This window comes from Oncorhynchus masou, chromosome 25 (genome assembly GCF_036934945.1).
Source record: "Oncorhynchus masou masou isolate Uvic2021 chromosome 25, UVic_Omas_1.1, whole genome shotgun sequence".
Classification (NCBI taxonomy): domain Eukaryota; kingdom Metazoa; phylum Chordata; class Actinopteri; order Salmoniformes; family Salmonidae; genus Oncorhynchus; species Oncorhynchus masou.
The window spans coordinates 25,484,315-25,628,493 of record NC_088236.1 but is presented as its reverse complement, the minus strand read 5'-3'; the positions used below and the strand labels follow the sequence as shown (position 1 = coordinate 25,628,493).

Sequence of the window (144,179 nt, the reverse complement as noted above, 5' to 3'; positions counted from 1 at the left end):
TCGATTGTGAAGCTGTTTAGCTAGCTAGCTAAATTGCTTTTTTAGATAATAGTTGTCAGTAGCTACATTGTCATTGCAGTTAATGAATTGAACTTAATTAATTTGGCTACATCTCATTACTTTCATATCTCTAAACCATATGAAATAATCGTCATCATATATAAACATTGCAGGTTGCAATTGTTCTAGTTACGTTTTTAAAATACTTTGATTGACTGAAGGGACATGAACGGGTTAAAATTCCCATTCAAGAAGAACCATTCAGCACGAGACGCCCCTGTGTGCATAACGTAGGCTTGCGCAGTCTGGTTTAAACAGTACACACACAGTTGTTGCTTTTTCTTCAGAGCCATTTTTTTTGCACAAAAAATGTTTGGAGAAACGTTTAAAAATTTTACAATACATTTCAACGCCAATAACCCGAGAGTGACTTTCTCGAGTGGTGACTTTATGGCAGGTCAGATTTCCTTTGATCTTTCGAAAGAAACAAAGCTCAGTTCTATAACATTAACATTAAATGGAAAAGCAAAGGTACAGTGGACAACACAAGGAGGAGGTGGTGGAAGAAGAGGACGACGCAGAAGGCAACGACGAGTCCACTCGGCAAGGCTGGAATTCTTCAACTTCTCTCAAATCGTAATGCAAGAAAATAACGGTAGTTATGTTATTACTTAGCTAGCTACACAGTTAGTTATTTACAAAGATGCATCATAATCTGAATTCTGATACAGCGGTGTATTTAAAAAGGTGTGTGTGCGTCTGTGTATCACATTGGAGTTATAATCATAGCTAGCTAGTCAGCTAGCTGTTGTGTTGTGTTTAAATGAACTGTTTTGTTTTCAATCTTCAGCGGTCCCTAACACCACACTTCAACCAGGAACCCATGTGTACCCATTCACATGCCAAATCCCACAAGGGTGTGTATGAAGTGTTATTACTGTGTGTGTTTTATTCACTGTTGTATATTTAAGGTCTGACCATTATTGTTAAACTTATTTTCATTCATTCAGAAACTTCCCCTCCTCTTTCCATGGGGTGCATGGCAGTATAATTTACTCGATGAAGGTGGAGATACACAGGCCATGGCATCTAGCCAAGGAGTTTGTGACTGAGTTCAACTTTTCCAGCCACATAGATGCCAACCAACCACATCTTCTGGTAAGGGCATGTCCTCCCATTGTCTATCTGAACGTACCTGGGCATTACGCCAACCTTGAATGTCAATGAGTTAAATGTCATCCTATTATAATTGCCTTATGTAGGTTATCCACCTGATTCCCTTTTGATATAGGCTTATGACATATTAGATTGGTTTGAGTTGAAGAAAGAATTTCAGCATTTGTCACAGCCAGACAAAGTATAGCCTGACCCCAGATCTGTGTGTTGTTCCAGGCTCCTCTGGCAGGCAGCAACACTAAGACCCTGTGCTGCCTCTGGTGTGCCTCAGGTCCCATCTCAATGACTGTCTGCACTGAGAGGAAAGGCTTTGTCCCAGGTAAGTAAGCCTTGTCCAAGCCCGAAAGGCTCCTGCCCTTTGGACCAAACTCCTGTTTCTGTAGCGTTAGGCAAATGAATGTACATGTACACAGGAAGCTAGTACTGGAACAATAAACACTTCCTTAGATGGGCTCCAGCCCTGACATTGTTGTATTTTTCTAGCCTTCAACCATCCTGAGTTCACATTCTACGTGCACGATGTGAAATGAACTGGGAATGCAGCAGTAAGTTCTTGTTCACAAGGCTAGTATTTTACAAAACAAGACCAATATGTGGTATGCACCCAGATTTGGTCTAAGAAGTGGGTCTGTATTTGTGAACAAGGGAATAATTGTGTCCGAATGTTAGCTAGAAATTCTGTGTGTGCGTGCCAAAATTACTCATCTATTATTGTCAAATAAATGGAGACTCAATAGAAATTCCTGTTCACTTGTCAAGTCTTCCAAGATAGTTGTGTTTACACACTCCAATAAACAGACACATCTCACCTTTTGAATCCCCCTTTTTTTCTATAGGAGAGATGGTGAAAATCATCTGTGAGCTTAGTAACGGCTCCTCTCGGACAGTGACTCCGCATGCGACCCTTATCCAGAAGCAGATGTTTTACACCCATAACAAGTGCAACAGGAGGTTGCAGATGAAAAACCTGGCCTCAGTGGATGGTCAGCCTGTCAACCCCAGAAGCTCTGAGGTCTACAGCGATATGATGCTTCCCATCCCTCCCAACACAACTCTCACTATCTCCAACTGTCCTATACTGGAGCTGGATTACACTGTGGATGTAGGTATCCATCTGGAAATGATGCAGCTTTTACTACCAATCCCAAATCGACCCCTATCCCCTAAGCACTCCTGGAGATCTGGGCCTGCATTCACAAAGCGTCTCAGAGTAGGAGGGTGGATCAAGGATCAGGTCCCCCCCTGTCCATGTAATGTTATTCATGATCTTAAATGCAACACTGATCCTACATCAGCACTCCTACTCTAGAGACTTGTTGTGAATTTGAGGCTGAGAGGTATAAGCAAGATGGAAATCACCCCTACTTGCCCTCTCGATAGCCCAGGTGCAATTTTTTTGCCATATTGCTTACATCTGTATAACCTGCACAGATCTCCTCAAAATCGTAGGTTAAATAGGTGATTGGACTGGCCCAATGCCTATCCTTCTGTTCTGATGTTGTCTTCCTGTTCTTCTCTCCTGCAGGTGAGTCTACGTATCAGAGGTTCCACGGACCTCAAGGTGCTGTTCCCCATTGTGCTGTGTAATATTCCTGTTTACGCTCCCCAGCTTCCACCTCCATATCAGTAGCAATAGTACTAGGATCACATTGCCCCTAGACTCCAATCTAAGGTCTGTGTTTTTCTACCTAGTGGTTAAGGTTAGGATTTAGGCAGGGTAAGCAGCACTTAGATACGAATGTCTCTAATATGTACCTAGTCATATTAGAGACATGCATAGTGTCTCACAACTGGGAATATGAGGGTTACTAGGAACCATTCTTCTGGTGAGCTGGTTTTTGTGTCACTGATTATTTGGACAAATCACGATTTCGTCGGGTTGGTGTAAACCTGGCATCTTTAGAATTTTGGAAAAGGGGGGGGTAATTTTGGTCCACAGATGGCTAAAAGGATTTCAGAGGAGGGCATGTGGACTTCGCCACTCACATTAGGCCAAACATCTCAACATGCCCCCCCCCCACCATGTCCAGTAGCTGGCCAGAGGCCGGCATTCACTCTAGATTTGGTTCTGGATTCTGAGATTAGACACTGCCAAACTCCTTTTAAGATGGGGTTTCCAATTCTACAATTTATACATGTTTATCACCATAAGAATTGTTAGAGCAAGTTTTGTCATCGACCACCATGTCAAATCCTTCCTTCATATATTGTCTCTTACCAATACCTATGTAAGTCTTATGCTGTTTCTGCTCACTATTGCCATAAATGTTCAGAATTCATTGCTTTTTTTTTAAACTGACATTTCAGAGCCTAATTCACCTCCATCTAGGTCATGAGATGAGGAACTATTGGGCAATGCTATTGCTTAGAGGACTAACTCAATACTACAGCTGATAAGGAAGAAGGCTTAATAGACTACTAAACTTGCTCTAACAAATCTTACAACATAACAAATTGTAGGATTTATGTTAAATGCCTCTTAAAAAGGTTGATTTGCAATAGTTCTCAGGGTTGTACCAAATACGGTACCAGATTTTCTAATATTTTATGCATCAACTTTTAAAAGGTTTTTGTTCTGTTAATATTTCTGTTATATGTTTTTATAGCCATGCAGTTTTATTTACGTGTATGTGTGTGTATATATATATATATATATGTGTATATATATATATATATATGTATATATATATATATATATATGTGTATATATATATATATATATATATAACTGCATACATGTAATGATGCCTTGCCATCCTCCAGTGTTTGAGGTGACAGATGGACAGTGCTTTAAATATCTAATGGTGCAGTCGTCGTTCATCTCTTGCCAGGTCATGTTGCTTAGCATTTCTTTCAAGGTGCTTGAGTGATTGTTAACATAAGATAATTGTGCTTTGTGACTGTTTACTCATGTTTGATCAATCGCTCCGTGGTGTTGGTCTGTCTCACCCTACTTGTCTTTTTTATCATGGTTAATTTAAGGATTCGATTTGTTATTCATGGCCAACGTTGTTTTGCCCCATTCGTTTGGAAAATAGAATGTTCAGGATGCTTCACTAATTAATTTGTATGTCCATTTTAAAATGACACTAATGCTACTACCCTGTTCTCTTTCTGTGGTCTGAATAACAACACCATGTTTTTACACTCCTAGTTGTATGAGCGTAATCCAACAGAAAGTCTAAAACATTTGACATTTATATGGTTGAGCTTACAATATGAAGAACCACTCAAATTCACGCACAATAATATATTTTTCATATGAATTGTATTGGTGTGTGTTTGTGTAAATTATATATTGTATTTATGTTGATGTTCTGTTTTTATGTCTGTTTTAACACTCCCAAGTTCATCCATTGAGGACATCTACTCATTTTGAACTCTTTCAAACTCCCTTGAAGAGTTCAGTACTGCCGTTAAAAGATGTGCACAACCCATTGTTTTGAAGATGTCTTGGTGGTAAATTCATTATGTTGTATTGAACGTGGACATTTGTTTTTCATTTGATTTCAAATGTCAACTGTCCTTGTTTGTGACGTAGTCCTTGCCATTGAGTTCCCTTGAACCTTCTTAATGAAGACAGGGAAGTACACATCTCTACTCTTTATGTATTGCCAAAAATGTATCATTTGTAATATCACAATAGAAACACAGTATTCTTATAAAAACATGTTGAATTGTGTATGTGTACGTACATACATACATGTTTTAACCACAATACCTTTTAACACTGTATATTTTGTTGTGTTTGTCAAACTGAGTATCAAGGTAGCACTTTAGGAAAGCCCACTGATAAACTCTTAAGTAGATCTTCACAGATTGGCCACCTGTAGAATTGAACATTTTGTAAGTACTGTTTGACTGATACTACTTATATGCCATGAATGTTATTGACCTATAATAAACACATTAACCTCCATTTGACCATTTGAACATGATTTCAGAGGGGTTGGGTTAAATGCGGAAGACACATTTCAGTTGAATGCATTCACTGTACAACTGACTAGGTATCCCCTTTTCCTTTCCCATTCTTGTGTTTCCATATCCATCAGTGTTTGACACTAGTTGTGATACTATACCCACAGTGTACAACAATGAAATGTTGGTTAAATATTTGTTTCATATATTTTATATACCTGCATTTGTTCTGGGTATGAATTTCCTGTCCTTATATTTGAGATGAAGGTGCATTAGTTTTTATTCCCAACGAGGGCAATATGGGTCAGAGTATTTTCACATACGCTGAGTGTACAAAACATTAGTTGAGTTGCACCATCTTTTGCCCTCGAACAGCCTCCATTTGTCCGGGGCATGGACTGTACAAGGTGGCAAGCGTTCCGAAGGGATGCTGACCCATGTTGACTCCAATGCTTTCCACCGTTGTGTCAAGTTGGCTGGATGTCCTTTGGGTGGTGGACCATTCTTGATACACTCACATGATACTGTTGAGCATGGAAAAACCCAACAGCGTTGCCGTTCTTTATACACTTAAACTGGTGTGCCTGGCATATACTACCATACCCTGTTCAATGGCACTTAAATCTTTTGACCTGCCCACTCAACCTCTGAATGGCACATATACACAATCTGTCTCAATTGTCCCAAGGCTTAAATCGACTTCAATGAGTGTAGATGAAGGGGAGAAGACAGGTTAAATTATTTTTAACAGGTGACATCAATAAGGGATGTCTTTGGCTATGCCGGATTAAGTGATATGACATACTATTCTATAAAATAATTTATCCGTAATTAATATCACCTGATTGAGCTAATCATGTAAATGTAATTAACTAGAGAGTCGGGCACCACGAAATAATATTTATAGAGCTGTTATCTTCCGAATAAACTCTTTAAAAAAATAATTGTTGTTGAATTTTACCCCTTTTTCTCCCCAATTTCGTGGTATCCAATTGTTTTTAGTAGCTACTATCTTGTCTCATCGCTACAACTCCCGTACGGGCTCGGGAGAGACGAAGGTTGAAAGTCATGCGTCCTCCGGTACACAACCCAACCAAGCCGCACTGCTTCTTAACACAGCGTGCATCCAACCCGAAAGCCAGCCGCACCAATGTGTCGGAGGAAACACCGTGCACCTGGCATCCTTGGTTAGCGCGCACTGCGCCCAGCCAGCCACAGGAGTCGCTGGTGCATGATGAGACAAGGATATCCCTACCAGCCAAGCCCTCCCTAACCTGGACGACGCTAGGCCAATTGTGCGTCGCCCCACGGACCTCCCGGTCGCGGCAGAGCCTGGGCGCGAACCCAGAGTCTCTAATCATGTAAATGTAATTAACTAGAGAGTTGGGCACCACAAAATAATATTTATAGAGCTGTTATCTTCCGAATAAACTCTTAAAGACCTAGTAATATTTTACATCAATAGCAGTCAATATCAATCGTCATCTTAATTCAGTCTCATCTGAAAGTTGTAAATTCTTGGTTATCTGCACGAACCCTGGCTAACAATTTGAATCAGCAATACAAAATTAGGTTTAATTATTTATTTACTAAATACCTAACTAATCACACACAATTACACATACACATAATTAAATCATAACTTGATTACAAATTACCTCATAAAGGAAAACGTCCCTAGCGGGCGGAACAGATATGACAGCTTGTTACACAAAGGAAAAGGGCTGGGTTTGTGTGAAAGAGCGGGAAGACTGAGGGACACAGGGAGAAGCTGTGCTATCGTAAATACAGTATCTGATGCATTCTAAATTACCGCCCATTTGGAAAAGGAAAATGCAATAAATATTTACTCTGAGCTGCGCTTCGGTAGGTTGGTGGTAAATGGAAGGCCGTGTTGCCAAACCGAGTCCTTTGAAGAATGTCTCTGGTTGTCAATTGGATACGTTGTAGTAATGTCGTTTCCGGTTCCGGGTAGGAGCGAGTGAATAAGAGTTCGTTCAATACGCATCTACACTTCGGTCCGCAGGTAGTATAACTTTTCATTACATTTTCATTACATTTCATTATAGTACAACGGTTTGATTTGTCTAATCTTAGCAATTTCTTCTTAGCTAGCTACATAGCCGTCTTTGCATCAAAGATAATTGCGTAATTATCGTATTTCGTAACGTAGTCTACATTGCTATCTGCCCAGCAGCTAGCTAACGTCCACTAGCACTGTAGAAACTATTACACTCAACTGAACGACTCGATTAGTGTAGTGTTAGCTAGCTACATAGTTGTCTTTGCTGTCTTCGTATCCAAGATAATTGTGTAGTTTAGAGTGTGTAGACTTAGAGTGATTATCTTAATTTACCGAGGTTAGCTAGCCAGCTATTTGTCGTCCTTAACGTAGGAGATACTCTAGCTAGCCAACAGCTAGGTCTACCGAATTGAACCTAGCAACCCGGCCAACATTCCGCTTCGCTCCACAGGTAGTATCACATTTTCATTTCACTTCATTACAGTACAACTGTTTGATTTGTTTGATCATAGCTAGCTTACATAGCCGTCTTTGTTCTAAGACAATTGTGTAGTCTAGAGCGATTTTCTAGGTTAGCTAGCCAGCTATTGTCGTTCTTTTAACAACGTTACGTAATCAACACTGCTAGCTAGCCAGCTAGCCCCCGAATAGCAGCACTGTAGAAACTATTACACTCGACGGAACGACTTGATTAGTGTAGTGTCAACAGCGCAGCCACTCCCAGCTAGCCTACTCCAGCAGTACTGTATCATTTCAATCATTTTAGTCAATAAGATTCTTGCTACGTAAGCTTAACTTTCTGAACACTAGAGACGTGTAGTCCACTTGTCATTCCAATCTCCTTTGCATTAGCGTAGCCTCTTCTGTAGCCTGTCAACTATGTGTCTATCTATCCCTGTTCTCTCCTCTCTGCACAGACCATACAAACGATCCACACCGCGTGGCCGCGGCCACCCTAATCTGGTGGTCCCAGCGCGCACGACCCACGTGGAGTTCCAGGTCTCTGGTAGCCTCTGGAACTGCCGATCAGCGGCCAACAAGGCAGAGTTCATCTCAGCCTATGCCTCCCTCCAGTCCCTCGACTTCTTGGCACTGACGGAAACATGGATCACCACAGATAACACTGCTACTCCTACTGCCCTCTCTTCGTCCGCCCACGTGTTCTCACACACCCGAGAGCTTCTGGTCAGCGGGGTGGTGGCACCGGGATCCTCATCTCTCCCAAGTGGTCATTCTCTCTTTCTCCCCTTACCCATCTGTCTATCGCCTCCTTTGAATTCCATGCTGTCACAGTTACCAGCCCTTTCAAGCTTAACATCCTTATCATTTATCGCCCTCCAGGTTCCCTCGGAGAGTTCATCAATGAATGCCTTGATAAGCTCCTTTCCTGAGGACGGCTCACCTCTCACAGTCCTGGGCGACTTTAACCTCCCCACGTCTACCTTTGACTCATTCCTCTCTGCCTCCTTCTTTCCAACCTCACCCTCTCACCTTCCCCCTACTCACAAGGCAGGCAATACGCTCGACCTCATCTTTACTAGATGCTGTTCTTCCACTAACCTCATTGCAACTCCCCTCCAAGTCTCCGACCACTACCTTGTATCCTTTTCCCTCTCGCTCTCATCCAACACTTCCCACACTGTCCCTACTCGGATGGTATCGCGCCGTCCCAACCTTCGCTCTCTCTCCCCCGCTACTCTCTCTTCTCCTCTTCCATCTGCTCATACCTTCTCCAACCTATCTCCTGATTCTGCCTCCTCAACCCTCCTCTCTTCCCTTTCTGCATCCTTTGACTCTCTATGTCCCCTATCCTCCAGGCCGGCTCGGTCCTCCCCTCCCGCTCCGTGGCTCGAAGCTCACAGAACAGAGCTCCGGGCAGCCGAGCGGAAATGGAGGAAAACTCGCCTCCCTGCGGACCTGGCATCCTTTCACTCCCTCCTCTCTACATTTTCCTCCTCTGTCTCTGCTGCTAAAGCCACTTTCTACCACTCTAAATTCCAAACATCTGCCTCTAACCCTAGGAAGCTCTTTGCCACCTTCTCCTCCTCCTGAATCCTCCTCCCCCTCCCCCCCTCCTCCCTCTCTGCAGATGACTTCGTCAACCATTTTGAAAAGAAGGTCGACGACATCCGATCCTCGTTTGCTAAGTCAAACGACACCGCTGGTTCTGCTCACACTGCCCTACCCTGTGCTCTGACCTCTTTCTCCCCTCTCTCTCCAGATGAAATCTTGCTTCTTGTGACGGCCGGCCGCCCAACAACCTGCCCGCTTGACCCTATCCCCTCCTCTCTTCTCCAGACCATTTCCGGAGACCTTCTCCCTTACCTCACCTCGCTCATCAACTCATCCCTGACCGCTGGCTACGTCCCTTCCGTCTTCAAGAGAGCGAGAGTTGCACCCCTTCTGAAAAAACCTACACTCGATCCCTCCGATGTCAACAACTACAGACCAGTATCCCTTCTTTCTTTTCTCTCCAAAACTCTTGAACGTGCCGTCCTTGGCCAGCTCTCCCGCTATCTCTCTCAGAATGACCTTCTTGATCCAAATCAGTCAGGTTTCAAGACTAGTCATTCAACTGAGACTGCTCTTCTCTGTATCACGGAGGCGCTCCGCACTGCTAAAGCTAACTCTCTCCTCTGCTCTCATCCTTCTAGACCTATCGGCTGCCTTCGATACTGTGAACCATCAGATCCTCCTCTCCACCCTCTCCGAGTTGGGCATCTCCAGTGCGGCCCACGCTTGGATTGCGTCCTACCTGACAGGTCGCTCCTACCAGGTGGCGTGGCGAGAATCTGTCTCCTCGCCACGCGCTCTCACCACTGGTGTCCCCCAGGGCTCTGTTCTAGGCCCTCTCCTATTCTCGCTATACACCAAGTCACTTGGCTCTGTCATAACCTCACATGGTCTCTCCTATCATTGCTATGCAGACGACACACAATTAATCTTCTCCTTTCCCCTTCTGATGACCAGGTGGCGAATCGCATCTCTGCATGTCTGGCAGACATATCAGTGTGGATGACGGATCACCACCTCAAGCTGAACCTCGGCAAGACGGAGCTGCTCTTCCTCCCGGGGAAGGACTGCCCGTTCCATGATCTCGCCATCACGGTTGACAACTTCATTGTGTCCTCCTCCCAGAGCGCTAAGAACCTTGGCGTGATCCTGGACAACACCCTGTCGTTCTCAACCAACATCATGGCGGTGGCCCGTTCCTGTAGGTTCATGCTCTACAACATCCGCAGAGTACGACCCTGCCTCACACAGGAAGCGGCGCAGGTCCTAATCCAGGCACTTGTCATCTCCCGTCTGGATTACTGCAACTCGCTGTTGGCTGGGCTCCCTGCCTGTGCCATTAAACCCCTACAACTCATCCAGAACGCCGCAGCCCGTCTGGTGTTCAACCTTCCCAAGTTCTCTCACGTCACCCCGCTCCTCCGCTCTCTCCACTGGCTTCCAGTTGAAGCTCGCATCCGCTACAAGACCATGGTGCTTGCCTACGGAGCTGTGAGGGGAACGGCACCGCAGTACCTCCAGGCTCTGATCAGGCCCTACACCCAAACAAGGGCACTGCGTTCATCCACCTCTGGCCTGCTCGCCTCCCTACCACTGAGGAAGTACAGTTCCCGCTCAGCCCAGTCAAAACTGTTCGCTGCTCTGGCCCCCCAATGGTGGAACAAACTCCCTCACAACGCCAGGACAGCGGAGTCAATCACCACCTTCCGGAGACACCTGAAACCCCACCTCTTCAAGGAATACCTAGGATAGGATAAGTAATCCTTCTCACCCCCCCCCCCCTTAAATGATTTAGATGCACTATTGTAAAGTGGCTGTTCCACTGGATGTCAGAAGGTGTATTCACCAATTTGTAAGTCGCTCTGGATAAGAGCGTCTGCTAAATGACTTAAATGTAATGTAAATGTAAATGTTGGGTGATAGACAGGATACTCTGTCTGTTCCTTCCTAACCCTTGTTGCATCTGCTGTTGCTAACACAACGGCTAGGAGGTATCACTTCTGTAGTGAATAAGAGTTCAAAGTTCATACCATTCGCAACCAAAGCTCACGCTGATTATGGCTTCATTCTGTAGTTATTATCTGAACCATTCTGACATCGGACCGTCTTCCTACATCCTCGTAACGAATTTATATTGTCGTCAAGGGCTTATATAGGAAGGGAGAGGAGGGCGTGTTTGAAAAGTTTTATAGCCCATGTCCCTTCACAGGGGCAGGCCACTGATTGAGCAGCCCTATCTTATGAAAACCCAAATCTTACATTTTAGAAGCTAAAATCACATTTCATCCCATCACGAATAATTTCACATTCAAACATTTCAATTGAACAACAATTTCATGTGAATCCGATAACTCTGATGTGTAGACTTTCCACTGTAGAGTTTGTCATCTTATCATTGATGAGAATGTCTCAGATGACAACCGAACTGACATCATATTCATTAAGTACCACCGCATATGTTCAATTGTTCGGATTACCAGAATATAGTTCATTTCCCCCCACCTTCTGATGTTCCCAGAATCTCTATGTTAACCAAGGGTTTTGCAAATGTAACCTCAGTATGGTAGAGAGAGGAAAAAGGGGGGAAGAGGTATTTATGACTGTCATAAACCTACCCCCCAGGCCAACGTCATGACAGGATCATACCTTTCATCTAGAATCACCAGGTCAGTCTGTCATGGAAACAGCAGGTGTTCCGAATGTTTTATACACTTCTACAACCAATCTCAGTCCTCTTTAAAGTGAACTCTAAAAAAGGAAAATAACTGTTCTTTTAGTATTCACACTGCCTTTGAGGACCAGTTCACTTCAACCATTTTGTGGTCCTTTTTGCATTTACATTGCTATGTTTAGAAAGGAACCAAGATCTTTTTCCAAAATTCACTGAATGCACTGGGTTTTTCCAAAGTGCAGGACAAGCCATTCCATCAGTTTGTCATCGGACAGCTAGATAAACCTACTTACATTTTGGAAGCTAATATATTCCATTTAGTTAAAAGATTAGGCATAATAATTGTAATCAAAATATACTATTAACATGTAGATATTATTGGTAACAAATAGCAGAATAATAACTGCAGATTAAATAATGTTGTAATTATAAATTGTACACCCCAGGTAGGCTACTGCCCCTTTACGACCTAGAATAGATTTTGTACCCTATGTTGTGATTCTCACCAAATACACTGCTCAAAAAAATAAAGGGAACACTAAAATAACACATCCTAGATCTGAATGAATGAAATATTCTTATTAAATATTTTTTTCTTTACATAGTTGAATGTGCTGACAGCAAAATCACACAAAAATTATCAATGGAAATCAAATTTATCAACCCATGGAGTTCTGGATTTGGAGTCACACTCAAAATTAAGTGGAAAACCACACTACAGAATGATCCAACTTTGATTTAATGTCCTTGAAACAAGTCAAAATGAGGCTCAGTAGTGTGTGTGGCCTCCACGTGCCTTTATTACCTCCCTACAACGCCTGGGCATGCTCCTGAGGAGAGTCTGTGGTGCAACGTGGCGTTGGTGGATGGAGCGAGACATGATGTCCCAGATGTGCTCAATTGGATTCAGGTCTGGGGAACGGGCGGGCCAGTCCATAGCATCAATGCTTTCCTCTTGCAGGAACTGCTGACACACTCCAGCCACATGAGGTCTAGCATTATCTTGCATTAGGAGGAACCCTTGGCCAACCGCACCAGCATATGGTCTCACAAGGGGTCTGAGGATCTCATCTCGGTACCTAATGGCAGTCAGGCTACCTCTGGCGAGCAAATGGAGGGCTGTGCGGCCCCCCAAAGAAATGCCACCCCACACCATAACTGACCCACCGCCAAACCGGTCATGCTGGAGGATGTTGCAGGCAGCAGAACGTTCTCCACGGCGTCTCCAGACTCTGTCACATGTGCTCAGTATGAACCTGCTTTCATCTGTGAAGAGCACAGGGCGCCAGTGGCGAATTTGCCAATCTTGGTGTTCTCTGGCAATTACCAAACGTCCTGCACGGTGTTGGGCTGTAAGCACAACCCCCACCTGTGGACGTTGGGCCCTCATACCACCATCATGGAGTCTGTTTCTGACCGTTTGAGCAGACACATGCACATTTGTGGCCTGCTGGAGGTCATTTTGCGGGCTCTGGCAGTTACATTGTGTTGTTTAAGTGTTCCCTTTACTTTTTGAGCAGTGTATATTTTGATTTGTTTTACACTTTTTTTGGTTACTACATGAACCCAGAAGTGTTATTTCATAGTGTTGATGTATATTGTCTTCTTCTAATCAAAGCCCACAATCAATAAACAGCTTATGAGCCTCTCTAATTTATAGATCACATGTTGCAAACAAATCATCTGAACTAAACTCCACATATGTTTGAATTTCTGTGCATCTTTAATCAATATCCAAAACTAGCAGAAGTTTTTTCCACGGACATGCACATCAACTTCTTTTTTTTGTGGCACCAAAATGTTGTGGAGGGTTGTGGCAGGGACAACAGCATTGCAGTAGTCTCGTGCAGGGTTTCCCAAACTGTGGTAAATGGATGGTGGTGTATTGTATTTGTTGTGGTAAATGGATGGTGGTGTATTGTATTTGTTGTGGTAAATGGATGGTGGTGTATTGTATTTGTTGTGGTAAATGGATGGTGGTGTATTGTATTTGTTGTGGTAAATGGATGGTGGTGTATTGTATTTGTTGTACTTCTCAATCAGGGACATCACAAATACAATACACCACCATCCATAGAAACATAGAATGCCCACCCCACATCACACCCTGACCAAACCAAATAGAGAAATAAAACGTCTCTCGAAGGTCAGGGCGTGACAGGTGGTGTAATGTATTTGTTGTGGTGTATTGTATTTGTTGTGGTATATGTATGGTGGTGTAATGTATTTGTTGTGGTGTATTGTATTTGTTGTGGTATATGTATGGTGGTGTATTGTATTTGTTGTGGTAAATGGATGGTGATGTATTGTATTTATTGTGGTAATGAGGTTTCATTGATTCAAAAACTCCATTGCTTCAACCTTTCTTAATTGAAGTAGTGCCTAAATGTAATGCCGTACAGTATATGCGACAAGAATACTATATCAAATAAGGGTAGTACAGATAGTATTTGTACAATGTGGGGCCCCTGAACAACGCAGTTCACTGTTACTAAGAATTTGTTCTTAACTGACTTGCCTAGTTAAAGGTTAAATAAATGAATGTGCGTATATAGTGCATTGGAAAAGCCAATTGTGTCAGCTACATTAGGCTTTCCCCTTGTACTATGATAGGACTATTACGAAGTATTAAAACCCAATTTGGATGGTTTGTAGATGTTCACAATAACTGTCAACATTTCAACTAACTATCCACTCGCCCTAAACCTAACCTTAGCAAGCAGTTGCTTACCAACAGATTTGTTGATAGTATGACCATCTAAATAAAGTGTGACTGTTACGGATCCCTTTTGGCCCGACAGTCTAGGGGGGGGGGATGGTAATGAGACCCGTAACATAACTCATGCAAATTATAATTGTGACAAAGTAAAAGTGAGAACGAAATAACCAGGACAACTGAAATCTACCGTCAAACTCGAGGTTTATTTGAAAACACACAGTAAATGGGGGGAGCAGGAAAAGGGGCTGAGCTGGACCCAAGGAAAGAAACAATAAGTATTCAAAAACACCCCTAAACTAGACTAGCCTACTTTAACAGCTAACTAACCAACCAAAAATACAGTGGGTGGTCCGCCCAGTTCTAACTAGTGTATTTAACAAAGTCTACCTACGGGTAGTGTATGCCCATGGGCGACTTGTCTTGGTTTCCCCTTTTCCCACCAGCAAACACAAACACCATAACCAAAACAATACTCACAGGTGATGACAAAGTGCTATGGAGGTGCTCAAACAAAAGCGAGATTAATACACAACGAGAGCGTGAAACACAGAGACCTACAGACATGGCATTACAGAGAGCGATTGAGCTCTAGAGCAAACAACTGACAGGGTTTTTAAACCAAGGGAAAGGAACTGTGATAGGGTAGGAAAACAGGAGGAGGTGTGTCTTCTGATTGATGATTGATTGGGGAGTGATGATTTTCATCTGTGAGGGGAGAAGGAGAGAAAAGAAACACAGGATACACACACAGGATACTTGTATCCGTAACACTCCCACCCTTAAAAGAGCAACCCCAGGGATTGCGACCACAGTATTACAATGAATACTCACAACAACAACAAAGTCAACCTTGCAAAACATACAAAAATCATTTACACACGAGACAAAGCATCTGCCAATACATTATCAGAACCCTTTTTGTGGCGGATCTCCAAATTATAATTCTGTACAATCAGCGCCCAACGCATAAGGCGCTGGTTCTGGTTGTACATCCGGTGGAGAAAAACTAAGGGGTTATGGTCAGTATATACAATCACTGGTAGGGCACTGGCACCAATATATACTTCAAAGTACTGCAGAGCCAACAAAGCAAGAGCTTCTTGTTCTATTGTCGCATAGTTTGTTTGACATTTATTAAATTTACGGGATAAATAACCAACAGGATGATCCACTCCACTCTTGTCCTGCTGCAGTAGAACAGCACCAGCACCTCTGGCACTAGCATCTACCTCAAGTTTGAACGGTTGTTCAAAATCAGGAGCAGCAAGTACAGGGGTACTACATAAGAGTGCTTTCGCAGATTCAAAAGCTCTCTTACAATCAGGGGACCACACAAATGATCTAGCCGGACTACGCAAATCGGTCAATGGAGCAACTACCGCAGAGAAATCTTTACAGAAGCTAAGGTAGTAGCCAACCATCCCTAAAAAGCTGCGTAGCTCTCGACTGGTTGTAGGTGCAGGAAATGCAGTTATAGCCAAGACCTTGGCATCAACAGGGCGCACCTGTCCATGGCCAACCTCTTTACCGAGATTGGGAAGGCTACTGTTACCTAACTCGCACTTTGCCAAGTTCAGGGTTAGAGAAGCAGCTGCCAACCGTTCACATACTACCCTTAGAGAGTCAACATGATCTGACCACTCAGACGAATAAATCACTAGGTCATCAAGGTATGCACTACAATTAGGAACGCCAGCTAATACGAAGTTAACCAGTCGTTGGAAAGTGTCTGGTGCATTTCGCATCCCAAAAGCCATGACTGAGTACTGTAGGAAGTTGACTGGGGTCACAAAAGCAGAAATCTCAGAAGCACGTGAAGTTAACAGAACCTGCCAGTAACCTTAAGAGGTCCAACTTAGTTACATACTTAGCAGCACCAATAGTGTCGATACAGTCGTCCAGTCTGGGTAACGGGTACGAATCTGGCATTGTGACAGAATTTACCTTTCGATAATCCGTACATAACCTGGACGTACCATCAGGTTTAGGAACCAAAATGCAAGGAGAACTCCAAGGGCTTGAACTTGGCTTAGCCAGGTCATTCTCCAACAAATATTTCACCTCATCCCTCATTATCTTCCTCTTGGAAGCATTGATACGATATGGGTGTTGCTTGATAGGTGTAGCATTTCCAACATTAATGTCATGTTACAACACGTTTGTGCGAGTAGGAATGTCATTAAAGAGACATGGAAAATTGTGTCGTAGCCTCACAATATCATTGGCCTGTCCATCCGTTAAATGAACCAGACCGGATTGGATAGACAGCAGCATTTCTGAGTTGGGCAATCTAACACACTGCTGCTGAGTATTGCGCAACTCCAATCCATCAACATCATCAATATGACAGTCCACTATCATCGCAGTAGTAGCGGAGGAGACAGCAGTACCTTCCTCTGTTTTTGAACTCTCTAACTGTGTGATGGGTCGGGTGTGGTAAGCTTTCAACATGTTAATGTGACACACATGAGATTGGCGGTGTCTATCAGGAGTTTGAAGCACATAGTTTCACTTATTTTCTTTTAAATTAAATAAGGACCAGAGAAACGAGCTGACAGTGAAGATCCTGGAACAGGTAATAACACCAGTACTTGGTCACCTGGCTGTTGTGGACGAGAAACAGCCTCTTTATCAGTGTCTTTTCATGCTCCTCTGTGAGGAAGACAGAGCTTCCTTTGCAAGAGCACAAGCTTGGTGTAGGCGCTCACAAAAGCGACTAACGTAGTCCAACACATTCTCGTCTCCTGTACACAACTCTTGGGACAAGAACTGTTCTTTAAGGACTTTCATTGGTCCTCTCACTGTGTGACCAAACACTAGTTCAGCTGGGCTGAATCCTAGGGACTCCTGCACAGTTTCACGAGCAGCAAACAAAACTAGAGGAACTCCCTCATCCCAATCTTTCTCAGATTCCAAACAATATTTATGTAGCATAGACTTCAGTGTCTGATGCCATCTTTCAAGCGCACCCTGAGTCTCTGGGTGATAGGCGCTTGACACACGGTGCGTAATTGACAAGGATTTTAACACCTGCTTGAAGAGCTTGGATAGGAAATTGGTACCTTGATCGCTTTGTACCACCTTAGGTAACCCGAATGTCGTGAAGAATTTTATTAAGGCTTTACTCACTACCGGGGCTGTAATCCTTCGCAGAGGAATGGCCTCGGGGTATCTTGTAGCCATACACACAATCGTTAACAAAAACTGGTTACCCGATTTGGTCTTCGGTAACGGTCCGACACAATCAACAACCACATGCTCGAATGGTTCACCTATGACAGGTATGGGACAGAGGAATAACCTGATTTGGTTTTCCTGTTATCTGACATGTGTGGCATGTCCGACAGAACTGAGCCACATCTTGTTTTAAACCCGGCCAAAAGAAATGTCGAAGGATCCGATCATAAGTCTTTGTGATTCCTAAATGACCAGACCACTGGTGATCATGAGCAAGGGATAATACAGTTTGTTGAAAGGCTGTAGGAATCACTATTTAGTAAACAGCATTCCAATCTCCACCCGCGTCAACATGGGGTTTCCATTTACGCATGAGGAGATTACCATCAATGAAGTAAGCCACGGTCTTCTTCTTCACATCTTCTAATGAGACAACACTAGAAAAACATTTAGCAAGCTTGTTGTCAACCTTTTGGTTAGCAATCAGCTGCTCACGAGTGACTGGTAACTGTATTGCATCAGCAATAAGTTCAACGTTCGGATTCTTTCCTGGGCTGTTTGTCAGAGGTGATCAGCTTCTCAGAGGTATCACACAATCCATCCTCTTGATCAACCTCTTTGAACAGAACAGTGTTCGACAAATCTATCACGTCACCCTCTTGTCGTGCCTGAGCACGAGTGACAGCACAAGCGGGGAACACATGTGGATAACTCTGTGCCAGCTCATTGGAGAGAGAGTGGTCACTTTTATCCAATACTTCCAATACGGGTACTACCTTTCCTCCGGCAATATCGTTACCCATTATAAAGGTCACACCTTTCACTGGCAACATAGGACGTACCCCCACTCTGAATATTCCACTGATTAACCAGTTAAGTTGCCATGGTGAACGGTCACCTGACCTGAGTCACATGTGAGTGATCTATTACATTTGGTCACAAGACCGAGATTATTAGCTTGATGATCTCTCACTCCTGATTTATAATCTAGCTGTGATAAAAAACATACCTCCACTCCACAATTAAATGGATTGGAAACCACTGTATAGGCTCAGGATAGACCTACTGGTTGTAACATGCAGAAGGAAGAGGCAACATGATGCTACAGCTGAGTCATGGAAATTCTCCATTAAATGTCCTTAGAATATTTGAAGAGTAGGCTTTCTACTGTAGGACCCAAATGAATACACACACTTGAGATTGGACAGAGATTGAAATCCTTATGGCCTTGAGCAATTTCTCATTTATAGGCCATCATATGATTTTGGGAGAATACTTAGGTCACTGTTACGGATACAAGTATCCTGTGTGTGTATCCTGTGTGTGTTTCTTTTCTCTCCTTCTCCCCTCACAGATGAAAATCATCACTCCCCAATCAATCATCAATCAGAAGACACACCTCCTCCTGTTTTCCTACCCTATCACAGTTCCTTTCCCTTGGTTTAAAAACCCTGTCAGTTGTTTGCTCTAGAGCTCAATCTCTCTGTGTAATGCCATGTCTGTAGGTCTCTGTGTTTCACGCTCTCGTTGTGTATTAATCTCGCTTTTGTTTGAGCACCTCCATAGCACTTTGTCATCACCTGTGAGTATTGTTTTGGTTATGGTGTTTGATTGCTGGTGGGAAAAGGGGAAACCAAGACAAGTCGCCCATGGGCATACACTACCCGTAGGTAGACTTTGTTAAATACACTAGTTAGAACTGGGCGGACCACCCACTGTATTTTTGGTTAGTTAGTTAGCTGTTAAAGTAGGCTAGTCTAGCTTAGGGGTGTTTTTGAATACTTATTGTTTATTTCCTTGGGTCCAGCTTAGCCCCTTTTCCTGCTCCCCCCATTACTGTGTGTTTTCAAATAAACCTTGAGTTTGACGGTAGATTTCAGTTGTCCTGGTTATTTCGTTCTCACTTTTACTTTGTCACAATTATAATTTGCATGAGTTATGTTACGGGTCTCATTACCATCCCCCCTAGACTATCGGGCCAAAAGGGATCCATAACATAAGTGGGGTCTCATCCGGGATCTGTCATAACTGACACCCATGCCGCTCATGTAGATTGTGATAGTGGTATAGTTCAGTGTTGAGCGTCATAGCTGAAGTAGCATTAGTGTTTGCTATTTTCTTTGGCACTTGTGAAGTAGTGTAAAATGACTACTTTTGATTTGAAATCCTTTTTGGATAACCCTTCGTGGGAGGTTTTTGATAAATGTCGTAGAGTTGATTTAATGACCTTGGATGACCATTATTCAGTATCGATTCCACAGAATGTAGGTAAGTCTGAGGTTAAAAAGCTGGTGTTAAATGTATTGTTGGAAGAGCAGGTGCTTGTGTTACCGCTGCCTGAGCCTACTACCCCTGTAGCGGATGTTGCTGCTCCTGTAAGCCCATTGGTGTCTGATAATGAGGGCGAGGCTAAAACACCAGCCACATTGTCCCGTTTTGATCCACTCTCCCCACTGTCAAACGGTGATGCCAGGAGGGATGTCCATTTAGCACAGTTACAACTGGAGGCGGAATAGAGCCCAAATTAGGCAAGAGACTCTCCAGTTGTAGATGTGTAAAATTGAGGCAGAAAGAGAACAACGGCATTTGGAGATGTGTAAAATTGAGGCAGACAGAGAACAAAGGCAGTTGGAGTTCAAAATGCGCCAGATGGAACTGGAGGCAGAGACAGCAAGGCTAGCCTTTGTTCCTACTGTGCCTGTTTGGGAGCCTTCCTCACCAGCTGTGTCCTCAAACACGTTTGACATTAGTAGGCAGATTGCCTTAGTACCTTTGTTCAGAGAGTCTGAGGTTGACTCCTATTTTTGTGTATTTGAGCATATAGCCGTAGCATTGAAATGGCCTGAAGAGGTATGGTGTCTATTACTTCAGTGTAAATTAACTGGTAAAGCCCAAGAGGTTTTGTCAGCTCTACCTCTGGAAGACAGTTTGAATTATGAAGTGGTCAAAGCTACTGTTCTTCGTGTCTAGGAGCTTGTGCCTGAGGCATACCGACAGAGATTTAGGCCTCATAGAAAGTCTTCTAGTAAGACTTATATGGAATTTGCTAGAGACAAGGGAAATCTGTTTGATAAATGGCATGCTGCTAGTAAGGTAACTGATTTCAATTCTCTCCGGGAGTTAATCTTGTTGGAAGAGTGTAAAAATTGCTTACCCGACTGCATTGTAGTTTACGTAAATGAACAGAAAGTATCCTCCCTGGCAGAAGCGTCTGTGTTGGCAGACGAGTTTGTGTTGACGCACAAGAGTGTCCACAGAGATCCACAGAGTTGCCTACTTTTAGCCCTAGTCGGCCAGCAGTAGTATATCAAGCACGCCAGAAGAATGAGCGTCCCTGTTTCTATTGTCATAAAGTGGGACATATGATGATTGTTTCCTGCTAAAACGCAAACAAGGGATGCCTCTTCGTGCCAAGCCACCAACAGGTGTTGCTCTAATTCGTACGGTTGTAAGGTCTGCAACAAAACAGGTGCCTCCGGGTAACTGTAGTTTGAAAGTCTCAGTCCCCGACCGCAGTTATGAACCAGTCATTACTGAGGGGTGTGTCCCTAACGAATGACGACGCGTCTCAGCGTCCGGTTAAAATTCTTAGAGATACTGGTGTGGCGCAGTCGTTTATATTGTCTGATGTGTTGCCCTTGTCTGACAATACATACTGTGGTTCCAGTGTGTTAGTGCAGGGTATTGAAATGGGTTTTGTCCCAGTGCCATTGCACTTTGTGAAAGTACACTCTGAGTTAAAACCTCTTAGAGATCGGGCTACTTTTTTTAACATTCTGTTAAAAATCGCGCAACATTTCAACGTCCTGCTACTCATGCCAGGAATATAGTATATGCATATGATTAGTATGTGTGCATAGAAAACACTCTGAAGTTTCTAGAACTGGTTCAATGGTGTCTGTGACTATAACAGAACGAGTTCCGTGGTCAAAATCGGCAGAAAACCTGGTCACTAAATCGACGAAGAAAAAATCAATCCGCCAGCCCATGTTTTGTCTATTGGAAGGAAAAATAATTAAGGGTGAGATTACAATTCCTACAGCTTCCACACGATGTTGCCAGTGTTGTGATCTCGATTCAACTAAATCCTTGGTCATCTGAGTAATAGCCACATCCGGTTGTCAAGTCCACAGCTGTAAACAATGGAACCGGAAAAGTTAGTTATGTTTCCCAAACTCGTGCTTATTGAATACAGATCGCTCTGTGATCAATTTGATCGTTTATTAACGTTTAGTAATACCTAAAGTTGGATTACAGAAGTAGTTTGAAGTGTTTTGTCAAAGTTTATAGGCAACTTTTTTAATTTAAAAAAATAACTTTGCATTTAAAAAATGTGTTTTTACTGGATCTGACGGTGTTCATAAATTGACATTTTGGGTACACAAGGACCGATTTAATCGAAAAAAAGACCCAATTGTGATGTTTATGGGACATAGGAGTGCCAACAAAGAATCTCGTCAAAGGTAATGAATATTTTATATTTTATTTCTGCGTTTTGTGTAGCGCCGGCTACGCTAATTCCTTTGTTTACGTCCCTTCTGGTATTTCGGCGTGTTGCCTGCTATCAGATAATATCTACTCATGCTTTCGCCGAAAAGCATTTTACAAATCTGACTCGTTGGCTTGATTCACAACGAGTGTAGCTTGAATTGACTACCCTGCATGTGAATTTTAATGAACGTTTGAGTTTTAACGAGTGCTATTAGCATTTGGCGTAGCGCATTTGCATTTATTGTTGGCAGGGGGTGCGGTTGCGTCCCGGGTGGGCCAGACAGGTTAAAGGCTACTGTATATGCTATCTGGTGTAATGCTTACTCTTTGAGAGGAATACTGTCTACTGTACATAGACTGTAGTCATGAATCATGTGGGGATGAGGTTCTGGTTTAAGAGCATCTGGTATACAGAGTAGCCTACAATTACGCATTGGCTTGGCAGCACAGTCTTGTGTTATCCAGAGTTCTCAGTGTCATACAAGGCAATACATGAGTCAAATACCTTTTTGAAGGGAGATACAGTTTTTATTGTTACAAGCTGAGGGTAAAGCGCGTGTGTGAACATTACTGAACCTGGACAGCATGAGTATCTCACCCCTTTCCTTTTCAGATTCCTAAAAAGCAGTGGTGGGCCGTCAGGGCCAGCAAGGCCTTCTCTGCTGGCCTAAACATCATCAGCATATATATATATATATATTTTAAATATATTTTCCCACAAATATGTATTAAATTATTCCCCAGAGTAAGAGTTACTCTTCATTTCATAGCGTTCCTCTTGGTTGCACTGCTTCCAGCCCCAGGTTGAGATTTGGAGGGCTGGTCTTTGTTAGATATTTTAGCCAATCATATTCAGCCATCATGTGTTGCCAGGGGTCTAAAATCTGCCTTCAGAATCAACAGTGCGGGCGCTTGTAGCTTAAAGTGAATGGAAATTAAAATTTAGTGTCAACCAATCAGCTTTAGAGTTGGCTATTGTACGCCTGCTGGCTGGCTCCAGTGTTACACAGGAGCCAGCTAGCAGGCGTAGTGCGTGCACGTCTTTTGATTGGATTACCAATATTGAGAGGCAGGTCCTATATGGGCAGGTCTCAGAACTAGGAAACTGAAATTGATCAACGAATTAATTTGCGTATTACTAAGCTGTTTTTTCAACCCACAATGGCGGAAGGAGAATATATCGATTTGGTCGAGGATTTAATTATAACGCCATTCTCAAGACAAACTTTTCAAGAAAAGTTAGACATTGTCAGGAGAGGTAGACGCCGACGCTACAAAGCCTGTCACAGGCGGGAAAGGGGTTCGTTCGCCACTTTCAACTATGGGCGCTATCAATGACTCACAGGCTCCGAGAAGCACTGCAAACTGTACTGCTGGGAATGCCTATTATTTGCAAGTGATCGATTTGGTGTTTGGAGCCACACTGGCTTTGCAAACCTGAGTTGTCTAACCAAGGCAGCAACGAGACACCAAAGTACGGCTGGGCACTTACAAGCAATGGTGCGTTTGAAAACTTTTGGGGACACCCGAGTGGATCTACAGCTCAACGAACAAGCGCGCAGGGCAACGAAGCTGCACAATGAAAAGGTATTGTACTCTTCCCTTGCAATTCTCTGAATAAAAATTTCAATTTCAAGGTGACGCAACGCCTGGTTACACTGCGTTTCTGTCTAAATGTATAGTGTCTAGAGCCATGGCATCATAATGATGGTAATAAGAGGTGGATTAATTCGGGTGGGACTGTGTAGGACTTCACTGAAGGCCCAGGCCCCAGAACCACGGCACGCTACTGCTAAAAAGTATGTTATATTCACTCACTGTAATACACTTTGGATGACAGTTCAATTATATTATATCCCTTCAATTGAAAAATAGTTAACATTTTCTCTATGTAGCCTACATAATATCCTGAAATGCACTTTTCACCTCCTGAAATGCACTTTTCATGTCATCAGAGACATGCCGTCATCAGCAGATCTATGCGTTGAAAGCCCAATCTTCTTTCAACAATGTCTCAAAACGGGCTGCACCCACTCCACACCTGTTGTCACCTTAGGATGCCACCATAGAGAAGAAACTGAGTTTTGGATTGAAGGAGATGATTCAGGAGAGTGAAAAAGAGGTGGAAAAGGGAAGGAGGAAATGGAAAAGAAAAAGAGGGAGAGAGAAAGGAAGTACATGGAGAAGAGGGTGAAAAAGGAAATGGAGCAGATGAGAGAGTGAGAAGGATAATGGAAGGCGGGAAGTAGAAAACAAAGGAAGAGCAGAAAGTATATGAGGAGGCATTAATGGAGCTGGAGAAAGACCAAAAAAGACTGGAAAGTGTAATACAGAATCTGGGGGACGTGATGGACAGCGTAGCGATGGCAAGGGATTCCCTCAAAGAGCAGAGAGAGAGAGCAGGAGGACGATGAGAGGACGATAAAATAAATGCAGGATGAGAGGAGGGAGTTGAAGACTTCAAGAAAAAGTGCAAGAAAACAGGATGGAAAATACAGGTACAGACACTTCACATAAGGAGAGTGAACTAACTTCTGTAATTACCTCAACGGTAGTCTATAAGAGAATGATATTGACACCCTTGTTTGTGTACTGCACAACACCAGCATCATATGAATAGAATACTATACAAGTACCTACAGTTGAAATGGAAGGTTTACGTACACTTAGGTTAGTCATTAAAACTTGTTTTCAACCACTCCACAAATTTCTTGTTAACAAACTGTAGTTTTGGTAAGTCGGTTAGGTTGGGACATCTACATTGTGCATGACACAAGTCATTTTTCTGACAATTGTTTAGACAGATTATGTCACTTATAATTCACTGTATCACAATTCCAGTGGGTCAGAAGTTTACATACACTAAGTTGACTGTGCCTTTAAACAGCTTGGAAAATTCCAGAAAAATATGTCATGGCTTTAGAAGAGTCAATTGGAGGTGTACCTGTGGATGTATTTCAAAGGCCTACCTTCAAACTCAGTGCCTCTTTGCTTGACATCATGGGAAAATCAAAAGAAATCAGGCAAATTGTAGACCTCCACGAGTCTGGTTCATCCTTGGGAACAATTTCCAAATGCCTGAAGGTACCACGTTCATCTGTACAAACAATAAAACGCAAGTATAAACACCATGGGACCACGCAGCCATCATACCGCTCAGGAAGGAGACGTGTTCTGTCTCCTAGAGATGAACGTACTTTGGTGCGAAAAGTACAAATCAACCCCAGAACAACAGTGAAGGACCTTGTGAAGATGCTGGAGGAAACGGGTACAAAAGTATCTATATCCACAGTAAAACGAGTCCTATACCGACATAACCTGAAAGGCCGCTCAGCAAGGAAGAAGCCACTGCTCCACAACCGCCATAAAAAAGCCAGACTACGGTCTGCAACTGCACATGGGGACACGGATCGTACTTTTTGGAGAAATGTCCTCTGATCTGATGAAACAAAAATATAACTGTCTGGCCATAATGACCATCTGGAGGAAAAGGGGGAGGCTTGCAAGCCGAAGAACACCATCCTAGCCCTGAAGCACGTGGGTGGCAGCATCATGTTGTGGGGGTGCTTTGCTGCAGGAGGGACTGGTGCAATTCACAAAATAGATGGCATTGAGGCAGGAAAATGATGTGGACATATTGAAGCAGCATCTCAAGACATCAGTCAGGAAGTTAAAGCTTGGTCGCAAATGATTCTTCCAAATAGACAATAACCCCAAGCATACTTCCAAAGTTGTGGCAAAATGGCTTAAGGACAACAAAGTCAAGGTATTGGAGTAGCCTCAATGACCTCAATCCTATAGAAAATGTGGGCAGAACTGAAAAAGTGTGTGCAAGGAGGCCTACAAACCTGACTCAGTTACACCAGCTCTGTCAGGAGGAATGGGCCTCAAATCACCCAACTTATTGTGGGAAGCTTGTGGAAGGCTACCCGAAACGTTTGACTCAAGTTAAACAATTTAAAGGCAATAATACCAAATACAAATTGAGTGTATGTAAACTTCTGATCCACTGGGAATGTGATGAAAGACATAAAACCTTAAATAAATTCTCCACTATTATTCTGACATTTCACATTCTTAAAATAAAGTGGTGATCCTAAGACAGGGAATTTTTACTAGGATTAAACGTCAGAAATGGTGAAAAACGGAGTTTAAATGTATTTGGCTAAGGTGTATGTAAACTTCTGACTTCATCTGTATATGGCCACCGCAGATGTCATTCACTATCTAACATTAGCTTGTATTCATAGCCAGAGCCACTATTCAGTTGCGAATGAATGGTAGCATGGTCTTGTCTGAATGCAGAAACCACATCATGATGCTGTAACTATAAAACTGTTTCTTTCACTTTCAGATTTCAGATTTCCAGAGATTTCCTGACCTCATCAAAGGGGAGTAGGATGGAGGAGTGTACACACACACACACACACACACACACTAGTACTTTTCTAAAATGTCTTAGTGAAAAACTCAAATTCAAATAAAGTCATTTATTTGTTTTGGTCCTTAGTGTAATGCCACCTTAGCTTTAGAGGTTATAATGAGGTAAGAAACACAGCAAAATCCTCTAGGTATTTGAAATGATATCCGTTTAATTTTGATTGTGATATTATGGAATCTGGTTGGTTTCAATCCGTATCGCAGAAGATCTGCATTATAGCTTGATTGAAATTTAAAGGCAATTGTTACGGTAAACTCTGCATATGACGGCTCAATTGGAAATGACCTTTACATTTTAACACGGCTCTTCTGGGATACGGATTGAATCCAGTCCTTAAACAGCATATGCTGAGGAGAGGACTGAGGCCTTCTGCACCTTACAGTACATATGTTATGCAGCACTTACTGTAGGCAAAAGCAAGAGTCAAAACAGTCAATCTACCGTTACTGACAACACAGATTCAAAGGCATTGGGCGCTAAAAGCTAAATAACAATGCATTTCATTTACTATTCCACTGATGCAAAATAAAGCAATGCTTTCTTGTTGTTAGGGCAGACATTTGTGCAGACTCAGTGTTCTCACATTATTACACTGTACAATCAAGACCCTGAAAACCTAGATGAGATGATGGATTCAAAAATATATAATACATTGTAATGGTTTCAAAATGGTTGTTTTCGTAAATGAATAGGCACATCTGCAAGGCAATAATAAAGAAACAATTTAAAACACTAAAACAACCCCCAAAATGGCACCAAATATAACAGAATGTCAATGATTTAGAATTTTAAAACTATTGACAACAAAGGCCTATTGACAACAAATGATTGGAATGTGTGTGGATGGAAGGAGAATGTTCCCCCAGGGTTCCATCTCAGAACGTGGCTGATCTATCTGGAACACAAACATCTGTGGTAGGAATCTGGGTTATGGTTGAGTGGGAATGAGCTGTAATGAACCCAATGCGACCTCTTGCACCCACCCAATCCCTACAGTACTTTAATGTTAACACTGTAGCGCATTGGCTTACTATTTAGTACATAACACTGCACAGTATAACAGCAACGGTCTCAAACACAAAGACGCATTAGTCAACATTCAACGTTCAATAAATACATCGATAAAGACTCTGATCAATATATTATGAATCAGTATATTATTTACATGTTTTCTCTTCTCGGTCAGAATATATTACTCTATGCATACTTCTCACTTGGGGAAAACGCTGTTAGCCAGCCCAAAAGGGTGAGTTGTGTTACAGTAGAACTGTAACAATAATTAGGTTTGTCACAATTTGGCAGCTTGCTACTGGAGGGCTTGGCATCTGGAACAGAGTAAAACAAACTCTGCAATTAAACTTGTATTATTCTAATCATAAGTATTATATAAATGTCATATCACACTTAAAATAATTGCATTAAAGGCTTGGTCATAAATTATCAAAAGGAAAACCTTTTTCATTGGGTGGTATAAGTTTCAACTCATGTAGCTGTTACTGTTACTGTAGCTAGACCCTCAGGCCAAGGCAGAACCACTATGCTTTAACTCAGAATGACAGGGCACCCACTACAGAGTGGTAGTAGGCTCATTTGTCCGGTCCTGTCTGGCCCAGAGAGGTCAGAGGCTCCAGCTGCACCCCCTCACTCCGTCTTCCAGACCGTGTTGAGAACCTTGACCACCTCCTCATAGATGATGAAGACGATGGCCACATCCAGACACACACGGCCCAGCCGAGGAACTGTCCCCTTATAAAACCTAGAGAACATAGAACAAGGAGAGTAGAACATAGAATTGCATATAGAACACATGATCTCTGGAGTAGAACCTCAAGAATCCTTATGCTCCTGAAGGGTCTCATGAATAAAGTTTGATTGTATAGAAGAGTATAGTGGTGCACTTACGCTCGTACACCCTCGTGTCTCATGATCTTGACGGCACAGTCCAGTGTACTCTTATACTTATGAGCCTCCAGACCCTTAGAAAGAAAAAAACAGGGTTATTCCCTTAGACAGGTAGAGTTAAGTCAAACATATATTTTTAACACAGTCAATCCTTTCAGATCTAAACAAGTGCATGTAGATGCTACCCTATGCTGTACCTGCATCCTGGTCTTAATGACATCCAGTGGGGTGTTCCCGAACACACTAGCTGCTCCTGCAATGGCTCCAAACGTTCCCGTCACCACGGGGTTAATAGCCTTATTGGGGTTATCCCCTGGGAAAAGGAGACACAGACAGAATGCTGTTTAACACTCACCCAAGTGACATACTCTCTTTTGACGCTTGTCAAAGAGAGTACCTTTTTCCAATTGACCACTAGAGGTCAGTGGTTTTCTGTGTGGTGTAGACCTGTACTCAAGCTTTCTGATGATGATGGCTCAGGGTGCTTTTGACCAAAGCCCTATATAGGGAACAGGATATCATCTGCCACACAACTTAAAAGTCTCATACCTTTGTACCAGTTCCTGAGGGAGGTCATGACATAGAATCGGATGGCTTGGTTGGAGCCCTGCTTCAGAACGGTGGCTGTCAGGCCTTGGTAGGTCCCCCTAATACCTTGGGGACAAAAGCAGACAGCAGCACTTAGCAGCAGTTAGCATCACTGGATGTAGTAGCAGCATATGCATTACCCTCTTTAAACAGTGGATGTCAGTGTGAATCCACATGTAAGGCCTTTGTTGACCGGTCCAGTTTAGGGTGGTAGGACAAAGATTAACCTCCCTAAACCCTAACCTTACCATGGAGGAATGCAAAAGTGACCGATGATCAGTGTCTATGGGTAACCTCCCCCTATACTTTTCTTACCTTGGGTTCTGATGATCTCCCTGACTCCATGGTAGAAGCCTCTGTATTTGGGGTTGGCTGAAGACTGGTCATGGATGAACTTAACCTTGAGAAAGAACACAAGGACAGTGTGATCGCCACACACACTTTTATTAACGATCCCAAGCCTGCTCCAGGAAAACAGCATTATCACTTTTATTAACGATCCCAAGCCTGCTCCAGGAAAACAGCATTATCACTTTTATTAACGATCCCAAGCCTGCTCCAGGAAAACAGCATTATCACTTTTTCCCACTGTTCCTTATTATTTTATTATCAGTTTCACAGAGAGCAGACAAGACAGCCTTGGGCTTTACTTCAGAGAATATCGAAGTACACTCCTTCAACTCACCCTCACACAGCTGTTGGATTAGACAGTTAACAAATCTAGGGACTGATTTGGGATCAGCTCTTTCTACCCATCTCCATCTAAAACAGATAGCCTAGCGGTTAGAGTATTGGGCCAGTAACCATGGGTCGCTAGTGCATATCCCCAAGCTGACAAGGTGAAAATATGTCGATGTGCCCTTGAGCAAGGCACAACCCAAATTTCTCCAGGGTCGCCGCTGATAATGCCAGACCCTGGCCGTGACCTCAATCTCTGAGGGTGTCTCATGGAGAGTGGGATATGCACAAAAAAACATATCTCCAATTCACATGTGTGAAATAGGAAAAATATAAGCACCAACCAAATTATTATTAAATATTATTATCATCATCTGAACAGCCAATCTGACCTCAGATCAGTGGGTAGGGGATATAGGTGACACTGAATCTGAGAGGAGAGGAGTGGAAGATAAAGACAAGAAAGATGAGGGGGAGTGAGAGGTGGGCATGGAGGAGAGAAAGAGATACAGGAAAAGAAAGGGAGGAGGAGAGAGACAGGAGGAGGAGAGCAATAGGAAGAGGAGAGGGGTATAGAGGAGAGGAAGGGGAGAGAGACAGGAAGAGGAGAGGAGGAGAGCGATGGGGAAGGGGAGAGAGACGAGGAGGAGGAGAGCGATAGGAAGAGGAGAGGAAGGGGAGAGAGACAGGAAGAGGAGAGGAGGAGAGCAATGGGGAAGGGGAGAGAGACGAGGAGGAGGAGAGCAATAGGAAGAGGAGAGGAAGGGGAGAGAGACAGGAAGAGGAGAGGAGGAGAGCAATGGGGAAGGGGAGAGAGAGGAGGAGAGCGATAGGAAGAGGAGAGAGGGGTATAGGGGAGAGATACAGGAAGAGGAGAGGAGGAGGAGGAGAGCGACAGGAAGGGGAGAAAGACAGGGAGAGGGGTATACAGGAGAGGAAGGGGAGAGAGACAGGAAGAGGAAGGGGTATAGAGGAGAGGAAGCTCTTTCTCAGACGCACCTTGACAGTCTCCATTGGGCAGACTATGAATACAGCCTCCATGACTCCAGCCCCCAGCCCACATAGCAGACCCCTGGTGCTGTTCAACTTCCCTGCCTCGTCACGGGCATGGTTACTGAGATACTCAAACACACCAAACCTGAGGGAGGGGAGGGGAGGAGAGGAGAGAGAGAGAGAAAAAAAGAGAGATGGAGAGAGAGAACAGGTTAATATACAGTCCATTCCAGTCAGTTTGACCAGTTCAATCAATGTAGTTCTTCTGGGTTAGAGTCATCGATAACAAGCAGATCTGCTGCTCAGGTTTGAGTGTGGTACAGTGATATCAGGAAGGGGAGTTTAACATTAGTCTATCTCTAAGAATATCAGACGAGAACCGAAATCTAAAATGTTTTAGAATCATATTAGAATCTCATTAGAATCTCCCTCTAGCCTGCGTCCTCTTCAGCTGAGTGGCTGAGCTTGTTACCTTGGTGACAGTAAAACACAGAAACTGATACTGTATAACTGTGAAGATGAGGAAGGTCAGAGTTACTGATATCTCTGGATGAGCTACAGAAACAATGAAAAGTCTTCAAAGAGTTCTAACCCCACTGGACACCTTAGAGGAAGCCATTTTGGGTTTAATCAGTTAAACTACAGATGAGCAGAATTTCACACCGGTTTTATCTCTGAACCCATAGTAAAGAACTGCTTAGCAATCACAGTAGAAGTCTTGCCTCAGTCCTATGGAAGTGGATACATAGATACACCTCAAGGCAAGAGGCAAATGACTTCCTTCGATGCCCAGGTGAAGTGAAACAAACTGCTAGTGAACTCATTTTTTTTTACAACCCAGCACAAGGCGCTTCCATGTTAAAAAATGTAGCAATAAAGTCTGATGCCTCAGCAAGCAACGGATGCCCAGCAACTGCAACCATGGAAGTGAGCTGAGAGTTCCGTTTCACCTCAGGAAGCAAGTGTGTGTGTGTGTGTGTGTGTGTGTGTGTGTGTGTGTGTGTGTGTGTGTGTGTGTGTGTGTGTATAATCAGTTAGGAGATGCTGTTCCATAGAGTCCTTCACTGGGAAGGTTATTTATAGCAGGAATTGGATTGTGGTGATATCAGGGACAAACTGAACATGGTGGAAGATAGGAGGAGAGGGGGAGGAGGAGAGGGGGAGGAGGAGAGGGGGAAGAAAGACACTTTGCCACTTAGTGTTGATGAACAGTATGTTTTCATGGAGCCTATTAGAGCAGTACACTCACAGAATGTGAACTACTGCAAGATCAGGTTGGTTTCACAAGACTAGAGTTCTTGTGCATCTGCCCTCTCACCCGAGAGTGTCTGGTCTGAGCGATGTCTTCATGTCTGTCTCAGACAGTGATGATCTGTCTCCATCTCTGGGTTTGTTTTGCTGTTCTATTTCCTCATCTCTTCTCCCTCTACCCCTCCTTTTGCTCTCACTATCTTTCTTCCTCTTTTTTTTACCTCATATTTCTTTGTTCTTTCAAATTCAGCATATGTTTATCTGTCTCTATTCAAGACTTGTGTTTGTTTGTTTGAGTGACAGCCGCTTCATGACTCACATACTCTCTCTGCCGTGCAGGAACACACACACTCTGACTGGCAAACAGAAGGCAATGATACCTCTATACCGTGAAAGGAGTTTCAAAACAGGTGTCTCTCATTTCCCTCTCTCTTGGTCTCTCTCTGTCTCTTACTCTCTCCCATCCACCTTACTTGGACTACTAGGAAGTGGCAAAATACTGTTTTGAACTACACTTTAGATTATCACATTAAAATGACTAAATGGACAAGAACTACTCTTTAGCCAATTCAAGCAGAAGAGAAAAAAGTGTATTGTTACAACATGACGGATGACAGCTGGGCCTTCATCCATAGTCCAGGATAAGTCAGAAGCACTTTGGTTGTCACAGAGACCATTGAGAGTCTCCTAAACCCCATCAGGGCTCTATCTGCAAGGTCAGTCGCTCTTTGCCAAGAGATGGGGGGCAGGAGGGAGGAGGCAGGTACATGGAGAATGGGGGGGGGGTGTATGGGGATGAAAGGACGGGAAAGAGGATGAGGAGGGGAGGCAGGTGGAGTTAGGTGGGTGGATGAAAAAGATCAGTCTCTCTACATTAAAGCCCATGGCCTCTATCTGCCCCCCCCCCACACACACACACACACAGTGCATAAAAGCAATCAGCTAATGGGATGGGGAGATGGTAGGAAAGGAGAGAAAGGGATGGATTGGTAGGGGAAGGAGGGAAAGGAGGGAGATGGGGAGAAGACAGGGGATGAAAAATACCCCCCCCCCCTTACACACACACAACTGTCACTGAGAGTGTAGACAGATGATGTGGCCTACTCTTGTTGCCCTGTCCACCTCTATGCCCTGTTTGCCTAATGTCCCCCTCCCCTATCTGACTGACACACACAAACACACATCCACAGGTTTTCCTCTCTGAATCCCCACTGACAGACTGAGTGGCAGCTCTGTCCAGTCTACATACAGGCTCTGCCCTTTAAGACACACATACACACACACACACATAAACACACACACATCCACAGGTTTTCCTCTCTGTATCTCCACTGAGACACTGAGTGGCAGCTCTGTCCAGTCTACAGACAGGCTCTGCCCTTTAAGACACAGAGAAAGATGATAAATGCCCCGGTCTCAGACGTTCCTTAAGCCACACTACAGAGAAAGATGATAAATGCCCCGGTCTCAGACGTTCCTTAAGCCACACTACAGAGAAAGATGATAAATGCCCCGGTCTCAGACGTTCCTTAAGCCACACTACAGAGAAAGATGATAAATGCCCCGGTCTCAGACGTTCCTTAAGCCACACTACAGAGAAAGATGATAAATGCCCCGGTCTCAGACGTTCCTTAAGCCACACTACAGAGAAAGATGATAAATGCCCCGGTCTCAGACGTTCCTTAAGCCACACTACAGAGACCAGTGTGACATTTGAGCTATGCATTGTGGGTATGTGAATGAGTGTGCATGTGTTTGTGTGGGGTTAGGTGCCTTCTACATACCTGACAGCTGATTTGGGTATGGATCCGTAGAGCAGTGAGCTGAGTCCTCTATACAGTCCCCTCACCCCATGACCCTGTACTGTCTGCTTCACACAATCACCTACACACACACAATTAACACACAACCTAAAATTAACATACAACCAGCTATAGACACACAGTGAGCATTAATCACATATTCATATTCACACACACTAGCTAGTATGAGATAGCGACATCTGTCTGCAGGTCTCATTAAGATGATCTCAGATCCTCAGAGCTCCAGCCAAGAGAAACCAGACTGACACTGTGTGTGTGTGTGTGTGCGTTTACAGTCATACAAACAAGCACAGTGACAGCCTGCCATAATCACTAATGCACCTGAGGATGATGGGTAATTTGATCATTAGATCCTGAGAGGGCCAGAGAGAAAGAGAGAGAGAAAGAGAGAAAGCATGCGCGAGAGAGATGAAGGTTGATTGGTTTGGTAAACACAATGACGACCTTGTATCTTTTGAGGGTTAGGGTTAGGGTTAGGGTTAGGGTAACGGTTGGGGTAAGGGTTAGGGTTAGGGTAACGGTTGGGATTGTTGTTTCAAGTTTTATTAGTCGTATGCAGGGGCGCAACATTCACTAGGGACGGAGGGGACATGTCCCTTTCCCACATTCTGAAATTGCATTTTTGTAACCCCCAGTTTTATCATTGGAATGTGATACAAAACGAGACAACCATGTGCTTTAGGACCATGGGGACGCCTCCGAGTGGTACAGTAGGCTGTTTGGAGTGTTTATCAGACTGGATTTAAAAAATGTATATATACAGTACCAGTTCAAATGTTGGGAAACACCTACTCATTCAACGTTTTTGATTTATTTTTACAATTTTCTACATTGTAGAATAATGGTGAAGACATCAAAACTATGAAATAACACATATGGCTAGCTAGTTAGCTGTGGTGCGCGCTAATAGCATTTCAATCGGTGACGTCACTTGCTCTGAGACCTTGAAGTAGTGGTTCCTCTTGCTCTGCAGGCGATGGGGAACGATGCTTCGAGGGTGACTGTTGATGTGTGCAGAGCGTCCCAGGTTCGAGCCCAGGTTGGGGCGAGGGGACGGATTAAAGTTATACTGTTACACCTACAGCCGTGGTGTCGTCAGCAAACTTGATGATGGAGTTGATGTCTTGCAAAGCCACGCAGTTGTGGGAGAACAGGGCTGAGGACACACCACTGGGAGGCCCTGTGTTAAGAATCAGTGGTGGAGGAGGTGTTGTTGCCAATCCTCACAGCCGGTGGTCTGCCAGTCAGGAAGTCCAGGATCCAGTTGCAGAGGGTGGTGTCCAGACCCAGGGCTCTGAGTTTGGTATCGAGCTTGAAGGGAACAATAGTGTTGAATCCTGAACTGTAGTCAATTAACAGAATTCTCACATCGGTGTTCCTCTTGTCCAGATGTGTTACGGCCAGCTGGTCAGCACACACTCTGAGGACACGGCCAAGGCCTGCGGCTTTGTGAGTATTCACGAGAGTTTTCCTTACGTCAGCCTTGGAGAGTGAGAGCATCTTGTCATCCGGAGCAGCGAGAGTCTTCCTTATACACAGGCAGATACGAGACATCAGGGTTTGTTCTTCTGACATAGAATGCTGCAATACGGGCTCTCAGCATTGCACAGATATCTCTGTTCATCCAGGGTTTTTGGTTGGGGTATGTACGTACTGTTATTGTGGGTACAACATCATCAACACATTTCCTAATGAAGCCTGTGACTTCATTAGGAGAATGAAGCTGAGCACGCCCCATTCTCATCGACGGGGCTGCAGTGGAGCAGGTTGAGAGCTTCAAGTTCCTTGGTGTCCACATCACCAACAAACTAACATGGTCCAAGCACACCAAGACATTTGTGAAGAGGGCACGACAAAACCTATTCCCCCTCAGGAGAATGAAAAGATTTGGCATGGGTCCTCAGATCCTCTCGCACCATCGAGAGCATCCTGACTGGTTGCACCACTGCCTGGTATGGCAACTGCTCGGTCTCTGACCGCAAGACGCTACAGAGGGTAGTACGAATGGCCCAGTATATCACCGGGGCCAAGCTTCCTGCCATCCAGGACATCTATACCAGGCGGTGTCAGAGGAAGGCCCTAGAAATGATGGACTGTTCTCTCTGCCACCGCATGGCAAGCGGTACCGGAGCGCCGAGTCAAGGTCCAAGAGGCTTCTGAATAGCTTCTACCCCCAAGCCATAAGACTCCTGAACATGTGCATTTGCCCCCCCCCCCCCATCACCACTGCTACTCTCTGTTGTCATCTATGCATAGTCACTTTAATAACTCTACTTACATGTACATACTACCTGAATTACTTGTTACTTGTATGTTGGTTAGAGGCTCGTAAGTAAGCATTTCACTAAGGTCTACACCTGCTGTATTCAGCGCGTGTGACTAATAAAATCTGATTTGATTTGACTAACGATAAATATTATTCAATGTTGATGGATTAGTCCTGGGTGGATGAATCTTTGAACATATTCCAATTAGTATTCTCAAAACAGTCCTGCTGCATTGAGTCTGCCTCTGTCCACTATTCTCTGTGTTGGTGGCTCCACATTGAAATGCTGCTTGTAGGCGAAGAGTAGGAACAGAAAGATGTGATCTGATTGACCGAAGTGGGGCTGGGGGATGACTTTGTATGCATCAGGGATCTTTGTATAGAATGCATTCAGAAAGTATTCAGAACCCTTGACTTTTTCCACATTTTGTTACGTTACAGCCTAATTCTAAAATTGATTACATTGGTGAGGGGAAAAAACAATCTACAACAAAACCCCATAATGACAAAGCAAAAACTGTTTAGACATCTTTGCAAATGTATTACAAATAAAAAGTGGAAATATAACATTTATATAAGCATTCAGACCCTTTACTCAGTACTTTGTTGAAGCACCTTTGCCAGCAATTACAGCCTCGAGTCTTCTTGGGTATGACAGTACAAGCATGGCACACCTGTATTTAGGGAGTTTCTCCCATTCTTCTCTGCAGATCCTCTCAAGCTCTGTCAGGTTGGATGGGGAGCATCGCTGCACAGCTATTTTCAGGTCTCTCCAGAGATGTTTGATCGGGTTCAAGTCCGGCGTCTGGCTGGGCCACTCAAGGACATTCAGAGACTTGTCCTGAAGCCACTGCTGCGTTGTCTTGGCTGTGTGCTTAAGGTCTTTGTTCTGTTGGAAAGTAGACCTTCACCCCAGTCTGAGGTCCTGAGTGCTCTGGAGCAGGTTTTCATCAAGGATATCTCTGTACTTTGCTCCGTTCACCTTTCCCTCGATCCTGACTAGTCTCCCAGTCCCTGCCGCTGAAAAACATCCACACAGCATGATGCTGCCACCACCATGCTTCACCATAAGGATGGTGCCAGGTTTCCTCCAGATGTGACGCTTGGCATTCAGAACAAAGAGTTCATTCTTGGTTCCATCAGACCAGAAAATCTTGTTTCTCATGGTTTGAGAGTCTTTATGTGCCTTTTGGCAAACTCCAAGCGGGCTGTCATGTGCCTTTTACTGAGGAGTGGCTTTCGTCTTGCCACTCCACCATAAAGGCCTGATTGATGGAGTGCTGCAGAGATGGTTGTCCTTCTAGAAAATTCTCCCATCTCCACAGAGGAACTCTGGAGCTCTGTCAGACTGACCATCGGGTTCTCATTCACCTCCTTGACCAAGGCCCTTCTCCCCCAATTGCTCAGTTTGGCCAGGCGGCCAGCTCTAGGAAGAGTCTTGGTGGTTCCAAACTTCTTCCAGTTAAGAATGATGAAGGCCACTGTATTCTTGGGGACCTTCAATGCTGCAGAAATGTTTTGGTACCCTTCCCCAGATCTGTGCCTCGACACAATCCTGTCTCGGAGCTCTACGGAGAATTCCTTCGACCTCATAGCCTGGTTTTTGCACTGACATTTTTGCTCTGGGACCTTATTTAGACAAGGGTAGTGTCTTTCCAAATCATGTCCAATCAATTGAATTTCCCACAGGTGGACTCCAATCAAGTTGTAGAAACATCTCAAGGATGATCAATGGAAACAGGATGCACCTGAGCTTAATTTTGAGTTTCATAGCAAAGGTCTGAATACTTATGTAAATAAGGTATCTATTTTTATTTTGAATACATTTACAAAAAATTCTAAAAACCTGTTTTCACTTTGTCATTATGGGGTATTGTGTGTCGATTGATGAAGAACACACACACAAAAAAAGATTTAATGCATTTTAGAATAAGACTGTAACGTGTAACAAATGTGGAAAAAGTCAAGGGGTCTGAATACTTTCCGAATGCACTGTACAGTCGTGGCCAAAAGTTTTGAGAATGACACAAACATTAATTTTCACAAAGTCTGCTGCCTCAGTTTGTATGATGGCAATATGCATATACTCCAGAATGTTATGAAGAGTGATCAGATGAATTGCAGTTAATCGCAAAGTCCCTCTTTGCCATGCAAATGAACTGAATCCCCCAAAAACATTTCCACTGCATTTCAGCCCTGCCACAAAAGGACCAGCTGACATCATGTCAGTGATTCTCTCGTTAACACAGGAGTGTTGACGAGGACAAGGCTGGAGATCACTCTGTCATGCTGATCGAGTTCGAATAACAGACTGTAAGCTTCAAAAGGAGGGTGGTGCTTGGAATCATTGTTCTTCCTCTGTCAACCATGGTTACCTGCAAGGAAAAACATGCTGTCATCATTGCTTTGCACATAAAGGGCTTCACAGGCAAGGATTTTGGTGCCAGTAAGATTGCACCTAAATCAACCATTTATATGATCATCAAGAACTTCAAGGAGATCAGTTCAATTGTTGTGAAGAAGGCTTCAGGGCGCCCAAGAAAGTCCAGCAAGCGCCAGGACCATCTCCTAAAGTTGATTCAGCTGCGGGAACGGGGCACCACCAGTACAGAGCTTGCTCAGGAATGGCAGCAGGCAGGTGTGAGTGCATCTGCATGCACAGTGAGGCGAAGACTTTTGGAGGATGGCCTGGTGTCAAGAAGGGCAGCAAAGAAGCCACTTCTCTCCAGGAAAAACATCAGGGACAGACTGATATTCTGCAAAAGGTACAGGGATTGGACTGCTGAGGACTGGGGTAAAGTCATTTTCTCTGATGAATCCCCTTTCCGATTTTTTTGGGGCATCCGGAAAAAAGCTTGTCCGGAAAAGACAAGGTGAGCGCTACCATCAGTCCTGAGTCATGCCAACAGTAACGCATCCTGAGACCATTCATGTGTGGGGTTGCTTCTCAGCCAAGGGACTGGGCTCACTCACAATTTTGCCTAAGAACACAGCCATGAATAAAGAACGGTTCCAATACATCCTCTGAGAGCAACTTCTCCCAACCATCCAGGAACAGTTTGGTGACGAACAATGCCTTTTCCAGCATGATGGAGCACCTTGCCATAAGGCAAAAGTGATAACTAAGTGGGTCGGGGAACAAAACATCGATATTTTGGGTCCATGGCCAGGAAACTCCCCAGACCTTAATCCCATTGAGAACTTGTGGTCAATTCTCAAGAGGCGGGTGGACAAACAAAAACCCACAAATTTTGACAAACTCCAAGCATTGATTATGCAAGAATGGGCTGCCATCAGTCAGGATGTGGCCCAGAAGTTAATTGACAGCATGCCAGGGCGGATTGCAGAGGTCTTGAAAAAGAAGGGTCAACACTGCAAATATTGACTCTTTGCATCAACTTCATGTAATTGTCAATAAAAGCCTTTTGACACTTATGAAATGCTTGTAATTATACTTCAGTATTCCATAGTAACATCTGACATAAATATCTAAAGACACTGAGGCAGTAGACTTTGTGAAAATTCATATTTGTGTCATTCTCAAAACTTTTGACCAAGACTGTATGTGTTGTGTGTTGTAGGGTGGGAGGACACACGCATACACACAACCATACAGTCAGAAACTCACCGATGCCCCTGTATTTGGGAGGGTTGGCCTTCTCGTCCAGTTGTAGCTGAGTCTTCACATACTCTGTAGGGAAGGTGATACAGATTTCTATACCCCCTGCTATACCACCTGTAGAAAACACAGAGAGCAGAGGTCAGATAAAGCTATACCACCTGTAGAATAGATAGCCTAATTTATTTACTGTCAACCTGGCACTGCTAAAGATTCAGGGATGAACCAAACGTTGTAAATGTATTCAGAACCATATGTGCTTACTGTCATTACAGTGTATTACAAATGTATTACAAATTCCTTCGAACTGGGCTGAACAGAGAGCAATGGTCAGATAAAGCTTATCAAGCAGAAGATTTATTTTGGGAATCTTCAGGTAGCTAGCCTTGGTACCAGACTGCTTCTGCTTTTAATAAAGTACACAATGACAGGCTGGCTGAAGCAGGCTTCACTTTGGGTAAAGTCATTATATCAAGATAAATAACAATAACCCTACAAATAGCTGTTATCCATAAACCTTAAAAGCTCAGAGAGTGTGAGAGGAATGTTATGGGGAGATGCGGCCATTTTCTGTATGTATGAACGTGTAGCTGTTAGATCGAACAAACAAAGGAACAAACAAACAAACGAATGAATCGATTAATTAATAAATTATGTTGGACAGCTCTATATTGTGGATGAATTCAGAGGATGGGTATGAGTGTCAAGAGCAGAACTATGCAGATGAGTCACTTGGGAAGAAGGGAGGATGAGAGAGAGGCAGGGAGGGAGAGAGAGAGGGAGGACGAGGAAGCTGACATTAATTAAATTATCTGCTCTGCCCAGAGGGAGGGGCTCCCTTACACAGCCCAAGACCCTCCATTAGCTCAATAACACACACAAACACCCCCCCCCTCTCTCTCTCCCTCTCTCACACACTCACATTCTAACCCCAGAGGCCCTCTCTCTCTCTCCCTCTCTCCCTCTCACACACACACACACATTCTAATCCCAGAGGCCCTCTCTCTCTCTCTCTCTCTCCCGCTCATACACACTCACATTCTAATCCCAGAGGCCCTCTCTCTCTCCCTCTCACACACACACACAATTCTAATCCCAGAGGCCCTCTCTCTCTCTCTCCCTCTCACACACACACACATTCTAATCCCAGAGGCCCTCTCTCTCCCTCTCTCCCACACACATTCTAATCCCAGAGGCCCTCTCTCTCTCTCCCTCTCCCACACACACACACACACACACACACACATTCTAATCCCAGAGGCCTTCTCTCTCCCTCTCTCCCTCTCACACCCACACATTCTAATCCCAGAGGCCCTCTCTCTCTCTCTCACACACACACATTCTAATCCCAGAGGCCCTTTCTCTCTCCCTCTCCCTCTCACACACACACACACACACACACACACACACACACACACATTCTAATCCCAGAGGCCCTCTCTCTCTACCTCACTCCCTGTCCCACACACACTCACATTCTAATCCCAGAGGCCCTCTCTCTCTCTCTCTTTCTCTCTCTCACACACACATTCTAATCCCAGAGGCCCTCTCTCTCTCCCTCTCCCCCTGTCACACACACACTCACATTCTAATCCCAGAGGCCCTCTCTCTCTCTCTCTCTCTTCTCTCTCTCTCTCTCTCTCTCTCTCTCTCTCTCACACACATTCTAATCCCAGAGGCCCTCTCTCTCTCCTCTCTCCCCTGTCACACACACACACATTCTAATCCCAGAGGCCCTTCTAATCCACATTCTAATCCCAGAGGCGCACATCTCCCAGAGGCGCTCTCTCTCTCTCTCTCTCTCTCTCTCTCACACACACACACACACACACACACACACACACACACACACACACACACATTCTAATCCCAGAGGCCCTCTCCCTCTCACACACGCACATTCTAATCCCAGAGGCCCTCTCTCTCTACCTCTCTCCCTGTCCCACACACACTCACATTCTAATCCCAGAGGCTCTCTCTCTCTCTCTCTCTCTCTCTCTCTCTCTCTCATCCCAGAGGCCCTCTCTCTCTACCTCTCTATCTCTCTCATCCCAGAGGCCCTCCCATCCCAGAGGCCCTCTCTCTCTACCTCTCTCTCTCTCATCCCAGAGGCCCTCTCTCTCTCTCTCTCTCTCTCTCTCTCATTCTAATCCCAGAGGCCCTCTCCCTCTCACACACACACACACATTCTAATCCCAGAGGCCCTCTCTCTGTACCTCTACCTTCTAATCCCAGAGGCCCTCCCTGTCACACACACACTCACATTCTAATCCCAGAGGCCCTCTCTCTCTCTCTCTCTCTCTGTCTCACACACATTCTAATCCCAGAGGCCCTCTCTCTCTCCCTCTCCCCCTGTCACACACACACTCACATTCTAATCCCAGAGGCTCTCTCTCTCTCTCTCTCTCTCACACACACACACACACACACACACACACACACACACACACACACACACACACACACACACACACACACACACACACACACACACACACACACACACTGTAATCCCAGAGGCCTTCTCTGTATAAAGAAATAATGGGAAGTATACAGATATGTCATCCAACTGTGTGACAGCTTGGCATCCATCCCACTGCTGCCATTATTTTAGGCCAAGGCTCTCAATCTCTTCTCTACAGCACATAGCATTTTATCATTCTGGAGGTGGTAGGTATATTTAACCTATGACACATATAATACATGTACAGTAGATATAGAAGGATTTTAAGAGGTTGGTGGTCAATTACACATTGATATATGGTTGAGTGAGAGTATTCAGCAAAGCAAATTGCCCTAACAAGGCAAAGCCCTGTATACAGTAGCTGATACATAATGCATTTGTACAGTATTTTCCACAGGCAAGATGAGGTTGTACAACAGTCTAGAAAGCTGTGTCATGATGCTGCATTATTTTTTATTGCATTACAACCTGTAATTTAAAATGATTTTTATTTGCATTTCATGTAATGGACATACACAAAATTGTCCAAATTGGTTAAGTAAATTGAAAAAAAAAATACTTGTTTCAAAAAATTCTAAAAAATAAAAAACGGAAAAGTGGTGTATTCACGCCCTTTTCTATGAAGCCGCTAAATAAGATCTGGTGCAACCAATTACCTTCAGAAGTCACATAATTAGTTAAATAAAGTCCACCTGTGTGCAATGTAAGTGTCACATGATCTCAATATATAAACACCTATTCTGAAAGGTCCCAGAGTCTACAACACCACCAAGCAAGCGGCACAATGAAGACCAAGGTGAGGGACAAAGTTGTGGAGAAGTGCAGATCAGGGTTGGGTTATAAAAAAATATCAGAAACATCCCACGGAGCACCATTAAATCCGTTATAAAAAATGAAAAGTATATGGCACCACAACAAACCTGCCAAGAGAGGGCCGCCCACCAAAACTCACGGACCAGGCAAGGACCACTTAGGACCACTTTAAGCCATACACTCCACAGAGCTGGGCTTTATGGAAGAGTGGCCAGAAAAAAGCCATTGCTTAAAGAAAAAAATAAGCAAAAACGTTTGGTGTTCGCCAAAAGGCATGTGAGAGACTCCCCAAAAATATGGAAGAAGGTACTCTAGTCAGATGAGACTAAAATATAGCTTTTTGGCCATCAAGAAAAACGTTATGTCTGGCGCAAACCCTACACCTCTCATCACCCCGAGAACACCATCCACACAGTGAAGCATGGTGGTGGCAGTATCATGCTGTGGAGATGTTTTTCATCGGCAGGGACTGGGAAACTGGTCAGAATTGAAGGATGACTCTAAATACAGGGAAATTCTTGAGGGAAACCTGTTTCAGTCTTCCAGAGATTTGAGACTGGGATGGAGGTTCACCTTCCAGCAGGACAATGACCCTAAGCATACTGCTAAAGCAACAATCGCATGGTTTAAGGGGAAATATTTAAATGTCTTGGAATGGCCTAGTCAAAGCCCAGACCTAAATCCAATTGAGAATACTGTGGTATGACTTAAAAATGACTGTACACCAGCAGAACCCATCCAACTTGAAGGAGCTGGAGCAGTTTTGCCTTGAAGAATGGGCAAAAATCCCAGTTAGATGTGCCAAGCTTTATAGAGACATACCTCAAGATACTCGCAGCTGTAATTGCTGCAAAAGGTGGCTCTACAAAGTATTGACTTTGGGGGGGGGGGGGGTGAATAGTTATGCATGCTCAAGTTTTCAGTTAAAAAAAAAATCTTATTTCTTGTTTGTTTCACAATAAAAAATATTTTGCATCTTCAAAGTTGTCACTGGTGGGTGTAGCTGGTGCATGGAAGTCAGGCGCAGGAGAGCAGAGATGAATGGACAAAGCACTTTACTAGGCAATCACAATACAGAACGCAACTGCGTGACAAAACAAATGCCCACAGAACAAGTGAGGCAGCAAAAGTACAAAACCCAAGTACAAAGTACCGGCTGCCACAAAGCACGGGTATAAAACAAAACCTGGCGTAAACCAGCCGGAAGCGTGCCAACCTTGACAATAAACAATACCTCACACAGACATGGAGGGAATAGAGGGCTAATACACATGTTAATTAGTAGGAGATGTAAACCAGGTGTGCAGGAAGACAAGACAACACAAATGGAAAATGAAAGGTGGATTGGCGATGGCTAGAAGACCGGCAACGTCGACCGCCGAACGCCGCCCGGACAAGGAGAGGAACCGACTTCAGTGGAAGTCGTGACAAAAGTGGTCGGCATGTTGTGTATATCAAATGATACACAACCCCAAAAATCTATTTTAATTCCAGGTTGTAAGGCAAGAAAATAAGAAAAATGCCAAGGAGGGTGAAAACTTTCATAAGCCACTGTACATAATATTAAAAATAAAAACAGAAAAAAACGTATTTACATAAGTATTCAGACCCTTTGCTATGAGACTAAATTGAGCTCAGGTGCATCCTGTTTCCATTGATCATCTTTGAGATGTTTCTACAACTTGATTGGAGTTCACCTGTGGTAAATTCAATTGATTGGACATTATTGTAAAAGGCACACACCTGTCTATATAAAGACCCACAGTTGATAGTGCATGTCAGAGCAAAAACCAAGCCGTGAGGTCGAAGGAATTGTTCGTAGAGCTCCGAGTCAGGGTTAAGCACAGACCTGGGGAAGGATACCAAATCATGTCTGCAGCATTGAAGGTCCCCAAGAAGACTGAGGTCTTCATCATTCTTAAGTGGAAGAAGGTTGGAACCACCAAGACTCTTCCTAGACCTGGCTGTCCGGCCAAACTGAGCAATTGGGGGAGCAGGGCCTTGGTCAAGGAGGTGACCAAGAACCCAATGGTTTCTCTGACAGAGCACCAGAGTTCCTCTGTAGAGAGGGGAGAGCCTTCCAGAAGGACAAACATCTCTGCAGCACTCCACCAATCATTCCTTAATAGTAGAGTGGCCAGATGGAAGCCACTCCTCAGTAAAAGGCACATGACAGCCCGCTTGGAGTTTGCTAAAAGGCACCTAAAGACTCTCAGACCATGAGAAACAAGATTCTCTGATCTGATGAAGGTAAGATTGAGCTCTTTGGCCTGAATGCCAAGTGTCACGTCTGGAGGAAACCAGGCACCATCCCTATGGTGAAGCATCGTGGTGGCAGTATCATGCTGTGGGGATGTTATTAGTACAGAGAAATCCTTGATGAAAACCTGCTCCATAGTGCTTAGGACCTCAGACTGGGGGTGAAGGTTCACCTTCCAACAGGACAACAGCCCTAAGCACACAGCCAAGACAACGCAGCAGTGACTTCGGGACAAGTCTCTGAATGTCCTTGAGTGGCCCTGCCTGAGCCAGAACCCAATCGATCTCTGGAGAAACCTGAAAGTAGCTGTGCTGTGACGCTCCCCATCCAACCTGACAAGAGCTTGAGAAGATCTGCAGATAATGGGAGAAACTCCCGAAATATAGGTGTGCCAAGCTTGTAGCGTCATACCCAAGAAGACTTGAGGCTGTAATCGCTGCCAAAGGTGCTTCAACAAAATACTGAGTAAAGGGTCAGAATACCTATGTAAATATGATATTTCAGTTTGTCATTATGGGGTATTGTGTGTAGATTGATAAAGAAAAAAAACTATTTCATCAATTTTAGAATAAGGCTGTCACGAAACAAAATGTGGAACAGTCAAGGGGTCTGAATACTTTCCGAATGCACTGTATGTCTACATTAGACTTCATTCATGCCAGACAGTACTACTACAGTTTTACATGTGAAGGCTTTGGGGAAGCAGTGTTTCCATCACAAACACATATGCATGCTCACTCAGATTCAGAACACAACTCAGATTATTAATTCTCATCAGACATGCAGGAACGTGTTTGCCATCCAACCCGTAACACACACACACACGCACACGCACGCGAGCCCTTGAATGACTCCAGTAGTACTTGATATATTCCTGAATCAGACACAGAAAACAGAACATTCTCCTTCTCTCTCTCCATCAGTTTCCCCCCTCTCTCATTCTCTCTCTCCGCCAGTTCCCCCCTCTCTCTCTCTCACCTTCCCTCTCTGCTTCTCTCTCTCCGCCAGTTCCCCCCTCTCTCTCACCTTCCCTCTCTGCTTCTCTCTCTCTGCCAGGTCCCCCTCTCTCTTACCTTCCCTCTCTGCTTCTCTCTCTGCCAGTCCCCCCCTCTCTATATACCTCTTCCCTAAGCTGTGCTCTCTCTCACCCTCCCTCCTTTTCTCTCTCTGCCAGTTCCCCCCTCTCTCACCCTCCCTCTCTTCTCTCTCTCCGCCAGCCCACCCTCTCTCTCACCCTCTCTCTCTCTCTCTCTATACCTCTTCCCTTAGGCTGTGCTCTCACTCTCACCCTCCCTCTCTCTCCCTGCCAGTTCTCCCCTCTCTCACCCTCCCTCTCTCCTTCTCTCTCTCCACCAGCCCCCTCTCTCTCTATACCTCTTCCCTAGGCTGTGCTCTCTCTCTCTCTCTCTCTCTGCCAGCCCCCCCTTTCTCAACCTCTCTCTCTCTATACCTCTTACCTAGGCTGTGCTCTCTCTCTATACCTCTTCCCTAGGCTGTGCTCTCTCTCTCTATACCTCTTCCCTAGGCTGTGCTCTCTCTCTCTATACCTCTTCCCTAGGCTGTGCTCTCTCTCTCTCTATATACCTCTTCCCTAGGCTGTGCTCTCTCTCTCTATACCTCTTCCCTAGGCTGTGCTCTCTCTCTTTACCTCTTCCCTAGGCTGTGCTCTCTCTCTCTATACCTCTTCCCTAGTCTGTGCTCTCTCTCTCTATACCTCTTCCCTAGGCTGTGCTCTCTCTTTACCTCTTCCCTAGGCTGTACTCTCTCTCTCTCTATACCTCTTCCCTAGGCTGTGCTCTCTCTCTCTATACCTCTTCCCTAGGCTGTACTCTCTCTCTCTATACCTCTTCCCTAGGCTGTGCTCTCCCTCTGCCTTTCAGTGTCAGTTCACAAAATCAATGTGTTTTCAAATGACACTGACACTTGTTATTAGTGGGAATTGATATACCTAGAAACCAGTTTACCATTTCCTACCCAGCAGTCACTGGGAGAGAGGCTCTGCAGGGACAGACAGAGGAGCTGTCAAATACAGAGCATGCACAGCATGTAAACCAATCAGACAACTAGGATATACAGTTGAAGTCGGAAGTGTACATACACTTAGGTTGGAGTCATTAAAACTCATTTTTCAAGCACTTCACAAATTTCTTGTTAACAAACTATAGTTTTTGCACGTTGGTTAGGACATCTACTTTGTGAATGACACAAGTAATTTTTCCAACAATTGTTCACAGACAGATTATTTCACATATAATTCACTGTATCACAATTCCAGTGGGTCAAAACTTTACATACACTACGTTGACTGTGCCTTTAAACAGCTTGGAAAATTCCAGAAAATGTTCATCTGTACAAACAATAGTACGCAAGTATAAACACCATGGGACCACGCAGCCGTCATACTGCTCAGGAAGGAGACGCGTTCTGTCTCCTAGAGATGAACGTACTTTGGTGCGAAAAGTGCAAATAAATCCCAGAACAACAGCAAAGGACCTTGTGAAGATGCTGGAGGAAACAGGTACAAAAGTATCTATATCCACAGTAAAACGAGTCCTATAGACACAACCTGAAAGGCCGCTCAGCAAGAAAGAAGCCACTGCTCCAAAACCGCCATAAAAAAGCCAGACTACGGTTTGCAACTGCACATTGGAACAAAGGTTGTGGTTTTTGGAGAAATGTCCTCTGGCCTGATGAACCAGAAATAGAACTGATTGGCCATAATGACCATCATTATGTTTGGAGGAAAAAGGGGGAGGCTTGCAAGCCGAAGAACACCATCCCAACTGTGAAGCACGGGGGTGGCAGCATCATGTTGTGGGGGTGCTTTGCTGCAGGAGCAACTGCTGCACTTCACAAAATAGATGGCATCATGAGGGAGGAAAATTATGTGGATATATTGAAAAAAGACATCAGTCAGGAAGTTAAAGCTTGGTTGCAAAAGGGTCTTCCAAATGGACAATGACCCCAAGCATACTTCCAAAGTTGTGGCAAAATAGTTTAAGGACAACAAAGTCAAGGTATTGGAGTGGCCATCACAAAGCCCTGACCTCAATCATATAGAAAATCTGTGGGCAGAACTGAATAAGCGTGTGCGGGCAAGGAGGCCTACAAACCTGACTCAGTTACACCAGCACCAGCTATTTTCATCAGTACATTTTGATAGAGGAACTAGTGAGTTTATTTGCAGGAGTGTATTAAACACAAGGTAACAGTGAAGGAGTGTATTAAACACAAGGTAACAGTGAAGGAGTGTATTAAACACAAGGTAACAGTGAAGGAGTGTATTAAACACAAGGTAACAGTGAAGGAGTGTATTAAACACAAGGTAACAGTGAAGGAGTGTACCACCCCATATAAATAACACTTTCCTAAATAGAGCCCGACCCAACCCTGTCCACCCTTACCCTTAATATAACCCATCCACCATACAGGACACCAGAGTTACAGCAAATGTTTCTATGTTTTAAAAGTCAACTCGGTGATCGCATGATTGTTGATGACTACAGGCTAGCACACTTGGCAAATGATGACACGGCCAGAATGAAAACAAAAACAGCAAAAAAGAAGAAGAGAAAGGGAACAATGTGAACATTACCATCTCTCTCACGCACACACACACACACACACACACACACACACACACACACACACACACACACGCAAACACACACGCAAACACACATGCAAACACGTGCACACACACACACGCAAATACGTGCACACACACGCAAACACGTGCACACACACACACACACACGTGCACACACACGCACACACGCACGCAAACACGTGCACACACACGCACACACACGCGCACACCACTGAGGCTGATCATCAGTCCAGAGCATGTACAGTGCCTTCAGAAAGTATTCATACGCCTTGGTTTATTCCACATTTTGTTCCAGCCTGAATTTAAAATGGATATATATTGTTTAAGAATCTCACCCATCTACACACAATACCCCATAATGACAAAGTGAAAAAATATTTGTAGAAATGTTTATTGAAAATGAAATACAGAAATATCTAATTGTCATAAGTATAACAACCTTTGGAATAAGTCAAGGGGTATGACTACTTTCTAAAGACACTGTATAACTGTGGACCTGGTTGAGTGGATAGGCTGCAGCCCAGCAGTAGACACATATCCCAGACAAGCCACCCAAAGGCACTTTTCACACACTATTAGATCAAACATGGAGGAGAGACAGAGGTAAGATTTATATTTATTTATTTATATATATATATATATATATAGAGAAAGAGAGAGAGAGAGAGAGAGGGAGAGGGAGAGAGAGAGAGATGGAGAGGGAAAGAGTTGGATTAAAATTAGGAGAGAAAGGGGATGGCAACAGATGGAGAGCGATCAAGAGATAGCACTTCAGAGGTCTTCTCTATCTGTCTGCCTGCTGTTGAGGTAAATCTAATGAGTGTTTTCCACATCTGCTCCTGATGAGAACTTCCAGTTTTTCACTGAGAAAAACAAAACTTTCAAATCACACAACCTGGCAACCAATAAACATAAACAAATCTGGCAACCCCACAGTTTATGGACCAGAACACAGTTTATGGACCATAACATGCAAGAACCAAAACACAAAAAATACCAAACAGGGGGGGAAATCATTTGCACTTTAAATGTATTCTTATTTATCCAGACCAGTCACATTAAAATGAAATATGTTCTTCAACAACAGAGTGTGAGAGAGAGAGAGAGAGAGAGAGAGAGAGAGAGAGAGAGAGAGAGAGAGAGAGAGAGAGAGAGAGAGATTAAACTACAAGTTGTTTTCAGGCCAACTCATACATTTAATCATATACATATATGGACCAGAACACTATAATGTGCAAAAGCCAGGACACCAAATTACCCGAAAACCCTCTCTATACCTTTAGTTATCCAGGCTCATCTCATTTATGTAAAATATGTTTATCAGGGACTTGGTGTGAAGAGAGATGAGAATACAGGGGAGAGTGTAGAAAGATGGTGCCACATGTCCCTATTCCTCAACCCCAATGTAGACCGTAGCCAGCGGTCTTAACATCAAACACGATGTATTAATACAGTCTTAATATTTCTGTTTGCCTCATCTGAAAGATGAAAGGAATTATTCATCTATCATCTTCCTTTTTAGGCTTTGCCTGTTCAAAACACTGCTCCCAAACCCTACACTAATGTTTAATTACACATGTCTATAAATTTTACATGGAAAATCTTTTGAACTGCTTCTAACCCTCCAGTAGGCTGTTCCCTGCAGACTGGATGGACGGAGTCTGATGTTGTTCTGGCAATGTTGTTGTGTTTTCCTAAAACAGTAAATAGTTTGTCTCTCATGAGGATGAGTGGGATGTTATTGTCACTTTCTTAGACAGCAATGAATACATCTGTCAGGGAGAGAGTGAGAGAGAGAGAGAGAGAGAGAGAGAGGTGAGAGAGGTGAGAGAGAGGTGAGAGATGTGAGAGAGAGGTGAGAGAGAGGTGAGAGAGAGGTGAGAGAGAGAGAGGTGAGAGAGAGAGGTGAGCGATGTGAGAGAGGTGAGAGAGAGGTGAGAGATGTGAGAGGAGAGAGAGAGAGGTGAGAGAGAGGTAAGAGAGAGAGAGTGAGAGAGAGAGGTGAGAGAGAGAGAGGTGAGAGAGAGAGAGGTGAGAGAGAGAGAGAGAGAGGTGAGAGAGAGAGAGGTGAGAGAGAGAGAGAGAGAGAGGTGAGAGAGAGAGAGGTGAGAGAGGTGAGAGAGGAGAGAGAGAGGTGAGAGAGGAGAGAGAGAGGTGAGAGAGAGAGGTGAGAGACAGAGAGGTGAGAGATGTGAGAGAGGAGAGAGAGAGAGAGGAGAGAGAGGTGAGAGAGGAGAAAGAGAGAGAGAGAGAGGTGAGAGATGTGAGAGAGAGAGAGGTGAGAGAGAGAGAGAGAGAGAGAGAGAGAGAGAGAGAGAGGTGAGAGAGAGAGGTGAGAGAGAGGTGAGAGGTGAGAGAGAGAGGTGAGAGAGAGAGGTGAGAGAGAGAGGTGAGAGAGGGGAAAGAGAGAGAGAGGTGAGATATGTGAGAGAGAGAGGTGAGAGAGAGAGAGGTGAGAGATAGGTGAGAGAGAGAGAGGTGAGAGAGGAAAAAAGAGGCAGGGAGAGAGTGTGTATGTGTCTGACAGAAAGGACAACAGGGGTTTCATGATTTGATGTCTTGCCCCTCAAGGCGCTGGTTGGTCATGAGTCATAGATTCAGAGTGTATTGCCTAGTGCATAGTGCATAGTGTGCAGAGTTCAGTGGGGTATGAATGAGCAGGGGGTGAGTGCACACTTTGACAAGCCCTCTGAGTCTAAGAGGAGACAGCCACTCAAAGAACTTAACCGGCTGCCCTGCGGCAAGAGTGAGAGAGAGAGAGAAAGTTTCAAACACAGAGCAATACAGTGCTCTCTCAGACCTCACACACATTCACAGATGCACACAAAACCAACACACACACACATTGTATGACAATAAAAACCTCTACTACAAAGGAACACACAAATACAAAGACAATCAGGACCAGAAACCCATTTAAAGTTCTCAGCCCCAGGCCAATCCTGTCTCATATCATAGCCTCCACCTCTCAACATCGGCCATCACCATTGGCTGCTGAGCCCAGGAGAGGGAGTATAAAGAGCTCATACACCCTTCATGTAGAAATGTGCCTCATTGCCATTGTCTGGGTTTGTAAGAGATGCAAGATTTTTCTTCCATTAAGCTATGACTCTCAATGTTCTGTCCATATAACTTCCTCCCAGTGCCTCCAGGCCGATACAAGAGACCAATACAACCACACACACACACACACACACACACACAGTGGGTTACTGTAAGGGTGAGACAGCACCATTAGCTAAGACTAAACAATGTTTCTTTTACAACGCCAGATGTCATCTAAGAAGACAAGCTCTCTCTCCTCTCACTCTCCCCCTCTCTCTCTCACTAACTCACTCCATCCGGTAGGCCATCATTGTAAATAAGAATTTGTTATTAACTGACTTGCCTAGTTAAATTAAGGTAAAAAAAATAAATTAAAAAAATCCTCTCATCCCATCTTGCATTACAATCAGTCCCAAAAGTGTAATATTTCTCACAAGCTAAGCTAGGTCCGTTATGGCACCAGACACATGGAGTCATACTAGAGGCATCCAGGCTATGGTCTGCATCTACAGCCCTGAGTTCAAACAACCAGGTGTATGTCATTGGCACAGAAAGATAATGTCTTGCTGTGGTCCGAGGGCCAACAAGGATACTCTCAAGGATATGTACTTTGGAACTCAACCAGTTACTGAGAAAAGACTGCAGGCAAAGGAGAGAGGGCTCTCACAAGCAGCACACACTCACAATGTCTCGCATACACACACACTCATTACCAGTCCGAGTGCAGGGTTAAGTAACCAGATATAGCTGTGGTTCCATGTCTAGGCACTGAGAGAAGTGCTTGTCGGATTCATTAACTGTCAAACCGGGTGTCAGGAGGATTCTGTATAGTAAAGCAGAGTAAATCATTGGCTCGGCTGTTGATTGAGTAATATCTCAGGTCAGAGTTATAGACAAGAGCATTTTACCTGATTGCTTTTATCTCACCGAGTCATAGCGACTCCTTCTCTGAGATTAGATCAGTTCCTAGGGTACCACAGTGTGATTTCAACACACACTCATCTACTATACATACATACAAGCCATTAATCAAAATAACTAAATATTCTTGGACTCCCCCTAAATTTGCACCCATAGATTCAGACAGGAAGAAAAACAGAGAAAGAGAGAGAAATATATTCTATAGATAAGGAGTAATCAACTGGCTTTAAAGAGTGGAGTGTACAACTACACAAACTGGTTAAATAAGAGTTGGGCTGACAGAGAGAGAGAAGAAAGATGGAGCCTGTTTCGGCTGTTAGCGTTCCCAGCCAGCTTGTCTGGTTAGTCTGGTTGAAAGGAAAGGAAGGGAGGGAAGAGGCCAAGCGGGTTTCTCCAATCTAACATCTAGATGGATGGCCTCATTTAAATGTACCAATAGCTGAGAGGAGGAGAGTCTGGAGAGAGAGATGGCACCATATGTTGTTAGGATTGTGAAAGGATATCTACAGAGGAAAAAAAGGTTGCACAAACCTGCAGTACCAAAGAGTACTGTATGAAACTGTGCATGCTGGCCGGTTTTACAGCTGGAACAACATTACTACAGTACAAGGTTTGTCAGGGTCACTGGTCTCTTGTCAAGGCTGTAATCAATAGAGCGGTGTCCTCTCCATGAGGGTGTCTCTCAAGGCCTTGAAATGCACCAGCCTGCCCTGCCTCACTCTAATCACACACAAAGGGGGGGGGGGGGGGGTTCATGAGTTTCAAATGCAACCAGGTTCAGTCTGAGGTTAATTTGACAAACCAATATGCGTAATATCCTATGGAAGAGTATGTATGGGATATGAGCCTATGTTATAACTGCATACTGCAGCATTACTAAGAGTCTGTATGAGTTTGTATATTACTACTGCATTATTCAACCTAGTCCTCCACTATAACAGACCTGATTCTGCCCTTTTATACATTTTGGCAATTTTGTAATCAAACTACTGAAACCAAATGGCATATCAATGGCATATCAATGGTTTATGTATAGTACAAGCACAACCCCAGATTCCTGAAGCCTTAATTGAACTTAATAGCATTATCGAATGACAGCATCTCTCTCCTTCAGCATGGTCTACATTTAAATATATCCAGTGTGATGTGGTTGAAGGTAACTAGCAGTGATCACTAGACTAGATCAGAGTAATAGAATGTCAGTGCACTGATCCGACCGTAGCAGTTTGGGGCTACGGAGAGAGACCCTGCCAGCCAGGCAGGATAAGGACACAAGTAGAAAACAGATTATTTCATTCAGTGCTTGAGAATGTCTTAAGTCCTCGCTCTACCAGTATCCCTCACAGCAGTGGAGGTTTTAGAGATGAAGGCTACTAGCCTACTACTACCAATGGGGAGATGTCTGAGCTACTCAATACTCATTTTAGATACATTCTCCTTCTCAGTCCACAGTGCTTGGGTTTCTATATTTGATCCTCATCCAATGTTTGTTATGGTCTTTCTTAAGAGACAGAGGTGGTGGTTTTACTTCAAAGACATTCCAGTCCAATTTCAGGGTTATTCGTTTTAATTTCACTGTGTGGAGGGAGCAGTCCAGAGGAGAAACATGTAATTTTAGAGAAGGATACACCCGAGAAAGATGACTGTCTGCTGCCTAACAGAACAGGGCTGCAGAGTGAGGACTACATGCCTTGGCCTGCTGAGAGTCTGCCTGTTAATTCCTCTGAACCAGATGGAGATGCAACAGATGCTCTTTGTCATCACAGGTAAATTGCACAGTAACATGAATGAAGGATCTGTATTTCCTAACATATGCAGGTAAACATTTCAGCATTCCCCAGTCCTTCTACCTGAGTAACTACTGTCTGCCGCTAAGGGGGGGGTGAGGGGTGTTGGCTTTGTGGTGTCCATTCATAACCCGGCAGTTGTTTTGCAATACAGTATTAGAAGGCTAGTGTTACAACAGTCAGTTACAGAAAAGATAAGATCATTTCATAATCACCCATTTTCAAGTATATTCGAAATCGTATTCATTAGAATCTAAATAATATTAAGTTAATAATAATAATAACGCCTACAATTCAACAGTTCCATGTAGCCTACTAGTATAAAAAGAGTTCACTATTTTGTCATGCGCTCTACGGGCAGCTAAGCAAATCGCCTCTTTATTGAAATGCAAACATACAGCGCATGTTAAACTGACAATAATAACACCGAAGACTAGCATATTCCAACTTTTGCTGTGAATTAACTGTTGAACACAATACAACACATTACAGTTGTAACTTATTCTAATGGACGCTCTCGCTTCGTGCACGGCTTCCAATGAAACACCGTCAGTACATCATTTACAACAACCCCTGGCTGTCAAGTGAAAGTGACATGATCAGAAACAATGTTACTTTACTCTACAGGCTAATGCTTTCTCTCCACGACGATGCGCTAAACAGCAAAGTCACTTTAGTGTGTATCTGAAAAATGTTAAGTCATCTCTATTGGCAATAGATGGTGTCTGAACAAAGGATGACAAAACTTACCTGCAAGAATTGCCTTCCCTGGGTGAGTTAATTTCGCTTTTCCTCCAGGTGCCGCCGCCGCCAGACACCTGGGTCTGTGAAAGAGGCTGGTGAATTTACTGTTTCCTTCCATTGTCAAGAAATAATTAAACCAATATCTATCTAGCTATAAACTAAGTCTACGAAAGTCCTTAAACTAGTTTCTCGTTGATATAACGTTCAGTGCATACCATGGCTATGTCAGACATCCGCTGTATGTGGACAGTAAGCTACTACACAGCTCGCAGTTGCGGGGAGAAAGCCTATCTATCCCTGGGGCGGAGGGAGGAGAGACGGGGCATTTTCGTTCCACACCAGGAGAAGGGCGGGGCTCTGTCTCTCTCTCTAGTCTAGGCGCGTCACATCCTTGTACGCGTCAACTCGCAAAAATGAATACATTAGCAAACATACATTTCTCAGTTCAGAAAACAAACACACAGCGATGTAAATTAAAGTATCAGCCCCAGTAGAGAGCGTAATGTTGAAATAGCACCTTCCTCCACCCTGCTCCCATCAGAGCAAGAGAGAGTCGTGGTACAAAGGCGCTTCAGACACAAAACACCATCAATCAAGTGGTGTGACTCAGTGCCATCCGTCCCCTTATAGGCTACATCCATGAGAAGACTGCATCCACAACAATATTCATACAGATATCGGTCTTGCTATGAATAGAAAAATCATATCAAAATAAAGTTTAAACCATCAACCATTTTCTTTTGTTCCTAACCTCACTTACAAATAAGACCTATGCTTACATATTATTTTTTTTTTACCATAACCAATTTTTCACTTATCTATTCTGATTATCAAGTTGAATAGATGCTGCTTTGCATTGATGTAGCCGGTACAGAAGGCCTAGTACAACAGGTGTACAAAAAGGCAGTTTCTCCATCAGTAGCAGTTCCCAGGATGAGGACAACGTGCAGCAGTACATTTAAACTCAACTGATCCAGGGACAGTTTTGCTCCTCAGCTTCAGCTGGTGATCCTCAGGACTGTGGCATCAGAAGTTGAGGGCACAAGTCACAACACTCTCTCCACTATTTATTGTAAATCCAAAGTTAAAAACATAGACTGACGTATCGGTCAGAGACCTTCATCAAACAGACCCTCAGGACTGGTCCTGGAACAGCTCTAGTAGAGTGAAGTCTTGCCATGGAGTAGTCTGGCCTGGTTACAGAACTATATGTGCTTTTACAAACTCCTCTGACTTGTCATGTCAAAGGAGTAGCTAGGCTGCTAGAGGATTTCGGCAGTGCAAGACAAAGAACATTTGGATAGAACAAACAGATACATTCTGGAGATATACAGTCCATTGTATAGTATTGATTGCATTGAAGTGGCAAAAACCGCTCAACACCAAACCTAATCTCAGACGTTTGTTAATGACCTATGCTCCCCAAGGCAGGAAGTCAGATTTCATTGTCAACTTACTCCATACAATTTGCTTGAACTATTCATCATAAGGGCCACACAACATATCAATGACATAACACTTCATGAACAGCTGGGAGGGACAGTGTCATAAGCTGAGATGAACCATTGTCTGTGCCAGTGTTATGTAGGCCGTATGACCAAAGGTTCTTAGGAAAAGCCGGGGTTAATAGTATGACAATGCAAACATATGGTATTAGCACAAACATCCAAGTTCCCTCTGGGGTTACTACTAGGAGCATTGTGAAATGATCACAGCCAGATAATGTGTGTGTAAACTTTATTATCCTTGAGAACGCTCGTCTTGAACAGAGAGTAATGGGTGTACACAGGTCAGATTTCAGTGTTTTCTACAAACCTCAAGCCAACATTTGTACAATATCATGGCACAGCTCCGGATGCATGAGGCCAGATTTACACATAAACCATGGCGGTAGTTTTCTAGAATATTCTCACTAGACATGTGCTACTTGAACAGGAAGAAAACAAACCCTAGAATGATGGCTGCTGCAAGCAATCGTTCTGAAGAGTTTGTTTGTATTCTGCTCTTTTTGTATATTGTCATTTTTATTTTATTTTTAAGTATCATGTTTATGACCAACTACAACAATACACTATATACAATGCATACTGTATGGTATTCTATCATACTGAACTTCTTTCTTTAAGTATCACAACATATCATCAATTCTACAATGTTTCTTCAGTACATTAAATAACTCTGGACCACTGGCACAGGGATATACAGGAGTTCTATTCCCTCTTATGTTTTTATTCTCCTTTGTGTAATATTGGACTTCCTTCACCCCCCTGTTAGTTGGTGTCCGTGGTGGGACAGTAAAGGCTTCAAAATACAAGTGTTCAGCCTTGAACACAACATAGGTAATACTTGTTATTAAATGCATAACATGGACATTGTGCTCCTGGTTGCATTGTTACAGCATTATATATTTGGCAGCACATGCACAGACATCAGCATATAGCAGTTATGTTTCACATCATCATCAACTCCAGAGCTGTGGGATCGTGTACCATATATCACAGTGTTAAGTGGAGAGACCCAAACATCCATGTTAACCTAGATATTATCTGCAAGCACATGAGCATTTGGAGAGGAGAATCAATGCAAACCTTCCCAGTCTTGGTGTTGTCAACATATCCCTACATGCTTGATAAACTACACACAGTAAAAGTACACCATAATTCCAATAACTGGTGTTCCTAGTCCATAGTACTGTATAGTGTTGCGTCTTCAACACATAGTACCTGTTCAGATGGACAAACAAAAACCATTGAACAAACAGTCAAGAACCAAACGTAGGAGAGAGTGGTGAACCAAACACAGGAGAGAGTGGTGAACCAAACATAGGAGAGAGTCGTGAACCAAACGTAGGAGAGAGAGTCGTGAACCAAACGTAGGAGAGAGAGTCGTGAACCAAACGTAGGAGAGAGAGTCGTGAACCAAACGTAGGAGAGAGAGTCGTGAACCAAACGTAGGAGAGAGAGTCGTGAACCAAACGTAGGAGAGAGAGTCGTGAACCAAACGTAGGAGAGAGTCGTGAACCAAACGTAGGAGAGAGTCGTGAACCAAACGTAGGAGAGAGTCGTGAACCAAACGTAGGAGTCGTGAAACAAACGTAGGAGAGAGTCGTGAAACAAACTTGAAAAATGACTCAAAGTTGACACCTCCTGTACAAGGCCAAGCTGTGCTCAGAGGGCAGGGGCACTCCGTGATGAGCCCTTCACCCACTCCCTCTCTGGCTCCTCAGTAAAAGTCTTCACTACCAGTACTCTATTATCATCTCTAGAAAAACAAATATTTTAAAAAGCTGCTCTATGGTTGATACAGTCTATGGAACAGTGATAGAATATACCTGGACAGAGTGGTGTACTGTACGTTAGCTTTTACCTGTTAGCTATTTTCTCTAGGAGCTAAGAGCTGTCGCCATGCTGTGCAGTGGTGAATGGGGGGGGGGGAGCTGGTCAGGCCAGCCTAAGTAGAGGGGTCAGTTAGCCTTGCTCTAGTCCATTGGAGAGGGAGAGGGAGAGGGAGCAAGAGGTGGGGAGTGAGAGGAGATGGGAGCAAAGAGGAGGTCTTTTTGGTTGAGTTGGGTGTGGTGGTGGTGGGGTTGAGGTTTGGAGTGTCCAGAGGTGGACTAGGTGTCTCACAGAGTAGAGAGATTGTGTATTAGGGGTTTCAAGGCAGGGAATCCATATTGAATCCATAAGCAAGCTGCATCTAATGTATTTGATCCTCGTGTAGGGTAAGTGTGATTCAGGTTGGATAAGAGGGGTTGGGATGTGGGGTTACTGGGGCCTCATGCTCTACATGATCTGCAACCCCAATGGACACCTTAAAGCCTATATAGGACACTACTTCTGACTGGAACACTACATGTTGGCCCTGGGGGGCTGGTGGGGTATTGGCCCTGGTCAAAAGTAGTGGGTGGGGTACACAAAACAGGGGGTGGGGTACAGGTGGTCTAATAGCCGTGTGTCATTTGTTGTAGATGCATGGACCCATGTGGGGTGGTGGTCTAGTTGTAGCCGTAGGGGGCTGGGTGGGGTACAGGTGGTCTACATGTTGTAGCCGTAGGGGGCTGGGTGGGGTACAGGTGGTCTACATGTTGTAGCCGTAGGGGGGCTGGGTGGGGTACAGGTGGTCTACATGTTGTAGCCGTAGGGGGGCTGGGTGGGGTAGAGGTGGTCTACATGTTGTAGCTGTAGGGGGGCGGGGTGGGGTAGAGGTGGTCTACATGTTGTAGCTGTAGGGGGGCTGGGTGGGGTAGAGGTGGTCTACATGTTGTAGCCGTAGGGGGGCTGGGTGGGGTACAGGTGGTCTGGGGTACATGTTGTAGCCGTAGGGGGCTGGGTGGGGTGGGTCTACATGTTGTAGCAGGGGGCTGGTCTGGTCTACATGTTGTAGCTGTAGGGGGCTGGGTGGGGTAGAGGTGGTCTACATGTTGTAGCTGTAGGGGGGCGGGGTGGGGTAGAGGTGGTCTACATGTTGTAGCTGTAGGGGGGCGGGGTGGGGTACAGGTGGTCTACATGTTGTAGCTGTAGGGGGCTGGGTGGGGTAGAGGTGGTCTACATGTTGTAGCCGTAGGGGGTCTACATGTTGTAGCTGGGTGGGTGGGGTACAGGTGGTCTACATGTTGTAGCTGTAGGGGGGGGGTGGGGTAGCTACATGTTGTAGCTGTAGGGGGCTGGGTGGGGTAGAGGTGGTCTACATGTTGTAGCTGTAGGGGGGCGTGGGGTAGAGGTGGGTTGTAGCTGGGGGGGCTGGGTGGGGTAGAGGTGGTCTACATGTTGTAGCTGTAGGGGGCTGGGTGGGGTACAGGTGGTCTACATGTTGTAGCTGTAGGGGGGGTGGGGTGGTCTACATGTTGTAGCTGTAGGGGGGCGGGGTGGGATAGCCTGGAGCAGCATATCCATAGCCTCCTGGATATCCTGGCTGGGGAGCCACTGGAGCAGAACCTGCTGTCAACATCAGCTGTTGACCTGTATGTGTACACACAAACACACACAGTTATACATACAGGGTTGTCTACATTTCATCCTTAACACACAGCCGGCTTTCTAGCGTTACATTCAGATTCCATGACTCATTCCCCACCACAGAGGATTCCTTTAACAGGCTCGAAGGAACCGGAGCAGAAGGACTGGAGCCAGTTTGGGATTTTAAAAGCATCATAGACTGCACTACCAAACCTACCAAACACTATGGGGGTGGGTTCTGGGACTTTTTCCTCATTCTTCCTTTGGCTTTCTGACTCCTCCAGTTTGTCCACCTGAGAACAGAGGGTAAGACAGGAGTCAGAGAGAGGAGCCAGTCAGTCGCCTAATGGGTGAGCTCACTAGACAACAACAAAATATTCAACAAAAAAAAAAAACTACAAATCTTAATGTTCTGCAGACAGAAATTAATTTATCGGTGTTAACTTTTGTCATGAAGACAACACTACACACAATATTATACACTACACCTTTCAATATCATACTTTATAGACTAGTATATAGCTCTACAGTGAGGATGCCTTAGAGAAGATGTCATGCGGAACTGGTGAGAAACTTCACTACAGCTTTCCTTACAGGTGAGGAAGCGTCTTTAAAACTACTCTAAAACTACTCTTTATTAGCATTTCATTGCGTCTGCTGTTGAGGAGAAGCTCAGTCCATGCCAAGATACTGACAGTCCACTTTTATCCAATCTTAGAAAACACAAACATCTCAGTCCAGGAGCAAAACAGACAAACCTAAATCATAACTTAGCATGCTTCTACTACAGGCCACTCCTTACCTAGCAAAATGCTACATTTCATCAATTAATCTAGAGCTGTTTATCAAAGGTATTTTGCTTGGTTAAGAGCATGCATCTTTATTTTCCTTTTTACTGTAAGCGGTACATTTAACTGCTATCTTATCCAAGGCTAGTTTGTGGTCATTTTGTTAAAGTAAAATGTGCAGCAATCTTCCCAGGCAATGCTTCAGAAGTGTGAGAAGCACAAGGTCAAATAAAGGCTAAATAAAACATAAATCAAGCAAGGATTGATGTATTCAAGACTCAAACAGAAATGTTTAATTTACGTCATGTAATACTCCTTGTAAACGTCTTAGAAATCACTCCATCTACAGGTAGTTCAAAATGCTGCAGCTCGACTTTTAACAGGCAGCAGGAAATGTAACCATATCGCACCGGTTTTTAGCTTTTCTATAGTGGCTACCAGTCACTTTTACAATCGATTTTCAAATTGTATTAATCACGTTTAAGGCTAGGAGTGGTTTAGCCCAATCCTATATCTCAGATCATTTATCTCCCTTTCGAGCCAGGACACAGCATGAGATCCTCTGGCAGGGCAAAATTGACCATTCCAAAGTCTAGGTTGAAAATAAAAGAACACTGGGCATTTGCCATTAGGGCCCTTAGACTTTGGAATGGATTTGCAGATTCAGTGCCTCTTTAAATCCCCACTGAGGACCCTTTCATGTATGATTTATTAGCGTTTTTGTTTCATTGTCCTTCCTCCAGTCTTTGTTAGTACTTTTTATTGTATAATTTTATGATGGGAAGGACTTTGTTGCCTCTATTGAAAAGTGCTATACAAATAAAAGTATTATTAATAATCATAAATTCATGCAATTAAATCATTTTGAAGTTATTCCAAACGGCAAAGGCCATTTGTAATGTCTTATGAGTAATAGCTCCAAGTGACAGAGATGTGCCCGGTCTGTACAGCCAATTAAATAAAACCAACTGAACAATTACAATGGAATAACTACAACATAAACTGGCAGTGTAATGGTAAGAATTTCAGCAGCAGAGGGGAAAGAGACTATAAGGGAGTACAGGCCTCCTCTTATGATTCAAATCATTAAAGTGTAGAAAGCTAGTAGGGAATATGGTGCCATTTGGGACACACAGACAGTGTGTGGGAGAGGTGCATTTGGTTGTCTGTGGCTGTATACCTAGGGAATATTCTCACCATGTGGTACTGTGCACTATGCTGTTGTTAAAGCTATATGAGAATAGTACAACAGATCTGTATCTGCAGCAGGGGTCTGCGACTCCAGTAATCCAGGAAGCGTCACTGTCTGCGACAATTCATCTGCTGCCCAGCTAACCAGGTGAGTACAGAGGAAACCAGCAGACCCTGCAGCCCTGGAGCTGCTGACTACTAGCCTGGTCCCAGATCTGTTAGTACTATTGCCAACTCCATTGCTGTCATTGTCAGGCCAATATGTGACAAGGAGTTGGCATAATAGAACAAACAGATTGACACTCAGGCGAGCTGACTACTGATGTGGAGGATTACAGCACAGCACCTTCCAGAGTTGTGTACTGGAGTCACATAATGTGGACTCGAGTAACAAATTTGATGACTCAAGACTTGAGAGAAAATAAAAATAACTTGACTCAAGACTCGACCTTGACTTGGAACTTATCTGGCCAGATTTCGTAATGTTTTGTCTGTCACTCATTTTGTGGAAGAGTTTATGTGGATTATTCTACACAGCCAGAGGCAGTAGCTTCACACTTGCAAAAAAAAATCTGCAAAAGATTGGCTAGTGAAATGTACACTGATTGGAGCTAGTGAACAGACTGCTGATTTGCTGTATAAATGCGCAAATGTCAAATTGTGGAGAGAGAGGATTGCCATATTAAAGAAAAAAAATATGTATCTTCAACAATGGTTTGGTGATTGTTACGTTCCCCAGTTTATGTGTTGTAGTTTGTATGTTTGCATGTGTTTATTTCAGGAAATGGCTTCCTGAAATCCCTCAAGCAGCTGATTGGTCGACTCCAGGGCTAATTGGAGAGCTGACCCCGCCCCCTCGTCAAGACAGCTGTCTCCAATTACCCATTCAATCTGAAGCTATATAAATGCCAGTGTTCTGTTCAGGAGGGAGAGATTTGTTGGGAGGTCATTGCAGAGAATTTTGCTAGAGGTAGATTTGCTAGAGGTAGATTTGCTAGAGGTAGATTTGCTAGAGGTAGATTTGCTAGAGGTAGATTTGCTAGAGGTAGATTTGCTAGAGGTAGATTTGCTGGGAGGTCATTGCAGATATTTTGCTAGAGATTTTGCTAGACATTTTGCTGGGAGTTCATTGCTGAGAGTTGGTATGTTTAGTGAGTTTGTTGCTCAAATAGAGCTTATTAGGTAAGACCTGGGCGGACCACCCCCTTGTATTTTGGTTAGGGCACCAGGTGGTGCTAAATTAGGTAAGTAGTGGGTAGGCAGGTAAGATAGGAGAGGGGGGGCTTTGAGATTTACTTTCTTTGCTTTGGTTCCGTCCAGCCCCTTTTCCCCATATTACCGTGTGAAGGAATAAAGTCCTGGTAAACGGTACCACATTCTGCCTGTTGTCATTCTTTCTTGCACCTACAGTCCATACCTTTTTCACTTCACGGAGAGTTTAGTTGTAGCAGGGTGTTGCGTTCCCAACATAATGGGGGCTCATCCGGAATTTTTCCATTAAACCCACCGGACCCTGCTGCTCTGAGCTCTCTGTGGTTAGTGATTGAGGTGTGATGGTAGGTTGTGAGTTTGGATGACTTGTTTAGTTAGTGTTCAGGAGACTGCATTGTATAAGATGGCTGCCTCAGCCATCTCCAAGTTTTGTGAAGCGCCCTCTATTGATTGTTTGGTGGGGTTTCGTAAAGTAGACCTTATAGCTATAGCTGACCATTATGGATTTGTTGTCCCTGAGAAAGTCCTAAAGGCTGAGCTTTTGGTGCTAGTCAGGGAGGGTTCAGTGAGAGAACGGATTCTCTCATTGCAAGGAGAGGAGACGGGTAGACCATCTGATGCCAAGGCGGAGGAAGGGGTTCCTCGTACGCCTTTTACATTGCCCCCTTTTACATTGATCCTTTATCTTCTGCTTCGGGTCGTTCAGATGGGACTGCTAGGCTGAAGGTGAGGCTGGCTCGGTTAGAAATGGAGCAAAAAGATAGAGAGAATTGAATTTTGAACTTGAAATAAGGAAAATAGAAGCTGCCTCCAGTGCGACTCCACAAGCTGCTCATCATCAAGCCCACTTCGATGTGAGTAAAAACATAGCTTTAGTCCCTCCATTCCGAGAGTCGGAAGTTGATTCTTATTTCTCTGCGTTTGAGCGTGTGGCCGCTGCGCTGCATTGGCCACTTGAGGTTTGGCCGCTCCTGTTACAATGTAAATTGTCTGGGAAAGCCCAGGAATTAGTAGCTGCTCTCTCCCTGGAAGACAGTTTACACTACGATACAGTTAAAACTACCGTGTTGCGGGCTTATGAGTTGGTGCCTGAAGCTTATAGGCAGCGCTTCAGGAACCACAAAAAAACATCTCACCGTACATTTGTTGAATTTGCTAGGGACAAAGAGTCTCTGTTTAGTCGCTGGTGTTCAGCCAGCAAAGCTAACACCTTTGCTGATATTCGGGAGTTGGTGCTGTTGGAGGACTTTAAAAGCAACCTCCCAGATAGAATTGTAGTTCATTTAAATGAACAGAAAGTGGCGACATTGGCCCAAGCAGCAGTGTTGGCAGATGAGTACGCTTTGACACACAAGACAGTCTTTGATGCACCACGTTTTGAAGGCCGGACGATTACGTCATCAGTTCCTCGTTCAGGTCGCTTTTCCTCTAACAACCCTAAGCCTTTTCATGAAATCCGTGAATGTTTTTACTGTCACCAAAAGGGTCACGTGATTGCGGACTGCCCAGTTTTGAAAAATAAACCGAAACAATCCCTGTCACCGTCCCCAAAAATGAAAAGTTTGGGTTTAGTCGAGTCTTTGGCTCATCCATTGGATCGAGTTATTGATTCAGCATTTGAGAAAACGGATCCTGTCTATGCTCCGTTTATCTCTGCCGGTTGTGTTTCCTTAACAGGAGAACAAGCTGATCAAAAGTCTATCCAAATCCTACGAGACACCGGGGCGGCGCAGTCAGTAATCATTACTGATGCTTTACCCTGGTCTCCTGAAACGTATTGTGGCTCGCATGTCATATTACAGGGGATAGAGACAAACCGTACCTGTACCATTACACTGGGTCCACTTAGTGTCAGACTTGGTATCAGGACGTTTCTGTGTTGGTGTAGTGGCTACACTGCCAGTATCAGGAGTCACATTGCTACTAGGGAATGATATTGCTGGTGGTAATGTCACTCCTGTGTTAGAGGTAGTAGACAACCCAGAAATCAGAACTACAGATGAGAAATTGGTTCAAGCATTTCCACATGTTTTTCCTGCTTGTGTGTTAACGAGGGCACAATCTCGCAAGCTACCCCACCGTTCAACCACGCGTTACCGGTCTACCCCACCGTTCAACCACGCGTTACCGGTCTACCCCACCGTTCAACCACGCGTTACCGGTCTACCCCACCGTTCAACCACGCGTTACCGGTCTACCCCACCGTTCAACCACGCGTTACCGGTCTACCCCACCGTTCAACCACGCGTTACCGGTGTATGTTCTATCATGCGTTACTGTTAACTAGGAGCAAGCAGTCAGGGATTAGCAGTTAGAGGAGACCCGGGGGTGGCCAACCTTGGTCCCAGAGCACAGGAGGTTGGTGGCACCTTAATTGGGGAGGACAGGCCCATGGTAATGACTGGAGTGGAATGATAAACACATGGTTTCTATGTGCTTGATGCCTAGAGGTTTTTGTTTCAGCCCTGCACTTACACACCTGATTCAGACTTCAATCTCGAAACACAATTTGCTGAATCAGGTGTGTTGGTGCTGGGCTGGAACATAACTTCACAGGAGGTGCAGGGTTCTCTAGGACCAGGGCTGGCCAGCACTTCCTCCAATATCACACTGTTCTACCATGGTAGGTTACAACAGAAAACAGACAGAACAAAAAAAGAAAGAAATAAAGATCCAGAGACCGTCACCCTCTCCGCAACCTCATCAACCTGGAAGAGAACCAAAAGTTCTTTGACCTCACATGGCTTGGGGTCAAAGGTTACAGGAAGTGGTGTCATGAGAGATTGCTTTAACTCTAGAGGAATGCTAGGGTTCCCCAACTTAGTGGCTCATGTTTTTAACTTAGTGGAAAAATACAAAATAATCAAGTTGTATAATTGTACAGAATCATTCTAGCCTTTGAAAAGAAACCGAGTGAAAGCATTCCCTAGCAGCATTATCACATCTTTAAGTAAACTTTCCACTACTTTCCTCTTCATTTGTATTGCCAAAAGTTTGCTTCATTTCTAAACCCTGTCTGTTAGCAGGAAGAGATTCATTATTTATCTTATATTTTACAACATTTTCACCCACTGAAAACAAATGTGAGGTGTGTCCCAAATGGCACCCTATTCTCTATATAGTGCACCAATTTGACCAGGGCTCATAGGGTTCTGTTCAAAAGCAGTGGCAGGGTGCCATTTGGGACACATCCTGTGCTTGCTGTGTTTACAGCAGGACAGACCTTGGTGAGGTACTCCCTCATGACCTGGATGAAGTATGGCATGGCAAAGTCCATGATGTTGTGTCTCCAGGCCAGCTCCAGCACCACATCAGGGTGCAGCAGGTCATAGGAGGCAAACAGACAGGCAGCGAAACACTCCTTCCTACCCTCCTCCAGGAACCACTGCAGCAGGGTCTCAGCCAACTCTGCATCCATAGACTCGGCAGCATACAGCATTGCATCCTGACGAACACACACAGGAAGAGGGGGCTTTATTGACTGATTGGTGGATTGATTTGGGATCGATTAAAAGATTGATTTGAAACTACAGCAGGGTGTCTAGAGCATCCAGCATCCCATCCTGAGACAGGCTGACAGAGGAAGGTACGGATATTTTTTATTTTAAACTTTATTTAACTAGGCAAGTCAGTTAAGAACAAATTCTTATTTACAATGACGGTCTACCCCGGCCAAACCGTAACACGGACGATGCTGGGACAATTGTGCGACGCCCTATGGGACATCGAACCAGTCTGTAGTGACGCCTCTAGAACTGCGATGCAGTACCCGCTGCACCACTCGGGAACATTTTGATTCTCATAGATGTTGCTCCAGTGGTTACATACTATTGCAAAGCTGAAAAGCTACCGAGGAGAAAACTGAAGACACTTATTTCAACAGGTTGCAGTTGGCCAAATGTATTCACTAGAATTCCCCTCCTACGAAGCGAAACAGTGTCCGCATCAGGCTATAGTCAGAGAAATGTTAAAGGGTCCAACAACAAAAATGTTCAGTGCAAAAAGCCTGTGCACAGCAGTGTGTCTGCATCCAGACGCTGGTTTGGCAGGAACAGCTAGTATCTAAAATGTTTACCTTGTATAATTTGTCCTTCTTGCAGAGTTCCACGCTCTGTCTCCAGCGGTTGTTGCCTTTGTAGAGGTATGCTGCTATGCGTCTGAACTCAATCAGCTCATGCTTCTCCAGTCTCTGGGCCAGAACAATGGTGTCAAAGTTACCATACGCATCGATCGATGCCCTCAGACCCTATAGACAACACAGGCAGACAAATCAGGCTCAGAGTCTATGGACAAAAACACACACACACACACACACACACACCTGGTAGTCCTCCTCCTCTGTCAGTAGGTTATTGAGGGCCTCGTTGACTCCCTTGTTGTTGTGACTCTGGACTGACCGCAGGTAAGGCTTTACCAACTTCAACTGGTTCATCTGGAGACAGACGTCACATTATTTGGACTTTGGCTAAATTGAAAGTGTTCTATTGTGCGATTCCATTTTTTATTTACATTCATTCAATTCCTGGTTTAAATGACTTTTTTTGATTGATTACCTTGGTGAAGTATGTGACTGCCCGGCTGTGATCTAACCGTGGTGACAGTATGGTCAGAAGGTCGTTTGTCAGCAGAGGTTTGTAATCCAGGTAAAAGGAAAGGGATTTGTAGTACAGCTCCACATTGGCCACCTAGAAAGAGTCATACAACACAATGAAGTTCCTTGTGAAGAGAGGTGAAAGAACTAGAAAATGAGAGCGATTGGCTACAGTTGTGGTTAGTATACTTTTAGTCCTTCAGTGAGGTTCTCAACTGTTTTGTGAGAGAGGGCTGCGGAGGTCATGTTACCTTGGCGATGATGTCCTTGAACTGCACCTCCTTCCATGCGTCAGTAGGGTGTGACATCATCGTGAGGACAGCATTGTCATACTCCTCGTATTTATCATACAGAAACACTAGCTCCGCCCACAGGTGGGACTGCTCCGCCGCTCGCAGCACCTGATTGGAAAACCGCAGGAAGTGAGGTAACAGACATGACCGATATGGGAGAGAGAAATATTTACTTCCAATAAATATTTTCAGAGCCACACATACATCACACCTTAGGGATGTTGACACGGGACCAGAAGAGTTCCAGATGTTCTCTCATCTTCTGGGGTTTGAATTTGGAGTAGAGGATGGCCAGCTCTGTGAACATGCCCATGTGAGCGCGCTCCAAACCCAATGCTGCCTCCAACAGGGCTATCAGCTCCTCATAATAGCCCCGGTCCTGATGCACAGAGACAAACGTGAGTTAACCACAAAACATAGATACTTCAGGTGTCTGTAAAGTATCTGAAAACAGTAAACACCTGACAGTAAACTATGGAGGGCCTCATCAGGCGAATGATAAAGTGTATTTACCTGATAGTCACTGATGAGCTCCTCCAGTTCATCAGCGTGGATGACGATGTGAAGACCACAGATCTGAGCCAACCGAAACTCCTCCCCAGCCACACACGCAAAACACACCTGGGGGGGAGAAACAAGTCATGATACACAGCCCAACAAATGGAGCTTCCATCTATCTCTTCCCCATAGAGCAGAATGTGTGTAGAAATGTCAAGGTGCACCTCCTTCCAGGTGCGTGTGCTGTTGGCTTTCCTGGCGCTGTCTACAGCAGCCTGGTACTCTCCTAGGTGGACCAGCGTGGACGCCAGGCGGGCAAAGTTGGACACATTATTATACAGCAGCTTGGCAGCATCATACATGCCCTCCTCAAAACACCTATCTCCCACCTGGATGAGGAGAAGAACAGGAAGAAAGAGAAAGGGAGGAATGAGTGGAGAGGGAGAAAGAGGAGTTGAGACAAAGGGTCTCAGTGACCAAACGTTGCATGTTAATATACAGTGCCTTCGGAAAGTGTTCAGAACACTTGACTTTTTCTACATTGTTACTTGAGAGCCTTATTCTAAAATTGATTACATAAAAAATGTCAAAATAACTCAGCAATATACACAAACACAATAATGACAAAGCAAAAACAAGTTTAGACATTTTTGCAAATTTATCAAAAGTTCAAAACAAATACTTTATTTACATAAGAATTCAGACCCTTTGCTATGAGACTAAATTGAGCTCAGGTGCATCCTGTTTCCATTGATCATCCTTGAGATGTTCCTACAACTTCATTCTTATTTGTGTCCACCTACGGGAAATTCAATTGATTGGACATGATTTGGAAAGGCACACACCTGTCAATATAAAAAGGTCACACAGTTGAGAGTGCATGTCAGAGCAAAAACCAAGCCATGTGGTCGAAGGAATTGTCCGTAGAGCTCCGAGATAGGATTGTGTCAAGGCACAAATCTGGGGAAGGGTACCAAAACATTTCTGCAGCATTGAAGGTCCCCAATAACACAGTGGCCTCCATCATTCTTAAAATGGAAGAGGTTTGGAACCACCAAGACTCTTCCTAGAGCTGGCCGCCCATCCAAACTGATCAATCGGGGGAGAATGGCCTTGGTCAAGGAGGTGAATGAGAACCCGATGGTCACACTGACAGTGCTCCAGAGGTCCTCTGTGGAGATGGGAGAACCTTCCAGAAGGACAACCATCTCTGCAACACTCCACCATCAGGCCTTTATGGTAGTGGCCAGATGGAAGCCACGCCTCAGTAAAAGGGCACATGACAGTCCGCTTGGAGTTTTCCAAAAATGAACCTAAAGGACTCAAGATTCTCTGGTCTGATGAAACCAAGATTGAACTCTTTGGCCTGAATGCCAAGTGTCACGTCTGGAGGAAACATGACACCATCCCAACGGTGAAGCATGGTGGTGGCAGCATCATGTGGGGGGAGGAGGTTCAGCTGCAGGGACTGTGAGACAAGTCAGGATCAAGGCAAAGATTAACGAAGCCAAGAACTGCAAGATTATTGATGAAGTCCTGAGCGACCTGGAGCAGGTTCTCAGACTGGGGCGAAGGTTCACCTTCCAACAGGACAACGACCCAAACCACACAGCCTCTGAATGTCCTTAAGTGGCCCAGCTTCAGCCCGGACTTGAACCCGATCACACGTCCCTGGAGAGACCTGAAAATAGCTATGCAGCAACGCTTGAGAGGCATATATATACACATCACACAGTGGGGCAAAAAAGCAATTTTCATCATAGGTACACTTCAACTATGACAGACAAAATGAGAAAAAAAAAAAACCAAAATCACATTGTAGGATTTTTAATTAATTTATTTGCAAATTATGGTGGAAAATAAGTATTTGGTCAATAACAAAAGTTTCTCAATACTTTGTTATATACCCTTTGTTGGCAATGACAGAGGTCAAGCGTTTTCTGTAAGTCTTCACAAGGTTTTCACACACTGTTGCTGGTATTTTGGCCCATTCCTCCATGCAGATCTCCTCTAGAGCAATGATGTTTTGGGGCTGTTGCTGGGCAACACAGACTTTCAACTCCCTCCAAAGATTTTCTATGGGGTTGAGATCTGGAGACTGGCTAGGCCACTCCAGGACCTTGAAATGCTTCTTATGAAGCCACTCCTTCGTTGCCCGGGCGGTGTGTTTGCGATCATTGTCATGCTAAAAGACCCAGCCACGTTTCATCTTCCATGCCCTTGCTGATGGAAGGAGGTTTTCACTCAATCTCACGATACATGGCCCCATTCATTCTTTCCTTTACACAGATCAGTCGTTCTGGTCCCTTTGCAGAAAAGCAGCCCCAAAGCATGATGTTTCCACCCCCATGCTTCACAGTAGGTATGGTGTTCTTTGGATGCAACTCAGCATTCTTTGTCCTCCAAACACAACGAGTTGAGTTTACCAAAAAAATCTATTTTGGTTTCATCTGACCATATGACATTCTCCCAATCTTTTTCTGGATCATCCAAATGCTCTCTAGCAAACTTCAGACGGGCCTGGACATGTACTGGCTTAAGCAGGGGGACACGTCTGGCACTGCAGGATTTGAGTCCCCGGCGGCGTAGTGTGTTACTGATGGTAGGCTTTGTTACTTTGGTCCCAGCTCTCTGCAGGTCATTCACTAGGTCCCCCCGTGTGGTTCTGGGATTTTTGCTCACCGTTCTTGTGATCATTTTGACCCCACGGGGTGAGATCTTGCGTGGAGCCCCAGATCGAGGGAGATTATCAGTGGTCTTGTATGTCTTCCATTTCCTAATAATTGCTCCCACAGTTGATTTCTTCAAACCAAGCTGCTTACCTATTGCAGATTCAGTCTTCCCAGTCTGGTGCAGGTCTACAATTTTGTTTCTGGTGTCCTTTGACAGCTCTTTGGTCTTGGCCATAGTGGAGTTTGGAGTGTGACTGTTTGAGGTTGTGGACAGGTGTCTTTTATACTGATAACAAGTTCAAACAGATGACATTAATACAGATAATGAGTGGAGGACAGAGGAGCCTCTTAAAGAAGTTACAGGTCTGTGAGAGCCAGAAATCTTGTGTGTTTGTAGTTGGCCAAATACTTATTTTCCACCATAATTTGCAAATAAATTCATTAAAAATCCTACAATGTGATTTTTCTGGATTTTTTTTCTTCATTTTGTCTGCCTTAGTTGAAGTGTACCTATGATGAAAATTACAGGCCTCATCTTTTTAAGTGGGAGAACTTACACAATCGGTGGCTGACAAAATATTTTTTTGCCCCACTGTATATTCACCAAGCTTGTAGCATCATACCCAAGAAGACTCAATGCTGTAATCGCTGCCAAAGGTGCTTCAATAAAGTATTGAGTAAAGGGTCAGAATACTTATATAAATGTGATCAGTTTAAAAAAAAAAAACATTTTTTAAAATTTGCAAACATTTCTTTTTTTGGTTTGTCATTATGGGATATTATGTGTAGTTTGATGAGAAAAAAAATATTTGAATCTATTTTAAAATAAGGCTATAATGTAACAAAATGTGGAAAAGGTCAAGGGGTCTGAATACTTTCCGAAGGCACTGTATATCAGCATTTTATACGTATTTGACACCTTTACCTGTTGTATATGGGCATTGTTAGGGCCGTTAACAAACTCATCTAGTTCGGCCAGTCTGCCAGTTTTAGCCAGAGCAAAGATGAGTTCTGTCTCTACGTAGGACTCCCGGGACTTCTTACGAGCCATCTGAAGGAACTTCACCAGATCCTCCCAGTTATCTACAATGCACACATCATACATTACATACACACAAACATTATACACTACATGACCAAAAGTATGTGGACACTTGCTTATCGAACATCTCATTCCAAAATCATGGAGTTGGTCCCAACTTTGCTGCTATAACAGCCTCTACTCTTCTGGGAAAGCTTTCCAATAGATATAGATGTTGGGGGCTTGCTTCCATTCAGCCACAAGAACATTAGTGAGGTCGGGCACTGATGTTGAGCGATTAGGCCTAGCTCGCAGTGGGAGTTCCAATTCATCCGAAAGGTCTTCGATGGGGTCGAGGTCAGGGATCTGTGCAGGCCAGTCAAGTTCTTCCACACCGATCTCAACAAACCATTTCTGTATGGACCTCGCTTTATGCACAGAGGAATTGTCATGCTGAAACAGGAAAGGGCCTTCCCCAAACTGTTGCCACAAAGTTTGAAGCACAGAATCATCTAGAATTTTATTGCATGCTGTAGCGTTAACATTTCCCAAGCCCAAACCACAAAAAACAGCCCCAGATTACTATTCCTCATCCACCAAACTTTACCGTTGGCAATATGAACTCAGGCAGGTAGCGTTCTCCTAGCATCCTTCAAATCCAGATTAGTCCGACTGCCAGATGGTGAAGCGGATTAATCACTTCATAGAAGGCGTTTCCACTGCTCCAGAGTCCAATGGCGACGCTTAGCATTGCACATGGTGATCTAAGACTTGTGTGCAGCTGCTCGGTCACAGAAACTCATTTCATGAAGCTCCTGACGAACAGTTCTTGTGCTGACGTTGCTTCCAGAGGCAGTTTGGAACTCGTGGTGAGTGTAGCTTAGTTATGGTGATGTGTTGTCTTACCGTTCTTGCTGGCCGCGCTGACCACCTCCATGTAGGCTGACGGGTCGTCAGCTTTGATGTAGGAGTCGATGGACTCTTTAACCAGGTCTCTCTGGAGCTGGGCTCTGGCCAGCTGACTCCATACAGCAGCCTCATTACAACACTCTGCAAACTCATAGGCTCTGTCCAGGTTACTGATATGCTCGATCAGAACCTAGAGACACAGGTGGACGGTATGGTTACGCTGTGTGAATGAGTAAATAGCACAAAGAAAAGTATTATTGGTATTAAATAGAGGGTACCGTGATAAAATATTTGTAAGGAGCACAAAGAAAAGCAAAGCATTATTGGTGCATTGAAATAAAGCAGATACAATAATTAGCTAAATATTTGGATCATCTTCAGACTCGTTTACCTGAATGGCAGAGGTGTTGACGTCAAACTTTTTGAAGATGGCGAAGGCCTCCTCGAAGAGCTCGTTGCTGATGGCGATGTTAGCGATGTCTGGGGCGTCGTAGTTGTCTAGGCGGTTGATGTACTCCATCACACGTGTCCGGTCTGCCTTGATGGCCGTCAGGATCAACAGGTTCTGGAGGTTTCTGGAAGAGAAACAGAAGATAAAGACGCTAGATAAGATATCAACTACAGATATTAGTAGAACTTCTGAAATATTTTAGTCTTTTCATCCTCGAAGCTTAACTTTGGTGCCAAGTAGTGTGTGTGTGAGTGAGAGAGAGAAAACGTGTGGTGACTGACCGGTGCTCGCTGAAGACTGAGTTGTCCAATACAATCTTCTCCAGTAGTTCGATGAGCTCATTGGGCAGGTCAGCTGTCATAAAGGCCTTGACAGTCACCGATACCTCCTCTGGGTCCTGGGTCTCTGACAGAGCTGTCTGCACCACCTGGCCAACACAAGTTACCACAGGTCAGAACACAAGGAAGCAGGTAAAACACAGTATAACAACACAGGGTTATGAGAGGGTATTCTACTGACCTGGTCTATGAGTTGCCGTCTATAAGGGTTGTTCTCCTCTAGAACATTGGCCCATAGTTCTGGGTCTTTCCGTCTGACCAGGTAGCGAGCCTCACTCTTGAACAGGGAGTTCTCATTGCACACCTACAACAGAGCACAATGAAACCACATCAATCAATGGATCATAGTCATGTGTGTGTGTGTGTGGGAGAGTGTACGAGCGTGCGTGCGTGCTCAGACCTTGATAAGGTCCAGGTCACACTGGCCCCTCTCGTAGGCGACACAGGCGAGGTGGGGGTCTCTCTTCTCACAATACTTCCCCACTACAGTGCTGTCGTAGAAGGTGTTCTCCTTCAGGAAGCGCTCCGGGTTGTTGTTACTGTCTATGTAGATCTTAGCCAAGGCATTGTGAGTAGCCGGCTCCTCACAGCCCTCGTGGATACGAGACTCCAGCCACGGCAACAACAGCTTCAGTCTGGGGGACACACGCAAAATTTACTTCCGAGAGCCCCTTTCGAAAACCTAAGTCACACACAATACTTGGACTTTGAAGTATGGCCTCACAGGGGGGAAAAGAGGCCTGAAAGACTAAATGTTGAGGAAGTACAGGAGCAGACAGTGTTGGAGACCATGTGTGTAAGTGGTGTGTCTGTACCTGTTCCTCTTCTCCACCTCTGCCACCAGCTCGTCTGTGGAGAACTGTCCTCTCGCCACCAAGATCAGGTTCTTAATGACATCTTCAGCACAGTCTACATCCAACAGACCTCCTATCACCACCGGCAGCCGGCTAGGGTTCACCTATACACACACACATCAATGCGAGGCAATGACAGCAGAAAATATTTCTAGGATAGCTAATGCTATTGGTAAAACCAACAATAAGGTATCTTGACATGTTTCATCTTCCTTCCCTGCAGTGCTGTGTTCCTCCTCACTGTGCCTACTGCCAGACTGATGACTCTTACCTTCTGAACATAGATCTCAATGTACTTCTGCAGAGTGTTGCGGTAGAGGTAGAGAACCAGGTCATGGACAAAGTCAAAGCGGTCACACACTATGATCAGAGGCAGCTGGTCTGTCAGTTTAGCCTCCTGATGAGAGAGAAAGCGAGATTGTAGTCTGCTAGACTAACGACTGTGCTAAATGTTCCCCCAACCAACCCTGCTAGGGTCGCCCTGGTACCTTGAGGAAATTCTTGACCCTGTCCGGGTCGTAACAGTTGCTCTCTCTACAGATGCGTTCCACCTCCTTGATCTGTCCGGTCTTACAGGCCGCCTGGATGTATTTAAAATGAACGTCGGGGTCCTGGCTAAAGTTCACTATGGAACCCAGGAAGTAGAACACACCTAGGGGAGGAAGAACACTGTTTCACATTGGATTCCTAGTTTCCTTGTGAATGCCGCCCAGGTAAACCAACACGTAAAGAAAAAAAAGAAGGGGGTTGTGTGTCTTTTTTGGGCGATAGGACCATAAACAGAGGACAGCAAAGGTAGGAGATGTAAACCCATGGTATACCCCTTTTGTGTTAGCAAATTCATCAGGGACCACCTCATAATCAGACTCAAGTACAATAAAAATAACCTACAAGGAGTTTTACTTTGGATTCTGCAGTACTTGGCTGATAAACCAAGTCTCAGGCACGGGAAAATATCATTTTTAAAGGCCGCCTCTTGGCATCGGAGAGAAAATTTTGCAGTTTTCAAACTAATTTCCCGCAATTCTACACATTTTTGCCATGAGACAGATAACACTTTACAAGCTTAAATTACAGTGCATTCATGTAAAATAATTATTAAAAAAAAATGGGGAATAGTATTGAGTTTAACAATTTATAATTGGTGGAGTGCTGTGGATACCAATATCCCTGTGAGCCTCCCTGGCCCATGTTGCCCAGAGTTAAGAACATACATTGTAGATAATAATATTACATTGTATTGTATTACACACAGGCCATAAGCTGACATGTTTTAAAACATAATAGGCCTGATCCAGACATACCCTCAAAGCTCTTGAAGGACTCGAAGAGATCCACCAGGGCATTTGTTCCCAGCTGTTCGTGGTATTTCGATGCCACCTGGACACACAGCTGAAGGTTCTGTCGGATGTTAGCTGATAACATGGCCCGAAGACACTCTATAGAGTCCTCTACTGACAGGGCGCCAAAGAAGTTCACCAGCCACTGCAGGGAAAGAGGAGTGTTACAACAACACACCCCACACAGAGGATACATTTAAACACACCTACAGGTACATACCTCAGGGTTGAGCAGGTGTGTGTGTACGAGAGTCCTTTTGATGTCGAACAGGTCAGTGTAGTGCTCTAGAGCCCTCTGCAGCAGCCCAGCCTTCTCACACAGCTGGGCGATGTGGGCTCGGTCATAGTGACTAAACATCTGGTTTCCCAGGATTGCATCGGCCACCTGGATACACGCACAAGTTATAACACAACAGACCAATAGAAACACAACTGACATAATGAAAGGTGTGTGTGTTTACCTGGGGAGCATGGAGGAGGTTCATTTCCAGTAGGCGTGTCTGTAGGTGTCCCTCGGCTGGCTGGTTGTTCTTCAGAGCGTCCAATAGGAATGAGGTGCACTGCTGGATCAGACTGCCCTCCATGAACACATCCACTATCTACACCAATCAGGAGAGAAAGGGGACATCAGCAACCAATCACAGGAGAGAAAGAGGTAATCAAGTGTCATAGGGAGTACACGACTGGATCAGATTGCTCTCAACCCTAATACAACCTCTAGTGCCATAGACATATATCCCAAAACAATCGTTTAGGTATGATAAGTAATATGGTAATTGCACCACTTTATGATATGCTACGGTATACATTTTCAATCTCTCCAATCTGCTATACTTTAGTACCTAAGAGCTAAGGGTTAGAGGGGGATTTGCTCTCAAAGGAGCAGCTTATAAGGAACCAACAGGAAGACAGTATAATATTCATTTGAAAGAATTCCATTCAGAATGTGGGAATCATCAGGTAGCATGACATTACCTCTAAAATCCTGATTATAGGAGTGTGTCCAGAAAGGCATCTTATTATTATTATTATATAGAGAACTAAAGTTGACCAGGGCCCATAGGGCTTTGGTTGAAAGTAGTGCACCATGTTGGGAATAGGCAACCTAAATCTGTGGTTGTGGGCAACCAGAGCCAGTTCAGACAGGAGGAAGGGAAAGTTGATATGCCATTAAAAGGAGGAAGGCTCACTCAGTCAGAATTCCTGGCATTGCTCTCCCACATGGAATAACAAACCGGGAGGCTCCCACACTGGGCAGTGTGTGTGAGTGTCTGTTACCTGGTTGATGTTGGCCAGGGGCTCCTCATCTGCAACCAGCATCTGAGAGAACTGTAGACCCTGTTCTGGACTGACCCGCATCACATTCCTCAACAGAAACACCCAGTCTGGAGAGTAGCCCACCTACACCAGGGAGAGAGAGGGAGAGAGGGAGGCCACATCACAACACCGTCATCTGATGAAACAAGCAGGATCCCATGCCAAATCTGAATTCATAGAGGAAAATGCTATGTGATACTATGAGAGTTGTGCATCCCAAATGACACCATATTCCCTTCATAGTGCACTACTTTTGACCAGGGCACTATACTGGGAAAATGGTGCAATTTGCAACAAATCCAAAGAGATGTCCATCCACTCTGGAAGTGAATTGTACCTTCTTGGCGTAAAGCACTATCTTCTGGAACTGTCCGGTCTCAGCGAAGCACTGGATCACCTTGCTGGGTACGTTGGCCCTGAGGTAGACGCTGAGGGCCAGAGTAGGATCTACTGCCTTAACCAGGTCACCAAGCTCCTCACAACACTCCAGCTACACACACACAGTACAGCAACTGTAGCTATACAGCAATTTCAGAGTAAATATACAAAGGGAACAGGTTGAAAGTCTCAATGCACCCTGTTAAAGGACTCCTGTTTACATAGTGTGTGTGAGCATTGTACTAGCTCAGACTTTGCTGATAGTAAATACACTTTTTGTCAATAAAGTAGCTATGACAGATATGTGGTTGTCCCACCTAGCTATCTTAAGATGAATGCACCAACAGTAAGTCTCTCTGGATAAGAGCATCTGCTAAATGACTACCATGTCAATGTGGCAAAACTGTCTAGTCCACAGCTGAATCTCCAGTCAGTCCAACCTTATCCTCTTTCAGCCACTTCTCCAGCAGTTGCTTGCGTCCCTGCTGTAGCACGGGCCTGCACAGCTCCAGAGACTCAAACTTGTTGAGCTGGCCTTCGTCCAGCAGGATGCCAAAGTACTGAAGCAGGGGAGAGGCCTGGCCCGGCTGGCTTGGCACACTCTGGAACTTACGGATGGTCTCCGCTGTACGCAGGATACCCTGGAGGAGGGAGGGGGAGTATAGGAGAGGAAGAGGACAATATATAGTGTTATTGTAGCGAAGTGTATAACAAAGCTAAGGAGGATATATTCAAAGACAATTGTCTCCTCGTAGGTTTGCAAAATTCCAGTAACTTTCCCCAAATTCCCAGGTCTTCCAAAAATTCTGGTTGGGGGTTTCTGGATATCCTGCTTATTCCCTCCTTATTCTGGGAATCCCCCAACTGGAATTTCAGGAAAGTTACTGTAACCCTCCTCCAGACCGAACAGATCATCAGAACAGATCATCTCCTCTCCCCTGGCCCTGGGGTCCGACCTACCTTTGGTGTGGAGGCAGCCACCTTGGCAGCCTCGGAGTAGGAACCCTGGGCGAACAGCGTGTTGAACTTCCTGGCAAACAACTCATCTGCCCCGGCCAGGTTAGAACGCATGGCCATCCTCAGGCCCAGGTCTGGGTTCTGCAGCACGTTGGTGGCATAGTTAACTATGTTCTCCTCCTCCACACACACTGACAACACCTGAGGGGGGATGCATCAAATGAATTGTCTGCTACTGAACAAAGCCCCATTCCAAGTTCAGCACAACATAAGGAATAGGCTGCAATTTGGTACACAGCCCAAATCAAATCAATCAATAGATGATTAACTCTGAATAGCTTGTTATGTGTATATGCTTTCACATGTATCCACTAAAAAACAAAATAACTCTAGTGTTCCTGTAGTATACAGACGGTAAATCTGATGGGATTTAGAGGAGTTCTTACCTGTCCCTTCTTGTTAACCCCGATGATGCCGGAGGTGGGTTCGTGGGGGGCAGTGACGAAGATGGTCTCAGCGCTGATGCGGTTCATATAGATACACACTCCCGACTCCAGATCATACAGGTGGATGTAGCCATACTTAGTGATCAGGTAGATCACGCCATGCTTGGTGCCAATCTGAGTTCAGAATCATGGGGTACAGCTATTACACCCTGCGTATGGGCCAAAGACAACTATGGGTTCTCTTAGCAGTGTACAACACCAAGACAAATTCCTATCAACATTGTTGAACGGCAGTTAAGGTTTTTAATAGTTAAAGAAGCCTGAACCGAGAGGTGTGTGTGCAGGTTGCTGATATGCGAATAAGATAAAGGAAAACACAACCCGAGCACAAACAGCTTCAGTTGTATTGGTTAAATACACAGAAAGAAAACCTCCCAGCCAACAGAGTTAGTCTGACCCTTCTGATATACTGCACAACTCATTCATTTCATTCAGGCATTGTGAGAGCCACCCTAAGCCTTCCCTGCTGGGTCTTTAGGGGTCCTTACCTGCATGGCGACGGGGAAGTCTGTCTGCGCCTCAGGAGGGAAGAACACATCAACCGCCTTCTTGATAAATGGCTGGTTCCCTGTAGCCGGGTGACCCACCTCTATGATATGCAGCTGGAACACAACACGACCACACGTCAACATACTGACCGCATACTAACCACAGTAACATACTGACCGCATACTAACCACAGTAACATACTGACCGCATACTAACCACCCATAACCACAGTAACATACTGACCGCATACTAACCACAGTAACATACTGACCGCATACTAACCACAGTAACATATTGACCGCATACTAACCACAGTAACATACTGACCGCATACTAACCACCCATAACCACAGTAACATACTGACCGCATACTAACCACAGTAACATACTGACCGCATACTAACCACCCATAACCACAGTAACATACTGACCGCATACTAACCACAGTAACATACTGACCGCATACTAACCACCCATAACCACAGTAACATACTGACCGCATACTAACCACAGTAACATACTGACCGCATACTAACCACCCATAACCACAGTAACATACTGACCGCATACTAACCACAGTAACATACTGACCGCATACTAACCACAGTAACATACTGACCGCATACTAACCACCCATAACCACAGTAACATACTGACCGCATACTAACCACAGTAACATACTGACCGCATACTAACCACCCATAACCACAGTAACATACTGACCGCATACTAACCACAGTAACATACTGACCGCATACTAACCACCCATAACCACAGTAACATACTGACCGCATACTAACCACAGTAACATACTGACCGCATACTAATCACCCATAACCACAGTAACATACTGACCGCATACTAACCACAGTAACATACTGACCGCATACTAACCACAGTAACATACTGACCGCATACTAACCACAGTAACATACTGACCGCATACTAACCACCCATAACCACAGTAACATACTGACCGCATACTAACCACAGTAACATACTGACCGCATACTAACCACAGTAACATACTGACCGCATACTAACCACAGTAACATATTGACCGCATACTAACCACAGTAACATATTGACCGCATACTAACCACAGTAACATACTGACCGCATACTAACCACAGTAACATATTGACCTCATACTAACCACAGTAACATATTGACCTCATACTAACCACAGTAACATATTGACCTCATACTAACCACAGTAACATATGTAAGACACAGTAAGACACGTCAACATACTGACCACAGTAACATACATGTCAACATACTTACTGCATACTAACCACACATGACCACAGTAACACACCGACCACAGTAACACACCGACCACAGTAACACACCGACCACAGTAACACACCGACCACAGTAACACACCGACCACAGTAACACACCGACCACAGTAACACACCGACCACAGTAACACACCGACCACACACGACCGTATGCATTTTGCATTATTATAGTAACATACAGTAACCACAAAACAACAAGTCCGCACAAGTCTTAACAGTGATTGGCATTAATATTTCACAGGCATATAGGGTGAGTCCTGGTTTGAAATGAAACTAGGTTCACCATGCCTGTATATCCCCCAGTGTCCTCTTCTCACCTTGCCACCAGCCTGGCTGCGCACAGCAAAGCAGAAGAGAGTGGAGGCTTTGGTGTTGCCCTCCACCTTAAACTCTCCGAAGGCTGCAGCATGTCCCTCGATGGGCTGGGACACCTTCCTGTCCACAGAGTACAGCTGCATGGCCCCCACCACACGGTTTTGCTGCAGGATAGAGGAGAGAGAAGAGGGGATGTCATCACTGTCTGAACATGCTAGAAAAGGACCAAAGTACGGTGCTTTTAGAACACAAACCCTCCCTAACGTACACCGTATGTCTGATGTGTGTGCTGTGAACTACGGGTGTGTATAAGATGTGCGTGGGTGTGTGCATACCTGTGCCGAGATACCGATAAGCAGAAGCCACTTCTGCTGTTCGTCTGTTCTGTAGTTTATGATCTGGCAACCGGCCAGACTGACGTGCCGATCAAACACCTTGATTGGCTGAGAGTCCCCCTCCATGCTCCAATGGTAGACAGCCGCTTCAGTCACCAAGGCGACGGTGTTGACAGAGATCCACTTCCAGAACATGACTTCCTCTGTCATAGTGTGAGCCTTCATCTTACTCTTCATCTCAATGTTGAAGATCTGCAGGCACTTAGCAGCTGAGGACAAAGGGAGGGCAAGAGGAGAGACCAATATAACAATTCATAATATTGTTCTATATCTATGGGAGATACAGTGAGACAGTGAATGAAGCTAATGCTAAACTGTAGCTAGTGAACTGCATCTTTGGGTAGCTAGCTGACTATCCAGGACAATGGACTTCCTTTTAGGTCAACATGAGATTTGTACTTTGTTTGAACAATCCCTTTAAGTTCCCAGCAAACTGGATTTCCATGATGGGTCAAAAGTGTGCCATTTCCCTGTCCAGTGAAAGAGCGTGACCGTAGTGGGGATAAAGAGTGAGGCCGATAGGTAGATAATACACTCAATGACCTAATATATAGTATCTAGCAGACAGATCCTCCAGAACAACTGTGGAACTCTTCCCCAGGTTGTTTCTGTAAAGGAGAACATGTTCTGATTCTCTTAATTACATGGATGGTGAAATAAAAAAGTAAATAAATAGACATACATACATCAAATTCCAGGCCCAAGTACTCCAACAGAGACACCGTGGCGCAGCGGTCTAATGCACTGTATCGCAGTGCTAGAGGCATCACTACAGACCCTGGTTTGTTCCCGGGCTGTATCACAACTGGCCGTGATCGTGAGTCCCACAGGGCGGTGCACAATTGGACCAGTGTCGTCCGGGTTAGGGGGGGGGGGGGCTATACTTGGCTCATTGCGCTCTAGCGACTCCTTGTGGGGGGCCGGGTGCATGACCTTGGTCATCAGGTGAACGTTGTTTCCTCCGACACATTGGTGCAGCTGGCTTCCGGGTTAATGACTCGACATTCGCCTCCCGAGCTTGTTAGGGAGTTGCAGCGATGAGACAAGATCGAAATTGGAGAGAGAGAAAAATATTTGGGAGTGGCGGCAACATTTTAGCAGCGGCGGGACGACACTGCTAAATCAATATAGGGGAAACACTTGAACTAGCAGGCTATTTAAAGGATAGTGAGAGAGAACTACTATAATCAGTGTTGGCTACTATGGAACTGTTCTAGTCTCTGGCATGCTGGGAGAAATTAGTGAGGAAATAAAACTCCATCCTTTACTAACCTCGCATATGACAACCATTGTGAATGGAACTAAGCCCGAAGGACATCATTTAAAGATGAAACTAGACCGATACTGACAGCATGTCCTATAGCTTCAGGTTTAAACAGTGAGTGAGGAATAGATGCGGGTTTCAGAGACCACCACACGTAGGTGAAGAGGTACGACATACCTGGTACGCTGCAGAGAGAGATCTAGGGATGGAGAGGAATACCTCACACACACACACACAGTCAACCAGCATACAACAGGTCATGCCCGCATGTACGGTTCTCATAAAAGCATGTGTGGGTGTCTGTGTTTGTGGGGGGGACTGACAAACTGAAAAGTTCCACACTTGATGTCACAGTCAGGAGACAGTTACAAAGTGTGGATTCAAATGTACAGAATCGAATGCTCATCCAAACGATCTCATCGATTTGGTTACTTTTCAGAAGGAATCAGAATACAGTGCTTTCAAAGTATTTACACCCCTTGACTTTTTCAACATTTTGTGGCTACAGCACAAATTAAAAATTGATTAAATTGAGATTTTGTGTCACTGGCCTACACACAATACCCATAATGTCAGTTGGAATTATGTTTTTATAAATGTTTACAAATTAATTTAAAAAGTGAAACGCTGAAATGTTTAGAGTCAATAAGTATTTAACCCCTTTGTTAAGGGAAGCCTAAATAAGTTCAGGAGTACAAATGTGCTTAACAAGTCACATAATAAGTTGCATGGATTCACTTTGTGCAATAACAGTGTTAACTTGATTTTTGAATGACTACCCCATCTCTGTACCCCACACATACAGATAATTGTAAGGTCCCTCGGCCGAGCAGTGAATTACAGACACAAAGACCAAGGAGGTTTTCTAATGCCTCGCAAAAATGGGCACCTTTTGGTAGATGGGTAAAAAAAAAGCACACATTGAATACCACTTTGAGCATGGTGAAGTTATTAATTAGCCGACACTTTGGATTATGTATCAATACACCCAGTCACTACAAAGATACAGGCCTCCTACCGAACTCAGTTGCCGAAGAGGTAAGAAAACCTCTCAGGGATTTCACCATGATGTAAATCCGGACTTTAAAACAGTTCAAATAAATGGCTGTGATGGGAGAAAACTGAGGATGGATCGACAACATTCTAGTTACTCCACAATACTAAATTACAAAGTGAAAAGGAAGCACGCAAAAAAAACATTTAAAAATGAATTTGCATCCCGTTTGCAATAAGGCCCTAAACTAAAACTGCAAAAAAATGTGGCAAAGGAATTAACTTTATGTCCTGAATACAAAGTGTTATGTTTGAGGCAAGTCCAACATCACCGAGTAGCACTCTTCATATTCTCAAGCATAGTAATTGTTGTATCATGTTATGGATATGCTTGTCAATAGCAAAAGGACTAGAGAATTTGGGGGGGATAAAAACAAATGGAATAAAAATAAGCACAGGGCAAAATCCTAGAGAAAAACATGGTTCAATCTGCTTTCAACAGACACTGGGAGACAAATTCACCTTTCAGCAGGACAATAACCTAAAACACAAGGACAAATATGCACTGGAGTTGCTTACCAAGACAACATTGAATGTTCCTGCGTGGCTAGTAACGGTTTTGACTTACTTCTACTTGAAAATCTATGGCAATACTTGAAAATGGCTGTCTAGCAATGATCAACAGCCAACTTGACAGAGCTTGAAGAATTATTTTAAGTATAGTGTGCAAATATTGTACAGTACAGATGTGCAAAGCTCTTAGAGACTTACCCAGAAAGACTCACAGCTGTAATCGCTGCCAAAGGTGATTCTGACATGTATTGACTCAGGGGTGTGAATACTTTTGTAAATTAGATCATTTGTGTTTTTAATTTTCAATAAATTTGGTTAAGAAGGAAGGGAAGCTTTTATGAGAGACATGATGACCACAGACAGAAGAGACAGACCAGAGACCACAGACACAAAGACAGCGATAACACCACAGACAGAGAGTGACAGGCAGGAACTCACCGTCTGAGAGAAGGTGACAAGAAAGCAAGCAAGGGAAAGAAAGCCAAGAGTCAGTCTGAGAAAAATAGGTTGAGAGCAAAGCAGACATCTCAGAGATGAAGAGTGAGACGAGAGAGAGAGAGATGGAGAGGAACACTCACCCTCTGATAGATGACAGAAAGCAAGGGAAAGAAAGGTAAGAGTCAGTCAAAGAAAAAACGAGGGGGAAAGAGAGAGGTAAAAAGAGATGTGCAAAGCCTGAAGAGATGCATTAGAAGTAAGGCAAACCGATACCGACAGAAGACTAAATGCGCCTGTGTTTTGACAAAGGGGTAGAAGCAGTGGCGGAAAATCAATTTACATGACCAATTTAGTACATTTAGGCAATGTGTCTGAGTGCACTGTTTATACAGCACGGGAGGAAATAGTGCATTATAACAGATACACCCAACACTGCATTTGACAGCTATGTTAAAGTAGGAGTTACATAAACAGCAATCCTGTGTGCAATACTTAAGCAATAAGACACCTGGGGGTGTGGTATATGGCCAATATACCACAGCTAAGGGCTGTTCTTAGGCACGACGCATCGCAGAGTACCTGGACACAGCCCTTAGCCGTGGTATATTGGCCATATACCACAAAACTAAGAGGTAACTTATTGCTATTATAAAACTGGTTATCAGTAAAAAATAAACATTTTGTCACACGGTCTGATATTCAGGGCTCTAACCACCCAGTTTATAATGCTAAATAACACACTATTGCTTTTAGATAACTTTTTCAGAACAAACGTGATGTAGGTTTCCCATATAACCATGTAGTAATGTTTTTTTTTTTTTTTATACCTTTATTTAACGAGGCAAGTCAGTTAAGAACAAATTCTTATTTTCAATGATGGCCTAGGAACGGTGGGTTAACTGCCTGTTCAGGGGCAAAACGACAGATTTGTACCTTGTCAGCTCGGGGATTGGAACTTGCAAACTTTCTCTAACAATGCTCTAACCACTAGGCTACCCTGCCGCCCCAATGATAATGATTTAATTACTCTAGTAACAGCATTGGATTAACAAGTAACTACGTAGTAAGTGCATTGCAACAGAGCGTTTTTGTTGGTTGTATTACACCAGTGGAATAAGGAGCAGTGAGGGCAGGGGTGTCAGGGAGCAGGGGTGTCAGGGAGCAGGGGTGTCAGGGAGCAGGGGTGTCAGGGAGCAGGGGTGTCAGGGAGCAGGGGTGTCAGGGAGCAGGGGTGTCAGGGAGCAGGGGTGTCAGGGAGCAGGGGTGTCAGGGAGCAGGGGTGTCAGGGAGCAGGGGTGTCAGGGAGCAGGGGTGTCAGGGAGCAGGGGTGTCAGGGAGCAGGGGTGTCAGGGAGCAGGGGTGTCAGGGAGCAGGGGTGTCAGGGAGCAGGGGTGTCAGGGAGCGTCCCAAATAGCACCCTAATCCCTACACAGTGTGCCATGGGCCCTAGTCAAAAGTAGCTTGCTACATAGGGAATAGGATGCCATTTGGGACTCAAAAATGGCTCACATTTGGGACTCACAAATGTGGGGCCGTGGTGGTAGCCTACCTTTCAGGGCGATGACCTTGCTTGTAGGGTTCATAATGGCGCTGTCAGCGGAAATGGGTCGCCTGCTGGGGTTATTGGGGTCAGCCATGTCTATGATCACCACCTGGTTCTGCTCGCCCACCTTCTCCCGGATGCAGATGAATTTGTCAGACTCCATGGTCAGGTAGCTGAACCCGATGTTGGCCGGATTCACCCCTAGGTTCTGCAGCTGAAACACACCGCAAACACACAGCCGTTAAATGCAATCTAAGTATTTCAGAGGCAACTGCTATAGTCAACCAATAACCCTAGACACGTGTAGTACAGATCAATGGATTTGAAATTAGCAATGTGGGTATTTGACCTTTTTTGGGCTAGTTGAAATGTGTGCCATTATTGGTCATATCTAACCAATCCTTTAGGACTACACCAGCGCTTAGGTGTACAGTACAGACTAGGGGTCATTTGGAATTGGGCAGTGCAGTCAGTGGCACAATGTAAAGATCTGAATCTACAACTGATATTTTCTAGAGTATTACAAGGATGAAAAAAAAACTAAAGTTGCCAGTTGATAACATTTGCCTTGGGGTCAGGGAAAACAATTCTCTAAACACTCGCTCTATTAAAATAACTGCTGTTCTGGTCCAGTTTTCCAGAAGGATATTCTTAAAGGTTGTTTTACAAGGAGAAGGTTAGGTGGAGTTACATAAACAGCACAGTCAGGCCTGGGAAACATGGCATAGGGCAGGCAGACAACAACAGGGTATTAAGATGACTCTGGAAAGATTTGTGTGCTGTGACAGCTGCTATTAATCTGGCTTTTACTGAGGCATTATACCATAACATACAGTAACAGTCATTTTACGCAACTTATTTAATTCAAATAATCCAACACTCCCAAATACCAAACTCTACATAGTAGTGCTTGAGAGAATCTCAAACGCCAAACAGTAATTTCTATTTAATTACCATGCTATTATGTTATTTCTAAGTAAATACAATGTAAACAGCAGACTAAAATACAAATGCTGTGTAACCATAAACACTGGCTGATTCAGGTCAGGCCTCTGCTAGTGGTTTCAAGGACTCAGATGGGGGGCTTCCCGGGTAGGCCTAGAATGTGCCCTGATCTCCAGTGTCCCCCCCCCGAATGGCACCCTATTCCCTAGTGCATGTAGGGTCCTATGCCCTATAGAGAATAGGATGCCAATTGGGACATAGATCTGACCTCGAGTGAGATTAGATGTGATCTCTCCCAGCAGGTCAAAAAGAGATAGATCTCCAGATAGGAATGCGTGATCCTCAGTAGTAAATTATATCCATCATTGAGCTCATTGTTGTCCTAATGAGGAGATTACTCTTGATCTGAAGACGTAGCCAATATAATTGGGTACTGAACATTGTCAGTTATATACCGCAACAGTTAAAACTTGAAGTTAAAACCTTAAGGTTTTCAACCATTTTCAGTACTAGTATTCACTGATACTAGTTCCAGGTCAAATTTGTCCTTGACCATAGACACAGATCTAGAATCAGTTTGTCCTCCCCATATCATAACCTAAACCATTATGGTGGGAAACCACTGAACTGACTCGTGTCTATAAGTCTCCTCTAGCCCTATGACAGCACTGTGAGGTGATCAAGGGTTTGTCCGGGTGGAGCACCAATCAGCCGATAACATGAGGCCAAAGAGGAGATATCTTTACTGGCTGCAAGAAATCTCTGAGGAGGAAAGAGGGAGGTGAAGGAAAAGAAGGAGGTAATGTGAAAAGGACCAGGGGAGTAGCTGCCAGCTGGGCTGAGGATGGGAGGCAGTATGGCAGTCCTATGGAACCCTATTCCCTAAATGTAGTGCACTAGAGGGAATAGGATGTAATTTGTAACTTAGCCCAGAATGACAGAAAGATGGATTAAGATGGGGGGGAAGGTGGGTAAGCTAAGGCAATAGGGGAGGGAGGACATACCATGTATAGAGAGAGGAGTTCCTATAATACAGGGCTTGTGAAAGGCCTGGGGAGGGGTGGCTGGGTCACTGGAAGCATCTCCCCGCTGCCCTCCTTCATAGAACATTCTAAACTAAATCACTCGCAACCACAACCCAGTGTCTTCAGAACCCAATCTCTGTGCACACATTGACACGCACGCGTTTTGACCAATCATATCAGCGCTGAAAAAGACCTGATTGGTCAAAAGACCAATTAGTGGAAAAAAAGATCAGAATTAGGCTGCCTGTCTAAACGCAGCATCTGAGGCGGCAGGCCTGCCTAAATGTGTATGTACTCTAGTCCTAAGTGTATTGTATTTGCTAATAACACAGCTCAGATTTGTTCTCTGCATTCCTCTGGCTTTACATTTCCTAAAAACGATAATAATAATGAATATTAACTGAGACATTATCTGATTTAGTAGAGCCGGGAAGATACTCAATAGTATAGTGGCAAGGAAACAAAACATTAAGTGGATTTAACCTTTTTAGGAAAACAGCCCTAATGTTGGAAACAAACATTATGTTGTCATCTAGAGTTACATTAACAGAACACAATAGTTTACATACAGCAGGTTTTTAAAAAGGGACCAAAGAGTTTGGTCTGCTTTGTGTTCTAATATTTGCCAAAGAAAAAAAAAGTGCAATACTGTATCTTCACAGCCCTATTAGGCGTATCTAGTCTTTTGCAATAGTGCTATGTCTTTAAAAAATATTTCTCTCAAAACTGTGATTCCTAAAATATGTGTCCAGAAATGTGGTCAACAGTGTCAGATTTCTCTACAATCATAAATAAATCAGGAATGAACTACACCATAATGACTTCTTCATGTCTTCCTCACATGGAGTACAACAGGACTACTCACGGTCTGTCAAGTTATATCATTTTGAGAGATTTAAACAATATTGAAATCACCTTGGTCACAACCATAAACTGTCAATGTCATCTCCGTGATATGATATACATTTTGGTTCAAATATATTTATTTTAAATTAGGTTTTAGAGTCATAAAGCAACTGAGGTAAAACTACATTTCTACTTTGACGACCACTGGAATAAGGGGATTGTGTTTGTCAACTTTGACAAAAATATGACAGAGTTGATGTTTTACGAACGTCAATTCCGACAGAGTGCTGAAAGAGCTGATAGATTTTTTTAGGAGGATTTTCAAATGAATAATTTTCTACATTTGAAAATTATTGTTGAACTTCTATTTTTAAAGGCAAAAATAGGTCTGTTAGTATTTGTTGTCAAGTCCGTCAGTGACTTATCAACTCCATCACTGATGGCTAACCCCCTTAAGATCAATTGGTCAATATTGAGACAAATATATTTATATTACTGTTCTGCAACATACACTTAAACAATGCATTTGCTGTCTAAATGTAACAGATAATGTTTGTTTTATAAAATATTTTACGTGCTGAATCTAGAAAAACATGCCAAAATGCAAACGAAATGAGCGCTGGAGCATTATACAGCGTTATGAAATTAAAATAACTTGAGATCTATATGACATATTTGAATAATCTAATGTTAGAATTACACAATCGAGTCCTTTAAACGCCTGAAAACAAATGTGAAAATGTAAATGCAATTTAAATGGTGTCTGACAGAGTTGACATGGGCTTAAATCCAGTTCATTGCATTTTATGAAGAAATTCAAGAGTTAGGTTGTTCCTTTACACGGTGTGATAGCTGATACTTTGATCTTTCAAAATAAATATTTAATATAAATAAATGTATTAAAATATGAGAAAAAAAGTAGATTCTCATCTTTCAAAAATTCCTGAGCTGTCAGTTTAATAGCGTGTTAACCTGCCATATTCAGTATCACCACTCTTGCTATAAAAAAGTCAATAATATAGGCTAACAAAAATAGACTCTAGTTTAGGACAGCTCCTTCCAGTTAGGTGTATTGTTTCAACTGAGAGAGACTGGTGTGGGTGTGTTATTTTTAGAGTTTCATTACTTAGGCTTTGTCCATATCAATGTGTTGTGCAGGAGGGTAGTAAGCAGTAATAAGACTGACTGGTTGGCTGGACACCAACCATTAGTTCCGGTGCAGACAGAGCTGTTCCAGCCGACAGCAGTGCTGTCAGAGGTTCTCTGCTGGGCATTATGATCATGATCTCACTTCCCCTTCCTGCCCTGATGTGATTGTATGGGTTAAATTGGCCTGCTTACCTAATCTGTCTATTAGTGGAGACAACAGCAACAGCCCTGAGAAGGGAGCTGCTCTTCTGTTAGTACTGGAGAGTAATATCCCAAAGCAGGGAGCTGACAGGCAACCAGCTGATGGACAGGCAACAGAGACTGACTGGGACCAGAAATCAACCCAGGCATTTAACACACCAGACTATTTTTTTGCCAAATAATGGTAATTATTTATGTGCAAAAACACACAAAAAAACTGGCCCAAAGATGGACCAGCCATCTGGCATTTGCTCAAAGTGCCCTATGGCCAATCTGTTTATGACTGGCTACATACCTCACAGGTCTCTCCCTCTCACCAGGGCAGACTCAGACTGAAGCTAAACTCCAGGGTATTGCACTTGGGACTCCATTAGCCTACTGAGCTAAAGCAAAGGTTGGGTGTTTTCAGCAACATCTGGCCTCTACATAATGCAGAACCTAATTCATCCCAGACTGCGCCCCAAAATAAAGGAATCATCTGCTAATAGACTAACAAACACAATGTATCATAAATAAAATACTAAAGGGCACAGGTCAGTCAGTTAGTCAAGCCTGGGAAAAAGGAGTATTAGACTAAACACAGCTTAGTGTTATTGACATGTTTAAGAACACACAATGAGACACTGGCAATGTTAATGCGTGCCTATATTGGGAGTGCTATGTTTATGGCTAACCTTATACAATTGGGATAAGTCCAGCAGTAGTTGTACATAAAGCTAAAACAACAAATCCAGTCTCATCTGTGTGTACAGCGCAGGGAATGTCAACCCAGACTATACTGTTTAATGCATAGAGGCTGTAAATACCAAGACAGGAGAAAAAAGAAAAAGAAATGCAGGGCCAAAGTCCTCAGTTCGCAAATTCCTGGCATTTCTCTCTCAGCTGGAGCCATGACTGATCACAGCAGCCTACCAATCAGAGCAAGCCCGAAAAGAGATCATACATGGAATAAAAAGGGATACACTATCAATCGATTTGTCTGGTAAAATCTTGCTCAAATAATGTTGTGTTGCCTTTCAATATATGCATTTGTAGCAATGGAAGGGGAATAACCAGAGTATGGCTTGAACCAGCAACCCTATATAGGTAAAAGGAAAGCATGCCACCTGTGCTATAGAGGTTCAGATCTCGACCCTGTTACCAGATCTGTTAGTGCTGTTTTGCCAACTCCTCATATAAAAAGGGCACCACATTTTAAAATGGAACTGGTGAATGTTGGTGGGCTCTGTTGGCTGCATTGGAACGAGTGGGTAGTAGACATGGCAAATGGTAATTTGCTGGGGAGTTTCCAGAGAGAGAGGTCTTTAGTGAAAGGCAATTTCAGCCACTGAAGGATAGTGAGGTGGGCACGTCACAAACTTTCACTTTGGCCCCAAGAAACCGATGGATAGTTGGTGTTCTCCAACATGGCCTACTAATTAAAAAATATGACGCCATCTAATCAAGCCACATCCAAACACCGTTGAGCCATAGTTTATCTAACTGCATACATTTATCGTAAATCACTCAATTCCAACAAGAGTTCATTGCTTGGTCCAGTCACTGGCTGTATTGTCGGGTCCGCTGAAAGCAGACTAACGTTATAGGCTACCAATACGATCTGACTGTTCAAATTTTACAAGTCATCATCTGCCCCACAGAAGCTAGCTAGGCCTGTGTGTGTCTATATTGAGCACTCTCCAAGCAGCCCTGTCAGATTCCATTTAAATGCGGTATGGTGTTTCTATGTCTGAAAAACTGCGCGAAAATGCCTCCTGTGTTTTTTCGGCTGTTAGCGTCTTCTTACCTGCAGATGTTCCTGAAATCGTATCGGCAGTATCTGAGCCATTTTTTAGGCTTTTTGTGTTTCAAGTGTCCGGAGAAAAGGAAAGGGGAAGGGGACACGAGGAGGAATGAATGTTGTCTTGTATTAAAAGTGGCCAAAAGTAAAATACGATGTACAATGAAAGGCGTCTCGCCGGCTTACGTTGATATCACCCGAATTCAGTGCTGCACTCATTCAGTAGCCTAACACCCAAACACTCCTGAACCAGAACTCTACGCTTCCGCTAAGTAAAATAGTCCACAACAATTAGACTTTAAAAGTCTGAGAGAAAATAAACAAATTGATGGAGCTCAAATGTTTATGGTATTCTACAAAATAACAAATTTGCTTTTCATAAGACCCACAGTCGGTCAATAGGATTCCCCCACAAATACCAATGCATTGGCAAAAAAAAAAAAAATCGATGTCCTCAATGTACCCCTCCGCAGCCCCTTCCCCCTTATTTTTTTTTTCTAACTTCGAAATAAAGGCACGTGACAAGCCCCCTCCCATTCCGATTTCTAAAAACTCCAATGTTTAGAAGTCGGGAAAGTGCCTTTACCCCACCCGCGTAAAAGAGGAACTGAAACAGTGTATGAGACAAGGTAATAGTATGCGTTTAGGCTATGTATGTGTACATCGCTACCACCACACCTCAACTAGTCAGCACCTACATCATTCACCTATCCCTTTGTCATTATCATCATCAAGGTTTTTATTGTCTGCCTCACATCCACATTTCCAAACTGCTCACTGGTGAGTTGTGCTATGGAAAGACAAGTCGATTATTGTCTTATTTCGGTGGGTTGAAATAGGGTGAAACCTTAGAATTTTGGAAATCTAAACAACTTCAACTTCGAAGGAAAATAAAATGCTATTCATGCTGTGGTGTCCCAAATGTAACGGAATTTAAAAAACACAGACCGGATGTCAAAACAGTTCAGTCTATATTATTATTATAATAAATAGAAACATACAGATGACAAACACTTATACAGTATTCACAACACAGGTGCAGACCCAAAAGTGAATCCAACATCACTGAAACAAAACTGCATAAAATGGAGTCAGAGCAAGAATTAAGTATTGAATATTCATTTTCATAGTCAACTCACTATTCTATTCAGGTGCGAGCTATTCAAATCAACCCCCCCCCCCAAAAAAAGTGTTGATAAGGTCATACAGGCATAATTGCAGCATATTTTAAAACACTCAAACATATACAGTACACATATATATACTGTAATACACTTCCAACCATTTTCATCACAAAACAAAAAGAGAGGAGTTGTAATGGACATGTTGTGGGTGAAGAATATGACTATTGAAAGTAGTATTTCCACGTTTGTAAAATGTATTTAGTTATTAATGGTAACATTTAATGTACTTTATGGACAGGCTGGTATAGATACATTTTGTGGGTTAAGGGTAGTGTAGTTTACGGTCAGGCTGGGCAGGGGGGTATGGGTAATGTAGTTTATGGACAAGCTGGGTGAGTGAGATGTGTGGTGTGCTTGGCCTGACTCTTGCTATCGATCAGCAGCAGTTGGTTATTCTTGTGGTGAGAGATGATCTCCTGGAGACTACAGAAAAACTGAGAGGGAGGGATGGAGTAGTGATAGAGAGAGAGAGAGAGAAAGTTACTACAGTAGTTATTGCAGAGGTTACAGTATAATACTAAGTTGCATTCCTTAGTCTCTTTTCCACACAGCCTCTGTTCCTCCCACATCCCCCCTCTATCATCTCCTCTCTCACCTGACCCCTTCATTATTTTTTCAAATCCTCCTTTCCTCCTGCTGCCTGTCTTTTCCCCTCTCCGTATCTCTCTTCTCCTCATCCCAACATCCCCTTTTACACCTCCCCCTGCCTCTTCACCTCCTCATTCTTCTTGCCCTCCTTTCCGAGGGCGTAGCCGCGCGTCTCCTCCAGAAAGCGGATGGGGATGTTATAGACCTTCTGTCTGTATAGGACAGCAAGTGTGTAGGGCTGACGGGCGTTCTGGGCTGAACTGTGACGTATCAGGAATGCCCCGTCCTACAAGGGGGAGAGTGGTAGGAGAGGTGAGAGGGAGAAGAGGGTGAGGGGTGAGGGGAGATACAGTGGATATCAGTATCAAAACCCACATGACCTCTGAATCAGCACACAGATGATTCAGACTCACTGATGGTGTGTATGTGTCAGCTAAACCCAGAAGCTACACACACACACACACACACACACACACGGAAGAATACCCTATTACCCTCTGCACTGCCCTGTGCCTTTCCTGTCAACCTGTGTCTGATATAACCTCCCTGCAAACCTGTGTGTGCAGTCAAATAAAAGGGGAGTTATGACTGATTACTCTCACATCATTGCTTGTCCATTTCAGCGTGAAATTAAACAGGTTGGCTGTGTTAGTGAAGACAAAGGACCAGAGACAGAAACACTCATACAGCCAGCAGCATTATAACACATAAAACACAGCAGTTACTGAGCAGCACAGAGAGAGGAGGGGAGAGAACAAAAGATAAACAGGTGGATGTATTTGACAGGCTAATGACAGGCTAATGACAGGCTAATGCACTAATGATGCCGGACTAACTATACTGAACAAAAACGCAACATGAAGCAATTTCAACATTTGAGTTCCAGCTCATATAAGAAAATGTGTCGACTGAAATAAATTCAATAGGCCCTATCTATGGATTTCACATGACTGGGAATACAGATATGCATCTGTTGGTCACAGATACCTTGCTGCCGGTAGGGGCGTGGATCAGAAAACCAGTCAGTATCTGGTGTCACCAACATTTGCCTCATGCAGCGTCACATATCCTTCGCATAGAGTTGATCAGGCAGTTGATTGTGGCCTGTGGAATGTTGTCCCTTTCTTCTTCAATGGTTGTGCAAAGTTGTTGGATATTGGCAGGAACTGGAACACGCTGTCACACACGTTGATCCAGAGCATCCCAAACATGCTCAGTGGGAGACATGGAAGAACTGGGACATTTTCAGCTTCCAGGAATTGTGTACAGATCCTTGCGACATAGGGCTGTGCATTATCATGCTGAAACATGTGGTGGAGGTGGATGAAGGGCACGACAATGGGCCTCAGGAGCTCATCACGGTATCTCCATGCATTCAAATTGTCATCGATAAAATGCAATTATGTTCATTGTCTGTAGCTTATGCCTGTCCATACCATAACCCCACCGCCACCATGGAACGCTTTATGCCCACAGGTACACCTGTGTAATGATCATGCTCTGTAATCAGCTTCTTGATATGCCACACCTGTCAGGTGGATGGATTATCTTGGCATAAGAGAAATGCTCACAAAAAGGGATTTAAACAAATTTGTGCACAACATTTGAGAGAAATAAGGTTTTTGTGCGTATGGAACATTTCTTTGATATTTTATTTAAGCTCATGAAACATGGGACCAAAACTTTACATGTTGAGTTTATATTTTTGTTTAGTGTATAACTAATCATATTGATTACCATGGTGTGCTTCAGAGCTGGAGATTCTACATCTACATGCATTGTTATTATGTGAAACTTCAAGAAAGGAAAAGGAAAGGGGGATACCTCGTCAGTTGTACAACTGAATGCATTCAACTGAAATGTGTCTTCCGCATTTAACCCAACCCCAAGAACTGTATGTCTGTCCATGCTAATCTCCAGTTTGTTATTGTTTCCCACCTTGTTGATCTGCAGTAAGAAGTCCTCGGCAGTCTTTCTATCGCAGTTTCCAGCGAACCACTCTTTCTCCTGTAACACACCACAGTTCTCTATGACACCCTGCCCTATCTGTCATGATATTTTACCCAAGGGCAGCCCATACATCAGGTATATCACTACTTAACTAAGAATTGCAGCAACATTTGTATCACTTTAACACTGTATTACACAACTATATGAGAGGTGCAGTATGAGATGGAATGAAGCATACCTGCATGGTCGTCTTCATGCCAGGGGGAGAAACTTTTGACAGATAAAAATGAGTGTTGACCAATGTGTTGAGTGCTCTACAGTCTACTCATAATAAAGCAAGTTCACTAGTATACTGGATAGCACTACTGACAAAAACCACAGTGACCCCAGATTACCCAGGGGTTAAAACATGCTGTTATAATGAAAATGGCTTCCAGTTTACGTAAGTATAGAAAAACAAACAATATGCACCTCCAACTTGTTCATGTAAAAAAACTAACCTAAAGGAATGAAGGGTGCCTACAACTCTGATAGGCATACCATAGTTGGAGCCGAGTGGTGAGAGAGGTGAGCCAGAAACCAGAGGGTTTCCAGTTCGAATCCCGGGTACGAAAATCTGGCGGGAAGTGAGTGTTGCTGGTATAAAATCCTAGATGCCATTGCCTGCCGTTGTGCTCCCCCCCCCCCCCCCACACACACACACACACACACACACACACAACAACAGCTCCCCAGGTACCCAGTGTGGCAGCCCCCCAAACCTCTCCAAAACCTGTATATGTATGTGTCGTTCACAGCAGTTTGGGTTAAAAGCGGAAGTCAAATTTTAGTTGGACTGTGTGTGCAATTGACCAATAAAGTGATCTTAATTTCAGAGTTCCGGGCATCCTTCCCATTTCTATCTTTCAGCTGTGACCCAAAACTGGTCCTGTTTCCAGCAGGCTCTTACCTGCTGCAGTAGAGTGTACAATCGGAGGGGGAGGAGGGCTGCAACAAACACACCAAGTCCAACAATAGCCAACATTCTTACTATAAATATGAGCAATATAGTCCAGTGGCTACATTATTCATACACAAGAACAGTGGGCCTTTATAATCCAAAGACTTACATTATGAGATACACACACTTATCAAATATAATCTTTATAGACCACAAAGTTAACACTGTATGGATAACTATAAACAGAATGGAAATCATTATCAGGCAATACTAAGTGGTATCTATGTGTGTTTGATTGTTGATGCTTGTACAAGATTGAATGTTCATAAAGCATGAACCTGCTAAACATGTTTAACACATAAAACATGCACGTTGTGTGTAGCATGGTCTCATCCAGCGTGTATATGCATGGTGCTGTGAGCGTGGCCTCACCTTGGTTTGGGTTCCTTCAGTGATGCAGGGAGGGGGGGTTTGATGCCCAGGGTGGGTGGGGGCAGTTTGCCAGGGAACATAGAGCGCCTGATATCAGGGGGAGGAGCTGGGGGTGGGATGGTCACAGAAACACAGAGCAGTTTCTGCATTTTCACTTAAAGATACACTCCAGGATCTTAAGCACAGCAAATTGATAACATATAGTACAAATTGGATTCGTAACATATAATACGAACTGCTAAAAAGGTAAACAAACTTGGACGTAACATATAAGAAATGGATGACATAGTACACAACAGACAGAGACCACTTTTGGCTCGTGAGCTCCACTCAAAAATATTGGCTTAAATTAAGCTAAAGTTCGAGAGTGCATCTTTGATGCTTGCATTCCAAATGGCACCGACCCAGTTCCCTATGTAGGGCTCTGGTCAAAAGTAGTGTGTGTAGGTAATAGGCCATTTGGGATGCAGACATGATCTCTTTTCAATGCAGATGGAAGGTAGTGTGTCACTTACCTGTCTTTGCCTCATTGACCAATATAGAACTCTGGAATGGAGCAAAAAGTTAAACTAATACAAACATATGGCCATAGATTAAGCCTATACTCCTGCACTAAAAAACATGTTCAGTGGAGAATGTGTGAAACAGGCCAGTGTTGTATTAAAACGTGTGAACCATGGAGAAACTTACAGACTTGGCTCTGGGCACTGGAGGTTTTCTACAGAGAGACAGGCAGAAAGGGTGGGACTGATATCGCATGTCAAACAACAGTACTCAAATACAATATGGCTTCTCTCAAGACATACAACAGTACTAGTAACTGGGATGGTGCAAAGGCCAGTTTAACCCAGTTAACCCAATTTTTCATTTACATAACTATAAACAGAATGGAAGTGAGGATATACACAGGGGTGAAAGTAAGGCGGTACGGTCCGGTACGGTGTCCCGTCTAAATAAATAGTGGTGGTACGCCGTACTGGTAAAACGTGAGCCTATCACAATTAATACAGCATGCCCATAGCATTCCCAAAAAACTATAGGCTACTTCACCATTATTTAACATTACCGCATGTCAGCCGCATGACAAATTAGTGAATTGACTGGAAACCGGGATGTATAAGCTCCAAATTCCGTTGTGGTTTGAGAACACTTACATTTTGTCAAAGCAGAGACGAGTGCTGGAGATGTTCATGGACAAGGTGGAGATGAGTGGCCGAGACCAAGGTGCGTGTGGACAACAGTGGATGCATTCATTCAGGCTACATGTGTATATGCTGTAAGCCTAATGCCAACTGCAGAATGTCATTACACTACATGTGGTGTAAAGTACTTAAGCAAAAATACTTGAAAGTACTACTTAAGTAGTTTTTTTGAGTATCTATACTTTACTATTTATATTTTTGACAACTCTTACTTTTACTTCACTACATTGCTAAACAAAATGATGTACTTTTTGCTCCATACATTTTCCCTGACACCCAAAAGTACTCGTTACATTTTGAATGCTCAGCAGGACAGAAAATGGTCTAATTCACACACTTATTAAGAGAACATCCCTGGTCATCCTTATTGCGTCTGATCTGGCGGACTCACTAAACACATGATTTGTTTGTAAATTATGTCTGAGTGTTGGAGCGTGCCCCTGGCTATCCATAAAAAAGAAAATGGTGGCATCTGGTTTGCTTAATAAGGAATTTGAAATTATACTTTTGATACTTAAGTATATTTTAGCATTTACATTTACTTTTGATACTTAAGTATATTTAAAACAAAATACTTTTAGACTTTTACTGGGTGAATCACTTTTACTTGTGTCATTTTCTATTAAGGTATCTTTACTTTTACTCAAGTATGACAATTGGGTCCTTTTTCCACCACTGTTGTTGTATAACAGATGTCTCTTTCCATTCATCACATTGCAGGTGCACAGTACACTTGCGGTTTGGATGCTTAAATTATTTTCTGAGTGGAACGTATGTACGCGGGTACCCTACAGAAGCACCTTTATTAAGTGATTGTTTGACAATCAGGTGATTGTTTATACCACATTAAAAAGGCATAGACAGTGTTTCCATAAGGCTATGGGAAGCTTCCCCTAAAGCAAATTGAAAAAAATATAGCCTAATTAGCTTACTCCTTATACAGGAAGAAATAAAATCATTCAAAATAGACTACTACACCAGAAAGCATGATTTGGCTACAGAGGATCATTTGCTTTAAAAATAAAAAATCTGAGGCCTCCCAAGTGGTGCAGCGGTCTAAGACACTGCATAGCAGCGCTTGAGGCATCACTACAGACCCGGGTTCGATCCAAGGCTGTGTCACAGCCGGCCGTGACCGGGAGACCCATGAGGTGGAGCACAATTGGCCCAGCGTCATCCGCGTTAGGGAAGGGTTTGGCCGGCTGGGATTCCTTGTCCCATCTGACTTCGGTCACCAGCTAGATGGTGTTTCCTCCAACACATTGGTGTGGCTGGCTTCTGGGTTAAGGGAGCAGTAGGTCAAAAAGCAGTGCGGCTTGGCAGGGTGGTGTTTTGGGGACGCATGGCTTTCGACCTTCACCTCTCCCAAGTCTGTGGGGGGTTGCAGCGATGTGACAAGACTAAATAACAATTGGGGAGAAAAAGGGGTAAAAGTTCAATTGCATAGCCAACACTCAGAAAGGCCCGCAATTTGGGCAGCGGGCGCTGCAAATACCAAATAGATGATTGTTAAGTTGCGACTGTCAGTGAAAAGCAGTGATCCAGCCAGGCCAATGGCAATATTTAAAAAATACAATTGCAGAAAAACTGTTTGTCATCTCTATACAACAATAGCCATTTGCAATGAAAAGACTCAAATCTGTCTTTTCGTTATCAAAATGGTTAACTAAATTGAGTGAACAGTAAGTCGCCTATCTTATTGGCAACACCAGAGAACATCGGCCATATCCCTGGTGAGGTGCATATTGACTCTCTTTATTATTGGGGTCAAGGCCACTTTTGTTTGTTTTTGGACAATAATTTCCTCCTCCAGGTTAGATGGACGTCATATTGTATGTGCTACTCCCCTTTTCGTAGGCTGATTATATGGATCAGACAACATCATTTTATTGATCTGTTTGTCAGTGTCAGCAGAGTTGGCTACCGTCTAATTTTTGTAGAATAAAAATAAATGCGTGCGTGCTCCTGGGTGTCCCGTACCATTAAGAAATTAAATGTATTTTAACTCCTGGATAAGATATACACTTATGTTACACCATGATGAGTTTGAGCATTTGTCATCTCATGTCTTGACAGGTGTACTCACATGGGCATGGGGGGAGGGGCGGCTGCTGTCTTGGGTGGGAGGGGCATCCTTATGGGCCCACGAGGAGCAGGGGGGCAAACTGGAGATAGTGGAGAGACAATGGAGAGATAGTAGTATATATTTTTTCTCTCAAAATAAGACTTGTATAATATCTCATAAAATATAGTCTCTCTGAAGTTATAACCAATCAATCAACCAACCAATCAAACCAGTAGCTACAGGATTGTAATGTGATATGTGAATGTTTACATCTACGTTACAGCTTCGGTAGTGTTAAGCACCGGCAGCAATTTTTCAACTAACCTTTACATGACGATACTTCCATAGTTACCAGTGTCTTCTCCACTCTCATCGCTAGTTGTAGGTGAAATGTTTGAATTTAGAAAATGCTCTCTTATTAAATTAAATACATGCTTCATGAGGTAATCTAACAATGTGTACGCATATTGTCTATTTCAGATCTTCTCTCATTGATCGAGACAGGTGTGTCAGTCAAAGCAACGCTTGATTTCTGATTCGTGTTCATGATGTGCAGAATTTTTGGGTGGACACCCAACTGTCTCGATTACAATCACATTACAATCCTGCAATACATATACAAGTCAAAGCCTCAGTGTAAATACAATGGGTGGTCCTACGGGAGAAACTAACCCGCTGTGGGCTCTAGATACAGGTCATCACTGTCTTCCTGAAACAGAGACACAACACACGTATTAATCACCTCTCTCTGGCTGAATTAGAAACCACTGAATATACTGAGTGTACAATGTGACTGTGTTAAAAGGGTACAGCAGATGCAAAGGCTTAAGCTTTGGGGCTGGAGGTAGGGCGTTAGGGGTGAGGCTGTTTGTTAATGATGTGTTGGACTCACCTGTCCTTCATTAGGATCCAGGTAGACATCTGCAGAGAACAAAGAAAAGAGGCTGATGTAGAAACAGTTGCAGTATCACACATCCCTCTAGTGGTCATTTGATGTAATAGCACACTGATATCAGTCCAGGGTTCCAGGGTATTATTTTGGTCAAGATCCAGCCTGAATACATTACAGACGGATGCCAGATATTACAACACCTGGATAAAAATTTAACATATCAGCTCCACATGTGCTATAGCCATCTGATGTTAAAATTAGAAGCCTCCTCCCTAGGTTTGTTTTATTCACTGCTTTAGCACACTATGCCAACCCGTATGTTCGAGCCGTGTCTGAATCCTGGCTTAAGAAGGCTACCAAAAATTCTGAAATCTCCATCCCAAACTACAACATTTTCAGACACGATAGAACGGCCAAAGGGGGCGGTGTTGCAATCTACTGCTAATGATAGCCTGAAGAGTTCTGTCCTGTTATCCAGGTCTATACCCAAACAATTTGAACTTCTACTTTAAAAAAATCCACCTCTCTAAAAACAAGTCTCTCCACGTTGCCACCTACTATAGACCACCCTCTGCCCCCAGCTGTGCTCTGGACACCATTTGTGAACTGATTGCCCCCCATCTATCTTCAGAACTCGTGCTGCAAGGCGACCTAAACTGGAACATGCTTAACACCCCAGCCATCCTACAATCTAAGCTTGATGCCCTCAATCTCAAACAAATTATCAATGAACCTACCAGCTACCACCACAAAGTGGTAAACACTGGCACCCTCATAGATATCATCCTAACCAACTTGCCCTCCAAATACACCTCTGCTGTTTTCAACCAAGATCTCAGTGATCACTGCCTCATTGCCTGCATCCGTAATGGGTCAGCGGTCAAACGACCCCCACTCATCACTGTCAAACGCTCCCTGAAACACTTCAGCGAGCAGGCCTTTCTAAGCGACCTGGCCGGGGTATCCTGGAAGGATATTGATCTCATCCTGTCAGTAGAGGATGCCTGGTTATTTAAAAAAATGCCCCATTCAAGAAATTTAGAACCAGGAACAGATATAGCCCTTGGTTCTCTCCAGACCTGACTGCAAAAACATCCTATGGCGTTCTGCATTAGCGTCGAACAGCCCCTGTGATATGCAACTTTTCAGGGAAGCTAGAAACCAATATACACAGGCAGTTAGAAAAGCCAAGGCTAGCTTTTTCAAGCTAGCTTTTTCTCCTCCCAAATCCAGTCAGCTGATGTTCTGAAAGAGCTACAAAATATGGACCCCTACAAATCAGCCGGACTAGACAATCTGGACCCTTTCTTTCTAAAATTATCTGCCGAAATTGTTGCAATCCCTATTACTAGCCTGTTCAACCTCTCTTTCGTGTCGTATGAGATTCCCAAAGATTGGAAAGCAGCTTCGGTCATCCCCCTCTTCAAAGGGGGGGACACTCTTGACCCAAACTGCTACAGACCTACATCTATCCTACCCTGCCTTTCTAAGGTCTTTGAAAGCCAAGTCAACAAACAGATTACCGACCATTTCGAATCCCACCATACCCTCTCCACTATGCAATCTGGTTTCAGAGCTGGTCATGAGTGCACCTCAGCCACACTCAAGGTCCTAAACGATATCTCAACCGCCATCGATAAGAAACAATACTGTGCAACCGTATTCATTGACCTGGCCAAGGCTTTCAACTCTGTCAATCACCACATCCTCTTCGGCAGTCTCGATAGCCTTGGTTTCTCAAATGATTGCCTCGCCTGGTTCACCAACTACTTCTCTGATAGAGTTCAGTGTGTCAAATCGGAGGGCCTGTTGTCCAGGCCTCTGGCAGTCTCTATGGGGGTGCCACAGGGTTAAATTCTTGGACCAACTCTCTTTTCTGTATACATCAATGATGTCGCTCTTGCTGCTGGTGAGTCTCTGATCCACCTCTACGCAGACGACACCATTCTGTATACTTCTGGCCCTTCTTTGGACACTGTGTTAACAACCCTCCAGACGAGCTTCAATGCCATACAACTCTCCTTCCGTGGCCTCCAATTTCTCTTAAATACAAGTAAAACTAAATGCATGCTCTTCAACCGATCGCTGCCCGCACCTGCCGCCCGTCCAACATCACTACTGTGGACGGTTCTGACTTAGAATATGTGGACAACTACAAATACCTAAGTGTCTGGTTAGACTGTAAACTCTCCTTCCAGACTCATATCAAACATCTCCAATACAAAGTTAAATCTAGAATTGGCTTCCTATTTCGCAACAAAGCATCAAAGCATCCTTCACTCATGCTGCCAAACATACCATTGTAAAACTGACCATCCTACCGATCCTCGACAATGTCATTTACAAAATAGCCTCCAATACCCTACTCAATAAATTGGATGCAGTCTATCAGTGCCATCCGTTTTGTCACCAAAGCCCCATAAACTACCCATCACTGCGACCTGTACGTTCTCGTTGGCTGGCTTCATACTTGTCGCCAAACCCACTGGCTCCAGGTCATCTACAAGACCCTGCTAGGTAAAGTCCCCTCTTATCTCAGCTCGCTGGTCACCATAGCAGCACCCACCTTTAGCACATGCTCCAGCAGGTATATCTCTCTGGTCACCCCCAAAACAAATTCTTCCTTTGGCCGCCTCGCCTTCCAGTTCTCTGCTGCCAATGACTGGAACAAACTACATAAAAATCTCTGAAACTGGAAACACGTATCTCCCTCACTAGCTTTAAGCACCAGCTGTCAGAGCAGCTCACATATTACTGCACCTCTACATAGCCCATCTATAATTTAGCCCAAACAACTACCTCTCCCCTACTGTATTTATTTATTTTGCTCCTTTGCACCCCAGTTTTTCTATCTCTACTTTGCACTTTCTTCCACTGCAAATCTACCATTCCAGTGTTTTACTTGCTCTATTGTATTTACTTCACCACCATGTCCTTTTTTTTTGCCTTTACCTCCCTTCTCACCTCATTTGCTCACATTGTATGTAGACTTAATTTTCTACTGTATTATTGACTGTATGTTTGTTTTACTTCATGTGTAACTCTGTGTTGTTGTATGTGTCGAACTGCTTTGCTTTATCTTGGCCAGGTCGCAATTGTAAATGAGAACTTGTTCTCAACTTGCCTACCTGGTTAACTAAAGGTGAAATAAAAAATGTTTTTAAATAACTGACTGCATTGTTGATAACGTGGCATGCAACCATTGGTAGATGCAATACAACGTATCTAGTCAGGTAGGAACTCGACTTGACTGTAGAGTTTACCTTCCTCTGCAGGTGGTGGGGGAGAGGCAAACTTCTTAGGAGTAGACCTCTTCCCTGGCTTCTCCTTCCTATCTACCTCAGGCGCTAGAGAGGGAGAGAGGGAATTCTCCTGTACAATAAATGCGTCAAGAATTATACTAACTGTTACTCCTTTTCATGAATCAACTTTCACATCTATGTATAGGGCACAATGTGTTCATATTCAAAATACACAATCAAATTGGATGTCCTGGACTAAGAGGGGAGGGTAGAGAGCAGAGGATAGGAGGATAGGGAGAGGGGAGGATAGGAGGATAGGGAGCAGAGGATAGAGAGAGGGAGGATAGGAGAATAGAGAAGGATAGAAGGAGGATAAGAGTTTAGAGAGAGGGGAGAATAGGAAGATATACGAGCGGAGGAAAGAGAGGGGGAAGTCTCACGTTTCTTGGTGTTGGGGTCAATGTAGAACTCCTCAGGGTGAGGCTGCTGTTTCTATAACAGGGAAAGATGACATTAAATAAAACTAAAATACAGCACACAGAGAGGGAGGCACACAGGCTGAAGTGAAAGGTAGGTATGGGCAGTGATAGTTTACCAATGCTTTGCCCATGGGCACCATCTTGGCTGGCCTTGGGGGTGCAGCTGCCTGCCTTTTGGGGAGAACAGGATTGGACCGCTCTGACTTCCTCTCTGTGGAACCCAAAAACAGCTAATCAGAGCGCTACGTCCTTTCCTACAAAGCAAAGAGCTATAGTCCCTCTGAAAATGTTTACACATAAATGCACACCTCAATATAATACATACAGGGACAAAACCTAAATTGGAGATCCACGCACAAAACTTACGTTTTCAAGCAAATCTCACGCATGAATGCATGATTTACATAAAAGTCAGATTAGCGGATCTCAAATGGGAATGATATTCTACAGTGGTGGTTACCCAAATAGACATTCTCCTCCACATGTCTGGAAGGAACATTCATGGCGGGTCTCTCACAGGGGGGCACCTCATATGTGTCCCCGTCCTCTTCATCCTGTCATCCACACACAAACACACCAAGATGACTACACAGGACCTCTCACAACCAAATATCCATTGGTGTATCAGTCGTGTGTGTGACATTTCGCCAGTCACTGTGGGAAAAGGCTATTTTAGGGTTAGGGTTCCAATTAGGGTTAGATGTTATGGGTTAGGGAAAATAGAATTCTGCATGGAAATCAATTGTTTGATCCCCACAAGGATAGTAAAACAAAAGTGTGTGGGTGTGTGTGTTCTCCTACTTACAAACTCATCTTCTGGCCACCCATCATACCCCGCATTGTTCTCTGAAACAAAGAAATAGAGAGCGAGAGACAGTAGAGACGGGAATGGAATAAGAGAGAGAGAAATGGAGGACAAGAGAGGTAGAGTCATATGAGAGAGAAAGAGAGAGAGAGAGAGAGAGAGAAATGGAGGACAAGAGAGGTAGAGTCATATGAGAGAGAGAGAGAGCAGAATAAGCACTTTACACTATAACTTCCATAAAGAGGAACCATATATTCCCAATAGCATAATAAGGGGGGATTTCCTGAAGGCTCACCGATCCTTTTGGGTGGAGTTGGAGGCCCACTGTGTCTGTAATGAAAAAGAGGAAAGACAAATGTTGGTTACTTCTGTGCCGTATCATGGCAGTGGCTTATGGTTCTGCTCAGAGGAAGGCAGATAAGAATGAAGAACATAACTTTGATAGGCTACTTACAGGTTCTTTAATTTTCCAAAGAAACTCTGAAAATGAAAAGAAAACAGAAGGACTGTAAAATCTCTCTCACACACACAGGATCTAAACCCTAACCTTTTCAAACTGTTTGTGTGACATTATACAATAAAAGGCACCCTCAGTTATAGTGTATGTCTAGGCCATCCCAGACATTTACATGTAGTTAACCCTATCCCGGCAGCCTCGCTATCAGACCTATTACACAGGTTGCGTCAATGACTGCTTTAAGTACCGAAGGTCACGAAGCCAGACAACAGCGTTTAAATCAAAAGACAAGACCTCAAGTCACAATAAATTAAAAGAAAACAACTTTGATGAAGACTTAAACTATCACAAACTACAACAGGGGAATATTGATAATTGAAATGTCCCAAAATCAAAAATAAACACTACCATTCAAAGATTTGGGGTCATTTAGAAATGTCCTTGTTTTTGAAAAAAAAGCTACTTTTTTGTCCATTAAAATAATATAAAATTGATCAGAAATACAGTGTAGACATTGTTAATGTTGTAAATGACTATTGTAGCTGGAAACTACTGATTATATGGAATATCTACATAGGCGTTATCAGCAACCATCACCCCTGTGTTCCAATGGCACGTTGTGTTAGCTAATCCAAGTTTATCATTTTACAATGCACTTTTTCAAAAACAAGGACATTTCTAAGTGACCCCAAATGTATGAACGGTTGTGTATAATTGTTATACACTAGCCTTGCATGCAGAAATAAACTATTTACACAATTTAACAAATTATCTAGTGAAGCCACAACACTGTGTGTATCTGGGAGGGGAGGTTAAGGGAGGCTATATTGTGTGGCACACTGAACCTATGATGAAACAGAGATAAAAACAGGTGACTAAAATCAGGAAATGAATATGGCTGTGTTTTCCCACAAGGCTGATTCTCAGCAGGGCTGGTCAGAGAGGAGAGGAAGGATTGATGTAAATTATCACAAAAATAGAGATAGGGGGAGGGACAGGGGAGAATGAGACACGACAAGAGAAGCACAGTTTGAGTTGATTAATCTGTTTAATATTTAGATTTCCAGTGTGTGGACATTGTTAATGAACAAAGCCAGCCCCCATAACATGGTATTTTCTGTTCTACAGTATCCTAATTCTTAAAAACAGTGTGTCATTGTCAAAAAAATCAATTTCAAGTAATCAATCAATGAACATTTGATAGACTTCAGGGATTCTTTGGCATTATGGTTAGCAACGTGAAGGTCTGTGTATTCCGTATAAAGGAAGATACCATGACTGATATGTATGCCTCAGGTCGACAAAACCTTGAATATAATTCCCCCAATTATTACAGTCCTAGGCCCCATCTTTAACATATTTATGTCCCGCCACATTGTCTTAAATCATTAGCATGTCACATTTTGTATTGAACGAGTTCATTTAATAATGTGTGTTTTTTCTACCTTCGAAGTAGTTGGTTATTAGATCAAAAGTCACTGAAACATGTCGATGGCCAAATATAGAAAAGCACAGCAAGTAAGCTGAGGAATCCTTACTTTGTTATTGTTTGTGTCCAAGGAGTCTAAATCTGTCATTTCAGAATGCATGTTCCTTATCCAACCAACAGTATCTGTGGAAGCTCTTTCAAATAGCAACCTCTTGCTTTTCACACAGTCTGAAACACCCGCAGTCTAATATAAGAGCAGCCAACTTCTTTAAAAAGGTTTATAGCGCACCCCATATTCAAACTTTGTCAGACGTTTCCTACGTCATGTGTTCCAAAGTCAAACTGACTTTAACAAGACAACAATACACACAAGACCTCATATCTTGTTGGGATCATTACTGTCTGCATTAGGAGAGATATGTATGGTAGATATTTATGGTAACCCATAAGGATGCTGCCAATGTTTCCCATTCTTTCAGGATCGAGGTTGCAGATTTTAACAATATCTACAGTGAAATCTACAAAACAGAGGGTGTTGTGTCCCAAATAAAATGGCACCCTGTGCCCTGGTCAAAAGTTCACTACAAGTGCACTACAAAGGAAGGGAGCAGGCAATGTGTTCAATAATGAGCTCGGCTTGACTTTAAACCACATCCGAGGTATGAAAACCATACCTCTAAGCCAGGGTGAGTAGTCACCAAAAAGAGGGACATTGTTACGGACCCTGGGAAACCATAAGCCGCAGGAGGAAAAGGGAAATGACCTTGTGACTGTGAACCTTGTAAGATGCAAACAGGGACAGTGGAGTCTGGTCCTGTCAACACCTGGTTAAAAGTGCAGTGGTACAGCCATACATGTATTGGGTAACTCTTTCTTGAGATATCTCTTAGTCTATTTCACATCATGGCACATTATTATTGTACAAGCATAACCATAAGCGATTATGGATATCTTCCTAGTATGTGTACATAGCTACTACGACCACTTCCAAGAGGTCTGGACCTTTATGGCACAGGTCAGGTGATTATGGCTCTCCATGTGCATTTGTTCACTTCCCTTCAATGATTTAAAAGAAAATGACTAATATTAGAAATATGGTGGAATCTCTCTAGACCATGCACACCAATCCTCGTCTTTTAAATGTGTGGGAAGTAGCCTGGTGAACGAGTGTACACAAAGGAAATGAGACATTATTGGCAGTGGCACACACCAAGCCAGCTTCAATTTTCCTTTCAATCACTGCACGATCATGATTTAATAACAAATGCATCATTAACACACACGGAAATAACAGCAATTGATGCACATGTTGCTATGGAAACCTTTAATTTAGGGAATTATTTTTTATGAAACATTCCTTAACATAATCCTATAGGCATTACACTGTGTTGGTGTTTATATTGGGAACTTGTGTAGACAGTGGTTGAACGCAATAACTGGGAACACTTATCAACAATAAAGCCACTGTACGAAAGTTGAAAGTCCACGCTGCCTTTATAAAAGTATGACGCATCATTATAACAATATTACAGTCTTCCATACTGTAATGATGGTAGCAGGTCTACTACTGCATTTCCAATAGCTTGCGAACAAGATCAGAAGATGTGACGTTATAGACTAGCATTTCCTAAACTCGGTGCACATTTTGGTTTTTGCCCTAACACCACACAGCTGACAGGTGCAGGTTTTGTTTTTTTACCCTAATATTACACAGCTGATTCGAATGATCAAAACTTGATGATGAGTTGATTATTTGAATCAGCTGTGTTACGCTAGGGAAAAAAACTAAATGTGCACCCCTTGGGGTCCCTAGGACCGAGTTTGAGTAACCCTGTTCTAGGCAAATAGGCCAAGGTGCAACTTCCTTTAATCAACACGAAGTGAGAAGTTTCTATACGAATAGAAAAGTGTATATGCTCCATTGCTGTCTGATTCTTTTGAGAAGGTAAAAAAAATCTAACTGTACATTACCATTGTCATGATTCAGGTGTCTCTCTCTTCTCAAATCATGAGGAAATTAATTTGTTGCTGGCCTCACATGCAAATAGGCTATAGAGAAAGAGGGGGACAAGGGATACAGAAGTGAGTGTGAACAGGTCAGCCAGCACACTAGTATTCTGCCAGCAGCACAAACGATGACGTCAAATTGGTATGGTAATGAAAACCTTCAAAATAAAAGGATGCTTTTCAAAACATTGCAATGTGGATAGCTAATTCAAATTATATGTAATTTTAATCAGGTGCCACTTTCATTGTGCCAATAAGAAAATGCAATGAGTAATTTATGAAAACAAATACAAAATATGGTTTTAAAATATATTTTTTAAGACCAATAATGAAAAAATACAATGGGCAGTTGATTCACGAGTTGCCTTTCATGCCTGCTTCCATACCCTTTAATTCTGTATTTCTCATCCCTGATTGGCAGATGAGTAGCAACCCTGATTAGAAGCACCTGCTGCTCATCGGTTGTTCTTTGCAAATGCTGTTTTGAATTAAAATAAAATTGTACCTACACATTGAAGAAGGCTGTAAAGCTGAAATGTCTGTGTACACTACCCCTGATGCAGTGAAGAAAAACAAACATTACACCTTTTTGTTTGATTAAATAGAGCCTACACAAAAGCTTTCAACATACCAGTATTTTTGTAAACTTTCAAAATTAACAATATTACAAATAATATATATATACAATTATCAATAAATTTTTTCAAAGGTAGTTGCAATGCTGTGAAAAACAGTTGAACTGCACTAGAGTGACAAAAATATTGATATTCCCAAATGTCTTTGCAGGGGGACTCTTATTTTGAGTGCTGTCAGTATAATATACTGCTGCATGGAAACCCATCTATGCTATCAGCAGAACATGCTTGATTTTCATTTGCGAGATAGGTTGACCAGCAGTGCTGCAACGGTCCTGATGTGCCTCTTTTTCCCTCTGAGAATTTGCATACTACTTGGTCACTGACTTGTATGTGCCACCTGCCTGTCTGTCGCAAAAAACATAATAAATGTTAATATTAAATTCTTCCCCAGTAAAATGTTGAATCAGTCAAATTTTATGGCCCAAAACAGTATAAGGAAGAGCGCACTTTACTTCGGAGACCAGGCAGATTGGGCTGCTCCTCAATAGTCTAAAGATACCTCCTCTCCTCATCTTCTCTCCTTTATCTGCACATAAACTGAACTGAAAACTAAGAAGACATGGTATACTGTCGGTGAAAGCAACATGGTGGATGGCTCTTCAGAATCTGTAAGGAGAGGAAACAAATGAGACAAGAAGAGGAAGCTTTTTGGAATAGTGGGATGCACCCTGCACTGGCCTTTGCTCTCACACTGTAGAGAAGCACTCTAACTGGGACAGAGAGGAAGAGGTAAAGCGAGAGGCTCCACTCCCATCAATATCTGTCTATGTGCCTCCCGAGTGGCGGAAGTGGTCTAAGGCACTGCAGTGCTACTAGAGATCCTGGTTCGAGTCCAAGCTCTGTCGCAGCCGGCCGCGACCGGGAAACCCATGGGACGGCGCACAATTGTCCCAGCGTCGTCTGGGTTGGGAGAGGGTTTGGCCCGCAAGGATGTCCTTGTCCCATCGTGCTCTAACGACTCCTGTGATGGTCCGGGCACATGCACGGTCACCAGGTGTACAGTTGGTGACACATTGGTGTGGCTGGCTTCTGGGTTAAGCGGTCATTGTGTGAAGAAGCAGTGTGGCTTGGTTTGGTTGTGTTTTTTCATATGGAGGTCTATGACCGTGTTGGATTTGGTCAACAAAAAATGTGATTGCTAATTTGTGAGACTTATTTGATTGAATAGAAGTTTTGTAATATTTAGGTTGTTACGAATTTACTGATATAAGTGGACACAGGTGGCATCTTGGCAACTTTGAGAAAACAATTTTATATCAGAGTTGTGTCTGTCTGTTGGTCCCATCTGATTTCGCCGTCTCCTACCTTTCCCTTTTTGCGACAACGACTCCTATTGTTAGCGCAGAGACAAGACCATCTCATCATTATACAGTGCATCATTTATACAGTGCATTCGGAAAGTCTTCAGACCCTTTGACTTTTTCCACATTTTGTTATGATACAAGTCCCTGACTCTGAAAAAGATCCCCACAGCATGATGCTGCCATCATCGTGCTTCACCGTAGAGACGGTGCCAGGTTTCCCCCAGACGTGACGCTTTGCATTCAGGCCAAAGAGTTCTATCTTGGTTTTTTCAGACCAGAGAATCTTGCTTCTCATTGTCTGATGGTCTTTCGGTGCCTTTTGGAAAACTCCAAGCGGACTGTCATGTGCCTTTCTAATGAGGAGTGGCTTCCATCTGGCCACTCCACCATCAAGGCCTGATGGTGGAGTGCTGCGGAGATGGTTATCCTTCTGGAAGGTTCTCCCATCTCCACAGAGGAACTCTGGAGCTCTGTCAGAGTGACCATCGGGTTCTTGGACACCCACCTGACCAAGGCCCTTCTCCCCCGATTGCTCAGTTTGGCCGGGCGGCCAGCTCTAGGAAGAGTCTTCCAAGCTTCTTCCATTTAAGAACGATGAAGGCCACTGTGTTCTTGCGGATCTTCATTGCTGCAGACATTTTTGGTACCCTTCCCCAGATCTATGCCTCAACAACCCTGTTTCGGAGCTCTACGGACAATTCCTTCGACCTGATGGCTTGGTTTTTGCTCTGACATGCACTCTCAACTGGACCTTACATAAAGTTGAAGTCGGAAGTTTACATACACTTAGATTGGAGTCATTAAAACTCGTTTTTCAACCACTCCACACATTTCTTGTTAACAAACTATAGTTTTGGCAAATCGGTTAGGACATCTTCTTTGTGCATGACAGAAGTAAATGTTCCAACAATTGTTTACAGACAGATTATTTCACTGTATCACAATTCCAGTGAGTCAGATGTTTAGATACAGTAAGTTGACTATGCCTTTAAACAGCTTGGAAAATTCCAGAAAATGATGTAATGGTTTTAGAAGCTTCTGATAAGTTAATTGACATAATTTGAGTAATTTGGAGGTGTACCTGTGGATGTATTTCCAGGCCTACCTTCAAACTCAGTGCCTCTTTCCTTGACATCATGGGAAAATCCAAATAAATCAGCCAAGACCTCAGAAAAAAAAACGCCGCAAAGGACCTTGTGAAGATGCTGGAGGAAACAGGTACAAAAGCATCTATATCCACAGTAAAATTAGTCCTATATCAACATAACCTGAAAGGCCGCTCAACAAGGAAGAAGCCACTGCTCCAAAACCTCCATTAAAAAAAGCCAGACTACGGTTTGCAACTGCACATGGGGACAAAGATCATACTTTTTGGAGAAATGTCCTCTGGTCTAATGAAACAAAAATAGAACTGTTTGGCCATAATGACCATTGTTATGTTTGGAGGAAAAAGGGGGAGGCTTGCAAGCCAAAGAACACCATCCCAACAGTGAAGCACAGGGGTGGCAGCATCATGTTGTGGGGGTGCTTTGCTGCAGGAGGAATTGGTGCACTTCACAAAATAGATGGCATCATGAGGGACGACAATTATGTGGATATATTGAAGCAACATCTCAGGACATCAGTCAGGAATTTAAAACCTGGTCGCAAATGGGTCTTCCAAATGGACATTTACCCCCAGCATTCTTCCAAAGTTGTGGCAAAATGGCTTAAGGACAACAAAGTCAAGGTATTGGAGTGGCCATCACAAAGCCCTGACCTCAAGCCTGTAGAAAATTTGTGGGCAGAACTGAAAAGTGTGTGCGAGCAAGGAGGCCTACACACCTGACTCAGTTACACCAACTCTGTCAGGAGGAATGGGCCAAAATACCCCCAAGTTATTGTGGGAAGCTTGTGGAAGGCTACTGAAACATTTGACCCAAGTTAAACAATTTAAAAGCAATGCTACCAAATACTAATTGAGTGTATGTAAACTTCTGACCCACTGGGAATGTGATGAAAGAAATAAAAACTGAAATAAATCATTCTCTCTACTATTATTCTGACATTTCACATTATTAAAATAAAGTGGTGATCCTAACTGACCTAAAACAGGGAATGTTTAGGAATTGTGAAAAATTGTGTTTAAATGTATTTGGCTAAGATGTATGTAAACTTCCGACTTCAACTGCCGGCAGGTGTGTGCCTATGTTAAGAGGTGGGTGTAGCCGGTGCATGGAAGTCAGGCGCAGGAGAGCATAGATGAGTGAACAAATAAGCACTTTACTGAGGCAATAGTAAGAACAGAACGCAACCGCGTCACAGAAACAAATGCCCAAAGAACAAATGAGGCAGCACAAAGTACAACAACCAAGTACAAAGTACCGGCTGCCACAAATCTGTACAAATAAAACCCTGTGCAACCCAGCCTGAAGTGTGCCAACCTAGACAATAAACAATACCCCACACAGACATGGAGGGAACAGAGGGCTAAATAAACATAGTAATCATGAGGAGATGTAAACCAGGTGTGTGGAAAACAAGACAAAACAAATGGAAAAATGAAAGGTGGAGCAGCATTGGCTGGAAGACCGGTGGCGTCAACCGCCGGAAGTCGTGACAGCCTATCCAAATCATGTCCAATCAATTGAATTTACCACAGGTGGACTCTAATGAAGTTGTAGAAACATCTCAAGGATGATCAATGGAAACAATTTTGAGTCTCATAGAAAAGGGTCTGAATACTTATGTAAATAAGGTATTTGTTTTTTTAAAATGATACATTTGCAAAACTTCTAAAAACCTGTGCTTTGTCATTATAGCTTGATCTAGAAAAACAATAATTTAATACATTTTTTTTTTAATTCAAGGTGCCTGAATACTTTCCGAATGCACTGTAGACACGACAATAAAGCAGTGCTAAAATTAAAGGATATCTTTGTTTCATATCTATGACATTCATAGGCTGAGTTAGGACCTAATGTCGAGGAGTAAAAAAGACTGGAAGTGTAGCCCGCTGTTTGGAGGGTTCGAAGTCCAACATCAGCTTATATGAAAGATAAAACTTGGACACGTGACGAGACATATGGAACTCAGCAGGACATGGCACTGGCCTTTTCTCATTTGGGAAAAAGTCAGTCCTCCGTCCTCTCTCCTCCATGACCTGAGTGGCCGAGGAGAATGTCACTGTCAATTCGTTAGTAGCAGAGAGGAAGAGGCGAAGCAATAGGGACAACTGGCCAAAAAACTGTGTTCTCCAGTTGGTGGGGTAGTTTTGTTTCTTTTGCTCACCAAGTGAGGAGTTTTTGTATGGAAGTCAATTGCTATGTGTGGTTTATTTGATTAGAATATAATTTTAATAATGCTTAGATTGTTACGAGTGTACTGATATAAGTAGGACATGTGACATCTCGGAAACTTTGAGAAAAAAACACTATCAGAGTTGTCTCGAGATGGCTATGCATATTCATGATATGTATCTATTAGCATATCATCTCTATTCGTTAAATACAGGCAGTTGACGTCAACACCCCTCATCAAATATTTTAAAAGTATACAAATATTGAGATATATCCACCAATCCAAAGAGAGGAATAGGCGGCAGCTTGACAGCCTGCCGTTCCGCTCTGTGGACAACAAATCCCCTTGTTAGGGTGGAGACGGGTATATATAATTATATCCAAATCTATGTTAGTAGGCAAACGGACAACAGTCCTCACCTCCTTGATAGCCTCCTTTAGGCGAGGAAGCACAAGTGTATCTTACCTGAGTTTTTTTGCAGAAGAGTATCGGAATCTGCCACACCCCCATTTGAATCAGCTATGGTTTTCTCAAAGGCATGCAAACGTTTAAAAACAACATGCTACTTATCCTTTTATCTATAAAATGTATTGGACAACTAGCTTCATTTGTTTCTATCACTTTATGTATTTCTTTTGGGATTCCATCCTGTTAACGTAATTTGCCTGATTACACGCAATTGGAGAACAAGAGTCTTATTTCATACAGCCACATCTTTGTCCACTTTCCCTCTTCTCGCTGCCTCTCCTTGACTACTTTTGATCTTTTTCAAAAGGAGGCCAGAGAGGACGGAGGAGAGAGGACGCAGGAGTTGAGCAAATTCAATTGAGGGTCAAGCAACCATATAGAGAAAGACATAGGACTCATGTTTGTATCTGCACCATTGACAACATGGGCAGCACCATTGAGGCTATCTACATTTTGAAGTACTCAATTTTCTTCTTCACAATTAGCTGATCCCTCCTGATGACCCAGTTGGACATGACCCCATCAGGGTCACCAGGAGGGATCAGCCAATGAAATTGGAAGTCCCACCCAGTTGACTACATTAAAATGGCAGAAGCCCTCAATGGCGCTGCCCATGCTAATACTGTCTTTTGGCCATTAGACCGCTCTATCGTTCTCTCAATGCACTCTCAATGCACTTCTCTCCATCTCAATTAGTTGACATGACAGACAGGAATTTATAGACACGTGTAAGGCATTACTAATGAATCATGAACATCCTATTCTCACCCTTAGTGAAGTTATCTAATGTGTGACTGTTGCTATAAAATGAGTTTAAAATATGTTTAAATAAATTGATACTTGATGGCTCATAAATTAAAATGTTAAAATATATTTGTTAGTGAAATAATATTTGTGAAAATATTCTAGACTTTTTCTTGATCCATATTGAATGAAATATGGTATGAAATTATAATTAAATAGCTTACACAAAAGATATCATGAGTCATGTTACACTACAGAAAAATGCAGTAAATTTGCTTCAAAACCCCCCAAAAATCCTAGGGACCTGAATTAAACAAAACTAACTTTTGGTGGTGTATTTAACATATCTCAGTGAACAGCAATTAAAATAAGCACAAATGCAGACTCGTTCACATCTGTTGAACTTATTTGGTCTTTCACAATAGTTCATGTAGGTCATTGGAAAAATTCTCATTCCTTACAATGGGCAAAAATATAGGGTAATTACTGTGCTTCTCCATACTTCTTCTATCATTCCACTTCTTCAAAATGTTGCCGCTGCAACTACTTGTTTTAAGCTAAAGTATGTCCTGGACAGTCTTGTATGTCATAAAAATGAGAAAAGGCGATATTGAAATGCTTCAAGTATCTTATTTTGTACTTTTAGTACTTTGAACCAAGTCGTCAAGTTTTGAATGTTCTTTTCTCTATGTGGTTGCTTGACCTTCATTCAAAGACGTGTAAAAAACTGCCACACATGCCACACACGATACTCTTCTAAATCACGCTTGACTCTTTTTCAACCGTGGTACAGCACTCGTCCCTTTTAAGCTCCTTGTTTTTTTTTACCCCCAATTTCGTGGTATCCAATTGTTGTAGTAGCTACTATCTTGTCTCATCGCTACAACTCCCGTACGGGCTCGGGAGAGACAGTCATGCGAAAGTCATGCGTCCTCCGATACACAACCCAACCAGCCGCACTGCTTCTTAACACAGGAAGCCAGCCGCACCAATGTGCCGTGTACCTTGCTTAGCGCACCCACAGGAGTGCGCGATGAGACAAAAGATATCATGAGTCATGTTACACTACAGAAAAAACATCCCTACCGACCAAGCCCTCCCTAACCCGGAAGACGCTAGGCCAATTGTGCGTCGCCCCACGGACCTTCCGGTCGCGGCCGGTTACGACAGAGCCTGGGCGCGAACCCAGAGTCTCTGATGGCACAGTTGCAGTACAGCGCCCTTATCCACTGCGCCACCCGGGAGTAAATCCATTGATTACGTCACATCAAATTGAGACAAAACAATCACCTACTTGTTTCAAATAAACAATTGAGCACACACCACAGCACCCAAGAGTCTATGTTTTGTCTGTAGACACTTAACTGTACCTGTATCCATGATGTAGGTATGATGCATGAGCTGTTCGACTTGACAGGGAGCGATAGAAGTGAGGGATGGGGAGAAGGAATCGGCGGCAGGGAGAGGGATAGAGAGGAATAGTTTCGAAGGTGCAAGATTTATTTATTGAAAAATAATCCCACTGTCCCCTGTGGATACTCTCACACAGGACACACCCCAAAGCCTTGAATCCTCTCAACTTGACAAAGGAGTATCTCGACAAATGAGACAAGTATTTTGCAGTTAGCAGGGTAGAGATGGCGAAAAGAGTAAGGGGAGCAAGACCACGTAAGCGGGCCAGGTAAGCGAGTTGGAAAAGGGGGTTAGTGAGAGGGTGACGGAGAGAGGTAGCGAGATTGAGAAAGGTGAATTCACATTTCGTCCTTAACCTCTCTGTGTGTGATGACATAACAGATGTTCTTGTAGTCTACATTGCCAGCCACATCTGGGGGGAAGGCAGCCCATAGGTTGGTCATCTCCTCAGTGGTGAATCTGTCGCACTGAGTGATCAGGAGCTCCTCAAGGAATTCCTTCTTGATGAAGCCGGTAGCCTCTGGTTCCAGGACCTTGAAAGCGCTCACGATAACGTCCTCGGGATCAGCACCCTTCAGATTCTCACCGAACATGGTGAGGGTGAAGGTGATGGGGCCGCTGGCCTCCTTGCCCATGGCTTCCAGCTCTTCTTTACTATATTTTGAGAATGATTCCTCTGTCATAGACATCAGTTCTGCCAGAAGGGCACAAAGTATCCCCTTCTAGGAATTGACTATGTATTGTCATTGACCTCTAAGGATGCTCTGTCTCATTCGAGCATTCGTTTGAATAAAGTGTACCAATCCAAGTCACACATTCTCAGCATAAGGCTTTCATAGAAAGGTGAGTTGTATAAAATACACTTGTCCTGTTCTGTTGTAGCTTCAGATTGGTTAAGATGATGTAATATCTCTAGAGCAGTGGTCCCCAAACATTCTTTGAGTATTTCCTTTTGATGCACCAATTCAACACAGTTTTTAAGCTACAAGACGGTCTTGAGTCTTTGGTTCAAGAGGAGCCAGCTTCCACCAATGGGTCCTGAACCACCATTTGGGTAACTGTTCTAGAAGTCCCTAAATGTAATTGTCCATTTTTGTGCCATTATATGGTTGCTTTGGTATCCTATCAGTTTTACTGTCGACAATCCAAAAATGTTGTCCAATAAGAGGTATGCAAACACACCATGTCTTAAGAGTTTATTGGGGTTTTGCTTGTTCAAGAAGAGAAGCCTACGCCAAGCTAATGTGACTGAGGCGGAGGTGTTGGCCCCTTGGGGCCTTATATACCAGGCCAAGGGAGCGAACTTTAGCCGAACCATCAGGTTTGGCACGGAATGAGGGAGCTGAGGAAAATAGGAGAGAAAGGGAGGAGCAAGGAGGTGCTTGGGGTATCACCTTTCCAGCACTCCAAAATAGGCACCGGGAGTCTTGGAATGAGGTGAATTCAATCCCAACATTCAGGACTTTGTCACACGTGGACTAATATGGACAGACCTATATTGCAGCCTTGGCGACTATTGAACCGTCCGATTATTTCAGCACTGTAAACTAAAGTGCTTCCTTTTCTCTGTACCACTTAATTCATAGCATGCCCAGGGTATTTGGGTAACACTTTAGGTCATTCCTGTGTACAGCACTTTACACTGCGCATCAAGAGATATGTAGCCTGTGTTAAGTGCAGGCTTCCGGTAAACACGTTTTCAAGTCATGACTTGTAACTGGCCTGTTGAGATCTGTGTGTACGGTATATGTATGTACCCCCTACTAGTGTGGAAGTTTTGCCACCCGTTTAGGAGACTTGGACAAGTAGTTCAGTGGTGTTGAAAAACATTTAACTAAAGATTAAATGATTTGCAAATGTAAAAACATGTCTGTATCTTAAATAGTTGACACCTGCTCTTTACATGAGACTGACCAGGTGTATCCAGGTGAAAGCTATTATCCCTTATTGATGTCATGTCTTAAAACCACTTCAATCAGTGTAGATGAAATGGAGAAGACAGGTTAGAGGATTTAAGCCTCGACAATTGAGACATGGATTGTGTAGTTGTGCCATTCAGAGGGTGAATGGGCAAGACAAAATATTTAAGTGCCTTTGAACTGGGTATGGTAGAAGGTGCCAGGCGCACCGGTTTGAGTGTCAAGAACTGCACCGCTGCCGGACTTTTCACTCAGTTTCACGTGTATCAAGAACGGTCCACCACCACCCAAAGGACACAACTGTATTGGAGTCATTGGCCAGCATCCCTGTTGAGCGATAGACCTAAGAGTTAACAATGATGTGTGAGGACGCGCTGACCAGCTGCCTTTCCCGACTAATTTCTCAAAATAATGACCATGGATTAAAGGGTGTGGATGCACAAATTATGTGAACAGCGCTACAATAAATCTGTAGCCTAAGTATTACAAACATGTTATCTGATGTGGGCCAGCATGATGAGACATGAAAGTGATGCATGTGCGTCTCGGCATAGCCCTCTAGGTCTATGGCTTAGCCTCGTAACAAGAGAAATTGAAGAGGTAACCAAAAATATTATTTATTTAAAAAGATGGGTTTAAGTCTCAGAAAAAGGTTACGATAGCCCCAAAAATAAATTAAACTTTCAGAACTCTACACATTGAACTAACAAAACTGCATAAACTATTACAGTAGAAAATACTGTAACAGGAATAGACATAAATATTAACTTAATACACATGTAAAATACAAATATTAAAACATTACTGTCCAAGAGGATATATATATATATATGATAAATAATATGAACACTCACTCAAACATGAACACATACTGTACTATGTTAGGGAGGTGGAGTCCAAGAGCTTTGCAGTGAAAGAGCTTTCATTACATACACCTCCCAGTCCTTTTCAACATAAATCCAACTTTAAAAGACTGGATATGATGATCGCTGGGCTCAACCCAACGCTTATGGAGACGGATAACGGTGGCTGTGTTCAGGCTTTAGCTATATTCCAATCTAACAACTCAATGCCTTAATTAATGCCTTTCAAGCATCTGGAAGGTGGGCTTTTCCTCCCATATTTCTTAGGCCTATTGAGAACTGTTAGGGGCTGAGGGAGTCAAATACAGAGGGATTGGGTTGAGTTTTCAGTTTGGAATGTAGCTGCTGTCTTTGATTCAGCAGATTGTTGTGGTTAGTGCTAGTGGGGTTAGGAGGGTAACATTGCAAAATTAAATTCAAACCACAGGCCACCCATGTAAAATTAACTCTAAATGAACTGAGAAATGTTAATTGCAGTGGCTATATACATTCCTATGGAACCTTGTGCAAAGTACATGTCCAACATTCTATCAGCTGCATATGAAGTGGTGGAAGCAGAGCCATATTCCTAAATATATACTTTACATGTAGCTCTGGGTAGAACAGGAATCAGCTGGACTGAGTAACAGTCTATTCTCTTTGGAGGTGTAGTGTTCAGAGTTCTGACCTTACTGCATTCTCCCTCTCAGCCCAAGAGTGAAACAACGCATACACATAATGTATTGGAGTACTGGAGGTTCCTCTTGTGCATTGAGTGGTTGTCCCTTCCTCGGTTAAGGCATTGTGATTGATGGACAGGAGTCAGATGAATTCTCACAAGTTCTCTCAAGGTGTATGTACTGTTTGTGTGTGTTTACTGGCTAGTTTCCTGTTTCTTGCTGCTGATCCAATCAGTGTATTGTGTAACACGTGTGTACACCCCGGGTGTGTCTTTCTTCCCACAGCCATCACCCCAGCTGATCAGCCCCATCAGAGTCATCTTCCCATCCTTGGGACAGACGAGAGGACCGCCAGAGTCACCCTGCATAGGAGGAGGAGATGAGGGACACATTTCAGTTGTGGTTCAGTCATGGTTCAGCAGGAGGTCTACAGTACCATTTTATAAATATTATCAGGAGCACTAACATCCAACATGACACATCCTTATACCAGTTAATTAGCTATTTAAGTGCTTAGTGTTGTAGAGATTTTGGGCTACATACTGCATGGCAAATGGCACCCTATTCCCTACATATATAGTGCACTACTTTCGACCAGGGCCCATAGTGCTAAGGTCAAAAGTAGTGCACTATATAGGGAATGTCGTGCTATTTGGGACACAGTGTGTTTGGGTCTTAGGAGGGTGAAAGAGCCCTCTTCACCTTGCAGGCGTCGTCCAGACCCCGGGTGTCCCCGGCACACAGCATGTTGGAGGTGACCAGACGCCCAGATAAGACATTAGGGACACAGCGGTCCTGAGGCCACAACCTCACGTGACCCCTCTTCACCCGCTCAGAGTACACCGCATTAACTATGGAGAGAGGGGAAATGGGAGGGTATTAAGCTCTGGACACACTATTCATGTTAAATCGGCCTGCATTGCTCCATGCACTCTAACACCTATATAACATTTATTTTACATCTCTAGATTGAATTTTTTTTAAATTGCAAGGGTTATGTACCCCCAGGATTAAGAAACACTGTTTTAGGTACACTATACAAACACAAGTATGTGGACACCCCTTCAAATTACTGGATTTGGCTATTTCAGCCACACCTGTTGCTGACAGAGCCATGCAATCTCCATAGACAAACATTGGAAGTAGAATGGCCTTACTGAAGAGCTCAGTGGCTTAACGTGCCACCGTCATAGGATGCCACCTCTCCAACAAGTCAGTTAATTCAATTTCTGCCCTGATAGAGCTGCCCCGGTCAACTGTTATTGTGATGTGGAAACATCTAAGAGCAACAACGGCAAGAAACACAAGGGAACTCCGAGTGCTGAAGCATGTATAAACCGTCTGTCCTCAGTTTTTACTATCAAATTCCAAATTGCCTCTGGAACAGAGTATGTGAGCGGAGCTGGAGCGGTACGAGGAGCGGAGCACGGAGTGAGATTCTCAAAGGCCGGAGTGTCAGCCTTCTCGCATGCCCGGCCCAGCATGCATTTGTAGTCTAGTTGTGTTCTGCTATAGCCCCTTACTGTAGCTACTGTCATGGAATTCCCTAAATATTGTCATATAGAAACTGATAAAACACACAAGGTGCTAAATCAAGTTGACTAACAAATATGAGGACCAAGAGCAAGAGTGTGGTGATGTATTGTCCACAACTAAATCATTGTGGAACCTGAAAAGACACATATCCCGAAAGCATGATGTGTACTTACTACGAGCACAAGCTAAAAGAAAGAAATGAGGTGGGTAGATCGCTAAGTTGGTCATTGTAGCAAAGTATTTCTCTTAAACATTTTGTTCTATCTATACAACAGGCCATAATTGATTTTGGCACAATAGGCCTGGCATATTCCCACATTCAAGGAGCTTTGTTTTGATTTAGTTATTTTGCCTAAAAACCTTTAGGCTGACCTATAGAAAAATGGAAAAAAAAAAAAAAAAACTCTGCCCAGCCTGGCAAGAGTGGCCAAAAGGGTGTTTAGCCTCCCCAGTGGCTCTGCAGATGTGGAGAGGATATTCTCTGCTGCTCACCGGCTCTCCAGACTCCATCGCATGAGCCTGAAGCCACAGACGGGCTAAAATCCTGTTTCTAAAAAAGTATAGACTATAATGATCAGTGGTGGGCCATCAGGGCCAGCAAGGCCTTCTCTGCTGGCCTAAACATCAGAATATATATATTTAAATATATTTTCCCACAAATATGTATTAAATTATTCCCCAGAGTAAGAGTTACTCTTCATTTCATAGCGTTCCTCTTGGTTGCACTGCTTCCAGCCCCAGGTTGAGATTTGGAGGGCTGGTCTTTATGTTAGGTATTTTATCCAATCATATTCAGCCATCATGTTGCCAGGGGTCTAAAATCTGCCTTCAGAATCAACAGTGCGGGCGCTTGTGGCTTAAAGTGAATGGAAATTAAAATTTAGTGTCAACCAATCAGCTTTAGAGTTGGCTATTGTACGCCTGCTGGCTGGCTCCAGTGTTACACAGGAGCCAGCTAGCAGGCGTGGTGCGTGCACGTCTTTTGATTGGATTACCAATATTGAGAGGCAGGTCTCAGAACTAGGAAACTGAAATTGATCAACAAATTAATTTGCGTACTACTAAGCTGTTTTTTCAACCCACAATGGCGGAAGGAGAATATATCGATTTGGTCGAGGATATAATTATAACACCATTCTCAAGACAAACTTTTCAAGAAAAGTTAGACATTGTCAGGAGAGGTAGACGCCGACGCTACAAAGCCTGTCACAGGCGGGAAAGGGGTTCGTTCGCCACTTTCAACTATGGGCGCTATCAATGACTCACAGGCTCCGAGAAGCACTGCAAACTGTACTGCTGGGAATGCCTATTATTTGCAAGTGATCGATTTGGTGTTTGGAGCCACACTGGCTTTGCAAACCTGAGTTGTCTAACCAAGGCAGCAACGAGACAAAGTACGGCTGGGCACTTACAAGCAATGGTGCTTTTGAAAACTTTTGGGGACACCCGAGTAGATCTACAGCTCAACGAACAAGCGCGCAGGGCAACGAAGCTGCACAATGAAAAGGTATTGTACTCTTCCCTTGCAATTCTCTGAATAAAAATTTCAATTTCAAGGTGACGCAACGCTTGGTTACACTGCGTTTCTGTCTAAATGTATAGTGTCTAGAGCCATGGCATCATAATGATGGTAGAGGTGGATTAATTCGGGTGGGACTGTAGGACTTCACTGAAGGCCCAGGCCCCAGAACCACGGCACGCTACTGATAATGATTGAATACAACAAAATGTTGTTTAAATGCTGAATACTTTATATCTCTACCAGACTATTGTGTCGCACTCGCAAATGCTTCACAATGTATTTCTTTGTAGGCTATAGCCTTGAAATAATACTGCCTAAAAAAATTAAGGCTCCTGACCTATTTAGTGATTATATGCTGTGTAATATGACATGTAGCCTATTTGAAATTGTGCTTCTGACATTTCCCTTTATTCAAATACTTTTCATTCAAATCCATATGGTTTGGTTTCAATACTTCAAACCAAATGGTAGTTCCAGTCAGAGAAAGATGGGTGTTGGTTAAAATTGTGATTAATGAATGGAGCGGCAGTTTCTCTTCCTGTGTGAGCGGAGCGGTTTTTAGCAGAACAGTTGGAAAGGACATGGATCAGCGTTGCACACCGTTCCATGAGAGATGAGCAGGATTTTCAACCGCTCAACTCTGCTCACATGCTCTGCTCTGGAAGCAACGTCAGCACAAGAACTGTTAGTCGGGAGCTTCATGAAATGGGTCTTCATGGCCGAGCAGCTGCACACAAGCCTAAGCTCACCATGCGCAATGCCAAGGGTCTGCTGGAGTGGTGTAAAGCTCGCCGCCATTGGACTCTGGAGCAGTGGAAACACATTCTCTGGAGAGATGAATGCCATCTGGCAGTCCGACAGACAAATCTGGGTTTGGGGGATGCCAGGAGAACGCTACCTGCCCCAATGCATTTGTCGTGCCAACTGTAAAGTTTGGTGGAGGAGTAATGGTCTGGGGCTAGACCCCTTAGTCCAGTGAAGGGAAATTAACGCTACAGCATACAATGACATTCTAGACAATTCTGTGCTTCCAACTTTGTGGCAACAGTTTGGGGAAGGCATGAAAACCCCATCAAACACCTTTGGGATGAACTGGAAAGCCGACTATGAGTCAGGCCTAATCGCCCAACCTCACTAATACTCGTGGCTGAATGGAAGCAAGTCCCTGCAGGAATGTTCCAATATCTAGTGAAAAGTCATCCCAGAAAGGGGCCTCCCGAGTTGTGCAGCGGTCTAAGGCACTGCATCACAGTGCTTGAAGCGTAACTACAGACCCAGGTTTGATCCCAGGCTGTGTCACAACTGGCCATGACCGGGAGTCCCATAGGGCGATGCACATTTGGCCCAGTGTTGTAAGGGTTTGGCCGGGGGGGGGGGGGGCTTTCCTTGGCTCATCACGCTCTAGCTGACTTCGGTCTTCAGTTGAACTGTGTTTCCTCCGACACGTTGGTGCAGCTGGCTTCGAGGTTAAGCGGGCGGGTGTTAAGAAACGCGGGTTAGCGGGTCATGTTTCAAAGGACGCAGGACTACACCGTCAACTCCCCAACGGGCGAGACGCAGAGATGACACAAGATCGCAATTGGAAATCTCAAAATTGGGAAGGTGGTAAAATAAAAAAAAGTATTCCCAGAAGAGTAGAGGCTGTTACAGCAGCAAAGGGAGGGACCAACTCCATATTAATGCTCATGATTTTGGAACGAGATGAGCAGGTGTCCACACACTTTCATGTAGTGTACATCAACATTGTCCACCCTTTCAAAAACCTGTGTGCCTCAGGCTACTGCCCTCTACTGGGCATCAGAAAATAAACCACGGGAACACTTAACTAAGCTTCATGAGTTTAAAAAAACGAAACATTTCAAAGAAAGGGTGATCTGTCTTACACTCCTTCTCTTTGCCGTAGCCAGAGATCTCACACTCGGTCCAGTCAGGCAGTACCAGGCCTGGGTCAGGCAGACAGGCGGGTAAGACCGCCGGGGAGTTCACAGCACACAGGCCAGTATCACTCTTCAACTTCAGCAAGACTGAGAAGAGGGGGAGGGAGGAGGGCAGAGAGAGAATTAGTGATATTGCTTTACTTTGGTTACAACGGTTCTTTATGGCTCTTCACATATGCTACATAATCAAGCCATAAGCCTCTTGCGAGTCAGTGCCCAACATTGTGCTGTCCAATATAGCTCAGTTGGTACAGGTTCAATTCCCACCGGGTAGCAGTATAAAAATATATGCAATCACTACTGTAAGTTGCTCTGGATAAGAGCACCTGCTAAATTACTAAAACGTCATGTAAAAATGGGTCACCAATGTCGTTGTCAAAGGTTTCCTCGTTGTATTTCTCGTGGGTCCAGTACTTCTCCACCTCAAAGATCTGGTCACTGCTGGAGGAGTTCTTACGAAACGTCTGACCCAGAACCACTTGCAGACGCTCTGGTTTAAACCTAACGGAGAAAGAAAATCAGTGAGTCGTGTGTGTGTGTGTGTGTGTACACGTGTGTATTAAACCTACCTCTCGTCGAAGCAGTGTGCAGCAGAGAGGACCCAACAGGAGTCAATGAGGACCCCTCCACACAGGAAGATGTGTGCTTTGTATGTGGACCAGAACACGTTGATGGCTGCCTGCCATGGCTGCTCTGTGATGTCACTCTGCCGGGCCCCTCCCAAGATACGGAAGGAGGGGCGACTGTGATTTTTGTCAGCACGCTGTCCACAGGTACCTATGGGGGGGGGCAGTCGATATATCGTTCTGTTTTTTAGATGTATAAACCTCAAGGTTTAAAGAGGAAGGGGAGGTGTGGAGGAAGAAGAGAAGGAAAAGAGGAGAGGGACATGGGGAGGAGGAATAGAGAGAGGGTGTAGAGGAAGAACAGAAGGAGAAGTGTGGAGGAAGAGAAGGACAAGAGGAGAGGGGGACATGGGGAGGAGGAATAGAAAGAGAGGGTGTGGAGGAAGAACAGAAGGAGAAGTGTGGAGGAAGAAGTGTACAGGTAAATGTAATGTTGTGGCTGTCCTCCTACCTCCGTTGGTGGTGGGAGCCCTGGGGCCTAGAGTAGTGATGGTAGTAGGTCTCCTCCCTAAAGAACAAACAGATACTGTTCAGTACGACATTAGATCTCAAATACTCATACAGCGTGACTACAGTTGCAAATGTACTCAATTTGCACTCATTTGTACTCATTGCAATCCCGACAGTCATTTGACTCCTTGTCTTAGTCATTGCATGCATTACATGACAATTCTTGGCAGAATATGCAGTGTTAATTTGACCGGCACATGAGAGGACATATACATGCATACTGTTGACAATATTATTGGACAGCAGTCATGGTAACAGATACTCACGGCATTTGGTGACGTTACAGAGCTCCCAGGTCAGCTTCATGTTTCTGTAGACGTGACACCAGGGGCCGAGATCACCGTCTGGGTTCCTGAAAGAGAGAGATTGTATAAGTGTGGTTGTGTGTGTGTATGTGTCCAGCATGCATGTGTTAGAGTTGCTCTGTGTGTTTATAATCTTACCTGCAGAAGTTGTGACTTCCCAGCCCCAGCTCTCTGGCATCAGACCTCCATGCGTTGTAGAACTTGTGGGTGATGAGGGGTGAGTCCCAGGCGAGACAGCTGTAGCCCTTCTTAGTGATGGCTGTCGTCCCCCTGTACGTCTGCCCCGAACCCTGAACACACTCCGCTGGGCTCTGGTCTGGAAAAACACAGGGTGAGGCACATTTCATTTACGCTGTGGACTACAGTCAATCAAGTAGCCTTCTTGTCATAGTTTGGCAAGGCGACACTAACTATCATGCAGGATATGAACCCCAGGAGAAACCAACGTTTTAGACCGTTACGCCAAGAGGAAATTGCCGAGGGCAGACACTGGTTTTGAAGTTTGCAGGCGGGGCTACCACATCGTGACCATGACCAACTCATGTCCGTTACATTCACTACCCTTTGGTGCCAAATGTGCAGTGGTGTCTCATGGGGGAGGAGGTCATTGTTAACAAGCAGGACAGGAACCCAGGTCTCCCATGGGAACAACCAACCTCTTAGATCAAGAGGAAATTCCCTCTTGGGCCAAGTGCAGACACTGGTTTTGAAGTTCACAGGGCGGACGACCTCATTAGGTGACCATGACGGACTCATGTCCGCTACATAACCAAATAGCAGGATAGTATTCTGTTGTCATGTCATTACCTGCAGGGCAGCTGGAGAGAGTACAGAACTCCCAGGCTATCTGGGTTCCCTTGTAGACATGACACCATGGCTTAGTATCATCGCTTGGATTCCTAAGAGAGAGGGGAGGGGAATATTTATCTTGATTGCTCGATTGATGTGCGTGTGCGTACATTTGTGTATGTGTGTACCTGCAGTAGTTGTGATTTCCCAGTCCCAGGCTGTTGGCCTCTGGTCTCTTAGCTGTGAACGTCCTCCCTCTGAGGGCTGTGGAGTTCCAGTTGATACATTCTGAGCCGGTTCGACTGACACTCCACGTACCACGGTACCCTTTACCCTGGCCCACCACACACTTCTCAGTGGTGTCTGTGGAGAGGGAGAGAAATTTGTCTATCCAATCCAGCCATCCAACCACAATCTGTCCCAAATGGCACCATATTCTCTTCATAGTACACCACTTTTGACCAGAGCATATAGGGCTCTGGTGAAAAGTAGAGCACTATGTAGGAAATAGGGTCCCATTTGGGACACACGGTATCTATGGGAAAATACATTATAGCAACCATGTTGATCTGATAAAGTCTGTCTGTCTAGCTGTCGTCCTTTCTCTATGGCTTCCTCCTATCGTCATGCATCCTGGTTACATGACTAAGGACTCACACACCTATTCCGTGTTTTGACTCCCTGATCTTATGGTATCCATGCAATGACACGCGCATGAGTAGAGAGGATGTACTGCTCTTTTTAGGCTCACTCAGAGTCACATGGGGACAGAGTTTGGCCATTGTGGTTTCATCAAATGACCAACGATGAATTATGACGCTGATAGATGACGTCATAATATGACTCTGGGCCCACTCTTTTGGCTGTGAACTCACTCAGACCATCAACATGTGTTACGAATTTACATGTTGAGTGAGTGGGGTATTTACAACGGCCTCCCAACGGGATTAAAACAAACCGATTGATGCCAGCTAACCACTGAGTTCCATGGCGTTCCAGATTTTGGCTTCTGGGGTGTAAACGATTTTTATTTCATGGCTGGCCCACAGACCACAACTATAATATTTTCTAGTCATTGTCACAGGATTACGTTCTACCATTCTCTATGTGTCTACTGCCCTAATGATAGTAGTAACCAACATTACTACTAGATGCTAATAGATAGGCATCAATAGCAATCCCTTGTCCTTGTCTTTCAGTAGTATGAGGCGAGAGGAGTATTTATTGACAGTGTAGCGTGGTCTCTGTGCTCTACTTACTGATCTCACACTGAGCCCCAGTGAAGCCTGGTGGACACTGACACAGGTAGTCAGAGGAGTAGACCATCGCCTTACAGGTTCCCCCGTTGTAGCACCTTGACTGATAGCAGGCTACAGGGATGGAGAGAGGGATGGTTTGATGTGTTGGAGTTGTTAGAGAAAACATTTACTAGACCAGACCGAGCCCACCTGTTGTGCCAAATGTCATCACTTCTTTTACGTCACATACAAAATGGCAGAATTTCCCTTTTTTCAGAACAGCTTCAACCCCAATTTTCACCTCTGACAGCGCATGACCTCACAAGCTGAGAACGAGGTAGTGATTTGTCTGTCATCAGATGGGTGGTCATGCATCATAGCATTGTTCAGTGGGGGTGAAGGAACGTGTGCATTTAAATAGTGAAAGTCACAATGGGTGGGTGTTCTAATGACTATACATCCTAGACTACACCCTTTCCATGACACCAACCACTCTCCAGTGGAGGAAAGTAAAGGACCAGAAGGGAGAGATACTGTACATACAGAGTGGACAGAGGGAAGGCAGACAGAGGGAAGGCAGACAGAGGGAAGGGGTTCTGGAAAAGGAAACAAGTTACAGAAAAACAAGCTGAACAGTGTTGTCACTCTGCTCGCCTAAAGGGGGTTGTGCGTGTGTGTCTATTTATATACAGTATGCGTTTGTGTGTTTCCACTCACTGGTGACTGGCACATCATGACAGCGCTGTCGTCCTCGTGATGCACAGGTGCAGCGCTCCACAAGCTGGCCCCGCCATCTCAACCACGTGTCCCCAAAACCACGCACCACAGCCGACTGGCCATCCACACACCGCTCTATGCACACGAACACAGAAACACACGGGTAGAGACAAAGACAAAAACAGAGACATGAGTCACTTACATTATGTATCTGTCTCATCTTGTATACACATGAAAAGAGAAGGTGTAGGTGACAGACTAGTTATTTGTTGTAGCTAACACATGATTAGTGTGAAGCACAGGTGGCCAGCGGCACCTTAATGGCTGGGCACCAGTGGCTGGAACAGAATAAATGGAAAGGTATCCAACACAAACACATGCTTACATGTGTTGGATACCTTTCCATTATCATGAGCCGTCCTCCAGTCAGTAGCCTACTGTGGTGTGAAGGGAGGGACAGAAGAGGGGTGTAAGAGGGTGAGGGGGCAGTCTATGCTCACCTTTATGGTTTCTTGTCCCTCTTTTGGTGTGACGAAGCTCAACCTGCCATGGGAGAGGTAAGAGAAGTGAGCTCAAATCTCCACAGTACCAACAAACAGTGGGGCAAAAATGTATTTAGTTAGCCACCAATTGTGCAAGTTCTCCCAATTAAAAAGATGAGGCCTGTAATTTATCATATGTACACTTCACTATGACAAACAAAATGAGGGGGAAAAAAAAATCCAGAAAATCACATTGTAGGATTAATTTATTTGCAAATTATGGTGGAAAATAAGTATTTGATCAATAAACAAAAGTTTCTCAATACTTTGTTATATACCCTTTATTGGCAATGACAGAGGTCAAACGTTTTCTGTAAGTCTTCACAAGGTTCATACTGTTGCTGGTATTTTGGCCCATTCCGCCATGCAGATCTCTAGAGCAGTGATGTTTTGGGGCTGTTGCTGGGCAACACGGACTTTCAACTCCCTCCAGGACCTTGAAATGCTTCTTACGAAGACACTCCGTTGCCCGGGCGGTGTGTTTGGGGATCATTGTCATGCTGAAAGACCCAGCCACGTTTCATCTTCAATGCCCTTGCTGATGGGAGGTTTTTACTCAAAATCTCACGATACATGGCCCCATTCATTCTTTCCTTTACACGGATCAGTCGTCCTGGTCCCTTCGCAGAAAAAGGGCCCCAAAGCATGATGTTTCCACCCCATGCTTCACAGTAGGTATGGTGTTCTTTGGATGCAACTCAGCATTCTTTGTCCTCCAAACACGACAAGTTGAGTTTACCAAAAAAAGTATATTTTGGTTTCATCTGACATTCTCCCAATCTTCTTCTGGATCATCCAAATGCTCTCTAGCAAACTTCAGACGGGCCTGGACATGTACTGGCTTAAGCAAGGGGACACGTCTGGCACTGCAGGTTTTGAGTCCCTGGCGGCGTAGTGTGTTACTGATGGTAGGCTTTGTTACTTTGGTCCCAGCTCTCTGCAGGTCATTCACTAGGTCCCCCCCCCCCGTGTGGTTCTGGGATTTTTGCTCACCGTTTTTGTGATCATTTTGACCCCACGGGGTTGTGTGGAGCCCCAGATCAAGGGAGATTAGTGGTCTTGTATGTCTTCCATTTCCTAATAATTGCTCCCACAGCTGATTTCTTCAAACCAAGCTGCTTACCTATTGCAGATTCAGTCTCCCCAGCCTGGTGCAGGTCTACAATTTTGTTTCTGGTGTCCTATGGACAGCTCTTTGGTCTTGGCCATAGTGGAGTTTGGAGTGTGACTGTTTGAGGGTGTGGACAGGTGTCTTTTATACTGATAACAAGTTCAAACAGGTGCCATTACAGGTAACGAGTGGAGGACAGAGGAGCCTCTTAAAGAAGAAGTTACAGGTCTGTGAGCCAAAAATCTGGCTTGTTTGTAGGTGACCAAATACTTATTTTCCACCATAATTTGCAAATAAATTCATTAAAAATCCTACAATGTGATTTCCTGGATTCTCATTTTGTGTGTCAGATGAAGTGTAACTATGATGAAAATTACAGGCCTCACCTTTTTAAGTGGGAGAACTTGCACAATTGGTGGCTGACTAAATACTTTTTTGCCCCACTGTATTGTCTGAATGGCAACAGTAGTGACGAAGATAACTCTAGACTCTGATCTAAGGTCAGTTTAGCATTTTTCACCTTGCGCATTTTGCGAGGTGAAGTTGGCCCTAGATCTGCACCTAAGGGCAACAACTTCTACCTGGAGCTGTGGTTCGTGCAGTGGATGTGGTACCTACTTTGTCTGCTAGGGAGTAGCAGAGAGCTGACAGGAGGAGCAGCATTCCCAATACTCTGGCCATGGCTGTGTCTGGATCTTTTCTGATGGAAAATAAATACAAATGATTACAGACTCTACTAAGCCATGTGAAGAAAGACTTTGTTGATTCAGGACAAGTCAAGTCATTGGGTACATACATACATACAAGCACTCAACATCCCTTGGACACAGTCACAACTTATAAAAAAAAACAAAAAAAGCCAACTCCTAGTGAACAATGTCAATGTCACGAGCATGCTACTCTGATGTGGGTAGAGGATGGATGGACTTTAATACTACCACTTACTCTAACCCTCACCCTTCCTTTGAGTAAGAGAGGGAAATGGTGGGATAGGTGGAACGTTTTGGGGAATTGGCAGGCATTTCTGATTCCTTGAAGTTGTGATTCCCTGTGGAGCCTTAGGCCTACTGACATACAGGAAGGAAATTAAAGCAGTGCTCGTGTGTGCGGTCCTCTGTAGCAGTTGGTAGATCATGGCGCTTGCACCGCCAGGATTGTGAGTTTGATTCCAGGGACAAACCCATACGTAAAATGCATGCACATATGACTGTAAGTCGCTTTGAACAGGTCACTGTGTGGGGGCTTGTATTTAAAAGAAAAAAATCCTTTAATTAACTGGGCAAGTCAGTTAACAAATTCTTATTTTCAATTACTTTCCTCGTTGGTACTGGAAGTCCCCACAAGCATAGTAAAACAAGGAACATTTCCCCATGAGGACAAAGGCTATTTAAGCTTAGGGTTAGGAGTTGAGGTTAGGGTTAGTCCTGAGGGACAGAGAACAGTGACAAACTAAGCACAGTTTGCCACCGAGGAGAAGTCTCACAAGCTCACAAGTGTGTGTGTACAAATTATTAAAGTAAACTGTGTGTGTGTGCGCAAACTCAAAACGTTGCTAAAGCCCTCTCCCAACATACCAATACAATATGGAAGCAGTTTCTAAACAGGAGTGAAGATGTATGGACGGGTAGAATGACTAATGACAAACAGATGAGGACAAGAGAGAACGGAAACTTGACACCACTAAGCCGGCTTTCCAAAAAGTTTGTTGCACTACAATAGAGTTTGCTACGTTTTGTAACCAGAATACACACTTAGTTGAATCTAACATAAACGTTTGCATTTTTTAAACGTGTGGTGATCGTGCAACTTGGTAATACTGAAGGATGCTCTGGATAAGAGCATAATGGAATTTTACATATACATTTGAGTAATTTCACAGAGCAACTTACAACTAGGGAAGGTAAGACAAATACATAGCACAGTAACTGCAATAAAATAAGCATGGGAATAAATGTAAATTAATCTAGTTCTCTGTAAACAGACTAAAATGCACTGCAGAACCCTTTTAGGCCCTAAAGCCTCTGTCAACTGTGACTAACATGACTCACACTTGGAGAGGGAGAAAGGGAAGACAGAGGGAATAAAAAGAGAAAAACTTAAAGTTAAAGATGGAAAGCGTGAAAAGGGATTGAGGAAGACTACAGCACTGTGGTCATTGCATGGGACCAACACATAAACCTTACCTACTGACATATACACACCACATCTGGCTGATGGTTTTTCTGATCTCTGTGGCTGATTGGGCTGGTGTTATGAGGTCAAACTGTGCACACTGCTCAGAAACATGAAGCTAATCAACTCACCAGGTGCAGAGTAGATTTTCCTGGAATCCCGACTCCCTGAACATTTCACTGGGATGACTCTGCAAGATGTGTGGGACTTACAGACAGCGCAGAGTATATACCCTTAGCTGAGCCTCTTTGGCAGAGCATGAGTTGCTCTGGTCCCCTGCTGTCCCTCCCCTGGCCTATCAGACCAGGCCATATGTTTCCTGCCAACATTGAGCCTGTGTGCCTGACGTCACTCACTTTCATGTTTTATCTGTCACACACACACGCCTAGTGCCTGTCCGACACATGTTAATGATGGCTATCACACACAAATGCACACAAACGTGTGGGTGCCGTCAGACACCACAGGATTATCAGCTGCTGTCTAACAATCCCACAATGCAGTGCATTTGTTTAGGACTGGTTTGTGGTCTGGCAATGATCCTACTAAACCAGCTCTTACAAGAGCCAACAGACACATGCACATGTTTAAACCCACACTAAAAACACAGGACAGTTGCACACCCTTATGTTGGTAGGAGTTTACAAGAACATCTCTTAAAAGTCAGTATGTTGTTTTGTTGATGAGTTTAAAACCTACTGCAGTGGTCTAAATCAGGGTCACAGTGATTATTGGTTGTCTTGAACAAATCTACTTTGAAACAGAAGTACACACCTCATACACATGAGTATGGGCTTAAAAGAGAAGACATCTGTACCATGTCAGAGAATTGAAATGTATTACATTTTGATGTGGAGAATCTGTTTAAGGGTCAAATTGATTCCAACCAAGCACGACGTAATCTTTCTAAGACAGCGGGATGCAGTTGAGTCATTGTCCAAAAATGAACAGATTGTGGTTAAAAAGGCAGACAACGGTGGTGCGACAGTAGTGTGGAGTAAAGACATGTGACAGAAGCCTACTGTCAATTAGACAAATTCTACCAATCTTACCTTCAACCCTACAGTGGACCTAAACTGAACTGAAAGGGATCCTCACAGAAGCTAAGGAGAAGGGCTACATTTCAGACAGAGTTCAAATGTATTTAATGGCAGTCTGCTTATGGCTTCTTTTACCTTCTTCCAAAGGACCACAATAACCTTGAAAACCCCCAGCAGACCAGTCATCAGTGGTAATGAAAGTCTGACAGAACCCATCTAAGTACATTGATGACTTTATTCAGCCTTTTCTGACATCACTCCCAGCCTGTCTTCAAGGTACCACAGATGTGTTGAACAACATTAAGGAATAGAACAATATAGATACAGCTTCCTTTTCAGTCCCCATGGGTGTGGAGTCTATACACACCATTGAACATGAACTGGCAGCTATGTACCATTTCTTGAGAACCCGACCTGAAACTGAGATGCCTCCTACAGAATTCATTGTCTCACTGACTGAATAGATTCCTAATCATAACATCTTTATCTTTCAGGACCGTATTAAACAGGTCAAAGGGTGTGCCATGGGAGCTACAGCCCTTCCTACGCTGGTTTGTACTTAGGTAAATGGGGAAAATAACTTACTTTTGGATCCTTCTAATAACAATTTGTTGACACAGTTTCCAAAATGGAGTATTACGTCAAGCATTTCATTAACTGCAAAACCACTCATGTCATCTATAGATTGGAATGTCCACAGTGCAAGGTGTTCTACATTGGACGGACAAAGAGACGCCTTCAAGACCGCTTAGCGGAACACAAGTACGCCATACGGGTAGGTAATAAAGACTACCCCATGGCAAGGCACTACAAGTCCTTACTCCATGGCAACCCTGCCTCCCTACAAGCTATGGGTATTGATCATATTCCGGCCTCTATTAGAAAAGGGAACGTCTTTGGATTTACAAACTACAGGCCACTAAGTACCCTGGTTTAAATGAAGATATGGATTTACAAACTACAGGCCACTAAATACCCTGGTTTAAATGAAGATATGGATTTACAAACTACAGGCCACTAAATACCCTGGTTTAAATGAAGATATGGATTTACAAACTACAGGCCACTAAATACCCTGGTTTAAATGAAGATATGGATTTATAAACTACAGGCCACTAAATACCCTGGTTTAAATGAATATATGGATTTCTCACCCTTCCTGTAGGGTCGTCTTAGGTCCATTTGCTGTCATCTAGTGGATATTTTGCTCTATTGCCCTCAGCTATGGTTAGACTGTTGTTCATGTTTTGCTGTGTTCTAGTGGACTATGGAATATATTGCTTTCTTATTCTTGACACCTCTCCCAGTCATATTTAAGGTTAGAACTACCTTTGTGTTCTGATACTTCTAGCTTGGAGTTGTATTTATGATAACTTAGCTACAGTACTGCACCTTTTAATGTGTACAGTATTGCTTACTAGGTGTCCAATCAATTGTGTAACCACTCCCTCTTCCAATAGGGCTAATTGAAAAGCTGTTCAAAAGAGGACATTGTATTCCCTTTTTTTGTACTCCCTGACGAAGGCCATGCAGCCGAAAGACGCGTTTTTTAAAATCTTTGTTTCCATTTTTTAACATGCCATACTAATGAAGGCATTTTAATCAATTATAGGAAGAGGCTTTGGTCCTCCTTTCTTTTTGATGACCACTTTACCAAAGAGCACCTTTATCTACCAAAATGTACTATTGTGTACCTTAGTAGCACTTCCTTTCCTCCAAGTATTACATTGAGTTTGCATCCCAATATTACACTTTATATACAGTACATCTCAGAAGACTAAAATATAACAAAACTGTTTGACATGGAAATCCTGTGTTTGTCTTTAAAAACAAAATGTTATGAAATTGAAAAATATTAACATTCCACCAATGAGGCCAAAGAGGTTGTTTTTGGTCTTTGACTGCAGGAAAGGGCTACCTCATTTTCTAGCAGGGATTTGAAGGCAATGGTCTGTCCCACCCAGTTAGTTAATGGTTTATTTTGATTCCCTACACACCCATGAGGGCTGTAGCTCTCTTACAACAGTAGGTCAAGTCTGAGTTATGGTAAGATGAGGCTGTTAAACTGTGATTGGAGCTTAACTAGTGCTAGACTGAGGCAACACAGGCCCCCCACGCACACACAGGCCCCCCACGCACACACAGGCCCCCCACGCACACACAGGCCCCCCACGCACACACAGGCCCCCCACGCACGGCCCCCACGCACACACAGGCCCCATCCGTTCTACTGATGCAACTCTCATGTTCTATTAGAGTTCAGTCATAAAGCAGAATTATAGTAACAGAGTTGTCTAAGTGCTGAGCACAGCTCCTTCTCCCCTGTCAGTCTGTGGATGAGTCTAGCTAGCTGACCTGTAGAGTAAGGATGTGTGATTTGCTGACCAGTGACCACAGTACTGGTACAGCAGGTAGAGACTAATCAGCGGCCATTTAACCTCAAGGGAAATAGGAAAGAAAGTGTTAAATATTAGGGATCAGAGGACAGGGCTAGACAACTCAGCACAGTGTTTGCAGTACCCTAGTCGAGTCTCTTCACACTTCCAAAGCTGACTGTGTACATGTTCTCATCCTCCTAAATCTTCCTTCAACACCATGAACCATCAGATCCTCCTCCCCACCCTCAGGGCTGGGCGTTTCAGACTCTGCACACTGTCGTGGAAATTCCCTCTATTTACCAAATCATGGGAGCAAACCACACACACGTCAGAGTTAGTTATCAAAGTCCATCTTTAATTATATGAGCTCTATCACAACCCTATGACTCAAATCAATTCAGTGTCTATCAATGAATTCTGAGAGTCCCTTCCACATTGCAATATCATTTTGACTTAACAGTTCAGTATCTCTAATGAAAAGTTGAGTCCCAACATAATGGCAAATGGGATCCTTTATAGCGAAGATCCCCCCCTAGACGACATGACAATCCACAGGTCCCAGGAACTTACACAAAGAGGAGAGGAGTATCCCCTAGCCAGACAGAGTTGGCTATAAATGATCCTTCAGTTGTCTCCTAAACAAAGCTCTTATTTAGTCCTTGGTACAAAAAGATACCAAGACATTACCCCCACCCTGTGATATATATCAAATTGTCATTTAGAACCAATTCTAAATACAACCAATCCTGGACAAGCTCACGGAGAGGAGAGTGAGGCGATAGAGGGAGCATAGAATGATTCCAGACACTGCCATCCTCCTCTCCCCGATGGGAAAAGTAGGGAGTGACTGGCACACAGACACAGTGGAGCAAAAGAAATGTTTACACATGATGACACCTTGACCTCTCCCCTCTCTGCGGCCCAAGCAACTTAGTCCTGACAGAACAGATTACTATAGTGGTGGCCATTGGCAGTTCAATAATACAGAGAAATAACTCAAGCATATCATGAAAATAAAACATCCTATCTATGTTACCCAACAAATTCTGATTATTCCCCAACTAATTCTGATTATTCCCCAACACGCTTAGATTACATCCTACCTGGCAGGTCACTCCTACCAGGTGATATTGAGAGGATCTGTATCTGCACCACGTACTCTCACTACTGGTGTTCCCCAGGGCTCGGTTCTAGGCCCTCTTTGCTTTATACACCAAGTCACTCAGCTCTGTCATATCCTCACATGGTCTCTACTATCATTGCTATGTGGATGACACGCAACTATATACTTTTGTCCTTCCCCCCCTACTGACACCCAGGTGGAGACATGCACCTCAACCTGCCTAGCAGATATCTCCATTTGGATGTTAGCCCAGTTCCTAATCCAGGCACTTGTCATCTCCCGTCTGGAGTACTGCAATTCGCTGTTGGCTGGACTCCCCACTTGTGCCATCAAACCCCTGCAACTTATCCAGAATGCTGCAGCCCACCTGGTGTTCAACCTTCCCATGCAAATAGTATCTTAAATAATCCTACATTACCCCCTGCTCACCCCGACCCCTCCCTGTGAACTAACACTCACTTTTTTTTATTTATTTTTTAACACACCTGACTAGCTCTGACTTTGCTGATAACTACTTTATTGAGGAATGATTTACTTACTATGACGTGTGGTTGTCCCACCTAGCCATCTTAAAATGAATGCAGTTCGCACTGGATAAGAGCGTCTGCTAAATGACTCCAATGTAAATGTAAAATGTCTAGTCAAAAATCTGAACAGTGATCAAACTGAATAGAAGGATTTTTTGAAATACTGACCTACAGCTGCTAGAACGAGGACAAAGAAACAGGAAACATCTTTAAAGTGTACCAAGCCTTGGTACTGATGTTACGGTTGGTAAAATGTGATGTGGCAATGTAAGTTCCTTCACTTTTCATACCGATAAAGCGTCATACATTTAATTGAAATTAAGTAAATAGTTGTAGACAGGAAGTTGTGGATGGATGGGCGTATGTGACTGTACATGCACACATGCCAAAGTTATGTGTATTCTTCACTGAGAGAAATCAGGCAGCCATAGGCGTAATCTGATTAGCATCACATTGAACCAGTTTGATAAACAATGACACAGAACTCTGGTTTGGTTCTAGCTAATTATCTTCCTTTCCTTCGCTTTAGGTTTGGTTCCAATACTCTAAAATAGCCTTATTTTCCATGTCGCTATGTTAGTGACTGTCAAAGATATAACATGTCATGAGCTGATGTCTGCTTATGACAACTGATCTAACACGGTCATGACACTATGTGTTACTTAGGGATAGTAAGCTACTTGGCTGGAGCTATGCCTGCTATACCGGGCTCTTGACCTGTGAATCAGGTCAGCAAAAGCACTGAGAGCCCCCCTGGCCTAAAACACCAGCCCAGCCACCACAAAGAATGCACTAAATGCACTGAGCCATAATTAATGGTACAGGATCAACGTGTTAGCAACATTGCTGAGTTTGGACTACAATGCTGCCCATTAATGGTCAGCCAGATCCTGGAAGTGACCCTGTCCTGTAGGTGGTGCATGTGAGCCACTTCAGGTTTGTCTTGTTCAGTCACCTTGTATCGGAGGACAATAGGGGTGCGCTCTAGTATTGACAAAAGCTATCCAGAGGAATTCCCAAGTTAAACTAGCTGCTTTAAAATCTACAATTCTATACAGGGCTAGTCAGGCAAAGGGTGGATTAAACACACACAGCTGACTCCAGGGAACCCCATTCCTAGAAACATTCTGTATAATCTCTGTTCTGTTATCTGAAGGAACACTGATTCACAACTGCTTTCACTTTTTATTGTAGTTGTTGAATGTGAACTATTGCAACAAGAAATTTTAGAATTACCTCATTCCAGAGCTGTGGATTACTGAGTGAAGTGACAGATGACGAAGTGATACAGTATGTGCAATGGGAGTATCAGGTGAAGGGAGGGGTAATGAGATGAATGGAAAGAGGTGGGAGAGAGATGACAGTATGAAACAGAATGTGAGGGGAGTATCAGGTGGAGAGGGGGATAAAGAGAGAAGAATGGAGACAGGTGGAGGGATGGAGAGGGGGATTACAGTAGTGAAAGAATGCAAGAGCATCAGGTGGAGAGAGGGAGAAAGAGAGAAGTGGAGTGATGTGGGATGGAGAAAGAGTGAGATGAGTGTGGGTGTGAAAGATGTGGGATAGAAGGGGAGATAGGAATGTGGAAGAGATAGCAGGGTATGGTCAGCAGTATTTAACCTAATCACTGAGTCAGAACTAGGTGACTATTGCTCTTGGCTGGCTCAGTCACTCTTTCACTTCCCCGCACTCTTAGAAAGAAAGGGTTTCAAAAGGATTATTCAGCGGTCCCCATAGGAGAACCCTTTTTGGTTCCATGTAGAACCCTTTGTGGAGAGGGTTTTATATTAAACCCAAAATGGTTATTCATACCTGGAACCAAAAAGGGTTCTCCTATGGGTACAGTCAAAGATGCCTTTTTCCCCCAATAAGAGTGCATATAACCTACATGTGCCAAGGTGTGGCGACATCCAACATCAGGTGAGAAGAAAATGGCAGACATGAAATGCACGAGAGCTACATGCTCTGCAAGTAACAGAATAACTAGCCTCACAATAGCAGCCAAGAGTGTAAATATTTGCTTTCTGCCCTTAATCCGTTGAGTTTGCCAACTACATATTTGAAACAGTCCTTTGAGTCCCCAATATAGGATATATGCCATTATGTGATGTGTCGACCAGCTTTCTCGACCTCAATGCTTGGCTATCAAAAGCCAACTGACATGTACTCTGAGGTACAAATCTGTTGCACCCTCTATAGCCACTGTGATTATTATTTGATCCTGCTGGTCATCTAGGAATGTCTGAACATTGAAGAAAGAGCTGTCCTTAACAGACATGTACTCTTATAATCTCCACCCAGCACAGCCAGAAGAGGACTGCCCACCCCCCTGATCCTCGTTCCTCTGCGTTTCTTCCTAAATTCCTGTTTTACTAGGGAGATTTTCCCAGCCGCTGTGCTTCTACATCTGCATTGCTTGTTCTTTGGGCTTTTAAACTGGGTATTGTTAAGCACTTTGACAACTGCTGATGTAAAAAGGGCTTTATAAAATTGATTTGATTAAGCAATTGAGTATTTGTATTTCATAAATAAATTGAATTTACTGACTACATATTTGAAACGTTCCTTTAATTGAGTCTCCAATGTGGAATAAATTGTATTATTAAGAATGCGACATTTGTTAAACTTTCATTAAGTCTACGATATGCGATAAAAAAAAATGCCGAGGTTTACTGACACCATTCAAACGATGAGGGTGCAGCCGAACTATCGCCTGGGAGGTTTGTGGTCCGCGTATGATGCGTGTAACGTGTTGTGTTGGTACCGAATTTTAAAAAAAAATAGTCAACAGCCCACAATTTCTCTTGGAACATTTCGCGTAGATCTACCACCGTAGTGTGCACTTTGCTGTGCTTCACAAGTGAAGACATAGTTGATCAACATTTTAAACTAACCGTTCTGATCTGTTCCATCAGCCTTATTAATTGATATGTCGCATACTTCCACTAATCTACTTTGATACGCATCATGGGGATTAAGTGAGCACAATGCCCACAAAAAGTGGGTATACGGCATATACCTGCGTATATACCCTCCAATACACTACCCCATAGGACATACGGTATATCTAGAAGGGATTGAATTGGTCCATATTCCAGGTAAAGTAAATTAAGGGACACAAAGTGTAGAACAAACGACGTAAACCCATCTTGAGAAGATATAAGCACCTACAAGCATCCGAGACCACAACCTACTGTCTGTATGAGAGACTGCGCTCATAATAATATAGCCTACATGTATTCAGCTTTTTAAACTATGCACAAATGCTTGGGAAAATTAGATAAAAAGTTTAAAATGTCACATTAACTGAAATGTATTTGACATTCCATTCGAATATTACTGAAATCATTTGGCATTCCATTTGAAATATTTTGTCCCGGCATGCTTCACAGAAAACAATTAGCAAATGTGGTAGCCTAATGCAATCACTATGATTTAGCATAGCCAGTAAATAACAATTAAAATCTGGAAAACAGCGTGGTTACATATTAACATGAATATCCTTACCTTGTCCTTGTGTATGGTATGTTGCCAGTTCTGAATCTCCCTCTAGAAACAATTGTCATCGGAGGATATTGACAATGAAGTGTGATAACTGCTGTGCTTCTCGGTTTTTATCCTAGCCTCGGCTATTTCCGCTGAAGGGGGGGGGGGGGGGTTTGGATTAACACATGATTTGACCATTTTTACGTATTACATTGTTCTGCGGAAGTGTGACTCAAAGGCACGCAGGCCTTTACGTGACACACACACACACACACACAACTGAACCTGAAGCTGTCTTTGGCTCAACATTGAAGGGTTGATTAAGAAAAATCTCATATTCTAATAAAGTGAATATTTGTCTTGTACAGACTTCAGTTGATCTTGGTTGCAAATCTGATGTTATTAGTGATGAAATTCTTCGCAACCTGAGTTTATACTCTGCAGCTATTTGGAATTGGCCTCCCCATGGCTCCTGACCAGGCCAGGGTAAAGACTGGGTGGGTTCAGTACCAATGGAAATCCAGTTAGTGGCGAATCCCCTGCCAGAGTCTGGGCCGTTCCAGACTGCGTTGGCCCATTCCAGGGCTCTTACCTGTCAGACAGGAGACGAGGCTCACATTCGAACCGTAGCCAGGTAGAGCGCGCAAGCAAAAATCCCTGGCACCCAGCCGCCGCTCCATCGTACTCCCTCCAGGGCGCGAGATGCAACGCGCTCGGACCGGACGCCGCCGGAG

At 43.8% G+C, this 144,179-nt stretch overlaps 5 protein-coding genes across 10 annotated transcripts; 1 reads left to right on the top strand and 4 right to left on the bottom strand.

The window, feature by feature from the left end:
* The first annotated feature begins 309 nt into the window (after positions 1–309).
* LOC135513524 (arrestin domain-containing protein 3-like) lies at positions 310–3,808 on the top strand. Its single transcript, XM_064936402.1, has 6 exons — positions 310–655; positions 851–917; positions 1,011–1,158; positions 1,393–1,495; positions 2,013–2,278; positions 2,702–3,808. The coding sequence occupies exons 1-6, from the start codon at positions 370–372 to the stop codon at positions 2,804–2,806; spliced, it is 975 nt and encodes a 324-aa protein (XP_064792474.1). The 5' UTR covers positions 310–369; the 3' UTR covers positions 2,807–3,808.
* Positions 3,809–26,758: 22,950 nt separating this feature from the next.
* LOC135513971 (tricarboxylate transport protein B, mitochondrial-like) lies at positions 26,759–55,708 on the bottom strand. The gene is made up of 9 exons (XM_064937033.1): positions 55,400–55,708; positions 39,759–39,866; positions 33,826–33,925; positions 30,797–30,935; positions 29,435–29,519; positions 29,081–29,185; positions 28,729–28,844; positions 28,532–28,605; positions 26,759–28,385 (listed from the first exon to the last, which is right to left on the bottom strand). The coding sequence occupies exons 1-9, from the start codon at positions 55,509–55,511 to the stop codon at positions 28,271–28,273; spliced, it is 954 nt and encodes a 317-aa protein (XP_064793105.1). The 5' UTR covers positions 55,512–55,708; the 3' UTR covers positions 26,759–28,270.
* Positions 55,709–60,134: 4,426 nt separating this feature from the next.
* LOC135513969 (clathrin heavy chain 1-like) lies at positions 60,135–93,384 on the bottom strand. Its single transcript, XM_064937026.1, has 33 exons — positions 92,934–93,384; positions 86,988–87,195; positions 82,111–82,379; positions 81,778–81,939; positions 80,153–80,266; positions 79,605–79,778; positions 79,162–79,359; positions 78,642–78,842; positions 78,161–78,313; positions 77,785–77,907; positions 76,968–77,105; positions 76,727–76,891; positions 76,471–76,651; positions 75,655–75,818; positions 75,438–75,563; positions 75,128–75,270; positions 74,713–74,947; positions 74,494–74,616; positions 74,256–74,401; positions 73,915–74,098; positions 73,521–73,713; positions 72,519–72,676; positions 69,146–69,310; positions 68,937–69,044; positions 68,635–68,802; positions 68,382–68,531; positions 68,093–68,224; positions 67,861–67,971; positions 67,615–67,785; positions 66,763–66,984; positions 60,566–60,641; positions 60,254–60,351; positions 60,135–60,219 (listed from the first exon to the last, which is right to left on the bottom strand). Exons 1-33 carry the CDS (start codon positions 92,973–92,975, stop codon positions 60,196–60,198), a joined length of 5,025 nt encoding a protein of 1,674 aa, XP_064793098.1. The 5' UTR covers positions 92,976–93,384; the 3' UTR covers positions 60,135–60,195.
* A 497-nt stretch (positions 93,385–93,881) lies between these two features.
* LOC135513970 (B-cell linker protein-like) lies at positions 93,882–110,718 on the bottom strand. Of its 5 annotated transcripts, none has more exons than XM_064937028.1 (21): positions 110,564–110,718; positions 107,161–107,186; positions 107,002–107,036; positions 106,707–106,747; positions 106,362–106,455; positions 106,018–106,112; positions 105,863–105,908; positions 105,444–105,527; positions 102,181–102,209; positions 101,961–101,997; positions 101,613–101,663; positions 101,310–101,388; positions 99,176–99,199; positions 98,712–98,739; positions 98,537–98,567; positions 98,022–98,127; positions 97,599–97,636; positions 96,888–96,919; positions 96,638–96,706; positions 94,827–94,985; positions 93,882–94,545 (listed from the first exon to the last, which is right to left on the bottom strand). In XM_064937028.1, the coding sequence occupies exons 1-21, from the start codon at positions 110,570–110,572 to the stop codon at positions 94,429–94,431; spliced, it is 1,230 nt and encodes a 409-aa protein (XP_064793100.1). In that variant the 5' UTR covers positions 110,573–110,718; the 3' UTR covers positions 93,882–94,428. The 5 variants fall into 5 exon arrangements, with proteins under 5 accessions (XP_064793100.1, XP_064793099.1, XP_064793101.1 ...); XM_064937027.1 differs by having other exon boundaries at positions 105,863–105,914; positions 110,564–110,717; XM_064937029.1 differs by lacking the exon at positions 99,176–99,199 and having other exon boundaries at positions 105,863–105,914; positions 110,564–110,715.
* Positions 110,719–120,965: 10,247 nt separating this feature from the next.
* LOC135513968 (tissue-type plasminogen activator-like) lies at positions 120,966–143,581 on the bottom strand. 2 transcript variants are annotated; one of them, XM_064937024.1, is made up of 15 exons: positions 143,467–143,581; positions 133,338–133,419; positions 131,567–131,609; positions 131,067–131,201; positions 130,371–130,481; positions 129,300–129,474; positions 129,130–129,221; positions 128,461–128,638; positions 128,284–128,369; positions 127,959–128,015; positions 127,451–127,658; positions 127,246–127,382; positions 126,828–126,968; positions 122,589–122,737; positions 120,966–122,248 (listed from the first exon to the last, which is right to left on the bottom strand). In XM_064937024.1, the coding sequence occupies exons 1-15, from the start codon at positions 143,523–143,525 to the stop codon at positions 122,081–122,083; spliced, it is 1,821 nt and encodes a 606-aa protein (XP_064793096.1). In that variant the 5' UTR covers positions 143,526–143,581; the 3' UTR covers positions 120,966–122,080. The 2 variants fall into 2 exon arrangements, with proteins under 2 accessions (XP_064793096.1, XP_064793097.1); XM_064937025.1 differs by lacking the exon at positions 143,467–143,581 and adding an exon at positions 135,023–135,124.
* Positions 143,582–144,179: the final 598 nt, after the last annotated feature.

What these genes read in the sequence shown, in the direction of transcription:
- LOC135513524 (XM_064936402.1), top strand. Translation starts at nt 370, where the DNA reads ATGTTTGGAGAAACGTTTAAAAATTTTACAATACATTTCAACGCCAAT. An exon ending in CCAACCAACCACATCTTCTG is followed by an intron (nt 1,159 to 1,392) that starts GTAAGGGCATGT and finishes GTGTTGTTCCAG; the next exon opens with GCTCCTCTGGCAGGCAGCAA. An exon ending in AGCTGGATTACACTGTGGAT is followed by an intron (nt 2,279 to 2,701) that starts GTAGGTATCCAT and finishes TCTCTCCTGCAG; the next exon opens with GTGAGTCTACGTATCAGAGG.
- LOC135513971 (XM_064937033.1), bottom strand. Translation starts at nt 55,511, where the DNA reads ATGGAAGGAAACAGTAAATTCACCAGCCTCTTTCACAGACCCAGGTGT. An exon ending in CCTCAGGAACTGGTACAAAG is followed by an intron (nt 28,845 to 29,080) that starts GTATGAGACTTT and finishes TCCTTTTCCCAG; the next exon opens with GGGATAACCCCAATAAGGCT. An exon ending in TCATTAAGACCAGGATGCAG is followed by an intron (nt 28,606 to 28,728) that starts GTACAGCATAGG and finishes TTTCTTTCTAAG; the next exon opens with GGTCTGGAGGCTCATAAGTA.
- LOC135513969 (XM_064937026.1), bottom strand. Translation starts at nt 92,975, where the DNA reads ATGGCTCAGATACTGCCGATACGATTTCAGGAACATCTGCAG. An exon ending in TTATCGGTATCTCGGCACAG is followed by an intron (nt 81,940 to 82,110) that starts GTATGCACACAC and finishes TCTATCCTGCAG; the next exon opens with CAAAACCGTGTGGTGGGGGC. An exon ending in TCAACACCTCTGCCATTCAG is followed by an intron (nt 73,714 to 73,914) that starts GTAAACGAGTCT and finishes CTGTGTCTCTAG; the next exon opens with GTTCTGATCGAGCATATCAG.
- LOC135513970 (XM_064937027.1), bottom strand. An exon ending in TGGATCCTAATGAAGGACAG is followed by an intron (nt 101,998 to 102,180) that starts GTGAGTCCAACA and finishes TCTCTGTTTCAG; the next exon opens with GAAGACAGTGATGACCTGTA. An exon ending in GGTCAATGAGGCAAAGACAG is followed by an intron (nt 98,128 to 98,536) that starts GTAAGTGACACA and finishes TCCCACCCCCAG; the next exon opens with CTCCTCCCCCTGATATCAGG.
- LOC135513968 (XM_064937024.1), bottom strand. Translation starts at nt 143,525, where the DNA reads ATGACAATTGTTTCTAGAGGGAGATTCAGAACTGGCAACATACCATAC. An exon ending in AGGGACAAGAAACCATAAAG is followed by an intron (nt 131,202 to 131,566) that starts GTGAGCATAGAC and finishes TCGTGTGCATAG; the next exon opens with AGCGGTGTGTGGATGGCCAG. An exon ending in GGAAGTCACAACTTCTGCAG is followed by an intron (nt 128,370 to 128,460) that starts GTAAGATTATAA and finishes TCTCTCTTTCAG; the next exon opens with GAACCCAGACGGTGATCTCG.